Source organism: Myripristis murdjan, chromosome 24 (genome assembly GCF_902150065.1).
Source record: "Myripristis murdjan chromosome 24, fMyrMur1.1, whole genome shotgun sequence".
Classification (NCBI taxonomy): Eukaryota; Metazoa; Chordata; class Actinopteri; order Holocentriformes; family Holocentridae; genus Myripristis; species Myripristis murdjan.
Window position 1 is genome coordinate 14,747,931 of NC_044003.1, and position 144,179 is coordinate 14,892,109.

The following is a 144,179-nucleotide window of genomic DNA, read 5'->3' on the forward strand; positions in this document are numbered from 1 at the left end:
AAGAAAAGACTCCTGAGAATGCAAGTGAGCCCGGTGGTAAAGTGGCAAGGAAAGAAGTGGCCCCCCCAGTCTGTCTCAGCCTCATTCAGGGATCAGATGATGGGGGGACAGAGGCGCTTTGTTCCAGCACTCGCAGGATACGTTGGGATAGGGCTGCATTCCCATGGCAGCCCTGTATGGCAGAGAGTGGCCCTGTGGCTTTGCCAGCATTTTCAGCTCAGCTCTATGACTCAATGGCTGCCTGCAGGGGCCCATCTGCCTCTGTGTGCAGACACTAAAACACTCTGTGTTCTATACACAGGAATAATGCACCCATGACAGTGATGGAGGACTGTATTGTTAAGATCACATTATAAACAGGTATGTCTGGGGTGCCGTTTGTGCCATAACTAATGTAGCCCTTTGCTGCAGTCACACAACTCTGATACAGACAAACACCTAGACAAAAAGAAAAATGCAAGAAATTTTTTTTTTTTTTTATTTATTAAAACCACTTAAATGGGGTGCCTCAGTGGCTCACCTGGTAAAGTATATACTGCAGTGGCCCAGATTCGATTCCAGACCCAGCCCTTTGGTGCACATCATTCCCACTCTCTCCCCTGCCTTTTCTGTCTCTCTCTACTATCTCTATCAAATAAAGCAGATTATAAGACTATAATTTTGCTATGCTTACTAACATAAATAGCTGATGAACAATCACAACTACAGTTTGTCTTCTTTGGAATGAGCCATAGTGGAAAGGTTTTCTGTGATGCATTTTCCTATTTGGTTCATTCAGGTTGACACTATCCAGTTACAGGTGAACCAGGTCTTGTAGACTAAAGACACAAACACTCACTAGCTAGCTCTATCCCAAGAAGACCTCAGAGGGCTGGAGGTTTCCTCTTGACTGCGGCTTTGATTTGGGCCGATCAGATCTGATTCCAGGCCCTGCTAACTTTAGCTAAGTATGATTCATCTGCACTCTTTGGTGTCATTTACCTACTCTGGTCTTCATACCAGCTAGGGTTCATTTTGTTACGTTCGACTTTCCAAGCATGATGGACAACAGATTATCAGATGTCAACTTCAGTCTCCTCATACCTATAAACCAGTCTGCTTACTTTCACATTCCTGACAAACTGCAACACAGTTCTCATACCTGGCCAAACAAACTGAAGCTGAAGGAGTAAACCCTCGGGGGTTCAAATAAAGTGTTTGCTACATGTATTATACCATGTACCTTGGCTGACTGGGCCCTCCTGTTGACTGGGACTTTGAGGATGAACAGGTGGTAGAAGTGCGACTTTGGTCCTGTCCTGAGGTTGAGCAGGTGGTGGTACGATACTCTCCAGGGTCTTCCTGGGACCGTCCTGGAGCATGGAGCTGTCCCCAGCCTCTTCTGTCTGGGCCACAGCGTTATGATTACCGGGCACACCAGCAGGATGAGTCACTGACTTCCTGCTGCTATCAACTACAGAGTACACAGAGAAGTGAAAGGCAAAGTGCAGTTTGTTCCAGTTTGGTAAAATTTACAGGTTTTCACAAATGAGTTCCTGTAATTCTCATCAGTCAAAGAGAGAACATACAGTATTTTATGTTAACGAGGGAACTGCCTATCTCAATGCACTCTATCATCTTGGACATCAGTGTGTGTGTTTCTATTACTGCCTTAGCAAAGTTTTTCATACAATGACCGATTTCCCATTCCCTGGACAACATGTGACAATAATACTGAAATAATTCCCTGCATTTCACACTGCTCTCACAAAATATGCTGCAACATTTGTGGACAACAAGGGTTTCTTACAGTTCTGGCAGAAGGCCTCGTCTGAGCGGTCTGGGCACTGCTGCTTCCCATCGCAGGCGTAGGTGATATCAATACAGCAGCCGTCATCACACATGAACTGGTAGCGGGAGCAGTGGCCTGTGCAAACTGCAGGCACAGCAAGATGTAACTCCACCACACTCTGCTTCTCTTTGACTAAAATATGCATTCTACTGCTGCTTCAGGTGAATAGAAATCCCCCAGTCTTCTTCTGAATCTTTGTTCCTCCAAAAACACAACTTAAGAGTCAAAAAATGGGGATCAACTTGCTTTACTGTTTTTTCCCTTCACTGCATGTCAATGCAACTGTCATAATCATATTTCAGCACTTAAAACAGGTAATGCCACACATTTGAATTTTTAAATTGGATAAATAAATTTTAAAAAATATCCAAAAACTGAATTTGTAAATACAGCTGTAAATCACATACTATGAACTGTAAATGAATGCAATGTAATCATTATCCACTATTACCAGTTTACCAGAGTTTTTTTTTTTTTTAAATCATGTTGAGCTCTCTGAGACACACCTCCAGGAACAAGGAACTTCTCTTCCTTAGTATAGAAAGGAAGGCAGTAAACATGACATTATTGGAGGGAGGAAGAACACTGACAACACTTGTGTTGTAACAGGAATAAAAAACTATTGTTAACAGAGGTCAAAGCCCAGATAATGTGAGTCATCACCTGCTGCTTGGTGCTGTGGTGCCAGCACAGTGATGGAGACGTTGTCGGAGCTCTTCTGGCCTGCTGTGTCAGTGATGGTCATCTGGAAGGTGTAGACGCCCTGCTGGAGACCGCTGACCTTCAGCAGGCCTGGATGGGTCACCTTCAACATGACAACAACTTTTTCAGACTGTGAGGCAATAAGTACGTCACCAACAAAGATGAGCAAATATAATCTGTTATCAAAATATATAATATATAATATATAACCCCCCCCCCCCCAAAAAAATATATATGTATATTTGATGCTATTATATATGTATGTGTGTGTGTGTGTGTGTGTATATATATATATGTATATATATGATGCTTGATTTAATGATTTAATAGTAAATAATAATAATAATAATAATAATAAAGTTGTTGTTTTTTTAATGGAAAGGGTGTCTTGAAAATTCCATGTCCCCTTCTGGGATTAAGGACTGAGAATAAAAAGGGCCGACTCCAGCAGTGCTCCTGTCCTTGGGGCAGGTTTGGTTCTAATGAACTCTTATCTCTGTTGGCACAGCGAAGCATTATGGGGCTTGGGTCACACACGACTTGTGTTGACTTAGCTACTACAAATACACAAGGGCTATTTGACGTTAGTGTCTGTAAAGCTCCTGATTAAACTCTCTTCATATTAGAAAAGCAATGGTACAATTATCTCATCCCCCACAAACAAAACTGCCAAAATCCTATAATTGTGGCATTCCTCTACCAAATGTTTTCCTTTGTTGTGATATTGCGTGATTTTCCCATCTACAGGATGCAAATTCAGACTGATTTGCCTTGACATACGATTATCTCCTGCATTTCCTTCAGTGTTTGTGGTAAAGTGTAGCTCAATGGACAGAAAAAGGCACTGTCACTGCCAAGACTGTACTGCGTGGGCAGTGCTAAGCATTTGTGAATCAGAGTGGGGTATATAGTGGACATTGAGGCTAAATGATATAAAATGATTACTTCAGCTGATTCCAAATATTTACCAGTAACTGGACTATTACTGTCATTGTTGCACAGCCAAATATTTATAATGAAGACATAACTGCAAGCTGACATGAATTTAGAGAGCTGATTTTATGGAAAAGTCCCACTGACCACTGTCCATTTTATTGTTCAGTCCAGTTTTAGAGATCTGTGTTGCCCCCTGGAAATGGCCTTTGATTTGTGAAGGTTGAATATCTCTCTTTTAGATAAAAATTAATATATTGCTTTCCCACTGGGACCGTGCAAACTAAAACTGCAGAAAGTCACAGCAGCTATTCTAAGGTGGTTTGGATATGAGCATTCACCATACAGACAGTATCACAGTGTTAACCTTCATGTTGATGGCTGTGTCCCCCTTAATAAGAGCCCATTCGTAGCGACTGATGCCATGGTCGTCCACACTGTCCCGGCCGTCTAACACAGCCCAGTCTGTGGGCAGCTGGATCACCACATCCTGACCAGCATCACTGCGTGGAGGCTCATCCAGCTCTGCAAAACAACCAAACATGAAAAATGCTTTGACAAGGAAGATGTGTTCTAGGACTGAACAATATGACAAAAAAATCATATTGCAATTATTTTGACAGATATTGCATCATAATTTTCATTTTTACTGAAAATACTATTTAAAAAAATGATGACGATGTTATTATCGCAACCTCTGTACCAGACAAAGATGCTTTCTTATGTCTGGTGAGTACAATTTGTAGGACAGGGCATCTCTGTACCACCACAACTCTTGATTCATAGTGATAACTTTATAAAAAAAAAAATGCAGCTCCATCGATTTGAACATTGCATGTGGCCAAACTACAACTTGGATTATTTTGATTGAGTGTGCAGTCCCAATATGTGCCATATACAATACGTGTACTGCATTTTATTTGAGCCCACTAGACCATCTCCTCTTCTATCATTTTGTCACTATGGTAGAGTAATTTTGATACTGAATCCACATTCATTTCAGTTTTGGCCTGGTGAATAAATACTGTGGATTCACTATAAGTTCCTGTTTGTTCTACAACAGTAGCTGGCTGCTGACCAGACAGTTATTTGAGAGGCCCGAGCAGCTTTGGGCCTCTCTGCTCACTGTCTGGTCCAGCTTCTCCTGACAAACAAGCAGAAATTAAAGTCTGCTAGACCTGTAGTCAGGGCTGTGAAAATACGGACCAATGAGGCAAAGTTAGAACTACAGGCCTGTACAGGACTATATATCTCTGAAGCTGCAGCCACCTACTTAAATGAGCCATCTGACTCTATGGCATCATGCATTAAGATTTGTGAGGATGTGTGTGTTCCCACCAGCAAACACTTAATATATAACAATGATGACAAGGGAAATACCAGCAGCTAAAAAGGAAAAAATCTGAAAACTTGCCAGCTAACAATCATACTACAGTGCGGAAGGGCCACAAAGACATTACCATCTATAGAAATCCCAGTCCTGAAGAAACCTGGGATGACAGGTCTGATTACAGAGATGTTGCCCTGGTGTCTGTGGGCATGAAGCCCTTTGAGAGGCTGATGCTGGCCCAACTGATACCCACAGCATCGCCCCTCCTCACCACACTCAACAGCACTGTGTCGGTTGTTGAGTCCTTCAGGTTTGTGGGATCTACAATCTCTCAGGATCTGAGGTAGGAGACTAACATCGTCTCCATTTTGAAGAAGGCTCAGCAGAGGCACTTCTTCCTCCGCCAGCTGAGGAAGTTCTAGCTGCCACAGGAGCTGATCATCTGTATTTTACTCGGACATCGCGTCTGTCCTGTGTACTTCTATAATTGTCTTGTTTGGCTCAGCCACCAAGCAGGCCAGAACTGCAGACAGCCCCGTTGCCCACCTTGCTGGACTTAATACACCTCCACAGTCCGGAAATAGGTGGACAGAATCAGCACAGACTCCACACACCCTAGACACAGTCTCTGTCACTTCCCTCTGGCAAGTGGTACAAAGCAATGTGCATCAAAACTGCCAGACACAAGAACAAGAACAGGCTATCTCTCTCATGAGCTATATATCACTTGCATAGCTCAGATGTGGAGTATAAGGTGCCCTGTGTGTTTGCACTTTGTTCCCTTTAAAAGACAGTCTTGTAGCCCAATACCAGGAAACAGTCAAATATCCAAGCTGTAAAAAAGTAATTAGCTCAGATGTGCAGTATATAAATGTGCAATTGTCAATACCTATACAACTGTTGAACACTGGTCATAAACTATTCAGTCATAACAAGGCATCTGTATAGTTGTGACATACATTTGTTTTTTTCTCTTTTCTGTTTTTGATTGATATATTTAAGTACTAGAGGCTACTGTAAACCAGAGTCATACACACTTGGCCAATAAAGTTGATTCTGATTCTGCTAAGCACATAGAGATTTAGGGCTGGGTTTTAACACACCTGCTGTGGGTCTAACTGCCATCATGAAACTGTGGAGAGCCAAGACCTAAAAAGCAAATCATTAACTCACCCCACCTGCTTGGCCTTGCTCACAACAACTGGGTACTGGTTAGGTCTGTTTTTTCACTGTAATCTCTATTACAGGGGAGATTTAGCTCAGACAGCAGCAGCAGAATGGGCTGGGACATGGGGCAGTGGCATAGCCAATTCAGCTATGCCACTGCCTGTTAGTTCCCAACAGATAAATCATCCATAGTCCCAACAGCTGCTTCAAGGTCCTAGGCTAGAAATGCAAAATTGAAAATTCCTGAGCCAAACTAACCCCAGTTTATTTAGCTTCATCACAAGTATGTCTAAAAGACTTTACAGACAACATGACTTGGTAGATCTAGCTGATCAAGAATCAATCACTAAACAAAAGGAAAACTAAAGCTAAAAGCTAAAAACTAAAAACTAAAGGAAACAAAACAAACCACAGCACACAAAACAGCATGTTGAAAAGTCATTAGAGACCTATCTAATTTTCTATACCAAAGATTGATCAGTGATAGAGCTGACCTTCTAGCCACTGATTTCAATTAAGTAACACTTTACATTACAGTTAATTAATTAATACTTAATTAACTATTGACTAAAAGTCAGTACTTGTTCAGTCATTAAGAACAAACCTGCTAATGGTCACTTACTTGCTGAACAAATACTCAATGAAAAAACAGTCACATGTTGCCTGTAGGTTTATTGGGGAGCCCTCCAAGCAATTAATCAGACTGTGTTGATCAGATCAGCTAAATAGTTGATAACTAACATGCTTATGTTCATGCTGCCTAATCATCCAGTTAATTAAACATAGTTACTAAAATAAAAAATAAAAAAAAAACCAAGGGCCTTGTGCAGATGGGTGGCAAATGAAAGGAAACCCCTACGTGACAGGGAACAGGGCTATGTAATAAACTGGTGTAAAATATTTGTCATGGGCCAAGCTGGCACAGTCTCTGGGGGCCAGGTAGGCTACACAAATATAAATAAATAAACGTTTCTGGATCTGAAATAGATTAAGAGAACAGCAAAATAGATTCAAAATGGTGAACATTATGTTAAAATGATCACCCATATTTTTTACATTATAGCAAGGCTTGATTTAGTTGAAATCCTTAATCACGACTAACAAAAACCATGTCATTTAGCCGATCAAGTGAGTTGTGCTCGTGATGACAACAATGTAGACTCATGGTTTTCGTCAACTGAGTCGAAAGGGCAAATTTGCATAGGTCCCCTCGAAGTCCAGAAACAACCCGACTTTGAAAACCACTGATCTAGAGGAGTCAGTGGTAACAAATTCAATCATACACACGTTTGTATTGTCTTATTTATGAGCACAGCTGTCACCTGTCATGTTTTTGTCTCGGCACAACACCTGTCACGCTTCTCACCTTGGGTATCATCGTCAGCGAGACTCTCCTCGGGTCTCCTGGTGGAGCTCCCCCTCTGTCCTTTGTCTCCGTGGCTGCCGGAGGCAACGGGGAGGTGTCCCGTGGTGTTGGGAGTCCGGCTGTAGGTGCTGAACCCTTGCTGCGGGGCGAAGGAGCACACGTTTTTATTTCTGTAGGTGCAGTTGAATAAATAGCAGCTGAGGCTGTCCCCGGGCTGCCTGAGGTCTTCCTGGACCACTGCCACGGTGCAGTGAGGCTCGGAGCAGCAGGCGTGCAGGCAGTCCTTCCAGCTGTACACCCTGCCGGGAGCCGACAGGAAAGTGGCCCCCTGCTCGATGGAGGCCCTGGCCCGTATGATGTGCTCCCCGACGGCGTTGAAGTCGCCGAGGCAGACGTCGGTCACATCGCCTTCCCTCGGATACAGCTGGTCTTGCTGGAGCTGCTTGCGGAATTCCTCCAACAGCTCCTCAACCCCTGATATTTTGGATTTTAAGTCTGATATTTGCGAAGAGCGGGTGTGGATACCTCGCACCGCACATAACAGTAAAACAACAGACGCGACCAGTCGGTGATGCTGAACCACAGCCATATTGTTTACGCAGCTAAACGGCATCTGCCTCTGTCTCCGGCTGCTCAGCGCCATACCACGTCCTCAGCACCGCGGGGAGATAAGGCTCCTACGTCAAATACACACCATATGTGGCAGTAATGTCAAACACAGCCCATAACACGTACAGCTAAATCATAGTGAGGAGCAGGTGGATGTTTGTCCTTTGCCGATGCTAAAAATCCGATGTTGTCATGGTGAGGATGACACGGCCGCGAGCGCTCAGCTCCTCAGCAGAAATTACTGACGTCACGACCGACAACAGCAGCCTGCACACCTGTAGCGCTCTCTCTCTCTCTCTCTCTCTCTCTCTCTCTCTCTCTCTCTCTCTCTCTCACACACACACACACACACATACACACATTCTTTATTGGCATGATAAATAGGCAGTTTTATTGCCAAAGCAGTCATCACTTGTAGGACAAGACATATGCAACAAAAGAAAACAACTAATGATTACAGTGTATGTGGTGTTGCATGAATGAATGAATGAATGAATGAATGATACTTTATTAATCCTTTGCAGGAAATTACATTGTCATGGCAGCTTCATCACTTCAGCATACATAAAATTGCACACTCATACAATACTAATTGGCCACTTAAACTCTGATAGTAAATAGAAAAATAGGGTTGAGGAGTGAGTGAATAAATAAATAAATAAATAAATAAATCATACAGGAAGCAGAGATTAAAATCTAGGGGTTTTGTGCATTAAAAAGTCTTATGGCAGCTGGAATAAAAGACTTCCAGAAGCGCTCCGACTTGCATGCTGGTGCAATCAGTCTTTGACTGAAGATGCTGCTGTTACTTCCGGCATGGAGAGAGTGTGCAGAGTTGCTCAGTATAGCCTTGAACTTGGACAGTATTCTTTTCTCTGCCACCTGTTGGACCAGCTCCAGTTTGACCCCCACCACAGAACCAGCCTTCTTGATTAGTTTGTCTGCTCTGTTCCTATTTGCTGGGCAAACACTCTCTCCCCAGCAGGCTACTGCGAAGAACAGAGCACTGGCCCCTACTGTATGGTAGACATTATGCAGCAGGGGTTGGCAGATGTTGAAGGACCTTAGCCTCCTTAGGAAATAAAGACGGCTTTGCCCCTTGCTGTATGCCACCTCCATGTGGCTCTTCCAGTCAAGCTTGCTGTCCAGCTGCATTGGGGACCATGTAATCATAAAGATGCAAAAACATACAGGACAAGAAATCATAACACCAGCTGGACTGCTCTCTCTCTCTCTCTCTCTCACACACACACACACACAGAGCCTCACCTCCCTCTTCTCTCTATCTCTCATTTAATTTAAAATGGGGGTTTTCTTACAGCGACAAAATAAAGACTTGATGAAGTGATGGTAGGAAGTTTTTCCAATTTACTTATGGACACAAAGAACCTAGCCTCCTATCATGGTGTCAATAATATTCAGATCATAACAAAAGATTGGACACATGATCATGATGGATGAATGAAAATAAAACAAATCTATCCGCTCTTCAGAATCACTTATGACATAGGCCTACAGTATATCATTTAATTTTATGTTTGCATATTTGTCCTTATCATTCAGCGAGTACTGGTTCTTAATCAAAGGGTATGAAGTGTTAATTGGTGAGCTGTGATGTAAAGGTACTTTGATGGCAGTTTTGTTTAATAGATGTAGTTTGTTTCAAACCAAGTAACCCACTGAGGCAAATGAAATGAAACTGCAAATCTAAACACTGTAATGACTGATGATCAGCGAACAATATTTGAAATGCATGGGCAAACTTTGATTTTTGACACATTTAATTGCAAATAAGCCTGCGACAATACTTATCAAACAAAGATTTGTGTCGGTCTTCTTGTCCAGCACTGCTTTTCATTATGAGAATATTTCTAAAGCATTTATTTCACAGTTCAAAGATGAAAAGTTTTATTTGACAGTAGGCCACAAATACCTTCAATCAACTACATATCAAACAAAATGGACATATACACTGTTTTTGATTATTTTTCCCCATTTTGACATCAATGTTTTAAATTAGAAAAAAAAGTCAAGATGATTTCATGTGAAATTTGTTTTCAGTTAAGATTTTCATCCAAACACACATCTGATTAAATAAATTGCATTGTAATGATCATATGTACAAAAGCAAGATAAAATACAGTTCTGTCAATGTACAACAAAAGAATTCAGCGAATGATCTGTTGTAATGTTAATTAGCAACTGTTCACTTTATCCCCAATGAGTTGTGACACTAGAGAATACAATACAATACAATTCATGTTTCAAATGTGTACTTTATAGTCTATCATCTCCAGCTAACATCGGGTCAGTCCACATGGAGACGATTCAGCTATGTTTAACAACATAATTTTAAAGTACATCACTGAAAACAATCATTCACAGATCATTTTTAAGACATTATTTACATATTACTAAAAAACAAAAAAACAAAAAAGGTTCATGGTATTAAAAAAAGGAAATATGGGGGGAAAAATTGTAACATTAAATAAGTTTCAGTACAGAAAAAAACAACAAAACAGCATGCAATGACATCCTTCAGATTACAATAAAAATGAAAGTAAAATTCTTTTACATATAGTAGTGATGATACGATGCCTATGACAGTTCTGTTAATAGGGAACAACATTTTCAAAAAGTCCACTGGACGTAGTATTTTGTCTCTCAGGCTTGTAATAGAAAACGGTCAGTCTCTAGTTTTGTAAACATAACAATGACCTTGTAATGATGAGGAAATTCTGCAACTGTTACCATCAAAATCATGACGTGAATTCTCAGGTATTTTAGCGGTAGGTTTTAATGTTGAACAAATTTTCATTTTAATGCACCAGTAGGAAAAAGCTGCTTCATGTGCATTAGGCATAATAAATTTAGTGGCACTTCTCATATATTTTTGCTTTCAAACATATTTCAAAAGAGTCCTTTTAAAACGATTAATATTCTCTGACAAGATTGGGCGTGGAGCTGGACAGCTCTTCTCGAGTTGGTGGAAAGCTGCTCTGCACACGTCCTTCCGCCTAAAGTCTTGGTCGTATAAATACTGAGGTAAAAAGGAGAATACTGAGTTGTTGGGACAAAGGTCCAGGCTTCTCTGAGTGGTTGGTGCCACTTAAGGCCTCAGCCTGGTTTCTGCCTGTAGTCTGTGATGGCTTTCCATAACTTGCACAGGGTTCCACCTCTGACAGGGCAGAAGGAGAGAGACAGACTGTTGTGTTACAGTGCATGTGGTTTAGTTTGGTCTGACAAACAGGAAACATGTGGAGAACAATACTGACTGGCAATTAAAGATGCACATGGAAAGACTCCTATGTAAAAATACACTCAATGTATCAATCTAAATCACAAATAGAGGCTACAACACAACAGAGACAACACACCTTAGATTTGCTCTAGTTACCCTATGAATTTTGGCTTGACATTTTCACCACACAGGAAGTGATGAATGAAAACGGTGTGTCTCCTGGACTTACCAAAGATGGCTGAACTGCTTCACAGCCTCCTCCCCGTCTAGACATTTAATTAACCATCATCATCTTATACGATTTCTGGGTAATTAAGTCTGTCAAATTTTCCAAAATTCAAAGACTTGGCCCTTGCTGCCTCTTGGGGCCACCAAAGTGCAAAGCTGCTAAGTGAAGCTTAAAGTAGATAAACAACTGTGTTATCTCTAATGCAGGTGCCCAACTTGTCCTGCTCGTGGTGCTAGAGGTAAGGTTATGGAGTCACCACCATTAACAAGTATCATCATGCCCCTAACATGAATGTTGCAACCTAATTTCATGGCAACACAAAAAACAGAGATATTAGTGTGTTGTATTATTATCTATCCCACATGAAAGTCATGTACAGATTTCAGGGCAATGCAAAAAATAGTTTTTGAGACATTAGTGTGCAAGATTAAAAACTGTAACTGCTGACAGCCCTAGAGGGAAGGTCATAGGGTTTAGAAAACTGTCAGGTTTCAACCCCCAGGCGACATAAATATTGTCTGGACCTAACTGTGGAGCAATTGAGCAACAAGGTGACTTCCCAATGAGGCAAAAAATAGAAAACAATGGGGATGCAAATTCTATGCAGGAAGTCATATTTTTTTTATTTTTTAACTTAAAGGCATTTTAACCAGATTTTGTCACATAAACTCAACAGCTACCACCCTGTTTTTGTAAGACGACGCAAACATGTAACCAGTAAAGTGTCAGTATTCCCTATAATAAAATAAATAAATACTAAATACTTAAAAAAAAAAAAATACTAAACACAGAAGTGACACTCTTCTGACAAAAAAAGTTAAGAAGCAATAGATACCTCAATCTTAGACTCTTCAGATCATCTCTGGTTATGTCACGGAGGATGTTGTCCAACGTGTATTCCTCCATCAGTATCTGGAGAAGAAAAAAAAGGACGGGATGTGGAATTGTTTTGAAATTATACTTCTTGCAACCGACAGATGTGGCTGTGTTCATATTTCAAGTTCACTGAGATGTTTTGGCTTCAAGTCAAGCCAAACAGCTTACTCACAGTTGCGAGGGGTTACACATAGGGCTTTACATCGACTACCCATATGCATACAGTATGTATTCACATAATACATTCATAGTATCTACAGTAAACAACCCTGCAGCCACACAGCACCTTCAAGACTAGTCAAACCTTGTGCAAAGGTTCATTTTGTAAAACTGTAAAAGGTAAAATACCAGTTTTTTTAAGATGTGAAAGTGGAATAAGACCATCTCATAAAAGATTAATTAAATATTGAAATGGATTAATAAATGGATGAGCCATGGAGGTGAAGTTCTCATTCAGACATTATGAGCGTGCTACAGTGTAAGACAGAGCTCATGAAAAATGCAACGCATATTCATTAGGGATAGAGAAAACAATAGTTGTTTATTAGTGTGCTGTGTCTGAACTACAAACAAGCCAACAGCTGACTAGACAGACTGCCTAATCTTATATTGGTAAGTGTGTTATGACTGCCACTGTAAAAGGTCTGGCTAAAGGGCACAAGCAGGGACCCACTCTGTCGATGGAGTCCTGGTCAGCACCATGACGCCTCAGCCATCTGGTCAGCTCCGGGTCCTCATGTCTCTCGGCAGGCGGACTCCACTGTCCCACCGGGCCAACGGATGATGCAGGGTTGTCTGCCAGACAAGATGATGAACAGACACATTGACACACTGATTCACTAAAGATTTGCACTATGAAGACTGGGTGCTACAGACCCAAAATGACGATATCAGAGTATAACACTGCTTTGGGTCACAATTTTTGTTTTGCACATCAGCGAGAAAAGAAACACTACCATATCAAGTGTTCTCTGTCTTATTTGCAAAAATAACTTTAATAACTTTGAGATAACAATATGAAATCAACAAATAGTCTTTCAAAAGTAAAAGTCTGTTTAGACGATTTAAAGCAAAAATACAAATACTTTCAGTATATTGATTAATTCATCAGCTAAATGTGTGGTTGTATTGCTCTGATACAGTGGATGTGTTTGCAACATTAAACTTTGTCAGGTGCACTGTGTATCGAATGGTTCATTATTCTCTGGTTGAGTTTTACTCCCCTAGCATGAACATGCAGGTTATTTTTATTTCTAGGTGAGACCACGTAAACTGAGACTGCATCCAATACATAAACACTTTGCACTACCAAATTATCTTTGCGCATTTAAGCTTCTTTGAAAGAGTGGAAGAGTTTAGCTGCTATATTTGCTGCTTTGTTTGTGCTGCGATTAGATTTGCACAATTTTTTTAGTGAATATGGCAAAACTCTGCACTCTAACCTCATATGACTGAGGTACAAAAAAAAAAACAACGCCCATGTAATGCAATCATAGTGTGTCTGGACCCTCATGTTTATCTGTTTCACCAATTTTTTAAGATCTGATAATGACTGGATGGAAGCGGGAGTCTTCTCAGAGAGCCACAGCGGAGCGCAAAACATAAAGCTAGCGATGCAGGACTTTATTACAGGGCAGGGAGAAGGGAGCAGGGAGAAATTCTGAACCAGCACTGTATGAAATATGCACGCATATTGAATGTGGATATTCTTTTCTGCTGCAGCCCCGCTGTGTGATTGAGATTGATGAAACAGGTGCTTTTTAACAGAAACACTTTGCCTAAAGCCGTTGTAAATGTTCTGTGTGTTTGCCCTGGTTTTGTGTAATCTTTACTCACTGTTCATGTTTTTATCTATTGTTCTTATGTGTTATGGAGGGCAAGCACACAACAAATAAATATTATGATGATTATTATGATGTACACTGACCCTGGGAAAAAGCAATGAAGTTGAGTTACAGACCTAAGGGCTCCGAGCGCAGCCTCAGCAGTCGGATCTCCTGCTCCCTCTCCTCCAGGACCTGTTGCAGGATGGCCTGGTACTCCCTCTCCTTCTCCAGCAGCTGCTCCAGCAGCCTGGGCCCCACGGAGCCGCAGGGGGACAAGGAGGTACAAGGAAACAGGACGAGAATATGTCAGACCTTTTTAGCAGTTTCTGATGAACTGTGTATTAACCCTTTGAAACCTGAGCAAACGACTGATTTCTTTCTTTCAAAAACATGGGAAAAAAGGCGATGAGCAACTTGGCAGGAAATTACCCGAAAATTTGCAAGAAATTACTAAAAGGCTACAAGAAAATGACCTGGAAAATATCTATAAAATAGGAAAAAGTGTAAAGAAAACTATATTTATAATTACTATAATTATATATTTAAAATTATGTTATAAAAATATTTTCTTTGGAGGCTAATTTTCATTGTTTTGCCGCTTAATATCAGACCATTTCCTTGTTTGTTTTTGTTTTTACTTTACATTTCTTTTCTTTTTTTTTAATTTTCACGTCATTTTCTTGTAACTTTTGTGTTCGAGTCATTTCTTGTTAAGTTGCTCTTTGCTTTTTTCTAATGTTTTTGAAAGAAATCTAATTAATCAGCTTAGGTTTGAAATGGATATAAGACTCAGGACATAAAAACTAAAAACTGAGAAAAAAATCAAAGGATGCTGGTCACTTAGTGAAGACATCCCAAGCTGCAGTGACCCTGACCACAGTCTAAACTCATGGCTACCTGTTGGTCTCCAGCTTCATCCTGCCGAGCTCCATGCTGACCGACCGCTGCGCATTGTGGGACTCGTGCGAGACGGTGGAACTGAGTGTGCTCACGCCCGAGGTGGCCACGGTGTCATCGTGAACGGTGACAGGAGGCGCCCGGCTCTGGTGGGTGGAGTTTCCCTCCGGTTCGGCATCATCGTCAACATCCTCCTGCTCGGCCGGGTCGCTCTCCGAGGCCAGGCTGAAGTGAGGCCTCAGCTCTGAGCACAGACACATGAGCGTCAGACTGATTTTTTATCAAAATACATGTCTTCTTCTTTCTTCTTGTTGTCATTATGGGTTTCAGAGGGGAGGTTAAGTGTTCAGTGGTGTAAATGCCATTTCATTCTCAGGTCTTTCCACCCCTCTGCTGGCGTTACCTGGCACCAGGATGGTGATGGCCGTCTGCACAGCTTTACGGATGATGTTGTCCAGTGCGAACATCCAGTGGGGCTTGATGTTGTGGTTTCGCAGCACTTTGTTTACCTGGAGACACGACAAAGAGGATGTTAATATCCAGAAATGTAAAACATATAGAGAAAGAAGAAAAGTGTTATGTTACATACAACATCCCCCACACCACCTCTTATTCTTGTAGTTCTGCTTCATTAGTTCCAGTTTGTTGTCAGTTGCTTTATGTTTAATACACCTTATTTCCTCCATTCTTAGTTAGATTGATTTTTTCTTTGTCATATCTCATTACCGTTGGTTGCTGCACCGGCCCATTTCCCTACAGCAATCATTAAAATTTCATTCCTTGCTGGTGTTATAATATTTCAGTCTGAGCTGCTGTATTTGCCCAATAGCAACATCAACGCTGATGCTGCCAGCAAGTCATGACCTGAGGAGAATATCTAGGAATCTCGCAAGAGGAAGTGACTCCGGCACACTGCTTAACGACACCCTGATGCTCCAATGAATCAAGCAGGAGAAAATGATAAACATCAGTTTGTGAGTTTTGATGCCACAGTCATGGACATATGTGGTCTAAAAACAAAACTACAAATGTCATCAGAGGCAAAACTCTTACTCACTTACTGAGTACATCTCATTTATGATCAGCAGATGGCACCAATGATCCATATTCCTGGAAGGTTACGCAATACCTCTTGCACAAATAAAAACACAAGCTCATGTCTTATTTAATCTCCATAATTGCATTTTTGAGGCTACAAGAAGATCAGCCTATTTACACAATGTGCTATTACTCTTGACAGATTCCTCTTTTATTGCCTCTATTTAAAGGTTAGAGGTATTTCACAGCCATTCGTCTGATCTCTGTGTTGATACAGCGGCAACCTGCTCCAGTCTACAGCTCACACAAAATGACATCAATGGTTTTTAACTCTTCAGAACCTGTGATTTGTGCAGAGGCCACAACCACCTCTGCCTACACAAACAGGAGGTGAATGGCATGCAGGAAATTTGCAGACAATACATTACAGATGCAAGTTTTTTTAGTGTCATTCCTCAGCACACCAGTGTAAGGGGGGATGAAATTATAGCTACTCTGGACCCAGTGCAATTAGGAAAACCAAATAAATAAGACAAGACAAAAGACACCCAGTTGTGTAAAAATACCAATGAATCTAAGATAAAGGATCTTTTTAACCCTCCTGTTATGTTAACATTTTTGAACATATTTTATGTTTGGGGCCCATTTGACCCCAGCAGTTTAAACTTCTACAAAATTATTATAACTAAAATTGTTATCAAAGTTTATGTGTCAGGTACTTATGTTTCTTTGTTGATTACCTAAATAGCCCTTTACATAAAACATAACTCCCCACCACCCCCACTTATACATCCAGTATTCCTATTTCGCGACAATGGAAAAATATTCAAATCACCATAAAATCTCACTGATTGATCTAAAATTGGAAAGAAATATTAATTTTTGGTGTTTTAATGGCTTTATATCATTTCTAAGTAACGATTTTTGTTATTTATAACCAATGCATTACAAAGTGTGTACAGGACATTGAAAATATATCATCATGTGAATTTCATGTTTACCCGGTAGTGCCCATTACATTAGGAACACTCATTAAATATGAAGCAAAAAAAATGATGTTAATCATTTATTTAGAGACGTTAAACATTGGCTGGGGTCAAATTGACCCCAAACATAATAGGAGGGTTAAAGGCGACCATATAAGGCTAACAACCTTAGCAGCCTAGAAAACCAGTGTTAAATGGAACCGGAGAAGCCACAGCGTCATCGCGTGCCACCAGTCAACATTAGTACAGGAACTGACCATCTTACGAAGCAGATTTTGCCCATAAATAAAGTTCCAAAGTTATGGAATGTGCATTTATTTTTATTTGTTCCTTAAGTAAACAGGAGCTTAAACATGAACTTGTTTACAGCAGCAAGAGCACATCACTTCTGGTGGAGCTCTTTCCCCAGGAAAAGAGCGACCAGAACACGGGGTACTTACAGCATCCTGGAAGCCAAACAGCACAACTTGCAGCTGGCTGATAGCAGTGCTGTCAAAGTCGAGCTCCAGCTTGAGCTGAGACAGCGTGTTGGCGATGATCTTCCTGTCTGCCATGCGAACAAAGTCAGCCAGGCTGACGACGAGGGTGGAGATGTGTTGGTGCTTCAGCCTTGTCTCCTCGGAGCCCTGAGGAGCAGGAGACACAAGGCTGAGGTCTATAATAATGAATGGGGGTTGTGCATTTGACAGTGTCTACATGTCTCCAAGTCTACAATCTACAGCACTCCTTCGCCCTCCTTACGGAGCTTCCTGTGCAACAAACCTGTGTGAGAGCCTCCATCAGGTTGGCCACCACCTTGTCCCGGTCCTCTGTCAGGATGTGGTGCAGGGTGGCTCGCCTCTCGCTGTCCTTCCTCAGCATAAAGAAGCCCGAGTCCTTCTCATCAGGAGATGGAGGGGCGCTGTGGTCCTCAAAGTTCTCCACTGGAATGCTGAGTAGACAAGAAAACAAAGGGAAAGAAATTTTGCAGGCAAGTATAAGACCACTGAATGTGGAAACAGATTTGTTAAACTGACAGCTTTTCAGCAATTACAACTCAACTTGAATGCAAACATGATGTCATAGTTTGTAAGTATCACTAATGCAAAAAAAAAAAAAAAAAAAAAAAAAAAAAAAAAAAAAAAATATATATATATATATATATATATATATATATATATATATATATATATATATATATTAATGCAAATCTCAGCATATACAGTATGTAAAATTAATTGCAGCTGTCAATAATTATGTATCAGTAGCCAACTCTACAATATTGTCAATATCAAGGTATTTGGTTAAAGATATTGTGATATTTGATTTTGTGCATATTAGCATCAGGTGCTTATCAGCATTATTGTTCTCAGTTCCTGCATTCTATACACTGTGATCCTATCTTTATATTCATGTGGTTCTTGATAGCCATATTTGGAGCGACACAGTGGCTCAGTGGTCAATAAAAGATCAGTATCAGCTCGCTACACTGGCAAACCATTACACTGATCTGATCCTGGCTGTCATACCTGAGGAAAAGTGACCGGGGTCCCTTGACGTCTCTCTCGCTGTAGCACTTGGTGCTGGGCTTGAAGATGAAGGGATTGGTGTTGAGGTCGTTGTCGGGCGAGACGGAGCCGTACTCACTGCTGCTGCTGGTGTCCTCCACCACCACCGGCACCGGCAAGGAGATGCTGCGCAGATACTCTGTAGAGCACAGACGACTTAAGATAAAATACATGATCAAATCTTAATGGTGCTATTACTGATGAGAGATAGAGGCTACCAATTACCTCCAACATGGTCTCATTTGTTCACAGTAATTATACCAGTGCAGAACATTTAATATGACAATGATATATTGATTTTGAAACATGCTGCACACAGCACCTTCAATAATCCAAGTGGGGAGACGAGCTTGTTGCAGCACCAACACAGTGAGGATAACAGCAACAACAACAACAAAAGAAATACATCTTGTCAATGAAAAGATTTACATTGATAGGGGTGCAGATTGGGTGTAGATTTTTCCCCCCTGCCATAGCAATGGCTTTAGTGTGTTTCTCTAGAGTCTCTTTTATAAACCCTGAGTTTTGTTTAACTTTACCTGAAAAATCAGTGTTTTTTCCTTTCTGTTTTATGTTTACATGGGAGCAATTAAATTAATTTTAAGTGATTGATTTCTATTATATTCTCACTTGATTCTGTTGTTGCAGACCAGTGGCTCTCCAGGGGTTCCCAGCAAATTACACAATATTTAAACTTCACAGTCATTTCATTAATTTGAATCTAAGACAGTGAAGAAATAACATATAAATGTCTTTTTTAATCACAAGTTCCAATCAGTCCACTGGTACCTACCCGTGTTAAATAAAGACAGTTGTCCAGTTCTGCACGTCATCATCTGACAGCAAAACAAATCCTCTCACATGTCCATTAAGTAAGGACTAATGGCTGACTTTGTGTGTATTTGTGGGGTTCTTGACATGAAAAACTATGGGAACCCCTGGTTTGGACAATAACCACCTGACTGGGAAAAAAATCCTTCAAACTGATAGCATTATATCATTGTGTTTAGTGTTAAGAGCTGTATCTAATCTATCTGGCTGTGTAACTACTGTGTATAAATAATGAAAAGGGGCTGATGTAGACATTCAGGTATTCAGCAAGTCAGGGGACACAATTTCTATTTTAAGTGCTTGGAAAGGGCAGAGTCGTGCTAGGCAGGTGGCAACAGATAGAAAAAAAAACAAAAACTGTAGCCTAGATACTCCTCAGTGAAACAGGCTGATGTTACTTGGAAATGACATGGTTTATGAAGTAGTCCCTCTAGTGGTGAGTACATCTGAAAACATTGTGCAGAAAGCCAAAGTATCTCACCTGACCCAGGTGTCAGAGCTGTGGGGAAAAAACAGATATCCCAGTTAGCAGCTATCACAGACCAAACCCTTAAAAAAAACATGACTAGCATAATAAAACAAAATCTCCAAGTATGCAATAAAGCACGGGTTCTTGAACTTTTTTCAGCTGGGGAAGGTTGGTCTTTTGCCCGGGTGCCAGGCTCATAAAAACATTACTGCTCATTTCACTCTGCCAGATTGAGCCTATTTTCTGGAATGCAGCCAATGAAAACTCAGGACGTGCTCACACTACTCTGCATTTTTGGAGTAAAAATGCTGTTTTTTTTTTTTTTTTTTTTTTTTTTTTTTGCTTTTGCTGATTTACAAAAGCTGGCAGACAACACTGATGCACATTTTCCCATAGTAGTAGCTAGATTAGATGCAGCAGCCATGCTGACTGGTTACAGTGGTTACAGTCAAAGCAACAGCTGCAACAAACATTTCTCCTCTTATTTCATACATTTTCATTCTCATTGTTATTGCTGTAAACTGACAACTGCCTATGTGAAGAGCTGCTTTTTGTCCTTTTGGTAGCTGCTCTCTGTCACAGTCTTACTTACCATGTCCAGTAACCTTAAGCTGATGACTTGTAGAACTTACCCGTGAAGCTGCTCTTGCTCTTCTTCTTGCGGCTGGTGACGGTGAGGAACTCGTCGGTGAGCAGATCGAAGGCGGTGGCGCGCCGGTCCGGGTCGGGCTCAAAGCAGCGCAGGATGAAGGCCTTGGCCTCCAGCGACATGGACTCTGGGATCTCTGGGTGGATCTTAAACATGCCCACCTAAAGACAATGCAGACACATACAGTACAGTCAGGAGAGGTGGAAGTATAGCTTTATGACAGGTAGAGGTTGAAAATGACTCTGAGGGAGACTTCCCTCTTGGTGAGAAAGTCGAGCACGTGGCCCTCCTGAGCTCTGATCTGTCCTCCCCTCAAGGCAAATGATGTGATTAACTGTGAGGAGACAGCTTTGTGTAAAATGATAGCGTTTATCTATGAGACTGTGCTGGAGGCCAGTGTGTAGCTTGAGGCTGTAGCTGGGAGTGCAACGCTCAAAGTTCAAGCACAAGACTTGGTTGCCGAATATAAGAGCACTAGAAATTCCTGTCATTGCTGTTGTGGAATGTTGACTTAAGATTAGGAAGCAGATGCCGCTCCCTCAAGGCATTCCACAAGGATAAGTGAAGACTATATGAGGACTGTGTTTAACTGTTAGGGAAAATTAGCATCTTGCATCGACATACATGCACAATATGTAAATACACAGAATAAGATGCTTTTAGAGCACTGATTGTCCTTGCATTATTAATAAATCTATAATCATTGGCCATTAGTAAGAAGATTCCAGTTTAATTTCCTTATGTTTTGTTTGCTGCGGTGTAAGCATTATCAATTTGCCATGGTGAAGGCATAATAACATGAGCCTCCATGTCATTCACAGCCATGTTACATGTATGGAAAATTCCACGGTTCAGGGCTTTGACATGAATGGTATAATGTTCTCCAGACCACCCTTTAAGATCTTCACCACTGTTAATGGACCACATATGGCTGAGAACAATATTTCACTGAAATGGAAGCACTTTATATTTCCATCCGAGACACATGCACATTAGGTGGGTAAATATTTCAAAGAAAAGACACGTGCACACAGGAACTGGAAAAACAGCGGGTGTCTGTGTAGGATCAGAGGTCCTCTACACATCTGCGTGTTTGTGTTCAAACAAACCTGCCCACACAGATAATATTTGGAGTTTCTACTGATGATGATCACATCGCAGCAATGCAGGTGGTGGCACAATGCAGGTGCTTAAAGGCTGATTCATTGCTTTAGCTCCCCGAAAAAAAGGTCAACCGATTTGCACAGACTTGGCGCTCGCTGACGATTACATTTTATCGCAGGTTTCTGATGACTGTAACAAAAGCAAGGTAACCTGTTTTTAAAGCAGCAGTTATTGCATATAAATTAACTGAATGAAATGAACTATGTCCACATTTTTGTGGACATATGCAAGTGAGGCAGGGGGTGGGGAGGGTGCACCAGGGTGCTGTGGTCCAAGGGCACCAGGAAGTCTTTATCTGGGCTTGGACACGCGCAGCCACCCCTCCAACACCAAGACATGGATTAGAGCGGTGTGACCTCCTTAGGTTCAATAAGCAGGAGCTCAAGTGGGAGGTGTTGAGTTAACGCTCAGATAAACTTGAAGACTACTCAAATAACATGAAGGAGTGCACATTATGAAGAGAGAAGAGAGCAAAATCATCTGAAGGTAGCACGAAAAAACAATGATAACTGGGACTCACTTTAAGTTTACATCTGCAGAGGAACTATTACATCGGTGCACCGCTGAGGAAAGTAAAAAACATGACACCGTGAAACTCAGCAGCGTCTCAGCAGCGAGACAGAGACACAGAGAGGAAAGGAGTGTTCAGCTCACGGCTTAACCACTGGTATGGATTGATGAATATTGATCAGACAAGTGTTCGTTTTGTTATTGATGTTGCGAGCGCTTGTTAGTGATTTACCTTAATGTAATTTTAAATGATGATTGGTAATATTTAGCTGCATACACATCAATCTGCCTTGCTTGATTTATGTTTGTAGACTACCTTGTTGCTTATGAGGTGATGGTGATGTATATCATTGTTTTAGCACAATGCTGCAGACAGACAGCTTATAGAATTAAGTGCATTTTTGATTTGAAGTCTAATTAAATGGAAATACTGCAATTACATAAATGTCAAAGGAATGGGTAAAAAAGAAAATGTCTAAATTAAAGCGTGGATGTCTTTCAAAAGCGTTGGCATTTTTCTTTGTTTTCTTTAAAGGTTATCGACCGGACTAACTCTGCTACTAATGTCAATAACTCTGCTGAGTGCTCTTGTTACTTTCACTAACAACGGAACTGGACTGTAACAAAGTAAACAAAGCAAAGAGGAAGTGGACTGAAACTAAAAGGAGGAAAAGAAGAGTGAGCAGTCCAGTGCGTCCTTTGAAGTTAGGCAGGCCGCTTTCAAGTTAGTGCTGCAGCTGAACCAAACATAGTATAACCTGACATCTGCTGCATCAGACACACAATGAATACAAGTCATTCAATACTGTTTTTAGAAGAATGTTCCAAAAAAGCTGATGTTTTTCCCAGATTTAAGCAGCTACTACTACAGCAGTGGAAACAACATTGTCTTTAGCCTCCACTCCACTGCAAAACACAGTAAGCTGCAGCTTGTTTAAGAGTCACCTCACTTAACCTCAAGAAACATCTGCTTTTTTTTTTTTTTTTTAAGCAAACGAGGCTGCAAGGTCACTTAGCCAACCACTCGCTATTAAAAGCAACATCAGTCTACTGGCCACTCCCAATATTTAAGTGTGCTTCTACTAGTTACTTGAGCCTCATGCACAGATCATCAGGATGTAACTGCAGTGAGACATTTTGCTGCAAACAACCTAACATGATCTAAAAAAGGCTAAAATCAGCTCTCCGTTAAAAGCAGCATGGGAATTAACCATGTCCTCAATTCTTCTGAGAAAGCCAAGTTGTACATTTAGAAATGCAAACACCAGCTGTACTTCACGGCCCTCCAACATGTCTGCCAGAGAACACATGTGATCACTGAAATGCCCTCTGTAGTTCACATTAGGACACATGCTGCTGCCGTCCTTCTTGCCAACACCATTTTATGGGAGATGTGAAGTACAGAAACAACGATTCACCTGCCTGCCATCCTCCCGGCTAAGATTAAGAAAACTGCCCGCTGGGAGCGATGACCCCGGCGCTCTCTCACCTTGAACATGGCAGCTTGTGGTTCGCCCAGCTCATAGAACGGTGGTTTCCCAGTCGCCATCTCGATGATGGTGCAGCCCAGAGACCAGATATCTGCTGGCTTGCCGTAGCCCCGAGGTCCCTTATCTATGATTTCAGGGGCCATGTACTGTAGTGTGCCTGAAAAAAATAAGTAAAAACATAATATAGCACACAACATAATATAGATGTGTAGCTAGACATTTAGATTATTAGATTATTAGATACATGTCCCTTTACTCTTAGGGCTTATGTAAGCACTTTAGGTAATTCTGCCAATAACACAATCCGAAACTATGTCAACAACGTCAGAAGTGTGCTATGTGCTTTCATGCTTTAACACAGTAGGAGGGGGTGCCGTACGAATGGTTAAATATTAATAATAATGGATTTTGCCTTTGACGGACTTGTAAAGGACAGGCAAACACTAAATTATTTTAATTCTATGCAGTCTACAAACTCTAAGAGGAGCAGCAAAGTGCTTCAATCACTGAGCTCTCCTTCAGGCAGCTCCAAAACACTTTTGCTCTCTACGCTGTGAAGTGGCTCCCACTTTCTGCTGCATTTTGTTGAGTCCCATTTGCATAAACGAGGGTTGAAATAATCCTTGCAAATGACCCTGCCAGGTTAAGAGACCGGGCATTGTGATGCGTCTGCAAAACTGCGATGATAAAATTAAACTTTACTTAAATAACCCTTTTCAAAACCAAGGATGATAAAACCGCATCACAGTCTGGAAAGTGAAACGTGGAACAAAAGGTGCATGAAAGAGAGACGCTGAATGCGAAGTGGATAAGAACTGGTGTGAAAGCTGACTGCTGGTTAGCCCTGTTGTGTATAAATGCATTGATGAAACAATTCTGGTAAATGACCAATCAGATTAAGTGACGTTTCACTGGGCTCAGGAATTTGTGGGGGCAACACTGAAGAGCCTCTCTCTGACGTTAGGTAATCAGAGCGCAGCACAAAGTAACATTCACAGTAACCACTGAAAGGACTCTTTTGTTCTAATAATAGCCTGCTGTGTTTTTGCTGCTTTTAGAAACTAACCTACTGTGCTAACGCTGCCAGTGACACATTTATAGCCGGTCTGAGCTATAAAAAAGGACAAGCATTGTTTCCTGAAGGAGCTCTGCTGTACAGGGCGAGTATCAATCTCCTCCAATCAGCTACCAGACTGTTTGAACTAACAGGTCAAACTGAGCTGCAATTGGCCGCTGTCAAGGTGACATCACGCTTGCACAAACCTGCCTGATCTGACTGGAGATGTCACACCAAGCCCAGCGCTCAGAATAGCAGCAGCTATTCTCAGAGACAGTGTTCACATGCTAAAGAACCACTCCTCTGATTACTTGTCTGAAATGCTAAACAGACACAGACAGACGCAGGTATCCACGGGTTTCCCTCCCTGCTCAGCACAAGAATTTACGATGACTGGGCACTGACATTCAGCAGCTTGTTCTTGTTGAAGCTGGACGGCCCGTGCCAAAAACAGACTGAGCAGACATTCAGTCAGTGCGTACCAGTGAACGTCTCAGTGCACGGGTTGATCCCCGCCAACCTCTTGGATGTGCCGAAATCGGATATCTTCAGGACGCCGCTGTAGGTGTTGATGAGAACATTGTCGCCCTGCAGATAGAGAGGAAGTCCGTGAGAGCAGCTGCAGAAGTCCCGTCTTTAAACTTGTGCTTACACCACACTGAGAATGAGGAGAGATTCCCAAACAAAACAAAGTGATTGACATTTCCCTGAAGGGCTGCTCATGCGACCGCATTGTTAAATCAGGTGGAGCTGCGTGTTGTGGACACGTGGGGAAAAGCCCGTTGACCTTAATGACTTTCTGTGCTGGGAATATAATCAGTGTAATTGAGAGCAACTGAAACAAAGCAGGGAAGGCCTCGTGCATAAGAATAAGGGGACACCATCATTATTATCCAACCCAAAGTGGGGGAAAAAAAAGCTCCTATCATTAGCTGTAAAGCTGATGGAATGCACTGCCAAAAATCACATTCACTACATGAGACTGCTCAGTGGAAAAAAAAACAAAAAAAACAATGAATTGGTGCCAACAGAACAATTACTTGAGGACACACCACTCAGATTTTTAAAACAGAAAGTCCTTATATCTTCTGAAGCTTTTATTTAAAATTTTCCTCAAGAACACACCACTCTTCAGAGAACAAGTTCGCTATTTTGGAGCCTAGGTCCTATTTACAGATCATCTGGCATCATCCTCAGACGTAGAGAGCATCACTTCACCAGTTCTTCAGTATTGATCCTGATATCGATGTGCTGCAGGCTCCCGATTGGCTATAATGGCGGTCAATGGGGCAAATGTAAATGAGTTTTAAAGACCTAGATAATGATGCTTTTCCGAAACAGAAAGCTTGGTGTTGACTGTCTGAATGTTCTCCTGAAAAAGGGTTCACAAAATGCTCGTTAAATCACAGAACCGCTTTGCTTGGAACGGCTCTACTTTATTTCACAAAACCACACACTACCTTTCAAACGCTGCAGCTAGACCCCACCCAGCCGGCAGAGAAGCAGCCAAAACAAGCCAGAATGCTGTTTGTGATGCCTTTCTAAGGAGATCAGTAAGAGCGTACACCGATCTTCCCATTTCGAAAAAGCAACATTGTCTTAGCTTTTCAAAGCCTTTTACAATTACCAACCTGCCTGCTGTTGTGGCCGAGCAGGAGTCTGCAGCACATTGACATCAAGATCAACACTGAAGCGAACGGTGAAATGATGCTCTCTATGTCTGAGGATGATGCTGGATAATCTGTAAATAGGACCTAGCTCCAAAATAGCGAACTTGTCCCTTAATATGTGACATCACCTTTGCAATGCTATTTTTTTTTTCTATTTCTATTTTTTCAATTTTTCCATTTTTTCTGTTTAAATCTTTTCAATTGTATTTTTCTGTCTTGATTTCTACTGGTGACATACGGTATCTTCTTGTATTAAACAGGGGTGATGCATTCGGCACAGTCCTTCCTTTTCGATCATCTATTTTTTTTGTCTCTGTGTAAGCTAAGTGCATTTTGCTGTGGCGTTTCTGCCACAGAATTTGAATGGAGTGGAACAGTCATTGTACTGTTTAACCGGGGTCATTTGCCTGGTACAGGATGAAAGGGTGACGATGGTTAGTTGCTACGGTGACAGTGCAAGTCAGTAGGGGCCTTGAAGTGTCACACCAATTGCCTAGCATAACATTATCACAGACTTTTGCTTCTCCTATTTGCTCCTCCAGTCAACATCTGCAAACTAGCAAACCGAGCTGGTGAGCATCAGCTGACATATCTTTTACTTCATGTAACTCCTTAAATGCGACAAACTGTGTAGTTTAGACTGTAGTGGAGAAGAAAATGGTTTGCTAACTTTAAAGCTTGTATAGGATTTTTTTTTTCTTCACAATTTTGACAAATCACGTTCATACACAGAGGGTCCGAGCCAAACAAATGCACAATGTCCCCCTCAGGCTTTAATCTCATTTGTTGCATAAAGGGAAGACGTTTTGTCAAAATCTGTTTGGTGCAAAACAAATAACCAAAAATATGAAGGATGTGTCGCTACCTGAGTCCAATCATGTCTTGTGCACCCACAACTACTGCTGCTACGGCAACGGTACACATAAAAACGTCCACGTTCAAGTCAGTGCTCTTACTGTGACACTGACTTGACTGTGAATGACCGTTCTGCTCCATTCATGTTCTGTGGTTTCTGCACCGCTCCTCCCTGTCAATCAAACAATATAGGCAGACCTGTCATGCCTTTTTCCTGGGACCTTCTGATGATGTCGTTTCTGTAGGTGGCGCTCTTTTCTTTGTCCATTCATAAATCATGGCTGCTGTGCTAACTCATGCCAACCACCCAGTTCCTCTTCTGTTTATCCCAAACAAACACAGCACTTCCTGTGCACCGGGGGAATTTTCCCAGGAAAGAGCAACTGGACACTGAATGCTTAGAGGAAATGTAAAAGACTTCATGAGCTGGTGCCAAAAAAAAAAAAAAAAAAAAACCCACTATGATAAGGACTTGAAAATCCATCTACAATAACCTCGACCATTAAACAACGATTCCGACATTGAGCCTGCAGTATAACAATGACACATCAAAGGTAACAAAAGCCTCCAACTGCATAACCTCTCTTAGATCACCTTGATGTCTCTGTGTGCGATCTGGTTGTCATGCAGGTATTTCAGTCCTTCCAATATTTGCCGTGTGTAGAAGCCGATGGTGGGCTCGTTGTTCTTCAGAGGACCCCACTTGGACCTGAGCAGCGCAGACAGACTCCCTACACACCACAGGACACAGTACAACAACACTCAGTACAGTCAGCAGTACAGAGGTGCAACATGCACAAGTTTGCATATGGATGTCACGTCCATTTTTCCATGCTCATACTATTAGATAAAACAACGGCCATTACATAACAGAAAAGTTATAGGTGATTTAAAGGCGGACACAATTTAGGCAGCCAAAGACCTGAGTTGAAATCTGACAAAAACGCCACAATCTCTTCTAATTTTGCGCTCTGAATCATTTATTTATGTAGTATCTGACACTTAAATCATTTTGAAGAAAATGCTTCTTCTCTTTCATTTCATCTTGACAGTAGCTTGTCGCTCACCTCCAGGCACCTGCTCCATGAAGATCTTGATGAAGCCGTTCTCGCTGATGGAGCCCAGGTACTGGACGATGTTCTTGTGCTTCAGGTGCTTGTGGAGGGCGATCTCCTCATGGAGGGGCTGGGAATACCTGGGAGGAAAAAAAAGGACACCCCAATGTTCTGTTTAAATCTGTGGCAGGCAGCAGGAGATTATGGATGAATTGAAACAGATCAACAAACGCAAAGCAGGCGCATGCCAAAAGCCTAAATTAGGTGCTTGACTGATAATAGTCCATGAAATGTGAAAACAATAGTCTGCACACTCGAGTTGGCATGTGGTGGCAGCACTAAAAACCTTTGGTTTATTTACTGTTGCCACCACATAAAAAGCTTTGACAGCCAACTCTAGTGCGCACTATGGTTTTCACATTTCAGTGGAAATTTACTAAATATACACACACACCTTTCTCTGTTAATGTCTTTGTCACCTCGCAAATGCTGATTTTTTTCTTCCCTTTCGGCAGAGGGAGGGCTTTATTTGGTGTATTGTTGCTCTGTCATGTTTTGAATGAATTCATTCAAGGCTTTGAGCTAAATGCTCTGAATTCAGACTGTTTGTGAAAGAAACATAAATCATAATACCTATTATGGAAACATAGTAGCTATATAAAACCCAGGCTGTACCAAAAAATACTTTCACCAGATCAGACTAAATGAAAACAAAACTGAATTTACACATTTATAAAAACTTAACTGATACGATAAACCCTGAATGAAAACTACATAAAAACAAGTAAAATATACAAACCCAACAACCCTGATCCCAAACTAATGGTCTGAGTCTATATTGCAGAATTAATATACTGTTACGGTGTTGCCACTCGGTATCACCTTACGCTCTTCAATTTAATTTTTTTTCCCCGATGTAATTTTAATTTTATTTAATGTCTCTGAGCTGGTGCCGGCAGTGCAAAAAGCAGCATCACAAAGTGAAACAGTGTTTGTCAGACCGGGCTGAGAGACAAGATGTTGCTTAGGGAGAAGTCGCTGTGACTCTGTGTCAGCTGCCTCTTCCTCAGGGTGACACATCAAAGTGGAGAGGATGAGTGCGAGTAGCAGATGCCGACTGACAACATGCCAGTCTGCAGCATCTCTCAACACTTTTATTTACACAAACACAGAGAATAAAGGCTCCACTTTAACGTCTGACCATAACAACAGTATTGTGCCTCTGACGCTGACAGCACGCCCGTCAGCAGTTTCTACAGCTTTCCGTGTGAATCAGACCATCTCGCTCCCTGTCTAGAGGCTTCAGAGCCGCGTTATTCGCACCGAGTCTCAGCACCCTCAGCACCCGAGCACCCTTAATGACTTGGTGGTGTGTGATGAGCGGAACGATGAGCGGCAATGTGCTCATCTAGTCAGTGAGAGAGTCGTAATTAGAGACGAGTCGGTGGAACAACGGTGAGACAATTATTCTGAGCGTAGACAGGGAGGGGCTGACATTACCGGCAACTCTTTTTTTTCCCCCTTCACATCTCCTCAGTCACTCAGTCATTCGAGCCCACTGAGTGCCAGTAAGTGGCACTGGGCTCATTGTTGACCTGTCAATCACAATCGGAAAGTAGCACTTTGTTTAATTACTCAGCAGGAACGCTGGATAAAATAGGGGCAATAACAGGTAAGGCACCTGTTGTTACACTGCCAATAATTGAATCTTTGCATGGGAATAAAAAACAAAACAAAACAAAACAAAACAAAAAAAAAACAACAGTTGTGACAAAGTGATCAGAGAAAAAAAAAAAAGAGCTCCCAAGGCATTCTCAAAAAGGTTAAACAGCCTTTGTTAAATGGGTTATAGAATGTTCCCCCTTACACAGCATCAAACCTTGGCTCAGCTGGATCAGCTGATCTATAAATCAGCTGTCAATCTGGAGGAAGGTGCAGCATGACGACGGAAAACAAATGAACTGATGTTCATTTTACAGCTCTCACGGCTGTGTTTAACCACCTTGTCATTATTCACCACAGGATAATGAAAATGGATGCACGAGTGGCATAGTCATGGTCCCCTGTCTGCATTTTCAGCTTTCTTTTGTTGCGCCCAGTATAAAAATATCCACAATCACATTCTAGTTTACACAGAAAGCACGGCTGAATGCCCAGAGGAGATACTCACCGGCTGTCTCTCTCTGGTATCTCTTTGATGGCCAGACGGACCTGGTTGCTGAGGTCCCGGCCTGCATACACCACTCCAAATGTGCCTTTTCCCAGAACCACCCTCTCTCCATGCTCATCATACTCGTAGTCATACTGTGGATAAAATGGTAGCAAACACGCCGATTTGAGAAATGCAGAAAGGTAAATAATTCTCTTGAATGCAAGTCATCAATGTAATCAGATTCGTTTTGCCTATTTACGTTTTACTTTTCCTCCCTGAATCAATAAAACATGCACTAAAATTACCAGTTTATTCTAGTGCACAAACTGGGATTTTACGTAAAACTACTGGACAAATCCCCAGTAACAAAAGGTCCCCTTATTTTCCTTTTGTTCCTGAGACAGATTAAAGTAAGTAGCGACCCGAGTGACACACACAGCAGGTTTAGCTTGCAGAGTTGAAACAAACCCAGGTAATAACACCTGCAGCTGACTGACAGAAAGCTGTTGGACATTTGATCTGCACCATGCTGCTGACTCAAAGAGGGTGTGTCTGTGTTTTGGGGTAATTAGCCTTTCTTTTTCCAAGGCTCCATGGGGAAGGGAGGTGAATGCAGCAGCAGGTGTTTGTCCTGCCGCGTCCTCTGGTGCTTTCCATGGCAGAGCAGAGAAAAGAAACCCACGCGCTGTCAGGCTCTGCGCCAGTTACTGTTTATTCCACATGGACCTACAGCTGCGTTTCCATTCAAGTCTTTTTAATTGAACTGGGATGTACTGAAGAAGAAAAGTTGAACAGAAAATGGTCAGATTTGACTTAATTTCCCCACTGGAGACACGAATAATGGGCTCATTAGCTTGCACTAAGACTTAGAAAACTTCAATTCTATTTCATTCATTCACTCATTCATTCTTTGGGCTTTCATCTGCCATTGCAGTATTGTGCCTATCACCGCTGATTAACTGAATACATATTTTCCCCTCTCTGAAACGGTTTAACTGAGCTTTTGCTATAAGTGCTCACTCAACAGAATCCCTTAATTCACTTTATTCATGTGCAATAAATGTATAAAACTAAATAGTATCAACACCAGAGGCAAGAAATATTTATTAATTACACACAGTAGATGTAGATAAAAGTACAACAGGACCTAAAACACAGAGTGGGGGGAAAGGTGCTATGAGGCCACCAGATGCAATATTAATATTGACATCACAATGATGTTATTAGTCAATGATGAAAGTGGTGAGAGTGACTAAAAATGATGTGACGATTCTTCTGTCTGAATAGAAGTAGATTTGGTTGATGCCTTTATTATGTATGATTTAAGGTTGGGTTATGTGCAATATAAGGTAATAAAGTTAGCATAATTATCAATATAAGGTAATAAATTCGGTATGATTGTTGGCCCGAGTGGCTTTGTGAGGCAGTGTGATGGTAGTGGGATGCCCCTAAGCCCTGAGAAAACTAGACTCAATAGCTCTGCTGCAGCAAATTCTTTAATTTCCATCAATGGCAGACAATCTTAACTATAAATAGCAACGATCATTTGCCACTGTAGCACAAACTGGCAAAAAGTGGCTCTTTGAACACCATTTTCCCATAAAGGGAGAGTTTTAGATGTACTTGGAGGCTGCAGCACCTCATTTTCATTCATGAACACAACTCTTCAAGAACACATGTCATTATACTATTTGTAATTTTAGTAAATTTTGTAATTTTGAGTTTATATGGCCAAAAAAGTATGGGGGAACACTGGGCGAGTGAATCCAGCCTTCACTTCTCACCTCTAAAGCGTCAGTGTCGCAGTCTCCCTCCTCCGGGCCTTTCCAGGTTTCCTCTGTTATGCTGTTGACCAGATCACAGAATCTGCCGAGAAAAGTCACATCAGTCCCATTTCACACTCAGAAAACACACCTCACCAGTTTAAGATACATTCACATTTTAGGCCAATCACTGATGGATCTATTTCACAGTGACACTGAGCGTTAATTTGACATTGTCAAAATTTGAGACAAACAACAGCAAGAAGTGCAAACGTCAAGGCCACAGTATCAAAACACCAGTTTAAAAATATTCCCTTCAGTATTTCTCTTTAATAGATAAATCTCAGGAGAAGAAATAATGGAGAAACACATTTTTACAATCACAGTTTATGCATTTCGCCTACATTTTTATCCACAATGAGTCACTTTTGAACTATTGTGGTACTTAAAAATATTACGATTGCTATTAAGGGTGATGGTGATGGATGGCTGATGGTCCTATCCTGAGGGGGTTACAGTAAGTTTACATGCACACCTCCCACACACACACACACACACACACCTATAATAACTGCATACAATCTGTCATGCTGTCACACACTGCCTGCCTGCTGGTGTTTTGAATGTGCAATACACATGTACATGTACACACACACACACACACACACACATCAACTCACATAATTACAAGCAGATACACTCAGACTCGCTGTCTTGCTTTCTCTGTCTCCCCCCTCATTGTTCCTTTCTCGTCCTCAGTCTCTCGGCCTTGCCCGCCTCACCTCTTTCAGTCTGATCGTCCCTTCCTCAGCAGCAAAACAACAGCAGGCGTGACTCACTGACTCTCACATAAGTGGGACTGAAAATGCTCTGAGCCTCTGATGTTAGAGTCACAGGTCCGAACACTGCGGCCCTTCCCTGAGCTACTAGCGGGGAACACGGCGCTGAAGACGTCAAACAAGGTGTGTTTGTTTCAGCTGGGAAAGTGGAAATAGGAAATTTCCCACCTGAGCAGAACGTTGTCATGAGTGCGTGAACAAGGAATGGAGTGGAAGGTAAATCCACAGAAACAGAATAGAATTTGCCATCTTTCTATTCTGACATAAATGTTTACGACAAACATTCACAGCATACATACTGGCAACTTGTTATAATTTGTATGAGGGTCTTTTGAGGAACAAAAGCATGAATTTAGAGATAATCGATTTTATTGTTTGTATGCATGCTTATTAAACTTACAATGATCACTGACTAGAGGTCACACATTATGCTGCTTTTTTTTTTTTTTTTTTTTTTTTTAATTTAATTTATCACTACACCACAAGATAAAACCCATATGCTAAGTGAATTTTCAACACCCCTGTTCAGACTCTGTTAATAAGCTCTGTTACAGCTGCTAATGCACGGACTTCACACTAATGTGATAAACCATTAACTTCATAACAGTTTGCAGCTGAAAGTAGTTATTGTCCTCTAGCTAAAACAGCCCATAGATACCAGTTAAAAATATGCTTTAGTGTTTCCAGCTGCTTTAATTATTACGCTCTCAGCTGCAAATTGCTATTACCTTCATGGTTTATAGGATTAATGGGACGTTATGGAGACAGGAGAGAAAGACTAACTTTTTACAGTGCATCTCGGTACAGAAGTAGATCTGGAAGTCCTCCGCGTTGTGAAGCACGTAGAGGAACGCGCTGCGCTCGTCAAACTTGGAGATGCTGAGGAGAAAACGGTTTATGCAGTTGAGAGCCGATACAGTGCAATGAAATGTCTGAATGGAGCCGTTACATCAAATCACACCTCATGCATGAAACAAAGTAATGTTTGTCACTGTATTACACTGTTCATTCAAGCTGTAGCAGTAGCTGCAGGAGTAGCAGGAGTTGTAGTATCATTAGCAGAAGTAGTATTGTTGTTTCAAGTGTTTCATGAGTCCTTGAACATTAAAAAACGTTCATATTGAAAGATATCCACGTTGACGCAAAACATCAGTTATCAGCACTTTCAACCAAACCACTTCTGCTTTCTAAACTTTTATTGTCTGGGACGAGTGCCCAGGCAGGTCGCAGCTGCCGTGCCAAGGCCAGAGCTGCTCCACCAGGGAACACAGTGCCTGTATTTGTGGCTGCATTGTTGCTCCTAAAGCTGCTATTGTGTCCTGGTGACTGTCTGCAGGGTGAGTGGGCACCGAGAATGACACGTTCCCTAGCAACATGTGAGCGAATCCCTCCACTTCTCTGATTTGACATCGAATTCCTTTGAGGACGGTGGAAGACGAGGGGCAGAGCGAGCAAATATTTTAAGACTACAGGATCAACGTGCTTTAATTCAGCTCTTGACAACCTGTGGTGCAATCAAAATTTTTAAAAAAAGGTCAGCAGCTAGCAAAGCACATATTCAAATCAGCATGTTATCTACATCAGTACATTAAATGCTTTTGACAAGGGCACTAGGGCACTTTCTGCATAATGGCCATGTTGATGTGAATACAATGCATATCGTGAGTAAGTATAAATACGTATTTATGGCATAATTTAATATTTTTCACTTGATATATAATGCATATATACATCTATGCATGCATTTATATGTCTAGTGCATGACCTTTCCTGTAACGCCACCGTCCAGCCAGACTTTCAGGGATATACCTTTCTGTTGTTCACTGATGACAAAAAGTTTTTACCCTTTTGCCTTGATTTTCATACTGAATATATTTCATGTGTTTTGTCATATTTAGATATTGTATATTTTTTTTCCTTCATTTTGGTCTAAAGATGTGCTTTTACTGCTACTGAACGCCTTCATACATGTTGTATTTCAAACACTCTCAGACATTTTGCTCATATATTCCAAGTTCACTGGTGGTTTATTTATTTTCCTTTTGCTTTGCTTTGCTTGCTGTATGATTAATGTCACTACTAGCCTGATGAATACTACTACTGCTAAATATTCAGATCGTTTTGTTTACCTAATTTCCCCTTGTGGATCAAAAAAGTGTTTCCATTCTGATTCTGACTCTGGTTTTTATGTTGTTTCCCTCTAAATGTTACGCATATTTTTGATGCTGCTTTCTTGGTTGGGACTCTCTTGAAAACGAAATTCCAAATCTCAGTGAAATTCACCTGGTACAATGAAGTTTAAATAAAAATAAATCGAACAAAGTGCTGCCCAATATCCCCTCAGAGACCAATTAAGTTCTTAGTTGCTGATAATGGCTCATGCGGCGACCAGCTGAGGGGTGAAGGTGAAGGCAGGCGGGGGGCTGCGGGGGGCTGCGACGTGCTGCGACGTCCCCTTGATGGAGAAATAATTCAGTGAGGCGACTTTCCCATGGCTCACTGTGGCTTTAAGTGACAACGGGCAACAAAACAACTATTTACCAACTCACCATCTCTCATCTCAAGTTTAAACTGCTCCTCCTCTGGGTGTAAGACCACTGTCACGTATTTTGAGGTGTACTAGTGTGAGGTTAAAGGCAGAAGCCACTGACCTGACGCCGCGTACTGACGTGGCACTGAAGTTCCACTCGTGGATCCCCTTGTTCTGTAGGTAACAACATCAGGTATATATCAGGTATATTTTTGAAGACTGGCCCTTTGCTTGGCTTATCAGTTAACATGGACACAAAAACAATCACCATACTGTCCCTCAGTGTGAGTGTCGTGTCAGCATGGAGGTTACTATCACTCAACATAATAGTAAAGAGTTAGCAAGAAACATGGGAGCCGATGATCTACTAGGGACCCACTGACGACTTTGATGTCTCTGTTCACATCATTGATTGAGTACAGCTGACTAACGGGTCAAGGTCAAGGGTCAAGGAAAACTTTATTATTCCCTTTATTATTTGTTTTACAGCCAGCAGTTCATACTCACCCTCAGACACACATTATAATACACAAAATTGATTCAAGAACACAATCCAAAATTAAAAAAACAAAAAAAAAAATCATTTGTTTAGAGGGCCAATGACAGGTGGGATAACAAAATTCCTTAGTCTATCGGTCCGGCAAGATGGAAGACCATATCTATAGCCGGATAGAAGCAACTCTTTGAAGAGAGGGTGATTAGGCTGGGATAAGATAGCTTTTGCCTTGCTCAACACCTAATTCTCCTAAAACTCTTAAGACTGAAAACTTAATGTTGCTGATTGCAAAAATGGTAGAAGAAGAAATGAAACGTCAAGAGATACACAAATGATTTGCTCTTACTGCAGTCAGACACCCACCTTGTCATCAGGCGCCACATGCCAGATGGACACTGTGTTGTCATCCACATCTTTGTTTATGGACAAATACGAAGGTTGGTACACTTTAGTGGGCTCCAGTATCAGCACCTGGGGAAAATAAAAAAACAACACTGTTCTTATTTAACTGTGGATATTTTGTTAGGCTTATATGCTCTTAGCACAACTGGGACACCGGCCAGCACAATCACAGTCTCAGCCACTGTTTAGTCCCTGAGCAGCTCTCTGGGACCAGCTGGGAGTTCAGAGCCCTGACTGTGGCTACTTACAGGGAATCGGACAGAGGAAACATCTTTCTTGGTGGCTTCAACCAGGAAGTCCATCCAGAAGTCCACCAGCTCCTGCCTGGGCGCCGGCTGCTCCATGCCAGGCTTCTTGAAGTGTTGGTAGATCAGGATGGTTTCCACCAGCGAGCGTAGATACCTGAAATCAAACAGACAGAGCTTAAAAATTAACCCACAGTAAACTGAGAAGTTCACAATCTGCAGTGCTTTATTATTTATTTAGTCTCCTTTGCATAAAGTGTGAACAAACCTGTGATCAAATGCCTCAAACCAAAGTTCAATTAACTGACCCGGAGACCCATTTCATACAAAAAAACAGTCTGACCTTTTTGAAAAATTGTTAATAACACTAAAATTATTTACTCATGATCACCTTATATAATGTAAACTCATGAATTCAGTAACAGAAGACACTAACATAAGAAAAAAAAATTATCTGCCACAAGCGGCCTGTTTCTCCACGTTTGGCCACATTTGTCTTTGTCACAGCATCAACACAATGGACTAACAGCAGGAGTTCATACAGTGCAAAATGAAAGTGCAAAGCCTCACCGCAAACTGTATGCACAACAAACACCCATAAAATTTTCCTTGAGACCTCCTTTTTACAGCTGACGTATATCGTTGCTTGTATAATGTCTTTTATGGTGAAACCAGAGGGAAATTTCCATATTGTGAGCAACCAAAAGACATGTAACTCATGTAACATTTTATGATCCCCCCATCCCCACATGTTCGTCATATTAAATTGTTAAGTTACAGCTCAGGCATAATTATTTTTACTTATTTTTAGCCTTGACATACTAGTTTTTCCAATAAGGCCAATTAGTTGTAACTTCAATTATTTCACAGTAGAGTTATGCACCTTTCAGTTTGCAAGTTTCAAATTTGGTTATCCCATGAAACAACTGGGTTAAGCACAGAGACAGACTTTGGTCGTGGTTAAATAAACTTTCACTGAAAATGAAAACTTCACTCACAGTAAAATACATCTCAGCATTGGAACTGAACCTGAATATCAGAGCTGGAGGTGAATGTGTCTGCCCACCTGCGTGCCACACCCTTTCCACCGTGATAACTTCAGTCTAAAACTATTGCGTATTTTCTGTCATGTCACTTTTAAATAATCCTTTTCTCACAGGGAAATGAGGCCAGTATCTGTTGGGTGCCTTGAGATAATGTTTGCTATGATATGACACTACACAAATAAAATTGATTATTTCCCTGGATTTCACAAAATTTTGGGATACCAGGCTGGCATATAAATCAAACATCTATATAAAGATTGAGAGCTATTTGAGCAAAATGTGCTGCTTTCTATTTCTATTCACCGAGAGAGAGAGAAAAACACAAGTGCTTACACAATGGCCACAGACTGCCATTGTGATTTCAGGAAAAGGCAAATCATACTTCAGATCATAATAATACAGACATCACTGGAGATGCATGCGGTCTAAATCTGTTCTGCTTTTTCCACAAAATAATCCAAGAACAGCTCATGCGGGCTCTCACCAGATGGGGGCTTTGAGTTTGAAGAGTTTCTCGGAGGCCTGGATGACCCTGGTGTTGTCACAGGCCAGGATGCTGGCACCCAAGAAGAAACCCACGTCCCAGTAGCTCTGCAGCTTGTCCAGGCTGCCCTTCTTCCCCAGCAGGCTGCTCAGCTTCACTCCTGGAAAACAACAAGAAAGAGGCCCAGGGTTTTCATCCAGGGGAGCCCAGAATGAATGAATGTTCACCCTCGGGCCAAATCTTACAGAGGTCGCAGGTAGACAAGGTACCTTAAGGAGAAGCTGGAGGAAGTTCAACAGCAACAAAACTGCTTAGATCATTACAATATCCTGGTCTACGTGTATGTGCCCCAGCATGTGGTACAGTTGCCTGCTTTTTGCAGCACTGTAACTGTAAGAGATAACAGCAGTGGTGATAATGTTCTTGGCCATGCCGCTGTGGGAATCTGCCACTACTTGTCCTGCACAGCCTGAGGGCAGAGCCCAAAGGCCCAGCGAGGAGGGTGGGAGTTGTAACAATGAGGCTCTAGAGAAATGGAGGGTGGGGCTCATTGAGGACTCTGCAGACCGATTCCCAGGGCTGCTGCTGCCCTGTTTCCCACATTCCTGAGCTAATAAGAGCCTCAGATTTCAAGGCAGAAGCCCAGAAAAACTGGAAACAAGAGCTTAACAGCATGCTCACTTGGAAAACTGAGGGAAACGTCATCGTGTATAATCTGATTTGGCAACATTGACCTCTGCAGAACAGCAGACACATCCATACTAACTTCCTTGCATGGATACAAGCCACAAAAACACAGGGCCACGTTGTGAAAAACAGCCATATTCATCACCTGGACAGATTGTTATTGACCATAAAGGACTGCTAGAGTGCAAGAAGAGAATTGAGGTTGGTTACTCAACGATTAGTCAGCCGGGTTAATGGGATGAAATGGAAAAAGTAGCCATGTCTGTAGCACAGTCAGTGCAAAGGCAGATCACTGATACCAGAAATGATAGAGATACATAGACAATTATTCACTTACCCACTTTGCGAAGCTCGAAAGAGGCGTCAAATTGATGTCCTGCTGCCAAGAGTAGAACAGCATAGTTGATACCAGAATGTAGTGTCGGTTCTGACTCAAACCCCTTTTTAAACCTAAGAGAGGCAAGGAAAAAAAAAAATCGTCATGACAATTCTGATGTATCACAGTGATAATAGACATCTTCGTGAGGTCCACCTGGACGCCTTAGACATTTAAAGTTTCAAAGCAATTACAGACGTATCAAGATGGGCACACACAACTGCTAAGCACAAATGCACATGCACAAAACAAGAATTTAATTTAGTTAATGAGCAATCTGTTCTGCCGAGGGAAGGGCTGTGAATATTATCGGAGGTGTATGCCAAGTTGTGACATGGAACTGAAAATAACAGCCAGATGGGAGCTGTGCTAAACAGACACCAAATTCAATCAACAAAGATATCTTAGAAGCAATTTCCAGAAGAAGGTAATTAGCAGCTTTATATTATTATTATTATGCTGTTATGAGTCAATTTACGTCAGATCCCAACGCCTCTGGCCCCGTTCGTGACAAGCACCTGTCTGCGTGCGGTGCTAGTCACGAATACTTACAGTATTATAGAATAAAATCGTTATTCCCAGAGATTCTCTATGGGACGGTTCGTGACAAGCACAACATGCAGGTTGGTGCTTGTCAACAAGGGGCTACCCCATTCCCAAAAGACAGCCATGCTCATTTATGCCCCGTTAACATTTCAACTATAGGCTATATAGGTTGTCACTCCTCATTTTGGAGCTTAATCCGGTCAAGTTTACATTCAATTATGACTCTTAATGTGACTGACAACTACCAACAGGTAGCGCCAACCGCACTTGACTCTTACTATCTAGCTGAAATAGGCATGGTTATGTGTGTATGGGCAGGAATGGGACTTGACAGCTGGTTGGTGAACAGTGGTGAACAGTGCTATAACTCAAATGTCCGTCGAACTCTTTACTTGACTGGGATACAGTCAAGTAAAGAAGAGGAAGAAGATGAAGAGCAGCTCATAACAATGGTGGGTAATGTTAAGGTAGACTGTGGAGCAGCTTGCTTGGATGCGGAAACAGAAGTCTTTTTAGAGTCCAGGGCAGATGACAGTATAAACAAACCAGAGGGAGATACATAAAACAATAATATGTTTGTATTTTTATCTGAAAAAATGTGGGTTGCTATGAGTGAAAGTGTTGAAATTACACAACCGAGTCCCGTTACTTGTTCATCCAGGCAGGTGTTCTCAGTCTTTGTACGTGTGCGGACAAAGAACATGAGCGACTGCGGCTGATAACTTCAGCTGATGAATGCCAAGATGCTAACCTGAACAAAGCCTTAGAGAAGACAATATCTCTCCTCTGGCGCAAGATGAGAGTAAAACAGCACTTTCTGTCTACACTCAGAACCCACTTTATCGGGACCGCCTATCTACAGCGGCACCAGGCTGCAAACGGCCTGTTCCACCTCATCACAGTTTCTTGTTAAATAGAGACACAGCGCAAGTAAGTCCCGAGTGGAAAACATTCCATCGCTCTCCACTGATTTTATATTGTCTGACCATGTCCCCTTGTGATTTTGGGTTCTTAACAAGCCAGAAAAAAAGTTTCCAAGAGATGCAGTGTGGTGTGGTGCTCTACCGTCAAAGTAGAGAATTCAGAATCTGTGGGACCCAGTTTGTTCATGTGTGCAGCAAGAAGTTTGTCATTTGTTAAGTCAGATATCTTATTATCAGTTTTAGCTAAGATAAAGTAACGGTATTGCTGCAAACCAGTGGTTGTCAAAGTGGGTTAAGATTCTCCAAAATAATGCTAAATTATCATGATTATTTTTTCATACGTTAGTCTTTTTCTGTTTTCTTTTGAAATACTGAGTTATGTGAAGAAGCGAGGTCTACCCTGATAATTAAGCAGATGAAACAACCTGAGAAAGTGTTCATTATTTAGGTAGACTGGACATCAATCTGCTCTGGCAGAGTCACCAGTAGGTACTGGCTTGTTTTAAGGAGTCACATGCAAAAAAACCACTGAGAACCACTGCGATAAACTAAACAATCTTCCGAGTATAAAACTTCAGCTACTGCTTGTTTGAACATTAGCTTGTAACACCTAACTTGGCCCAAAGTCATCTGCTTATTAACATTATCAGCAGCACACAGGCTGCATGTGGCTCTATTGTGCCCATCAGCTCGGTTTTCCCTTTCTGCTGTGACTCTGGAGAATACTGAAAAAAAAAAAAAAAAACAGTAGAATTTAAACAGGCTGCATCATTTCAATCTGTCTTTCACTTGGTGTAAGGCCAACAATATTGATCTTTTCTACACTGCCCACCAAATAATCCCTATACATGCTGAAACTGGCAAAGGGTATTTTAGTAGCTGTTTCACACTCGGTTGCCTTGATCTGCAATGACTGTGTTCTCCTTCTGCGAGTGTGTAATGTGACCGCACTGGTCTGGCAATTTGCCCGCTGGGTCTCCCTTGTCCATGGTCCTTCTCAAAATTTATCCCCATTTCATCTGTGGGTTTTCGGGGGAAGTTTATTTCTCGACCGATACGAGGATTAAGTCAGGGCGTGGCATCCTACTTTGTTGTAAACTTGTGTTGTAAATTGAAAAGCCCTTTGCCTTCTGCTCCTTCTCGACATACATACATACATACAGGAGCAACACTCAGTCACCCACTCTCAGTCACTCTCTTGCTCTCCTTCTGCCTTAATTTGTTCCTGCCTCGCTCTCTCACCAGTGTATGCCGCTGTCTCTGCTCTCTGTGTTGGTGAAGTGCGACTCCAGGAATGTGTCTTTATAGATTCGTCCCACCAGGCAGTAGATGTCAGAGGCTACTTGCTCCTCACCCTCCACCAGGGGCAGCATGATGTCCAGGGCCTTCTGTCTGTCGCCTGGCAGGTTCCTCCTGGACACACACACACACACACAACACATAACACATAAATCAGGAAGGCGGTAAACAAAGATGAAAGCAAGTTTGCTCTATAGGTCAGAGATGGGGAGCCAAAGGAGGGCCAAGAATCTGCAGGTTTTCACTCTAACCAAAACCAACAGCGGGTGATTTCATTGGTCAGCTCACTTTGAACCACAGAGGAGGAACTGGCAGTGAAATCACCTGGTGCAGTTTTCTCCAAGGAAGACACTAGTGGTGCTGTGGCAAAATATAGAATAGAAGGATTTCAGTACAAGCGTAACAGAATTACAAATGTAATGCTTAAAAGTGTCTCACAGATTTCAACTAAACCAGTAACCATAATGATGGGACTATAGCGAGATGTCAATCATCGAGCGTTAATGTGTAGTTTGTTATTCTGCTTCTCTCTGTTCATGCAATTCCATGAAACCTGTCTGCATGCCATCGCACCATTTTCACAGCTTATTTTCTAAGTCGAGCAATTAAACTCACAAAGTGAAGTTTTGCCTTGAGTGGGTATGTAAGTGTATGTAAATAATAAAATAATCCACAAAGTAATCACTGCTTTGCACCAACTGCGAGAAAATTAGCGAGAGCAGCAGGGTGTGTTTGTGTAGGTGCATGTGTGTGTGTATTTGTGCACAATATGTACTGCTATGACTCACTCATCGCACGTTTCACAGAGTGGTGTGGACATGAGAGTGCATTAATAAGCTACAGGACAGTTACCCTTTGTGTGTGTGTGTGTGTGTTTCTGTGTGTGTGTGTCTATGGAGCGCTGCATAGCTACAGTGATTCTTGGCAGAGGAGAACCCATTAGGAGTCTACAGCTTAAATTACTGAGGTTACTGGGTTCACTAACAGCCTCGTCACCTTCTTCTGGTTCAAACCATATTAAATAGATGATTCAGGTACTGGATCTTCTTCAAAATGAAAGTAATGGAAAAAATGAACGCTCTCTTATGAATAATATTATCAATACCAAGTGAGATAAAAGATACAGCCACTGGATTACAGAACAAACTGCAATTTTTACAGGTATGATAAGTGAAGTTCTTTACTTTAAGTGAGAATTTGCAACATATTTCATATAAATAAAGGCCCAATTTGCAATCCTCTATTGTTTAACACAGCAAACACAAATGTTCTACCAATATCCAGTTCATGAAAGCCTTTACATCTGCTGCTCTAAGCACTCGGAGGCTGGAAGCTCTTTTCTAGGAAAAATCCTCTGCTGCACAGGAAATGATGCGTTTTACATTTTCAGTTTGTTTGAAATACATATGTGACGAATAAATATGGAAACTACATGACTCACTTTTGTTGTTTAGCGCTTGGGAAACTGCAACGGCTAGTAACAGCCGGCGAAGATGACGTGAACCATTTTCATCCAATCACAGCTATTTTGTTTTCATTGTTTTTCACTGACGTTCGACAACCTTGTCAAAAGAAAGGTAGTGTTGTCCGCTAATCCGAACTGTTTCAAAACGTCGCCGCTGTCACTCATCTCTTAAGAGTTCTCTTTTTCTGCTATACATGCAGCTGATTCAGAAATCAATTATGTAACAACAAGTAACCATGAGGACGAGTGAAAAGGGTAAACATTTTCTTATTGAACAAACTATCTCCTTGAAAATAAAAGGTTGTTCAGAGTGCTGAGGCATCTCCTCCTTTGACTTCTATTCGAACAGAGTTGGAGAATGTGGTTTAGACTGAAATAATGATAATAATAATACTTTGTTTATATAGCGCCTTTCATACCGGCGGTGCAGCTCAAAGTGCTTTAGAATGAGGCGAAAAAACAAGAGCATAAAACAGGCAAATAAAATCAAATACTGCACGATAAATCCAAGCAATCAACTGAAAAACAAGTAGAGCCAGTAAAACAAAACTCAATAAGAGATATAAAAAATGGAGATAAAACAAATTAAGATTTAAAAACAGTAAGATATGCAAAAACAAAGGAAGACATAAAAACGTGAGACAAACAAGGACATAAAAAAACAGTAAAATATATAAAAGAACAAAAGAAAAGAAATGGACAAAAGAAACGTGACAGTTAAACGCAATGTTGAATAAATACGTTGAATTGTTGTTTAAAAATGTCCACAGAGCCTGCATCTCTTATAGCCTTGGGTAGGGAATTCTATAATTTTGGTGCGTGATTAAAAAAGGCTGAGCTGCTGATTTTCTTATTTATGTGGTAGTTTGTATCTAAAAAAACAGCAGCAGAGGATCTAAGAGGCCGTGGAGGATTATAAATTGACAAAGAGTTAGTCATGAAGGTCCTAACCCATTGAGAGCCTTATAGTCAAGTAGAGGAAGTTTAAAATCAATCGTAAAGGACACAGGGAGCCAGTGTAGGGCGGCTAAACTGGGCTGACGTGCTCTTTTTCTCTAGTTCTAGTTAAAAGTTAAAAATGCACAGGTTTCCCTTGTGCCAGCAGCAAAACCGGTTTGTTTTGGAGAAGAACTGGGAAGCGAGCATGAGCAGCGATAGCCACCATGGCTGAGCAGACTAAGAGAAGAGCGCCACCTACAGAAACTCAAACTCTCGCAAATCTAAGAAAAGAGGCGTCACTGTGCAAGTGCAGTGCAAAAACACCACAGCAACGAGCACTTATCACCAAAGATGGAGACAAAAAATAAATAAATAAATAACACAAACAAACAAGGATCCACCCTCAAATTCAATTTTCAGTGCATTCTATGAATAATTTAGCTTCTGACCTGATCATTTTCACAGTTATATTTGTATTTCTGGTTGATGGAGGTCACGGCAAAGATGCTAGCTGGCATGGATGAACCCAAACCAAGTACACATCGTATTTTCCATGGCAACAGTGGATTTCTTGGTTGAGGGGATGAACACTCAACACCGAGGGACTTAAAAGATGCCCAAAAAAAACAAAAAAAAACAACAACAGGGAGAACTGTGGCATCTCAGCCTCCTAACCCTCCTCCACTATAAAATCCATTTTAAAATGCAATCCTCCTCTGCCAGATCAAACATATCGTAGTAGCCAGCAGCCATCTTTCCTCAGCGTTCAGCCGGTTACCATGGAGACGACAGCTTGTGCCACCAACGGCCTCTAATAAATTTGTTTGAGCATATAAACGAGTCAGTGCTGTGTGACACTTTTTCGTAAGACGCCTGTCAGCACACGTCTTATAACCATAAGACAGCCTTTACAGATCCCTCTCTAGACAATGTGCTGAAAATGGAAAGACAAAAGCAGCCGACGGTAGCACACGTGTTGCCTGGAAACACACCGTGGATTAGTCGTACCCACGTTCTCTCACATTGCCTCATGTGCTTCTACTTTAGATATTGATTTCCTCCATTGCCCGGGTTGAGGCAAACTCCATTCTGGCTGCACGGGAAGTATCTCAACGCAAAGACACACCATCTACGTTTGGCCAGTTATCTGTGGCAACAAGAAAAATAAGCCAAACAGCAAAATGTGTCCAGATATTAAAGAAAAAAAGTCAAAATGAGCTATTTTTAAAGTCCCCATGAAATGACCTCACATGACTTCTACTTCCTGTGAAAGACAGCATCTTGAACTAGTGGGTGCCAAACCTTTAAACATCCTCTCTCATCCACCTTATCTTTTCAAATAAATCTGTGTTTTCTCTCCCAAACGGATATCCTATTGGTTTGCACTTGTGAATGATTCCTCCCAGCACTATGTCCCGCCCAAGCACGCTGTTTCAACAGGAAATACCTACAATCAAGAAAGTAAGAGTTTCCATTTCATTGGGTCTTTAACAATGTTTCGTTTTTTGTAGGAAGGCTTATTCACGTTTAAAAGAAAATGACCCACTATTTTTAAAGGTGCACCATTCAAAACTGCACAGGGTCATTTGGAGTGAGGAATAAGCATAAGTGTGGAATAAGCATGTAATTTAATGAGTCTACATGGTCAAATTTTTGATAGTTAAGTCTAAAACCCTGGTAATTCTACGTGCTGCACCTTTAAATTTCACCAAATTTTTGTCACTGCATGTGAAGGTCCTCCAGCAGCTAAATTTCATTACACCTTGAGGAATGTAACAGTGTTTTCCTGGGAAATTAAAAAAGTTTCATATTCTGGCAAAGTATAATAGTTATGAAAAAAACCCCAAAACAAAACAAAAGGAAATAATAAACAAAAACAAAAAGGTCCGGTAAAAATAACACAAATTCTGTCCAGAGCGCAGAGGTTAAATAAAACATACGAGCTGACGAGTATTACCATGGAGACCGTCCAGAGGAAAATGGCACTGAGGGAGACAAGACCTGTTCTCTCTTTGTACATCTCTCTCTCTCTCTTGCTCTTTCTTTCTTTCCTCCAGAGTGCTGATGGGTATTTGTATGGAGGAGAGCTATGACTCAACTCTCTCCTCTCAGGCTACCAGGATAAAGTCTTGTGCAAAAAGGCTCTGAGCAGCTCTTACTTCTCACATCCCTGCTGCTGCCGTGTCGCAGACAGAGCCTTAAGCCAATTAGTCCCCACACTTCAGCCTTACAGATTCATTTGGAGGCGAGGCACCCATTCAGGATCAGTCAGGGTTTGTTATTGCTGCATATCGATAATCTCAGGACTGTGAGCTGTGCTCGGCTGAGTCACTAACCAAAGAAAAGCCTCAAGGCAAAAATTTATACAAGCACAGAATTCATTCAAACACAGAACAGAAGAACTTTACTAACCTATGACCACCTGTGATGACCTGCATTTGACGGGCAGATACACAGTATTTTTGGATTCAACCTCCAGTATTTTTAACTTTGACCATTTTCCGTGCCAGAAAAATTCACAGTTTTCAGTGTTTCCCTGCAGATTTGATCCTTGTCAGGGTGGACAAGCCTCTGGAACAAAATTCATACCATCACAGGACACTAATCACTGTGCAGTTACAGAGATTCATCTGGCTTTGTTGAGCAGGTCAACTGTGCTGGACACAAAAGAGAGGAAATCTCTTCCGTCATTAACACTGACGATATGAGCTGGCGTCAAAAATTTTCTTAATGGGTTGCCTCAAGCTTGCAAACGCAATATCGCATCCTGATAATGGGCTAGACACTAACAGTGAATTGCAGAACATACGAGCAGCCTGGCGCCCTGCAGAAATATTTTCCAATTGCTGCCAAATTAAAGAACAGCACGCTTTATTGCCTTTGGAAGCCGTCGCACCACAAGAACCGCAGGAAGTTTACAAGAGAGGCAGCTGGTGACAGGCAGGCAGTGCAAACCTCCTGTGTTGTGCATCTGTCTGTTTCATGAACAGAGTGGCTACACATGCTGCTATCGCTGTTGTCCTGTTAAAGCCTCTTATCTCTGATTTTTGACTCCAGTTGAAGGATTACGTGCTGCTCTACATGAAGAGGAAATGCCACAACCTTTAGCGCTTATGAAATCTTTTCAAAAGCACATTGGATAAACTGTAAAGTGCATGGCTGCTTGTGTTAGTTACTGAAAAGTGGACATTCAAGGAGATTCAAGGTTTCACCTGACACAAACAAAACGTGTGGGTGTATGTGTGTATGCAATATGAAAGAGAGACAGAGAGAGAGAGTGAGAGAGAGAGTGCAAGATGCTCTTATTATGTTGTATACAGTGTAGCTGCTCTTAGTTGTGTGTGCATGTCTCTGCTGTAATACTAGCCATCTTACCGATTCAGTGCAAAGGCATAATGGAACTTCACATGGGGATGGGCCATAGGGTCAAAGGTAGGAAGCTTCTCCAGAGTCTCCACCAGCTTCACAATGGACTCATAATCCTAGATGACATGTGAAAAATACGCTGATGAGCTCCTGCTCTCTTTGTACCCTGTTTATTACTGTGTACTGTGAAACTCTGTACATTGTTGATGTATTTCTGCACCAATGTCATCAAAAGAATGGACGTTCATCTCTGGGTCTGATTTACTTCAACCCGTCCAGGTATTGGGCTGCTTTGAAGCCACAAGGAGTTTGTCTGAAGTCGTTTCATCCATTCTGCCTGAGACTCAACAGTGTGCTCAACACCAAAAGCACTTCAATAATTGAGAGTCCCCTTCATCACATTTTTTCTTTCGATCCGACTTACATAGTCACTATACCCAAAGCATGATGAATAATTCAGCACGTCCTCAATGCTTGTTGTTCTCATCAATGATTCATGAGGCTGAGTGCTGCCTATGGTGAGTAGGAGGATCTGTGCAGCGAGTACCATTGCAATGCAGAGACTAGAGAGCGGAAACCCCCCTTGTAGCAGCAGATTTAAGACGAGCACACCAAAAGCTTAGCCTGGAGCTCTCCACAGGCAGTCTGCGATGGCCCCTCTTTGAGAAAACGCCACTTGCAAAGGGAGGACCCTGAAAGAGGGATGGTGAGGCAGTGAACTCTGTCTAACTTGTACAGTAGCTTCGTACAGTAGCTTCCTCTGCAAGGTCAGGGACATCAGCCCAGGTATCCAGATCATCTGCACTCAGTTGACAAATTGTTTGAACTTAACAAGGGCAGCGGCGGGTAGCCGAATTTCTGATTTCCCCTCACATTCTACCCTCGAAACTTTTTTGTGACGCTCTGTTGAGAGAAACTTTTTCCAAGTTCTTCTCCAAACAGAGGTTCAGAGGTGCAGAGCCATGGTGTTTTCCCCTGAAGGTGATATGGATTTAGCGCCTTGCTCAAAGAGACCTCCAGAGTGTACACTCGGGGTCCTGGGAGTTTACCACCGTAAGTCTGCTGTAATGCTTTATGGCACAAAACAAGCAGAGGGTGCTATTCAGAAGTTTCTAACAATGGCAGATGGTTGGAGTGAAAGACCAATGGACAGTCACTTCCATCATGTTTATGCTCTTCAGTAAAGCTGCTGACTGAAGAAGCAAAGACAGGAAGCCCCAGGGTTTATGGGAAAAGTGATCGACTATGGTTTCATTTCTTCAAAGTAAAATTATTAATTGGACACTGATATAGCAATGTTTCAAAATGACAGAAACAGCATCTTCATGTTTCTGATGTGTTTTCAAATTACCTCCCAGAATTGAAATTACCCAATAAACTAATTGCCGTACCTGGATGTCCCTGTATGTCAGTAGCAGGTTGATAACTATGTCGGCTGAAAGGCACTCCACGCTGTCCAGCCGCTGTTGGATGCGGCCCAGCTCGGCAGCCAGCTCCATGCCCGTGTACAGCTCCCGAGCTTTGCGGATCTCATTCAAAATAGTCTCACGGAAGTACTGGCTGTGGGAGAAGGAAGAACACAAAATAGTTGAGTCAGAGCACACACCCAAAACGAGGCGAGAGACGTGGATTTTCATCCTTCAAAACATTTTTGAACAGCTTTGGGTTGCTGCTAAAATTGTGCTGTTTGCCAAATCCACTTCATTCATTTTGGAGTAAAACACTCCTGGCAAAGCGCTCGTTCTCGTGACGGAAGGAGTTGATCAGTCAAACTTGGAAGATCCATTACAACTGGGACAGTCTGCTTGTCCAGTATAAATAGCCCATCGTGTCCCTTCACACAATGTACAGTATGCAATCTAGTCGGATGCCAGTGATGGACAAACTGAAAATGCATGGCTATGTTCACTGCTTTTAAATTCTTGTATGCTTGTTTCCAGGAGACAAAGGCTTCATCAAAGTGCACATTCTCTCCACCTTTAAAATCTGACTCACTATTCCTGGAACCGAGAATGAGATTCTGCATTGCCTGTTGGCAGCAAAGCCTGAAATATTACTCCAGCAACAAGGGTGATGAAATTTGTTTAAAAATGTGATTTACCACACAACGCTGAGGAATGCGCAAAATTATAAATACACCACCCAACCGAAGATTAATAACGTAACACAACAGAGGCTGACTCTGCTGGTGTTGTACAATGAACACCTGAATGCTGAACTGTGCTCTACAGGAAGTGACAGGAAATCCAACTTGCATGTCCTGTTTCTGATCTGTGTTGAACATGTTGTGCCACTCTGTTCTGTCCTATGTTCACAGCAGCTTGCATGCACACAATAAAACCATCATTTGTACGGCACCATGCTTTGGAGTGGCAGCCAATTAGAGTCTAGGCTAGGCTGGCTATGACCCTGCAAAGTAAATATCGCATCCTCGTGTGTGTTAGCACGGTGTTCACACACTCACACTAATGGGAGGTGAGATCACACCACTTTCTCTGCAGTGAGCCAGGTGTCAGATAAAAAAACATCACTATGAGAAACTGCACAACAATTCTGCAGCTGGGTAATTTTCCCGTAAGTGTGCATTATTTTTTCATAGGGCTTTTGCTCTTCATAACCTAAATATGTCAGCTGCGCTCTTTACAACATCCATACATCATTCAAAACGATGTAAGGACATAAAGCTGATCTCTGATGAACCTTTACTGTACCTTTAAGGCTGTGCAGTTTTTAAGGTTACATTTTCAGCATCAGAGGTGGTAATACTGTGGTTAGATAGTGACAGTGATGTTGACTTTGTTGTCTGCAGGCGTTTTCATTGGCAGGAAACATTTATAACCATTATTTAAAATAGATATGTTTTGACTGCATTTTCCTCCTTTACTACACATCTATATTGTTTACAGCATCATAGCACTTCAGTGGTTATCTGAAAATCCACAGACAAAGACAACAGACGAAAAAGGAAGTAACCTCCTGGCCCCTTTTGATTTTCTGTATTGGCCACTGGTTTAACCAAAAATATAGCTTGTTCTATATTACGCTCCGTTGGTGTTAGCTATTGGTACCAGTGAAGCATTATGGCAATAAATAAGAAATGATACAGGAAATAAAAAAAGTAACATAAACAAAAGTATGTGTGTATGTATGTGTGTGTGTGTGTACATTACAAGAACATTGTACAATGAAATAAAGTGAATGAAACACAGGGAAAACAAGCATGCATGCGAGGTGTGCAGGATAACAGCAGAGGATCCTACAGAGACAAAAAAGAACTGAAGAACATACATATCTAAAATGTGAAAATGAAATGCATGCATTATCATTATTAATTGTTTTGAATCCTGTGTCCAGTCCACTCGTCCCCAGGCCTTTCCTGCACTTACTGCGAGTTGGCCTGCGGCACCTTGAGCAGCTGGATGAAGCGGTCCAGCAGCGGCATGCAGATGGGCCCCAGCAGCATCTCGAAGCTGGGCTGCATCAGCTCCGTCAGCCCCTTCATCAGGCTGCTCTCACAGCAGTACACCTTGTTGTGGGGCGTCACCATGTACGGGATGAAGGTGTAGTTGGCCGAGCATGTCTGCCGATGCAACAAGAGACAAGAAATTAGAGACGTTCGGAACATAGCGGTGGGAAGGTTCAGAAAGGGGCATTAATGACTGAGTTTTGCCCTTCACTGCTCCTGTTGGGCTCCGTCTGAAGCTCAAAAGAATATATTTGTAATTAAAAACATAATGAAAGTAAAAGCAAAATTCATAAGACTTCATTACATCTGGTGCAAAACTGCTCATAGTGGCTTTACCAGTTTTCTAACTCTTAATCTCTTTAAAAGTATGAATATCTTACATCGTGTTCTGAATAAAAATGGTACAATCACATTAATTCAAACTTTTTCTTTGCTCTGCTATGAAGTTAAAAAAAATGTTACTTATGCCTTGTTGCTCTGAACGCTCAATATTGTGGAGCAGCATTGACTGTAGTGAATATAGTCATTTAAATGAGTTAAATGTGCAGATGACAGCAGTAAACCTTATGTAATTATTTTTTTCCATCTCTTTAGACATACCTAATGATTATAATGCATTACAATTGTGCATCACAGGCTACTAAAAATCTGTATCTATTCATGCAGTTATTCTGTAAAACCCCTATCACGACAGAGCATTGTGAGCTACTATATGTTAATAACCGTGCTCATAATGCGTTATAAGCAATTCTGAATACTGGTGCGTACACACAAACTCTAGGGATGTACATCATTCCTTGAATAAACATCTGTCCTGCCTTTCTTTGTCTGTCTACCCATCCTTCACATATCATTTAAAGGAAACTGCAGCAAAACAATGAGCTCTATAGAGGAAGCAGTTTCCCTGGAGGAAGTCTATGTTGTTTCCCCTGTCTGAGGCAGTTACAGGTAATGACATGAGGCTGAGTCTCTGATGTGTCTACAAAGACAATGGTGTTTATGTGTCGTCGTGCCGTCAGGGCTGAAGATGTGCAGTACTGACAGTCACATTAGCAGGTGCTACTTCCAGTCTCATGCACGCAGGGCTGCCTTTAAAAATGCCTGCTGCCTTTCATGCTCCCTGGTGCTTATTGCACATGTGGACTCACATGTCACACTGCACACCTGGAGCAGCGCCTCGCACCGTTATTTCTTGCAGCTTTGTCGGGGGTAATTTTGGCTTTGCTTCCTGTCACTGTTTCACTGTTTTGCAGCTGTACGAAAACTGCTCTTGCTGGCATACGTACTTGGCACTATTTCTAGGCATTTATTTGTGTTTTGACCATATTTGTATGTATATTTGTTTTAACATTTGACGTATGCTGTGCTCTTAAGCAGTGGTAGTTATGCTCTTCTTGTTGAGGCCTGCCGCTGTTGAATAAATAAAGAGGAAACACGTGCATGTGGTGTTTGTAGTCAGCACAGAGAGAGAAGCAGGAAACCCACGATTGATAGTCAAGATCTGCTCAAGGAGTGCTATTCCCAGAGTGTCAGATGCGTGTTGCATGACAGCTCAAACACAACATAAGAGGGTCTGAAGGCGGTTAGGCTGCTACCCAGCTGCATCCTGCCTGTTTTAATATTCTATTATGGTTTCAGCATTTCAGCCGCCTCTTTGTGAGCACACTGCTGCTGCTGCTGATCTCACTGGCAGCAGAAGAAAGGAAGTGAACGGAGGCTGCAGCGATGAAGAAATGACAAAACTCCATGGAAAACAGCTTCCCTTTTTGCAGCAGTGGCTTGTGGCATGACAGGTAGCACGAGTGCATGCCTTTCAAGAGTGAACCTGCGACCTGTGCGTTGGTAAGGTGCAACCAGACAAAGGTTGCAAAATCCTGACACTATATTTAGCACGGCTCTGCATTAATTCATGCCATCATGAGGATCACATGACGGCATCGTCACACGACAATGCATATTTCAGTGCAGCTGCACACCATTTGAAACGCCTTAGAAAGCCGTCAGCCCTCTGTGCTGCTTTCAGGTAACAAGTCCCTGAGCAGCAACAGAAACACATATGATAACACTGGCTAGGAGGGAATGGGTGAGTGTGACTGAAAGAATGACTCAGTTATTCAGTCAGTGAGTCACCCAGTGTGTTTGCATCGCTGTCAGTCCATCTGTCAATGGCAGTTACAGAAACACTATATAGAAACTGAATGCCGATTCATTCACCTTCACAGAGAGGGCAGAAGTTAATCTCACCACAAGATGATGTTAATGATTAGCACTTAATTTTTATGACTGCAACAGTCATTAACCCATTGAGGAAGTAGTACTGATTACTAGTCAGCCATGTTCTCACACACCCAGGCCTGGAGTGGAGACAGATCAGCATGCGGGCTGTGCCACTTTTTTATCATCACAGGGGAGTTTAGTGCAATTGCACCAATGCATAGGGTAACCAGGGCCATTTGCACCAGTGCCCTAATACAAGCAATCAAGAGAAAGAGAACAAGAGAGTGCAGATGAGGGAGATTACTGTGTGCAGACTCGCGCTGTGAGTGATAATCAGCTCTCCTCACGCACTGCTGGCTTCCCTCAGAGATCGGCGCTTTTCATGCAGCGCATGGCCACCTCATTCCACTCTGAAAAGCCACTTAGGAGAGCTAAGCCAAGGTCTGGCAACCCTGCTCTCATCTTCCTTCCTCAACACCGTCTGGATAACAAGAATCTAGCTTTAGCTTCTGCCTAAATCACATGTAGCAGGTTAGGAACTCAATATTATTGAGAATGCATCATCCTATGGAGGTCTGTGGTACTGAAGCTGATAGGCGGGTAAACATCGACTGACCTACTGCTGCCTTTCTCTTGTCATTACATGTCACCTGAAATTATAAAAGCACAACATTGCACCTTGTGTCATGTATGACGAAAAAAAAACAAAAAAAACATGGTGCACACAGTATTTGTCCTGTTTTTGCTAAAGTACATACAAATACCTGTTGGGTTACTGAGGGTCACTGTAAGTGAACTGCAGATTTTGTGAAGGACCAAGAAATCAGTTGGGTGACAGTCACTAGAAGCAAGGATTTCATTGGCTTAAAGACAAAGCCATAGCTAAATGCTGTAATTTTGCTATTCATTTTTATTCACGCCCTATAAGCTCCTCTGGAAATAGGTGATAATGAGAGATAAAGAGTGTCTGTGAGTGTGTGTGTATGTGTGTGTGTGTGTGCTCATGCATGCATACATCTGGGACAACAATACAAATCAATCTCAAAGTGTTAAATTGAATCTGAGGGACATGGACTTACAGAAACAACAACATACCATTGATTTTTACACTCTGAGAAATAAATTGACTCTGTGTAACACCTTGTACTTAGGTGACGGCAGATTTCCCATCTCTGGCGTAAAGGTATTTGTTTTGTCTTGTTTAGTTTTGCATTCAGTTGTTCAGCTCATTAGATTATGGGGTCCTCATTTCAGTCAACCCTCTTCTTTACTCTCTGCTTTTTTGCAACATTTGCCACTGTAGCTCACTGTAGCACTTTAATTTACAAAGCTGCTGTCACCTGAGGAAAAAAAAGCATCCTGGAATTTTCTATACATCTGTACTGGGGAAAATGTTTTAATTTTACTCGGCTGATCAGATGAGAACACCTTTATAAACTGAGGAATGGAAACATAAGGTGTTAGACACTGTGCTCTCTGCAGGTTGTATAAAAGCATATTCTTTGCACCAGATAATATGTGTGAAAAGGAAAAGGCATGGGTGATTAATGTGTGAAGGCACAGGCAAGGAAAATAAGATTGCTTTGTGTACTTACAGTGTTCTTCTGGCAAATTATCTCCTGGAAGAAAGAAAGCAGAAAATGTTTTTTTTTTTTTTAGGGAAGATTCAAGAAGAGCTTCATTATCTCCTAGGGGAAATTTTGTGCTGGTCACTGTACTGCTGAATAAAACAACAAGATACAATACAACACGTTACCTCCAGTACAATTCAATATGTAACATCTGAGACAGCTGCATGTCGGTAACATTAAAGGAAAATTCCAGCCTAAAACATATTAACACCATTTCAAACCTTGGACTGATGATTTACATTGCCGTTTTGGTGCCGCATTGTTTGATGTTGTATTTTTGATATTCTGCGGCAAGCAAGTCAAAAGGTATTCTATGGACATCAAGGGGAGATATTCTCAGCACAACTACAATGACTTTTAACAGTTGAGATACATAAAAAATAAATAAAATAAAATAAAAATCAACCAATTTAAACAGAAGTGTTAGCGGTCATATTTCAATGTCATTCTCAAAAAATAAGTGAAGAAAAAAAAGGGTTTCACGGTAGACGCATCAGTACTCATCAACTTCCAGTTTGTTAAACAAATAAACTGGAAGAAATCCAGCACAGAAGAGGGAGAGCTCCCTTCCATCTCTCATTAAACTCCACTGGAGCTGCAGGTACTCTCTATCTGGCCAGTTTACCAACGGAAAAACATAAACTCATCCTAAAACAGCGACATCAGAGACCAGAAACGCAGTGTAATCATCAATCCCTGTTGCAAAATCCCTGTTTTTATATATTTTAAGATAAAATGTTACCTTTAAACACCTTTATCATCATCTGGACGAACCCAACTTTTGAAAATTTAATCCACTGGAAGCCTTACCCAATGTGTGATGAGAGAAATGGCACTAAAAACAGAAGAATTATAATCCCACACAATGATGAAGATCCTTACAGGTTCGAAACACTGATCAAACTAACATTAAATCTTGGAAATATTTTTAAATCCAGCATTCGAGTTATTTCATCTTTATTGCCTCATCTGCTTCACACCCCAGTGTCTAATTAGATATACACGCTCTATTTCTTTTGTTTTACACCTTCATCGTGAACCCTGAAGATGAGCATCCGTAAGGGATTGAAATGTTGATCAAATTAATATTTTAGCAGCATTTTTTATGAATCTAGTGTGCAGACTATGTTCTTTTTTCATAGGATTGGCACTCAAATCATCTGTTTCTCTGGTGGATAGTTCTGTAAGCTGTGCAACACTTTAGTATAGAGTAAGTTAAGTAATCATAGGTAATTAACATTATCCAGAGTATTTAGATAATTGTTCAGATTGTACTCAGCAACAAGCCTACTTTTCTTATTTAGATAAAAAGGCCACTGTGACGAGGCACAAGTGGGAGAACCGACGGATTCAGTAATCTTTAAATCTCGGTTTATTTTTAAAGAGCACCGTTTAAAATAACTCGTAAAGTTAAAATGCCATCCTCTGAAACAATTTAGCAGGCTGATAGAGATCTGAAGAAACCACCAGGGGAAAAAAAGTGGTCTTTTAAAGCAGGGTGGGGAGCAGCACGTCAGCCGGCCAGCTGCTCTGACTGACCACAGAGAGGGGAAAGAAATCCTCCTGGGTGCCACTTTGCATTATAGCAGGAAAGAATGCTATCTTTAAAGCGAGCCTGACAGGTTGAAAAAAAAAAAAAAAAAAAACATAGGGAAAACAGAGCTGATAACGTGAATTACTCCTGTCAAGATTGTGCCGTCATAGTGTTTATCTTGCTTTCTGAATATCATCTGTACTGGAGGTTACACCCTGTTTTCCCCTCCTCACAGTATGGAGTTGAATATACAGAGGATCCCACTCTCGCCAGGCGACTCCTCTCACTGCACAGACTCAAAAACAGGGAGTCAGTGTTTGTCTGGAGCAAACATCCCGCAGCAGGAACTGTTAAACTTGTTCTACTTGTGCAATTTTGTGTTAATTTAGCCTTGTCTTGGGGCTCACGTGTGACAAAACACACATTCAAGTCATGCTGACGCAGCCGAAGCCTGTTTGTGAGCCATTTTGGTTTCCAGCCCATTAACTAAACTTATAATCTGTGAAGTTTTCAGCTAAATACAGAAACTGTCCTTTTTGCTACTCTCTAATCATCAATTTATGCGACACGGTAGAAATGCAACCTCTAACCTGTTCATCAAAGCGTTTACGTTCGCTGTTCTAACCACCTAAGCAGGTATTCGTAAAAAAAAAAAAAATCAGCTGCAAGGTCAGCGACGGCGGTAAAGTGGCAGTATGCATTTTCTCAATTCATAACCGTGGATTACAACTTCAGCTTTTCTGCTGGTGCTGTCCTGACCCCACCGTCCGCCTCTGATCATTTGCATGATTCATAAAAGGAACTGCTGTGCAGAAAAAAAAAAATACAACTTCCTCTGGCAAGATGGTACAGCTCCAACTTATGACTATCTACATTTTAAAAAGTTTTTATTAGTAAACAAAGTATTTCTACAAGCTGTGCTCTGTCATTGTGTTTCAGTGCTTTGCGTCATTTGTCTAATTGTGAGAGCTTTGGCTTTCTTCAGAAGTTGGACTTTGTGCCTGCATATGGGCATGGATAATCAGGGGTTTTTAAATACGCTAGACATTCTCAATCCTCAATCCAGGACCCAAAGCCCTGCTGGTTTACATAGAAACCACTGAATCAGGGATTGGGTGACACCAGGAAAAACCAGGTGAAGGTAACTAACCAGCTTGTACTTTCAACCCAATTAAGCTTTGGCACCATGTTGTCATTATTTTTTCCATGGCAGCAGCCTGTGAGGGAACCGTCTGACTTCCTTCCTGTCTCTGCTGAGCAAAGATAGCAGAATTTAGAGGAGAGATGGCTCACTGGAGAGTCATTCCCAGTATTGTGTCACGAGACTAGTGGGTGTATCACATCGACCACACAACATTCATGGCACCAACTGTCTCTGACAACACTTCCAAACGAGGTGGGGAGACGGGGACTGCGCCCAATTAGGAGACCGGAAATGCAGACCATTTCATATCACTGGTGCAGCTTGTGATGCATTATCTTTCTTATAGAGCATCTTTGGTGATAGCCAACATGGCAGAATAGAATAAAGGAGCTGCACCTGTGGAAACTCATCAACAACACAAAGTTCACAAACAGTAAATACAAGGATTTTACACGGATTTTGCAGTTTGCCACTTTCAATAAAATTGGGCCAATAAGATCAGGGTGAAGATGATGATGGCCAATCTGTTATGGTGATAAAAAAAAATCCTTTTAAATTGACTGTCAGGAAAAGGATACAATTTGCCAAATATAAAAGCAATGTTTTGATAATTGTCTTCCCCATAAAAACACGATTTCCGACCTTTTTTCACTAATAAATGAAGGACACTACTCACTCTCTATCTCTGTTTCATTAATGCATTTCCAACCAACAAATCACTAATGCATTTACGCAACGCTGGCACCAAATTACAGCGCTGTCAATGTAATGTTCCCACCGCCTCCTCCTAAATATAGCCTTTAATCGGCATCCTTGTGCACCACAGCCTGAGCGTGTTTGCTAAAGTGACGAGGACGGGCTCGGCTCGGTTTCCGCTGGGTGGGAGCATGACGACAGCTTACCTGCAGGGACTGGAGGGAGTCGGTGTTGGTGTCGCAGTACAGGATGATGTTGTTGGCCATGCTGAAGCTCTCTCTCACTCCCAGGTGGTAGAAGAGCGAGGGCTGGCGGAAAGCATCCGTCATCTCCACCACAGCTATGTCTGATGGGCACAAGCAGGGAGCAGGTGTTGCGTTAGGTAGAGCCGGGCGATTGTTTGCTTACCAGGACCACCTGCACTAAAAATGTCCAAAGCCACGACACAATAAGGCATTTTGGAAAAACACGTCCATCATTATTTTATTTTACTGCAACTGTACATTCATATGTGGTTGAATTCCTTTTAAATCTTTTATACTGGAGCGTGTCTTAGTGGTGCCTTCCATGGGTCCGAGTTGTGCTGCTGGTGCATGCAAGCTGATCAAACCCATATTAATTCTCTTGTGAAGTTTCAAAACAATCAAACACACCTTCATGCACATATGAAATTTTCAAACTGATGAACCATTTTTGCAAAAGTTTACATTATCGTAAATCAAACAAATTTTGCTAAATTCATTTTTTTTTTTTTTTTTCACGGTTCCGATGATACGGATCAAATGGTGTTCAAAGACAAAGATAGGGGAGTAAAAAAAAAATTGTTCTAGAAAAAAATTTACACAGAAAATCCAATATGGTGGAACATATGGGCTATATGAGCAAAATTATTCAGAATGGGCCTACATGAAAATTTTTGCTAGATGCGTCAGAACCGTAATAACAAGAATATGAATACACTAAACAAAAATAATAGAATATGTGTGTGGAGATCGATGAAACTGTCTGAATAAGGCTTCCCACTGATAACCATTTTAGTATTAAAGATTATTTTTTACAAGATTTTTTTCGGCATTTCTGCTTTATTTGCTTTATCTGATGGGGATGACATGCAGCAAAGGGCTCAGGCTGGAATCAAACCCAGGTTGCTACGGTAAGGACTTAACCTTGGTGCATAGTACATGCTCTACCCCAGTCTTAATCAGTTCTAGAAAAAAAAAACCTCCATCATTGCCATCATATCAAAGGTGGACAGTGAGTAATATACTGGTCTAATCCTATTATTCATGCTTTGGTGTGAGAGTATCACAGGAATGAGAGAGCGAGACTCAAGAGACACCACAGGTTAATGGACAAATATGAAACCACATCATGTGCACCGCTGTTGTATTCTGCATGTGTTCATAGTGACAGAGACTTCAGTTTTATTACACAGCCTCAAAAACCACAGCCCAGTGGCTAAATTACCACTGAAGCCAATTCAGAAGCGCTCTCTTGATTTAAAGGAATTATATTTCCACCAGTGAAGGAGGTTTGATGCGCCACTACAATTGTTACACTCTAATGAATACACTGAGCACATGTACCACTGACTCAACCACATGACCTGGATCAATAGGTCAACGAGCACCGGTATTCATGTGTCAAGTATCATTCATTCTACCAGCAACTAAATCTTCTGCTGGAGGAGAACCGATTTTCCAGCCTTGAACCCAACAGTCCTGTGTTTACTAGCACAACAGACTGCTGTGTTAACAACAGCGCTTATTCACAGGTGTGGAGAAGAATTTAACCAACCCACACACACACAACATAAACAGTTCAAAATCCCTGCGCACGCTGTATGAAACCAAGCGTAGTGGTGTTATTACATGTCCATAAATGAGAGAAAGTCTAAACACCGTCCCTGTGGCCGCCTCAAGCCGCTGATAACAACGAAAACAAATCACCCCAGTGTTTCCACTCCACTAATGGCACTGCAGCTCAGACAGACACAGGGATCACACCGCACCCTTGTTTTTCATCTGTTTCCAACTATCCAACCTCTCTGAGTCAACAAACATTACATTGACCTTAAGAGCGCAGAGCTTCCAATCCAGCCGAGCAAATCTCTTCGCCTAATGGTCCATTCGAAACGACAGCACATTCTCAAATAGAACTGGTGGACTGTTATTGAGAGGGAGCAGCAAAATATTCAGTCATTTAAAGTCAATGGGACCATCGAAATGCTTGTACACAAAAGCTCCGAACAACACTTTCTCCATTTTGCTCTTGCCAGCCAGAACGTTTGTTGAGAAAAAATTGAACCAGTGGGAAAGCAAAGAAGCGTGGAAATCTGGTCGATGGCCTGACACAGAAGTTGACTGCAGTCTCATTACAAGCTTCCCACTTCTCTAAACCTTTTACTTGAAACTGAGAAACGATGCTCGGAGAATGGCTGCATCCACGTTTTGCCCGTTCAAAACACTGAAGCGGCAGATTACTAAACCGAATCAGATGCATGGCTGGGTGCATGGTTAACACCAACCAGTCATTTCGTTTCTGTGTCCTTGTGTTCCTGTGCAAATAATGCTTAAAAAAATCTAGAGGATGATGACAGCTTATAGCAGTGGAGAGCTCTTCTTCGTGATGAAGGCCCACTTCCTTGCACTCATCATCAACACATGCAAATTCAACCAGGAAGTGGGTACTTATTACTGGCCTTAAAGGTTCTCATTATCGACGCGTGCCTCCGCACATGCATAGCAATTTCACATTTTCATTACAGCCAAGGAAAAACAAAGACAGGAACTAGGCTATGCAGTGGGGAGGATGGAGAGGGATTTATTCTACTGATGAGCAGCCAGCATCATCACGTCATGATACAAACTGGCTGAATAAATGCAGGCCAGATTACACTTCCTGATAGGGAAAGTAACTTTGATCCAAACTTAGACTGGCTTCTTCCACAGAACCGCCTGTTTCTAGCATAATGGTGACACATCTCTATCGGTGAGACTGTCACAGTCATGCAAATCATACATAGACCATGTTGAGACGGGTTAGTTTTACCCAACTGATGATGTGTTGTTGCAATAGTAATCCTGCATGCATGAGATCTCACTTTTTCAACAGTGTGCTGTATTTAGATCAGTTTCCGTTCTTTAAAAAGAATCCAACACGTAAAATCTGCTTCAGGTGTGTCAATTCCAAAACTCAAGACTGATGAAAAGAAACTGCAGACTGTCCGCAAAATGGAAAAAAAAAATCCACAAAAAGAAAAAAACAACAACATAGAAGCTCTCACTCTTTTTTATTTATGCAAGGTGCTAAATGGGGAAAAAATGGAAAAAGTAAAGAGTGCTCAAGAGTGTTTTTCCTATTTTGCATTGGAGTGAGCTTCTGTGTTAGTCCGTTTCCTTTTACAGCCAGTGTGCGGGTTCTTTTTATCAATTAGTGTGGCATATATCTAACTGTCAACTGCTTAGAAATTTTCTTATATAGCCTAAACTTTGTCTGACCCTACATGAGGGCAAACCAAACCAAGACTGGCTGGCAAAGGAGCAAATTGTTTTAAGGTAGAAAAACTGCTTTGAGGATTCACTGATTAGAGTTGATCCTGCTGGTTTGTCATTACAAATGCATGGCATGCAATCAAACCTACAGAGCTTTGTTTTAAATTCTAGCAGAGATCTCATGATACTAAATATATCCTGCTGAATTACAGGGAAATGTATATAAAATGATCCACAAGACAGCTAGATATTTCCTATTTAATGTAATGCTGCAGCCATAAAACAGTGGCATGAAGGATTTAAATATTTCATTAAATATAAGTAGCACGCAGCTTCAATGATGCATCACAGCCAGCAGATACAGAGTACAGATGTGACATTGTCCTATAACATGTAAAAAAAAAAAAAAAAAGCTCTTTCTAACGCTGAAGTTACTAAAGGGACATCAAAGTTCACTGGGTTAAATGCAAGTTAACTGCATGGTAAAAGATCTGGTATATTGCACAACAAACCTGAACAATATTGAGCAGGCAGGGATAAGAGGGAGGTTGCCCAGCCTGTTCAGTGCACTCACTATACACAACATGCAATGCTGCACGAAGCTGAGTGTCAACATCACGTCTTCCAGACAGCACAGGTTAGCTGATGAATAAAACATAAGCTTGTTTCTCTGCTGCCAGGAGACCCCATCAATATTACATCAGAAAGAGTTCTTAATACAAACAGGCCATTAAAAAGCAGCGGGTAAGACAACTCAGATGTGCTTCAGATTTGTGCTTTCCAAAAAGGCTGTTTTTTTTTTTTTTTTGAAATGCACCGATGATATGGGTGGGGTAATCTTTGCACTGCTCTGCTTGGAAACTTCACTGGCTCTATAGAAGTAATAAATCAGAGCCAAGGAAATGTTTGTTGTCTTAGGCCAGGGCTAATACAGGTTATGACTAAGGAGCATAGCCAACTTTGTGCATTGTGTGACAATTTGAGGGAGTTTTTCTCTGCAGGGGGAGTTGATAGGAGCAATCAGCTCTTCTGAGTGTTTGGGACTCCGTAATAACAAAGCTGCTGAGAGACAACAACACTTGACTAGCTGTGTGTGATGCTGTTAGTGTAGTGTGTGCGACTGTGGGGATGTGATAATACTGAACAAATGGTACGATACAAACAAAAAACATAACCACGCATCACACAGTGAAAGGTGCACTATTGATTTTTTGGTTGATTTTCACTGAGGACTGTTTAGACTCAACTGATAGTGAGTCATCCGTGAGTGGGGCTGATGATGAGAACCACACGCTCCCAAACATCACATTTTCTGCTTATTCCATGATTTTGGACAGTTAAACAGTTGTCAATTCAATCGCTCCTCTGCAATTTTGCAGAGTGAATAAAAATGTGCTTGCATGCAGTGGTAGCCATACATTTACCTTAAAGGGTTTAGGCTGCAGACTGGTTTAAAAATACAGAATCCAGAAGTATAAGATTTAGTATAAGATTTAAATCTTTGCCAAAAACCAAGTAGTCCTTATCTGTTTAACAAATTTAAACTGAGCTTGGGTCAGTAAATGAGTTGGTGTGCAGGTTCCAAGGTGAAGTCACTGACATTTCAACAATATTCTTAAGAGCAGTTGTGAATGATCTTATGCAAAGTTCTTATCTGTTCTTATCTGACATAATGAGTCAAAAGAAATCCAAAAAACCCCAGCATGACGGTCTCGTCTTCCAGCCAGGATCCAGCCCTTATGACTCGCCACGCCCACATTTTTGAAATACGTGGTGAATCATGAAGCCTGGGAATGCTCTCACTCCCAGGTGTTAGATTTGACCACAACCTGTGCGAGATGCCTGATTGGCCGCTCGACAAATTCCTTTACGACGCCTTCACCGAGAAGTAAACGAACATGGCAGCGACTGTGGAGCGGCTTGTGAAATTGCAGACAGTGAACTATATTTGGCGACTTCCCCTGTTCTGGGGAAATGTTACAGCATTGATAAATTAAAAGACAAACATTTAGCCATTCTAAAAGCTGCTGTTGCTATGGAGATCCATATTGAAACAGTCAGTTAACATACTCTGACTGACTTAACGCTGACCAATAGTCTTGGGGGGACAAGCACTGACTGCGGTAAATGATCTCTGATAGAAACATGGGCAGACTTCTTTGACTTACAGTGAGATAGAAACCAGGCTACTTGTCTTCACTCTTTCCATTTAGTTCATTTTGTAATTCTTTCAAACCTAAGGAACTGCTGGATGATGTCAACATTCATCTATTTGTACCCATAAAACCTTGCGTTTTGGAGTGGTTTCCTGTAGTTGGTTTGGATTATGTTCTCAATCTTAACCAAGCACATCCACTGTTTCTTGAAAAAGGAGCCAAAGTTCAACATTTCAGATGTCTGATGTTATTTTCTGCAATCAGAGTTCAAATGGCATACTTCTCACCTGGACAAAGGAACCAAACTACAAGATGAAACACTTCAGAGTCTGAATACTCTGCTGCAAACGTGCTTGTGATAACACATCCTCATAAAATGACATGTGTCTCCAGTGATGACAGAGTGCATCAAAAATGTGCTTTGGAGAGTCCCAGTGATCCATTAACGTCCATTGTGCATTATAGATAGGCTTCCTGCCAGGTCACCGATACCCACTCTGACAACAGTTGTGATCTCCTGAGGCAAACAGCACCTAAATAACGTCAAGCAGACTGTAATTTTGTTTGCTTCAACAGCAGGTCTAAATGCTTTCGGAGAGTAAAGAACTGATTGCCTGCCAACATAAAAGCAGACCTGCCAACATAGTGCTGACAGAAGGCTGCCTAATGCCAATAGCAGTGTAAACTCTCCCAGTCAGTCATCCTCTCACCCTATCTGAGGTGCCGACCTGAGGCGACCCCTCAGCTGTTGTTGCAGTCACACCGCTCACCTCAAATCAGGGCTTTACTCGAGATGAAACGCAATGAGACACACAACCAAAACATGCACCGTGACTCCCTGATGATGCTGCAACACCTCCTACGGCTGCAAACTGCTACTGCTGACCAAAACTAAACTGGTTCCCTCCCCTGCTGCTCAAGGAAAGAAAAATGCAATATTATTTCATACAGTTTGGTTTTCAAAAGCCCTCGGCCTGCTGCCCCGGGTTCATCAGCCAAGTGGCTAAGAGGGGGCTGGGGAGGGATGGGTGAACCAACTCAAGCTACTCGGGACATTTCTAGAAGCCTGTCTACCGGCTTGTCTTTAGAGATCCACACACAGAGTCACACTCAGGGCCTCTGCCAGATCTGCATGCACTCGGGTCGGGAGAGGCGCTCAGCGGCATAATCACTGCAGGATCAAAGTAGCACTGGAGACCGTTCCAAGTGCTATGGATTATTTCAGCGACTCCAAGTCTCTCTCTTTCCTCAGCTCGGAGATGAACAAAGATCCCTGAATGCATGGAGACTTCCGACACAGCGACATCCATTTTAATGACTGTGGGCTGTTGGGGAAATATAAACGCACACACACGTGCACACACGAAATATTTCAGATATAAACAGGTCTGACACAGTGTGCATCGATTCCAGTACACATCGTCAAAGCTATAAACCACATCCATGTATATGTATATGTAGATACAAAGGTTGTGGGAAAGAAAACGTGTTTGCTTTCCAGAAATCATTAAACCACAATATATGCGCCTTCCAGTACATTATATTCATGAACATGCAACCACATTGCATCATTAAAAGCATTGCAATAGCTTTAGTGGAGGTTTCTGGTTGTGTGGTAAGGCTACCAGTAAAGTCTGTGAGAAAGTGGAAACAGGTACAGCAGTACTTCCCTTGGTAAATAAAAGTCCTTGTTATAGACAATTACATAACAGCTACACATAAGAAGGTGTAACCATGGAGACTTTTGCTCTTAGCTCCGGGAGACAACCACTATAACTGCTGTGAGCGAGTCATCACTGTGCAGCCATTGTTTTTTCCCCTTATCACCAGGGAAGAAGGAGGGAATGAGGCTAATGTCAGTGGAGCAGAGAGGATTTCCCTGGAGTTCAGCCAGCACAGAGGACGGAACAAGACAGCGTCACCGCTGGAAATCGCTTTGTTTCCCAGACTCGAGCCTTTTTCCCCGAGAAAGGAACCTTCAAACAGAATAATGTCCAAGTTCCCTGCCAAATTTCCAAGGACAGCAGAGGTTGCTGTATTGTGCGAGACAGCTGTGTTGGAGGATTGTGCATGTTACAGACAAAGTTTTACTGCTGTCAGTTTAAAGTGACATGCTGGATAACCGCTTGGCAGGATGCCATCGCCTGAATTACTATTTGTTTTCCACTGAGGTTATGAATTAGCCTCCATTTGTGTATGTGTGTGTTGCTTTTTTTGTTAGTTTGCCCATGCAATATTCATTCAGATTCAGAATCAGATGACTTTATTTGTCATCTGAGCCTACCGGGGCACAAACACAAACACCAACTTACAACAGCAGCAGACAACAGTGTGTCAGAGATAATCAGCCAGCATATGGGCAGAGGTGCACACACAACGGCTAAGTGCAATTCAAGTTCAGTACAGGTTATATCTGAGATGCAGCATTTTTAAACTTACACTGATTGACCCAAGGGGGTGACCAGGCAAAACAAGGTGACATTTGTTACTAATTAGCCCAGAAGGGGATTGAATCATTCACAGGGGATATCGTGTTTACTTAAGTCTGGTTGATACTGGATTGTTCTGGCAGATATCAATATTAAGATTTAGGAGTACAAAAAAAACCTTCTGAAAACAATATATTGCACAATACTTTTTTTTATACATGAAAACACATTTGTAGCAAGGAATGGTAACATCATTATGAAACAACTGTAGTAAAGCTATGAACTGGAGCCTTGTTATTTTACAGTTAAATGAATAAACTTCTTAACACCACCATCCACTCAGCAGTAACACACTGTTGTTGAAAGTATTGCAAACAGTGGAGTCTGCTGGACAAACTATTTAATGATAACACTCTTTTTAAGTGATTGTTGGAATTTTTACTATTGTCTTATGTTAAGTTTATATTTGCTTCTTAACCACACTTTCAGTAAGTCTAAAAATAGCTAACAAGCGAGATCAAACAAAAACGACAAGAGAGTATGCGGGGGCATGGATCTAGGGAAACATGTTGATGCGATTGTTGAGTCATGCTTATGTTCTGATTGACAGCGACAAGGCGGAGTGAACTGATTCTGCAAGGAGTCAAACATCTATCATGAATCAGCTTTCGGTGCATGTGAGGCCAAAAAGTGCCACAGCAAGGCATTTTCCCAACAGCACAACCCTGGGAAAGAAAGAGACCATATAAGTCTTCTAACTGAGCATCTACAATGCATGCTCTCTCCCAGAGGGTGATTTAGGAAATACTACACAATGGTTATTCAGTAGTTTCGATGCCATGCCCAGCAGAGAGATTAATGCCCCTTTTATTTTTAGGCATGAGTTCAGTGTGTAGGAAAGAAACAACCACCCGAGCCACCATGATCCAGGAAATGAGACCGACCTGCCAGTGGTGCCGGTCACTGGCAGCCTGGTCTTCTACTCCTGCTCTACTTTGTTGCCTTTTAAACACACTGAGATATTTCACAAGCCCCGCTGCCATGGCCCCGAGGGGGAAAAGTGCTGAGAACAGAATGTGAATTCATCTGAGGCTGACAAGCACACTGGGAGAAACTCACAGTGCTGTGCAAGTTGCCCCGACTTGCCTACTTAATTTACTTCCTGCTTGCTGTCGCCGTTAAACAGAGACCCAAAACAAGAAGGATTTGTTTTTCTGCCAAATAAACAAGTGTTTCAGCGTACTCCCAATTACTTCACATGATAGAATCGAAGAGCTTTCTGCAGCACAAATAGTGCGGCTGTGCTGAATTCAAATTGCACTGGCCTGGATTATCATGCAAAACTATGCTTGTCTTATCATTCCACAAAACAAAACAGGGCTGCAATAGGCACCATCCCACCCCCACTAACTGAGAGGCTATAGATGCACCCTTTCAGTATCAATAAAATTATGGTGTCGGGTATGGACAATTCTCAATCCATGCAACATGATGACTACAACGTCATGAATAAAATAAATAAATAAATACAAAGTAAATAAATCAATAAAATTAAGACAAAAAGAAGAAAAACTATATAAATAAATGAAATAAAATAAAAAAAAATATGATACAAATCAAGTCAATACAAAGTGCAAAAATGCAAAAAACATGCAAAAATACAAAATCAAATCCAAAACCTGACATGCATCTCCTATGCAGCTGCAATGAGAAACTTGGACTTGCCATTGGTGAATCTTTTGTCTGTCTTGTCCTTTTGCTGTGGCACAGTGTGTTATAGCAAACTGTGTGAGTGTGCTGTGTGCATCACACGGCTTGCTTTTGCTTTTGGAGCATTTGCATTTGGAGCAGCCAAAGTATAGTTGCCTAGTGCAGCTTTAAAGGAAAAATTCCCTCCTAAGTGCATTCCTGGAGTTCTTTGTGATGAAGTAAGTGTTGCAATTTACTTTTTTGGTGCGCTGGATTCAAAGGCCTTTTCATCACAGTATCAGTGAGGTGAATCAACGCTCTCGCCTTCCACTGGTTTCCTGTGACGCTAGCTGCCTGCTCCTGCTGCCATTCGCCTCAACTGAACCGCTGATAACACCTGAAAGGGAGCTTTCATTCGCCGCCTTGCCAGCTCTGGCCGTATCTCAGAAGAACGCTTAAGAGATTTACCTGGCAGTTTAGCTGAGAAAAAAAGGTGTCGTTTAAGGATACTCACTTAACAGTCTAGTTAAAGTTGAGATACTGCATGTATAGAATAGCAAGGATTAGTGCCATTTCACTCTGGAGCATGCAAATCAAAAACCTGTTGGGAAAGCGCACTCACATTTTTTTTTTTAAGTGTTGACTCATTTCCTGTGCAATATGGATTTCACAACAAAATCTGAAAGTGGCAACCCCCATCATGTGATTATGATTCTACACTGAACTTCCTGTTAAAAAATATCCACACCAACTGTGACAGGGAAAATGGCTCATTCACATGCATTTATGTTTTGTGCTTAGTGTGCACAGCGCCTCTCTCTCTGTGAGGTTTTTTCCCAGACAACATTGAGTGGCTGGTGATCTAATTCCTTCTGACCTTGTGCTCTTTAACCTCTGGTGAGCTGTCAAGCACACAGAGTAAACAGGAGGAAGGGTAAACAACTTAGCGGAGGGCCGGCCAATGGGATTTCAGTGTCAGGATGTTCAGAGTAAGATGGACTCAGACGCTCTCAGCAAGACACTGTCAGCTGACTCTTGGCAGTGTTGACACTAGACATAAGACCTCACCCAATATACAAGCTTCTCATTTGTGTCCCACTTGGATCTACAGCTTAGAGAGCAAATAGTTTCATTTTACTGCGAGCAATCAGCACTTCCAAGGCACAGAATCTATTTCTAACCACTGATGGTGCATTGTAAAATGTCACAAATAACACGGAGGTTAACATGGAGGAGATATTAAGGTTTTGCATTTTTCTATTACTCTTTATTTTACATCATTTTCATTTTTGTTTTCAATTCAGTTTAGTTTCATTTAGTTTCCAGAGTGGGTTTGCTCATTTCAGTTTAGTTTTTGTTGTTGAAGAATGTTTACTTTTTTGTTTAGTTTTTGTTAGTTTCAGTATTAGTTTTAGTTATTTTTTATTATAATAAGGAGGGTATTTGTCAAGGACAAGATTTAAGAAGTTCAGAAGACATATTACAACACAAACACAACACTTTGTGAAGGCAGCTGACTTCCAGTAAACATCTCAGTCTCAATAAACAACAGCAGAAAACGCCTGCTCATGCTTGTTGTGCTGATAAATTTGACCAAATTGACAAAGGCTGAAACTTTTGTAAGTACATAATATTGTTTTTTTCCCCTAAAGTCTAGTTTAACCAACATGTTTTTCACACCTAGTTTTAGTTTTTAGTTTAGTTTTAGTTAACTATAATAGCCTTGGTGCAGGCAAACTCGACTCAGCTGAGTGATCTTCCCCCGGCATCTCAGCATTCATAGAATTCCACACATCCACACTGGGAGCCGCCCAGTATAACTGGTGGCCACTGGAGCAGCTGTGGATTTGATGCCTTGCTCAAGGCAGCATCAACAGATGTTGCCGAAGGAGGGGAGACTGTTACTTATTTACTCTCCCCACTCATGATTTCCCAGCTAGTCCTGCCTCTTTAACGTCGAAGGAAATTCTAAGCTTATAAAAAGGGGGCATGTCCTCATGTTTGAACAGTTGAGGAGCATTTCGGACCATCATAGCTGTGAGCGATTAGTCAGAAAATGTGTTCACTGTGTGCTCAGAGATGATGTAATGGTTAAGACCCTCACATCCCCCTTCTGGATTATAACTAATTTCCCCCAGAGCCCGACAATTTCTCCCTCTCATGGCTTTCCACCAAAACAACAGAGCAAATCCACAAGTGGGTTGCCTTAAAAATGTATTATTGGTTTCCAGGTTGATGGCAGTGTGAGTGGCGGAGTCGAGCTCTCAGCACAGTCACTTGAAAGGACAGGTAAGCAAACACTCCTTCATCGAGGTAAAGCTGTTTCCAAAGTGACCTGGGACTGTTAAAACCTATTGTGCTCCCTCCAAATTACACAGTAATGCGGTGTAATGAGAAACTGGGCGATAAACGTCTGCATACCACAGCTATGACCAAATGCTTTGCTTGCTAATGCAGGTGGCAGACAGTAAGCCTGCACAATTGATCCAAAATAAGTCAACAATGACTGGAAAAGCGTTTTGAAGCAAGTTATTCAGGCTCTGTGCAGAATCTCTGATCTAAAAGCTGCATGTCTGACTAAATTCACTTTGAGTATTAGCAACCCTCTCATCCCACGTACACTGTATAATGTGCAAGCTGCCTTTGGTGAAGGTGTTCCAAATAATATCACAATACTGATGCATTTTCTTAGCAGGACCATGCAGCCTGAGCCAGTGCCAGTGCATGGGGAAAGTGCACTTTATCCTCTTTATGCAATCTCTAATGATATGAGTCCTGTTCTGCAGAGGCAGGCTGACCCACCAACAGCACAATGAGCAGTCACAGCCTTTGACCCTTTGCACAGTGAATGAATGTGTGTGGTTTGCTCAATACTTATACAAAAGATGTGCTTTGGGATTCCAGTCTACAGAGAGTTATAATAATGATTTACATTAGGTCAGATCTGTGTAGAAGTCAGTCAGACGCCATGGATGCTTTGTGAAAGTATTGATCCTATCTGCTGCTGCTTCAGACTTGTGATAAAGGTTCTTTTGAGACTAATGAAAGCAACCAAACCAAAAAAACAAAAACAAAAAACTTTTCTTACCTGATTATAAATGTTACACCAGAATTTCCCATCTTGACGGGTTTACAGTTTTTGTACACAGTGATAGGCAATAATAGAGTAGACAGTAAACTTCCCTCACATCAGTTTACCCACTTTTTTATTTGGTAAATGGCATTTACCTACCTAGCTATGTCACAATATACAATGTTCTGGAAATAACTGCAGCAAATGGCATTTGTTCAGTCTGATGTTTGTTTCTCTTTTGATAATTGGAAACCGGAGCTTGTGGTTGAACCACCTTTCGTTTCACCAAATTGTCACTGGTGACAGGAATTAGCTGGTAACACATGCACACCCTATGGGTGAGAAAGACACCTGTATAAGATATTCAAACAACAGGGGATCAATCTAACTGTCTACATATATTAAGACTGAGTGGCCACATGAACACAGTCAGTGTAGATGAGATGACAGGTGATAAGGCAGAGAAACAGAAAACAGAATTTAAAAGAAACTAATGTCGGTGATTTTATCCAAATCTTCCCTGTGTATGACAGCCTGAAGGCGTGAGAAGCCGCCTCCACCATCTCCGTGCTCAACGTCCTCTCATTCTGCCATGTAGGGAGGACAGTCACGAACAGCTATTCAGAGTATGTGGCTCTGGCAATCCATTGGCTCAAAATAAGGAGGACCCACTTGCTGCAGTCTGGCTTGGAGCTCATTGTTTAAACGTTTTTGTTGTCTGCTCTCTATCTTTGATATGCACTTGTGCAGGAAGAGGATAAAACAGTTTGTGTTTGAAAAGATAGATTACGTTTCTGGGAAAATTCTCCTGACCTCCCACGTGAATGATGAGAAAATTCCCCAGTAGTTTGAAGGAAGAGGGCCAAAAAAAAAAAAAAAGAAACGAGACAATTAGTTGGTGTTTGGACAATAGTGTGATGTTATGACGGCCAATGAGCCTGTCATGTATAAAACAGACTATACAAATGCCTGGTTTCACTGGCATGGTCTCAGCCACTATCATAAATGACTGTATGATGTGCATTAAATAAAGTTTGTTTGTACTTGTGCAACACCCCTCACACACTGATAGTGCATACTAACAGCAATATTAGCCTCTATTTGTGAGACAAATTAAGCTGATATCCCTTATTAATTTAATATTACCCTTTGTTATCCTTTTCCCTCGCTGATACTCTCCTACACTGATGCAATGGAGTGTGAGCTATGAATTACACATTTCAAAACAGACAGAAGTGCCGTTTTTCCAGGAGCTTATTGGTAATTTGGTTCCTGCTGATCAGGAATCTGACTTGGCACAGGTTCTGGATACTCTAGTGATTAACAGCTTTAAATATAAGCAGCATGTCCTAACTCAGGCAGGATTTCAAAAAAATATACTCTAAAAATTTGGTGAGAAAATTAATAAGATTGTACATATTTCACCATGCTTTTGTATGCAAACATAGGTGTAGCTTTCAGGTTGAAGTGGGGGGCATGCTTTGCAGAAAACAAACAGCCTTTCCCTTTATAATGGACGCCCTCTCTTTTAACGCGCTTAAAGACATTCTAACAAATTAGACTGACAGGTTTCATATTTGTTTACATGATCAAGGACCAGTTTTGAAACGTCTGACCAGTAATTCTTCTCATACTTTCTCATATCTGCAGACTCTCCTCAGGTCAATTTATACAGCTAATTTTGTTTGAATATACCTGATTAGGACAGTTGCATTGGGCTGCTGAATTTACTGCTGCAGAGGTTATGGAAGAAATGGTGACATTCCATCAGTGAAATGGCAATATGACCCAGTACCTTCACCCCAAATACATTAGTCAGACCCTAAGAAACAGCTGGTATTTATTTGGCCCTGAAATCCTTGAAAAGTCTACTTTCCAGGAAAGGTTTTTAGATGCTCATGAGGCAACCAAACATTTCCAGGAGGATGAGGAGCCAAACACAACACACATGAATGAGCAGGGAAAGTGCTCTCAGTCAAAAGGTTCAAGTTCATGTCTCTGTTTGTGGATTCCAGTGGAAAGTCCAGCCTCATGGTTCAACCTCAGCCCATGACATTGTGGCACACTTCTCGAGGCGCACAATGGAAGGGGGAAACTATGTGTTAGGGGGGAAAATCTAGCAATCACCCCCACATTTGTGGAGCATATTCAAAAGCCCACTACTGCTCTGCTGCTCAATGAGTTCCAGCTTCATTCAGTGGATATAAACTCTGGTGTGGAAATAATTGTGGAAGGAAGGCTGCTCAAGCCCTGACATCCAATGTGGCATGCGATGCTGTGTGTTGTGCTCAGGGAAACCAGAGCAACGGTTCCCAAGAAAGAACCAATAGCAACCAAGGCGTGACCCTTGACCCCAGCGACCAGTGGGGTCCCAAACACAAGCTTGCCTAGACCAGAGCTATGCTGCTGCCATGCAATGTAAGGGCTGTTGATCTTGCAGTTTTTATCATTATAATGGAGAGCAAAGTTCAAGCAAAATCCCTGCAAATCTATTTGGAAGGCACATCTAATCAAGTCACTCCAGTGACCATTCGGGGTCAGTGATCACTCTAAGCGCTTCTAAAAAGTAGTTAATAATAATAATAATAACAGAGTTGATACAACAACATCAGGGTCCCAATCAGCTGCACCACTTAAACAACAGGTGAGGGGGTGTTGCCATAAGGCTGGACTAACTCTGACAGGCTCTGCCATCCAGTACTGGGCATCAAGGACTCACATCAACTCTGGTCTCAAATCATAGCCTCACAATAAACCTGAGAGTGGTTAGAGCTTGTTGAGCTTATACATACAGAACACACACACACACACTGATGTCTCACATGTCAACACACAGTTTGTGGTAGCAAGTGGATGCAGGGACTTCTCGGGATCTACTTTACTCACCAGCATTGTAAAACCGGTCAAGCACCTGAGTCTCTCCGAAGTCCAGTTTACCGAAGTGCACAGTCTGCAGTTTGCTGCCCACCGTGTCGCAGGCGTCCTTCAGACACTGCAGGGCCATGCTCTCCGCGTTGTTATTCTGCTGGCTCGCCTCGCCGTTCAGCACATAGGCCACGGTGACCGCTCTGCTTTTGCACGACTTCCCGGTGGACAGCAGCCCTCCACCGTCCAGCGGGCTTCCGGCGCTGGGGCTCAGATTATCTGCGGGGACCATCGAATCGTGCCAGAAGGTCCCGGCGGCGGGGATACCGGACACATCCGCACCGCCGCCGCCGCTGGAGGTGCTCTCCCTCGCGGGGCAAGCACCGAAGGCAGGCACCGATAAGGATATCCCGTCCAGGTCTTGGCTCATGGTGTCAGTGTTTTAAGAGTCAGTCGTTGTATTAAAATGCGGGATTGGGGGAGTTGTTGGCCGGCCTCTTCACCGATGCTCCGCGGAGAGCCAGCGTTACGCATGGTGGTTACCCATGGACGGTCTGCACAGGTACGGTGTGCAGGTTCAGTCCAGTTCAGCAGAGGTCGTCAGCTTGTTAGAGACCAGGACGCACCTCCCCGCGGTGCAGCATGTTAGGCTTCGGTTGCAAGCGTAGTAAACGGATACCACAGGTAGGAGCCTCTCGAAGTCACGACACTGCAACTCACGGATCCGTGCAAAAGCCACTAAATCCCCGCATTCCTTCCCAGCTCTCACAACGAATCCACATAGTTGCCAAAGTTGAGCAAGACCACCGGTGGCAGCGCATCAACGCACAGCGCAATAGGAAATGTCATGTCGGGTCGAAGTTAAGCGCAAAGCCGTGCGTCGCCACGCTCTTGTTTCATCTCTGAAAAGAGAAAGCAGATACATGCATCGAGGCGGCTCTCATGTGTAGTCAGACGCTGCCCTATTTCCACTGTTATCTTCCCTGCCCAGACTCGCACACTGGGCGGAGAGACTGGGAGTCTCTGTGGTTTAACTGGGCGGAGATATGCCCATATGCGGAGCGTACAAGAACATTGTTGCTCTGCAAAGGAGTATTTCGCTGAAAACAGCGTCACAAAAAGCCCCATTCAACATTACTCAGCTGCAGCAACGCCCCCTCCTCTATTGTAAATAACAAACCTTGGTAAGGTCCCAACAACTAATTTATCACAATCACTTACAAAACCAATAAACAAAATGTTTAGGCACAAAGTAGACCCACCGCTGGTGACAAGACATATCTGATGAACATAATATTTCAAGCTAATTTTACTGCTCCTGTTGCTATAATCTTATATAATCCCAGTGGCTAAACACGTAATGAATTCCGTTTGAACCGTGAAAACCATAATTTAATTGCCTTGCCATCACTGTCGATGCGACTGATGGCCCATAACCTGAGGGTGCCTCTTTCCAGGCTTCAAAGCTCTCTAGGAATACGGCGAATCATGCGCAACAGAAAGTTTTATCACCTATTTTTTGGCGTAATTATTTATTTTGGAACTGATTTGATTCACAGACTCACAGATTAAAAAGAAACGACTCGTTGTCTGTATTCAATGTTATGTTACTTGATTTTATGAAGCAATAGCTGTGTGGTTCCATTCTTGTCACACGGAGGACATCTTGTGGTAATGACTTGATATTACAGCCATTAAGAGGAAACGAAAATATCACAAACTTCACCTCTGAGTGACACATAAGGCAAAGCATACACTCCAGTCATCACCGTTATCACCCACAATTACACCTCGGCTATGTCGAGTAATTATGATCACAAATCTGCAAAGCAATAAACAGTCGTTTCACACTTTTCATATCAGCATGTTTTCACATAGGCCACGTATTAATAGTTAGAATGATTTATTCATTTGAAAATATGCCGAAATTGGCCAAGGTTATATTAAGAAAGGAATCTCATCCCATCAGCGTTGTCCACCTGTGACACGGTGGACGCACTTTGACTGATTATATACTTGACTAGTTGACTTTGTTCCTCAGCCTAGGCCTACTGAACTGGATCTTAATCTGAATTGATTGAAACACCACAGGATTAAAATTAGTATCAGAAGGTCTATTAATAGCCTATTAGTGCTAGTAATGGTTCAGCATAGTACTACTTAAGTGTTAGCCAACAGCCAATCCAGCATGGACAACATATATGATAAAACAGGGGAGAAAAAAACAACAACATTGATCTGATTCTGTTGAATGAGGGAACCTAAGCAGGGGAGGGCTTGGTTAATATGGATGCATGGGAGACCTCCAGGTCATAAATTGCTGCTGAAAGTGGTGTTGGTGGGACAGTAGGGGGCAGTCGGTTCTCTAGTCCTTATAAAAATTTAAAAAAGAAAAAGAAAAAAAAAAAACAGTGCAGTGGCAGGGACACCATGCTGTATGAGATGCTGTCATTTGGATGAGACTTTAAAACCGAGGTCCTGACTCACTCTGGTCATAGATGATCAGGCTCCTCGGTGTCCTGGCTAAATGCCCAACCTGCCTCTCTCCATCTGGCCACCTAATGACACACACACAAACCACCTCAAGATGATGTGTGGTGAGCGTTCTGGCACAAAAATGGATCACCCTGGTGCTGCTACACGTTGGTGGTGGTTGAGGTTCACTGTGCAGTGCTTTGGTTATCAAGATAAAGCGCTATATAAATGTAAATGTGGGCCAATTAGTGTTGGTCTTGGTAATAGTAATACTATTAGTATTCTTGGTATTAGCACTAGTAGACCTATTAGTATGCTGATCAGTATTAGCATTGGTGTTACAAGGCCTGTTACTAATAAGACCTATCAACTCTATGGTATTAGCACTGTTATCAGTATTAGTTTTATCATTAACTCCTTATCGTTGTTGCTTGGTTCAGAACCTTTCCAGTCTAACAAGAATAAACTTCAGGTGGAGACAGTGAATAAGTGAATGCTGTAATCCAGGGTGAACAAATGTAAGCAAGGTAAGGTACGTGTCATAAGCTCTTCCTTGGGATTTACGTAACTTGTATTTCTTTTTTCTTCTCTCCCTGTTTTGCTTTACCATTTATGCAAATTAATAATTCCAAATACCATTTATTAAGTTAAATAGCTGGCCTGGTAAATAAGTTATTGCATGTGGAACTGATGAGGGAACAATCTGAAGATATTTGAAGTGAAGGTCGTTGTAAGCAACTGGTATTTTCCCCACAGTGTTTGAGTACATACAGTATATCTATCAGAGTGTTTTCGAAAACAAGAACTGCAGCATCTCATGAGTGTGCAGAGATTCAAACCCTTATTAACATATTCTGATGAGGAGGTTGCTGCTTCACTGTATGTGAGGTGAGATACTCAAATGGTGCTGGTGCAACCCTTCTGAAATAATATGTCCATGGTGCAACCCTAGAAGACATTATGTGAAAGATCACACCCACATCATGACCAAACTCAATACTGCAGATTTGGACAAATATTTTGCTCTAGTCTTTGGCATTTGTTGCATTCTGTTTTGATGATTTTAAAATGATCTTACTGATTTTGCATTCAGTGTATGAACCAACTTCCATGTGGCTCCTTCAGTCAAATCGGGGCACCTTAAATAATCCATGAGTTCATGATTTCTTTCTTATCCAACAACTTCACTGAGTATTTGGGGCTTTTGCTTTACTGGTGTACACTGAAAAGCTGGTATAAGGACCTCAGGCATTACTTTGTAGTACTCTATGTGCATGGAAGATTAACTAACGAACTCACTAAATAAATAAATAAACAATTGAGGAGCCCAATACCACATTACCACAGAGCCGCTGGAAACTTTATCCTTGCACATTAAGAAGTTGCACAAATGGGTGGCTGGACAGGATGCAGACAAACAGAAATGACAAACATGTCTCTACAAATGTAGAGTGTAATTACAAAACACAATCATCAACCACACTCAGTTTTGGCATTAATATCATATCACAGCTTAATGCTTCAGTTGATATGAAATGTTTCTGGAAAGTGATCAGAGCTAGCTGTAACAACAGAATGTAGGCCTTCTAGTGAAATACAAAAGTTCTAGCAGGGGACACAAAGTATTTTACCTTCTCAAACTGACTGATTGAGATCTTGACTGTGGCATAGAAAGGCACATCGAACTCTACAGGTATCTAAGAATTGACCTAGTTTATAGCAGCGTTTTCTTTATTTTTATCATAGCTCAGTGGATGGAGCATAACACAGTGATATGACAGAAATACATCAAATTAACACGACTTTCGTATCAACGCATTGCGTGGTGGTGTTGCGAATTGGGGAAAAATTACAAGTCATCACCATGAAAATAATAACAATGGAAAGTCAATTAGGGTCAATTAGGCATCACCAATTAGCAGATTCCAGTCTAGGTCGAGACCCAGTAGTGGGTCTGCTCGAACTGCGAAACAGTTTGCAAACTTTTTCTAGTGATGTGGTTTGTTGTGGCCACTGAATCTCTGTGTCTTGTCCAGTCCTGTCCGTTACCTAAATCACTCAACCATCCCAGCCATTCAAAGCGATTGTATAGCAGGAAGTGCTTGAGAGAGAGAAAAGGAAAATGTATGAGAAAAAGAAAAAGAAAAAGGTCAAAGATGTATTAAAGACAAATTTGTCCAAATTAATCAATTTGTTTTTCATCCAGTAAAACTACTGTGTTTTAGTTGTTCCTAATCTTTTTGTTATGCCTAATATGCCTAATACCTAATTTTCATTTCTGTTTTTAAGGGAAACTCATTTTGATACTATTATTTGTGAGCAGGCCTGCTTGTTCATTTTTTCTTAGTTTTACAACATGTTGAATATGAGAGTGTCTGGGAAAGGTACTCATATTTAAATTGTAATTTATTACATTTTCTAGTTACATACACAGATCTATACATGTATAGACCTTCAGTACTACACCCTCATAGGCCTACAAATCACAAGAAAAGTTAGATTTGATGGCTTGGACCTTTGCTGGTGAGGAGCTATGAGTAACCAGACCTCCTAAATTTTTAATTGAATACCCCTGATATATAGCCTAACTAAATGTTACATTCAATCTAATGTTCCCACGATGTGATGATTAAGCCCGACACCCACCGATAAAACTCCCTGCATTTTGCAGCGTTGCTGACATTGCAAAGCGGGCGTCTGTAGCAACATTTCCTCGCCGGTGCACAGTTGACCTTTAGCTTCACAATTTCTACTGGAATTGTGAAACTGAAATTAGAGCACCTCATTTGATGATTCCAAGACTTAGTAAAGCTTCTTCATCCCATTTTTCTGTGCCCCAAAATATAATATAGAAAGGCATTCCCCTCAGCAATATGGAAATATATTTTTCAAGCAGCTTTTGATTTACTGCCAGAAGAGGGAGACAAATCATGCAAGAGATTTGCAAAGTTTCATACTGCAGTTTTAAAGCAACATTCACTGAGATTTTGATGAGAACCACACAGAATCAACTATTATTTAACTGATTGTCCTAATTTAGAGGCCATTCTGCATGACTTTCCTTTAATCAGTTAGGAGATTATGAGCATATTTGATGTAAAACTTATTGCAGTTGATTCTACACCATTAACAATCCAGTGCAGGTGGATGCAGCTTTAAATATTACATTGCCCTTGAGCAAGGCACAGACTTCTCAGCAGCTGAGGGGCCCTACAGCAAAATGATCATAACTGCACAGGCTTTATTCAATAAAGATTTAATAGCGAGGTAAGTATGAAAGTTGGTGACATATACAGTGTAGTCTGTGTCAAAGCTGAACCTATGGCCTGTTCTAAAGAAAACATATTGTATAAATTATGATGCATGGTTTGTCACAAAGATTGCTTGGGAATACTTACAGGTGCCAAATCAATAGAAACTCTTAGTGTGTTTTGGGCCACTTAAAGAGAAATTTAAGGGAAAAATCAGGGTTTATACAGGCTTAAGAAGAGCTGCACCCAAACCCTTTCCTGACAAATAAAAGCAAATGAACTTCAATCAAAATATCAATACACAGATGCACTAATTACAGCAGAAAGCCTTTTCCTCGATTTTATTTACTTTTCTGCCACTAGATGTCCCACACTGACCATACATTAAGCAATGCATTTTGACATTCTGTATCTACAGGATGTGGTTGCCTGAATAACATACAGTACGAACAGCTTTCGATGACAATAGCTACCAACCAAGCACATACACAGCGCTTATTAAACACATCTATTTTGTCATATAAAGGGCCAGGGCAATTTTATTAGGGGCTAATTTCTAGAGATCACACTCTGAGGTGATGCTTGAGGTGATTTATGTAATTGCCCACAGATGGAAAAAAACTGTGTATCTCACACTTATCAACAGCACCCCTGTCTAACCTAATATATATCGCTATATGTTAGAGTAGAAATCAGTGCATACAGCCTACAGAGTAACAGGATTTGTGAGGATGAGAGTTTATTGCATATCACTAAGTGTAGTTAACCATCAGTAGGCCGTCTGTGCAGCACCCTGCAAATAAAGCTTTCCATTCTGCACTGCCACAGACCATGAAATAGTCACTCAGCTCTGAAATGGAGAGAATCACTCACTGGCGCCAGACATGGAGAAACAGCGAGAAGTTCAGTTAGTTCTGCAGTGGAGGTAGGAGATAGATACTCGGAGGCACAGACTTATTGCAGCCCTCCATAGATATCTGCCAAAGTCTACACAAACATTAGAGGGAAATGGGGAAACAAAATTACAGAAATCTGCTAAGTTTGACAAATGGTGGGCCCGGCGTTGCCACTAGCTATTAGCCTGCAATGATTAATAAGTGAGAAAATAATTGCACTTCATTGAGATTGATGACGCCCCATTTAACCTCCCCACTCATCCTGGCAGCGCCACAGAGCACCGAGATGAGCCTCGGACACACTGCTGCTCTGCCGGCCTCATTGGCAACACGCGCACGCACACATACACACTCACATTTGCACATGCATGCAGCCACACACACACATACACACACACAAACGGTCTGTAATGATCCTAGGGGGCATTTCTTGAAAGCCTTGGAGCGCTCTGATCATAAGTTCATTGTTGGTTAAGTGAAAAACAACGATCCCAGCGCTAGGAGGCCCCTGGGTGTCTCTCCCTCCACCAATATAGAAGCATTTAAGTCAACACCATGGGGAATTAATGACAGCAGAGTCACCATTAACTCTTATGCTAACTAGTTCATGAGCTCTGGCCTTTCTTGTTAGACTCTAGTCCTGTGTGTGTATGTGTGTGTGTGTCTGCTTGTAGGCATGAGCGTCTGCAATGGAGAGTGTTGTCAGTCTGCGAGGCACACGCAGAGAACACAGTAAATGAATTTGCATGTGATTTTCAAGAGCAAAAACGCAAACAAAGCGGTAGCGTGGGGCGCGATCACGCGAAGCGCCAGGAGTGCCTTATCCTCTCAGTCTGCAAAGAGACGTGGCCAAGGTTATTAAAGAAGGATGTAGCAGAGCAAGATGGCCGCTGTTGTGACCAGAGGCGGTGTGGAGAGATAAATGGTTGACCCAGGCTGGTGTCAGGTTAGGATTGATGCCACTATCAGCCCCACTGCTTTCCCAATGATTTTCTCAAATCTCTGATAGAGTGTGTTATCTAGTTACTGGCATGAGGGCAACGGCCTGCAGGCACAGAGAAGGTCAATCTATGAGGACAATCTTTGTTGGACTAAATGAGAAAAAAGACCTCACAAAAAAGAATAAAAAAGCAGCTGCTAGGTCTCTGGGATAAGATAAGCCAAATTACTTCTCTTTAGTAGGATAGGCCTAGGGCAAAACAGCAGAAAAGGAAAAAAAAAATTAAGTGAGGCAGCTGGTGTGCTCTCTAACTTCAGTGTTGTAGATTTCACCTGGAACCTCGGCTTCCTTGAACTAATGTTGATTCAATGGCAGCACCTTGGAGGAATGGGCTGAGAGAGGATCTGTTTGTCTGCTGTTTAATCTGCATTCGCCTAATAAATCTCCTTAACGGGAGGAAAATGGAATTTCCAGAATTTATAATACCAGTCAGCGAAATAAACTGCATTGCAGATCAAAGTGTACCTTTTTCTATATTTCAATCTTTCAACCCATCGCTCTTTAGTCCTTTCAAAACTGGGGAAAGAGTTTGACTAATGGGTTCTAATTTACCAGCCGTGGTCCTGATCAATAATTTCAGGTCAATAATGATGGAGAGGTCTATGTGAGGGGAAATGATTCCACTCATTGTCTGAGAAAAATGAAGGTGTGGACATCGCCTCGGGCTGTAGGCAGATGTCCACAGGTGCTGGGGTGGTATGATGGTATAGCTGATGAATGGAATGAGGAATAATACACACACACACAGACACACACACACACACACACACACACACACACACACATGCCTACATACATACAGCACATACACACCTACAGAGACCGCTATGTGCGTTCCTTTGTGGTGCAGGAGAATCAAACTCCACACTCTCAAAATAACGAAAAGAAACAAAGTTCACTCTTATTACTATTGTGTGCATCTTTCATTGTAATTTGGGTTAAACATTTGGATTAAAGGGTCTTTCTCGTGATGCACTCATTTTGAAAATGAGCCTTTTACCAGAAACATTGACTTAGTTGCACTATCAAAGAAGCAGCGATACTCCTTTTCCTGTGTGGAAACAGTAAAACTGGTCTGAAGGTAATAAATGGGCTCTTACTTTCTAGTATTGTGTTAAAGTGTAATACACCTCACTGCACATTTTCCGCAATAATATTTACTTAAATTTTATGGCAGGACAGTGTAAGTATAAATCTCTGTTACAGTATGTTGCTTTGGCTCAATTTTCACAAGCATTTGAGAGTGCAAAATCATATTTGCCCAATTTTGGCCTCAAAATCCCACGTGTGGAAAGTAGATATCATGTAAAAGTTTCATCCTAGCATGAAACTAGATTTATTCATTGTTAGAGTGGTTGATGCTGCATTGTAAAATAAAAAGGTCCTAATCAAAGCACGCCACCAAACAGAGACTAATTTTTATTGAAGCAGAGCAAGCAGTTGTCATTTCCTATCATTTAGATGATCCAAATCCAAAGATGTTCAGCCTCAGTCGCCTGACTCAGGGATCCAGTCTTGTCACTTGTAAGCTACTTTTAGAAACGATGACTTCTGAAGGTGTCGTTCCCACAGTGTGCGGTTAGCCACAGTTTAATGTATTGATCTGCCAGTCAAAGATAACCAGCAGACTGACTCCAGTGCGTAGAGTTTGTGAAACCAGTGTAATGTCTTTGTACAGCACTGTGCAGAGTGTGTGAAGAGTTTGGTTTCTCAGGGATCAGACCTCAGGCTCTAGGGGAGCTGCACAGATGAGGGCTGGGGCCAATTAGATTTCAATTCCCTCACTTAAAAATGAAAATTTAAACTGCAGTTAAAGGAGTAATTACATAAACTGTATTTCTGTTTAAGCATTTCCTGTCTACAATGGCCACCAGAGTACAGGCTCAAGACAAACAATGGATGCACCAAATATCAGCATTACCTGTGAAATAGATTCACCAGGTGAATCCAAAAGTATGACCCGTTATTGATTTCACTTTTAAAAACATTTCAGTCGGGAAGGGAAGGAGAAAAGTTAGACAAAGACTTCTAAATCTTGAGACAAGTGAGACGCAGACTCTGCAAAAAGGATGCAACTCACCAGGATGATGATCCTTGACATTTCTGTTGTGTTTAATCACTGAGCTTTTGCAGCTGTCAAGAGAAAGCATTTTATTACCAATTTCTTTCTTCCTTTTTTCCTCAGTAGAAATTTCAGAATAATTCTTTATGGTTTTCTGAGCAGATTTCTTCACAAGACTTGTAAAACCCATTCACAGCTACACAGATGAGTGGATGTCAGCGGAAGAAAAACAGGCAGATTTTTGTTCATGGTGTCAGTGAGGCATTTCAACATCAATAACTCATTAAATTTTCGAGACATTAATTAAACAAAAACTATCACTGGGGAAATTGGCAACCTCTACTAGCCTCCAAACTGTATTTCACATTGTTCACATTGTTGGCAGGACTAACAACCTGCTGTTTCCACACCATTCAGAATATTAACTTTCATACCAGGAAAAAAAAATCACTTTAAAAACACTGCTGTAGATGCATGTTACAATTCTGGTACAATTTTGATGTTTGATGATGTATTTTTCTTATTCCTGTGAATAAGAAATTTAAATAATAACTTTAAATTTAGATACAGACATCATATCAAGATATTTCTACTGCATTTTCTCCAACATTAATGGTTAAGTTTTGGTGTCTGTCCCACACAGTCAAAAAGCTTCAAAGAGCTTCTTTCTAGACTCATTTTGCACAACTGTACATGGAGAAATCCATCATAGAAAGTAGAGATACCAATTTCTCTAAAGACAGTAGTCCCAGCAGACCAGGGGCACCGCTCTTTGTTTTTTTCTCAACAGGGAAACCTCTCATTTCACTAGCGCTATCTCTTATCCAGCCACAAAAACAACCTGCAGCTGAATTCAACAAGTTGATGCTCCTTCTCCTTCTGGGAACTGTAGGAAATCAGTAGCCTAACTTAAGTGAAAGTAGACATGCAGGTTGAGGGAAAGTGGGTAAATGACAACACCTCAGCACAAAATAAGTCATGGAAATAGATTGAACACTGTAAGCTCATGGCACATAACATTATGAGAGGATCTGAGGGAGGATTTTCTCTCAAACAGTAGCCTCTAACTCGCCCGCCACCCTGCCTGACAGACCTCTGTGGAGAGCAGAGGTGTGTTTTCGAAGGAAACTTGAACAGTTTGAACATTGCGCTCTAAGTGGATTGGGCTCCTGTCAGAGCTGAGCGGTTGGACATTGATAAATTTCCTCCTGTGCGGGATCGATAACTCTCACCTTTCAGCCCAGGGCTCCTTCAGAGTGAGACGTCATAATTACTCTGTCAAACTGAATGCCTGTCTGTGTTAAGACTGACGACAGTGTGTGTGTGTGTGTGTGTGTGTGTGTGTGTGTGTGTGTGAGGATGAGAGAGTGTTATTCCATGTGTGTTCATGGTTGTACAAGGTAGGTTTTCAGTGTGTGTGTGTATGAAGTATTATATGATTGGGCATGCATGCATAAAGAGTTGTTGATTTGTATGTATATTTCTGTTTGTGTGTGGTATTTTGTGTTTGAATTTGTGTGTGTGTGTGTTTGTGTGTGTGTGTGTGAGTGGGCTGGAGTGATGCTTTGTTGGTTGAACTGGCCTTGTGACTGGCGGTGACTGACAGCTGGGCAGACTGCCCCCTCCTTTCCACTCCCACGGCGCTTTTTGATACCTGTCATATTGGCCAATCAGCGAAGTGATCTGACAGCTGCCCTGACACACATGCACACACACACACACACACACACACACATGCATGCATACATGTACGCACACACATGCACCCATACAGACAGAAATACAAGCACATTTTTATCATTGTGAGGACTGCCATTCACTCTCTCTGTACTTTACATATTTGAATCTTAATCCTAAAACCAAATCTTAAATCCAGACTTTAAAGTAGTAAAGACCATTAAAAAATTTCCATCACTTTGGAAGATTTTTCAGATTTTTTCCACCCTTGTGAAGACATTTGGCGCTCATGCATCCACCAGCATAACAGCGGAACACATTTGAAGTGCAGGAGCCAACCAAAACAGCTCTATTTACCCAGCGATTAGCAGCTCTGATAAGCTCCAGAAACAACACGGTGGGGATGACAGGCCCGTCACGTTGATCATGTTATGTGAATTAACGTATGCAGCGTTTCTTTCAGCTCGTTCCTCAGATATTATCTGGCCAGATGTAATGATGATTTATTTATTCTGTTTCAGGGAACACAGGGAATTGTCTCCATCTGCTCCATCCGCTCCGCCCGGCCCTCCTCCAGGTCACTGCGGGTTCACGCCGATTATTTGGGAATGCATGTGTGTGTGCGTGCATGCATGTGTGCATCGTTGTGTGTGTGCACGCATTCTGTCATATGGCGGTATGCATGTTCATGCATGTGGGCTACTCTTGTGTGAGTGTGTATGTATGCTTCCATGTTGTACTGTACACTACATAAATGAGTGTATACTGTACATTTATGCCTGCACTGTATAATGGTGAGCTTATGTTTGTCTGTGTGTGTGTGTGTGTGCATGTGTGTATATGCCTCTGTGCATCTATATATTTGTGTCATGTATGTGGTATGTTGTGTGTAGAGTATATAGGTGTGTGTGTGTGTGTGTGTGTGTAGCCATGCGGGGATGCTGTCTGTTAAAGAGGCAGCCTGTGGAATTAAAAGTGAATGAAGCAAAGACAAGAGAGGCTGCCTGTTCCTCATAATGCCGCCACAATAATAATAATAACAATAATAATAATAATCAGGGCAATAATAACCTCAGAGCTCATTTAGACATCAATACTAATCACTCTCATTTGGAGGACAATAATAATAATCAGGCTCATTTGGAGTGTCGTTCTCCACAGAGGCTTGCACTGCCTTTGGGGTTGGCTGGTGCTTAACCTAATGATAATAGTCATGATTCATGGCTCAACTCTCCCTCCCTGCATGATGCTTTGCTCCACATGAACTCCACGTGTGTGTGTGTGTGTGTGTGTGTGTGTGGTCAGAGAGAAATAGCAAGTGTAAGTATTTGTGTGCGCTCACATGTAGACACCACACACACACACACACACACTGGTACTTCTGTCCTTATGAGGACCTTCCACGGACTCCATTCAAACTTTAAAGCCACATCTGGCAGTTCTGCACACAGGCGGCCCCAGGTGGAAGCAAAAGGTACATTTGGGGAGTTTTAGGACTTTGAGACCCAAAAATCCTACAAGGTGGTGTCATAAAACTAAACGCATTGTGCCGAAGTGATTGCCCACCTGGAGAGGCAAGGCAAGGCAAGGCAAGTTTATTTGTATAGCACAATTCAACACAAGGTAATTCAAAGTGCTTTACAGAGACATTAAAAGCAACAAACACAATATAAAACAATAAAAATGGTCAATTAAAAGGGATATAGAAATTGGCCATTGGGTTTCTGTTGAAGGTGCACAAAGAAAAACTGATAATGGTTGACTGAGGACTGTTTAGACTCAGCTGACTGAAAATGTGGAATAAACACAATTGAGCCATCAGTGTTCACCGATGGGCTTTTCCATAACCCAGTCGCCAGAATAAAATGTTGCCATTTTACGTTTCTGCAAACCAACAAATACGCTGAAATGTCAACATTTCTGAATCAAAAATATGTTACATATCAATATTTATACTTACAGCCAATGAGGTGGAGCCTGGGTCAATGTCAAGTTAATGTTCGTGTGACTTCTAATGCCACCTAATGTTAGATCGCTAGCTACTTCAGCCACTTTTGTTTGCTTTATTAGCTTCGTTAGCCACCAAAACTACTTGGTTAAAGTTTGTGAATAACAGCTACCAAAAACAAACACAACTCTTGCTTGACTTGGGACTTAAACCTCAATCTGTCATGTTGATTGTGCCACCCACCACCTCACCTCCCCTCCCTGACACACCTTTTTTTTTTTTTTGCTCCCTTTATATCACACCCCAAAACTTGCATTTCAACATGTCCTTGGTTTAAAACGCCAACATTTATTCTGCTTCTATTTCTGTCGTTGCTGTACATGTGGAGACACACTCCATTTCTACTTCATACTAATGTGGGCAAATTTGTGTTTAAACGCCTCTGTAGGTGGTTTAGATCATTGCATCTTCATTTTAGGTGCTTTTAAATGAACTTGATGTGTTTTTTGCTGTATTCAGTTACAATCCGGGCAGGTTAATGCAGTGGGAAAAGGAAATCCTACCGTAAAGTCTTCCCTCCCTGGTCAAGGGACTCTGCTCTGTCCCTCCTGTTTCACTTTACAGTAGCACGGTCATTGACAAGTCTCAAAAATATTCTGCTCTTTCTGATGTTATTGCGAGCCGGCAGATGGGACAGGCAGGCGCTAATGTAATTCCTAGCGAGTGGTGCTCATCTCATCTTGGCTCCGGCTTTGAACTCTGGCTCGGCGGCTTTTCAGAACGAGACAGAAAATGGGCACAGAGGGAGAGAATTGTCCGGCACTGATTCACTGTAAAAACTCGGACAGAAGATCATTTCAGCGTTGCTCGGGAAGATCAAAAGCTCGGCTGGCGGAGAGCGGGCGCGAGGGGAGATGCTATCGCCGGCCTCTCATTTCATTCACAGACGAGTGTGAAATGACTTCATCTGTTGTGTGGACTGACACTAGACACCATTATACACTACTGTACCACCACCCTCCCTCCCTCTCTCTCCCTCTCCCTCTGCCTCTCTCACTTCTTCACACCGGCGGCTATATACAAGAGCTACAGGCCGTGAACTCCTGCAGACAGCTTTGTCCTAATACATCTGCAAGGTTTCCCTTTGTGTATATATCAGTCACAGTGTAAGCTTTTACCTATATTGATATTAACTTTATTACGGATCCAGACTTTTTTCAGCTGCTAATTGCGTTGTGATGAGAACTCCAGAATAACAGCAGGCAAGCTCAGGTTTAGTGTTAATTGACTGTTTATAGGAGTTTGGGACCTCAACCCTCTGCACAAGTATGAGGCAAAATACGGGCATGCTAATAAGGAAAGATCAGACCTCAAGTCCAGGCCTACAGTAGCTAGTTTCAGGCCCTCCGGTGCACATCGTTACCACTCTGCCTCCTGCGCTTCTGAGAAACAGGCTGAGAGGAAGAAAAAGAAGCAATTTGCTCAAACTTCTGAGCCTTAAACACTTGAATAATTTAGTGCTGAATATTATAAAGCCGCTTGATTATTTCAGGAACAACAACAAACGGTTTTTAACACCACGGCTCTGCGGCGCCGCTGTTAATGGAGGAGGATCGCAGGCGCGCGCACGCACACACACACACACACACACACACACACACATAAAGGGAGATGGAGCTTGAAGAGCCGGAGCAAGAGAGAGAGAAACATAATGAGATAATAAGAGTAGACTTGAAACAAGGATTTCCCCCCCTTTTCCTCTCCCTCTCCTCCTTCTCTCCCTCCTTCGTCCCTCGTCTTCATTTCCTCCTTCATTAAAAGAGGAGTCCGGCGCAGAGCCATGCTGTAATGCTGTGTGGCGGGCGGGCGAGCCTTCTTCCTCTATCCTCATCCTTTCTCTCTCTCTCTCTCTCTCTTTCTCCCTCTCTCTTTTCTTTCTGTCTTTCCACCATCCCTCCTTCCTCCTCCTCTTCTCCTCTCTGCACTGAACACCCTGTTTAGCAGTTTAAGCTGATGACACAGAGAATATTGCATGTTTAAAGGCCGTTTCACCACACACACACCACACACACACACACACACACACAATCACACACACACACTCTTGCCCAGAGCGAAAGGCCCCAGGCAGTCTCTTTCCCACTAGCCAGGGGCGATCATTCTGCCTCTATGATACTTTAACTGTGGGATGTCAGGAAACATTAGGCCTTTAAAAACACAACTCAGACGCGGTGCAGATGCACACTGACAACACACACACGCAGACACACGCACAAACACACACATGTACGCGCGCTGTTAAAGCCTACACTGCAGTCATCATCCAGTCTGCTCTGAGGTCATAGCACCTCCACAGCCTCTGATGTTTTCTTATACAGTTTTATGGTCTTGAATCTTATTTTTGTCTTATAAACAGTAGAAGCCGCTGTCATATGCAAACCTCATATCTCCAAAGAAACTTTTCAGTATTAAATATTATATAAAGAGTCTTTTCAAAATTGTATTTATTTATTTATTGCAATAGATGAGATGAGAATAGTTTAAATAGGTGTCAGGGATCTTTAGGTCATACAACATAGTCATTTTTTGCACCTTTTTATTTGTGGTTAGGGTTAGGTGCACATCATACAAACAGTCGTATCAAACTGATATGTTAAATCAAGATGGGAAAGAATTAATATATCATAAATCAATGCTTTTCTGATATACATCAACTTGAGGTCATAGTTAACCTGCACTTTCACCTCCTACTACACCACTGGACAGGACACACACTCCATTGAGGAGAATATTTGTTCTGGTGGTGCCACTACACAGTAGTTATTTGTAATATTGAAAATGTTGATTGCTTACAAATGGGATTTTTTGTGATGGCCGTTTCATAGGAGCGAGCTGAGTGTCTATATCTGTGGGTGTTAGAGGATTGCCTAAGATGTGTGTCTGTGTTGTATCTGGCATTACAGCTGACTCCAGCCTGTCCCGTCCGCCTCTCCCACTCCGTCTTAGAGCCTGTGAGAATTGCGAAGAGCGGGCTGAATGGTTCAGAGTTTTAATAATAAAACATCTGACATCAGGATTTGGAGGGATCTTCACTGGAATACTTCCTGCATCCTTGCAATAACTCTGTATTTTCTTTCAAATTCAGCGAGCGATCCATTCGTGAGCAGACGCACACACTCAGAGAGAGTCTCTGGAGCTCCTCTCAGATATTAGCATTTAATGAAATGCACATTTTTTCTCCATTTATTTTGAAATGTTTCCAAATCTGGGGGAATCCTGGGATAGCCGATGTTTTGATATGCTCTTTATTAGTTTGTTTTCTTTTCATTCATGCTATTTTCTCCTCTTAGGTTTTCAATCCATCCACTTTGGGCCCTGCATGCCAAGCTGCTGACTGATGGGATAGCAGTGTTTTTCGCATGTGAATTTGTGTTCTGTGGTGTGTGTTAGGGTTGAAGGATACTTGAATACTGCCAAAGTACTGTGAGACCAAACCCATGCTATACCGTACCTCACTTCCAAGTAAATATCAAAATATGTGGCCTGTTAGTATGTCAGCACCAGTGATATAGGCCTCAGAAGTCACATGCAACATGGAGCAGAAACTGCTGCCCAAAAATGGATTTCCGTGTCAAATCCATTTTCTCTACAGGGAAAATCCATCTCTGATTTGAAATGGCTCTTAAAACGTCTTGTGATGTTTTTATCTGCACCTTTCCCTCTTATATGGGACTGGGTGCATTGAACTCTGCTGCCATTTTCCAACCAAAATAATTATTTTCCTAACAAAAAGCTAACACTGCCACACACATTACATTCGTCATGGTTGTGTGACCTTTGACCGGCATTGCTTTGCACTTTATATTTAAGATTACAATCATTCAGGCTTGCTGCTGAGCAAAAACGCCTGGTTTACAAGTACATACATTGTGCACGTGAGTACAAAATGGTATAAGAGGAAGCACTTTGTAAACCTTGTTTTGGAAGCAATATGCAATTTGAATTTACCCTAAGATTTCCTAATCGAAAATAGTATTAATCTACCATTATACCAATCAGTGATAAAGAATCACAAAGTCATTCATATGGAAAGGTTGTGGATTACTAATTGAATATCTAAATAATACAGATATATATTTGCAAACACACTATGAATGGAAAAATAAATGTAAACAGTCCTCGGACACTGGGCACTTTTCGTTGTTTTCAAAATGAAAATTTGCTCTTTTCAGGACAGGGATATAGCTCGGGGTTAGTGTTAGAGTTTGGCTGACTGTGAATGCTAGTAGTGTGTGTATGCTGAATGTGACTGGATGCTGAGAGCTTTAGCACAGAGAAAAGAAAATAAATGAGAGAGGCTAGTAAAAGCTGGGCTGGCACCCCTTATGTGACGTGACCACAGGAAAGGGCCACATGTGGCTCATATTTGGGGTATTTCTGCTTTATTGGACAGTCACAGTGGAGAGAGACGGGGCAGAGAGCAGGGATGACATGCAGCGAGGGCTCTGGGCTGGTTTCAAACCCAGGCTGCCGCAGCTTAGCCTTAGTACTACATGGTATGCGCTCTACAAGATGAGCCACCGGGGCGCCCCTGTGCTGCTGTATCTTGAACTGAAAAAAAAGAAAAGGAGAAAAAAGGAAACCTGTTCTGTGAACAAGCAGCTGGCAGCAGAAGTTTCATCCAAAATTTTGTTTTCCAGCTTCATTGAAAAACACATATTAACACGCATACTGAGACATCGCGGAAGCTGCTACTGCCTCTGTGTGTGTGTGTATGTGTGTGTGTCTGTGTCTGTGCGTGTGTGTGCGCTTGGCCGGGGGCCCACGTGGTGTTAATTGGATAATGAGGTACAATGACAAATCCCTGTTGCTGCAACAATAAGGTGCTGCTGTCCAGGTTTAATATCACAAGCCCTGCTGTAATGCTGTTTGGACACACACACACACACACACACACACACACACACACACACACACACACACACACACACAGCTCAGGTGTCCGTTGCTCCACTCCTGAATCTAATCTGGATCTCCCTCCTAGCAGCCAATAAGAGGCAGCCATCGCTGCCCCAACAACCAATCAATTAGCCCTAATTCTTGCAAAGCTCTCACGTCTTCTCCTTGTTTCCTCTTTCTCACCTTTCTTCCATTTTTCTCCTCTCATCAGCTCTTCTTCCTCTCCTCCATTTGTCTGTTTGCCTCCTCTTCTGTCTCGTCATCTCCTCGTTTCTTCATCCTTCTCCTCTCCTCTCCTCTCCTCTCCTCTCCTCTCCTCTTTCTTGCCGAGCCATAACTGGGGGGATGATGGGCCATAATTCACCGAGATCCGGGCCGCCCCAGACATGCTCACATTAATTGGATGTCCATATTAAATGGAAAATGAGAGTGGCGGTGAGGGAAAAAGTGAATGACTGACTCTCTTGGCTGCTATTGACCTATGAGGGAGAGACGCTGCCCTTTTCCCCAGCGCTCTCCCTCACCCAGTTTTCTCTGCTCCCGTCAGCGTGATGGATCTCAAAGCATTCATTTTCTGACCCCTCACCTGGAAGCAGATTAAGCGCTCTGATTCAATAGGGCCGTTAATGGGGGCGCCAAAAGTTTATGAGGATTTCTGGAAAAGGCCAAGGAAATTAGATTGTAAGCTAACAGATTTATTGCTCTGTTTCAACACATTGTAAAAAGATTATAGGACCTGGAGGCAGGTTAGAGGGACCGAGGGGCCGCGGCATGTCTGTTGGTGTGAAGGAGAGGTATAGGAGAGAGAGAGGGAGAGAGGGAGAGAGAGCCCTGCTCCCTCATATTCCAGCTATTCTACACTGACAGGGCAAAGACAACCTTGTCACTCGGCAGAGGATAACCTCACGCCTGACCGTAACCTGAAGGACAGATGTTTAGACAGCATTCCTTACATCCGAGACTGTCCTCCGGGAAGAGCGACCCCACAGGTTGTTTGTTCAAGCAGCTTAGTTACGTTTTAAACTTAAGCAACCTCTAGTGGTCCGATAAATGATGACAATCTGGTGTTGCATAAAATCCACATCAGGAGGCAGGCAGGGAGTTTGATCCCTGTGTCAATCGAGAGCAGTGTTTGTTTTTCGGTAGCTAACTTGAACTAGTGTTTCCTGACCTGAACCAGGTAGTTTCAGTGGCTGATGAGAGAAAACGCTCCCGTGTGTCGTATTAGAGATGCTCTTGTGGGTCGTGGGTAAAAACTTCAATGCACTCAGCAGAGTGTGTACCTCCTTGTATTATTTTTCAATATATTCCAATTTCACAGATTGGATTTTCACAAAAGTTATTCACACCCCTCTTTGGCCAACTGGTGTGACCACATGACCAACCTTACTATGGGGTGTCTTGCAAAACTGCTCATAACTTGTGGAAATATCCTGATAACAAACAAACAAACAGGCAAAAGGAGCAGGGTGAAAAACGTTGTAAACAATTTCAGAAGTTGTTTCGAAGACCCTCTCTTAATATACATATCAATTTGATACTTCCAGGTGTGATGCTTATGTAAGAGATGATGCATGACAAGGTGTCCCTACAGGTACTACTGGATGAAGTGGAGTCCATTACTGTAATTCCCTAGATTATCACACTATTTTGGGACAGGTCAGATTAATATCTGGACAGTGAAGCAGTGGAGACCACTAACTGATTTGGCTAACGTTATTTCATTTCAGTCATAGCATTGTAGAGCATGGTGCGTTTGTCAAAAGGGATTAAATAATAAGGCACATATCTACACAAAAATGGCTTGGCTAGCTCAGGATTGGTGTTAATGGCATGTCGGTGTTAATTGCTGGAATATGATTTCAATACTTCTGGAGCAATTGGGATTTTTCAACATGGACCAGTGTCTTAATGGGCATTGATATAGAACGGTGAATGGTAAACTGGGACAGATTCAAGTATTTGCAGTGGCCGTGGTATAATATAAATGTAAGATGGGATTATCCGACACTACATCCCTGTGTGTGACACTTTCAAATTAGCGGGTTTAATCTCAGGACAAACCCTGCTAATTTCTGTGTCTACAGCTTTTCAAGTGTCCCCCTGCTGCAGTGCTTACACAGGCCTCTGTGGGCCGCCGCTGGAAGCAAGACCTGCTGTGAGAAACAATGTTGCTTTTACGATGTTGATGAGCCGCGGCGCTTACAGAAACAGATTCCTCTCGAGTTCGGTAATCGACTCAGGAGTAATGTAAAATTCTGTCATGCATGTTAGTTTGGGTGGGTGGGTGGTGGTGCTGGTGTTTGCTACACGCATGGCTCAGAGTTAAGATTTGTTCACCAGCGCTGAACTCTCTCTGGGCTGAGCTGCAGAGTTTGGGTTAACCCTCTGATGTCTGCTGCGTTGTTTCGGCTGCACACCAACGCCTCGGGAGCTCTTTCTGTAGTAAATTAATTTACATTTGGAGGATTTTCTAAAGATGCTGGCTTCCTGTGGAGCCAGGGAGATCAAAGTGTCTCATTCTGTGTGTTTGATGATGTTTGATGTTTGCTTTGAGTGTGGATGTTGCTGACTTATTGCTGTCTTTCTCTCCACGCAGCGGGAGGCGCTCTATCCTGCCTCCTGTTTTCTGCTCTTCCTCGCCCATCATGCCCCTGTTTCACTTCTCCCTCCTCGCTGTATCTCTCACTTCTCTGCCCTCTCTGTAATACACGACGCATGGAAATCACTGACAAAACAGCTCCTCTTTTCTCTTTCTCTCAATTACAAATCAAGAGCTTGGCTCTAGGTTTCTAGCTGACTTGTCAATCTGACTTTTGCGTCAGTTTGAGTAATCCTCATATTCATGATTTTTTTGAGTGCTACTGCATGCTTGTATGGTGTTATGTGTATATAAAAAATCTTGGATGGTTTAATATTTAAACAGATACCCAATAGGCTACATAACAGCTTCACCGAATGAGCTGTCAAATCTTTAACACTCATCTCATCTCATCTCATCTCATCTCATCTCATCTCATTTCATCTCATCTCAGAACAGCAGAACTTCAGATCACAGGTATGTTTCTGCTGCCTCATTATTTTTGACTTATCCAGTCTTCCCCGTTGCCACACATTACTACTGCTGCTTCACAACTTTGAATGGTGACAGAAGACGCTAATGGACAAAACATGTGTCTGGCATCCTATTTTATGCAGTAGAAAAACTGCATGAACGTTGCTGTGTCAACTCTCTGAATATAGTATGTAGTACAATGTGTATTTTCTACTGTCCATATGTGTTAATGTATCTACATGGGTTTTCCAGGCTGGTGCAGGCTGTCACAGCAACATAAATTCATTATGTTAGCCCATATCTGCCCAAACACAGATAAGTTTGAAAAGGTATTTTTATTTCTTCGTGTTTAGAGAGAAAAAATACCCATCAACATGGGAATGTTTTTGAAAATGGCTCTACAAACAAAAATGTTGCATGTGTGCATCGTTGACATTGCTGAATTACAAATGTAAGTCCTCTTAAAATGCTAATATTGGCCAAAACTGTGTCAAAGGTGAGTTCCTTATATGGGCTGCCGACGAGGTAGAGCTCCTGCTGAAAGTTGTCTCAAATTGTCTCATATAAGGCAGAACACCTGCATGGCGCAACTGTGTGACATCAGTGTCTCCGCTGTGGGCAGGAGCAAAACGGCAGTCAGTATTTTCACTGTCAGAACAACAAAGAGAAAACAGCATCCACTCACTTTTCCAAAAGACGTGTTTTCAATGACAAAAAAGGGTTTATGATGGACACGAGGCCCCATACTTCCATACTACCCAACAACATCGCCTCTGAAAGTGTCCAACAGCATCATAGCCATGTTGCTGAGTAGGACTTTACTCATTTTCTGCAATTTTTCTGTCTTTTTCCTGACAAAAATAAGTGAGCACCTATCTCCAGTGACTGACATCAATTACATGAATTAGAAATCTTTACAATTTCCACCCGTGCATCTTTTTTGTTCAGGTTGTTGTAACTTGTGCAACAATGTGAACAACAGGGAATGACATGGAAGTTCACTGCAGTTTCCAGCCAACAGCAGTGTTTAGAGGCTTGTTACACCCCTGACACGTCTCTGAAACAGAGGGAACGTGACTGACTTTCAATTCAAAGCAGCGCCACTCACTTCAGTTGTCGACACTCACTACAAGTTTGGACGTTATCGAAACTATTCTTATTTTTTGGTGCTGCACCCTTCTTTCACTCACTCGCATCTCATTGTGGGTGTGGCTTAAATATATTTTCTTGGCACAATGTAAGAAAAAAATGCAGTTTACCTGCTTGTTTTATTCTGGAAATACTAATCTATGTTACCATCATCATCATCATCATCATCATCATCATCATCATCATCATCATCCAGCAACTTCACTTCTGTAACTGACAGGTGACATCCTCTCTCACATGTAGATGATGTGTTGCAATGCTGGAAGAAAGCCAAGCCATTGCAAAATTAATTAATAAGCGAACAAATAAATAAACATGAATGAATAATACATGTGAATCAATGGGAAAGTAAACCAGATGGTTCTCTCGTTGCCTGAAAAGTTGATTTGTGGTGATACAAGGTTTTCATTTGGCGGCTGTGACACTCATTGTTGCCGATGTTGTTGTGTGTGTGAGCGGCAGAGAAGCAGCTCCTGATAAGCATCACTGCCTCTCCTGTGTGAGAGGGAGAGCGACTCGGCCAAAATGAATCCATGTGATTTGCTGTGAGAGCTGCTTCATATTATCTGTTCATTCAAATTCCATTATTACAGGGGGTGCGTATGTTTGTGTGTGTGTGTGTGTGTGTTTTGATAGATGTCAGTGAGTTAGTATGCTAACAATTACCAGAATCCCACCTGACTCTTCCTACACATATGACTCCTCCAGGCTAAAGCAACCCTCTGGACACTTTGTGAGGCCCCACGCTCACTGTTTTATGCTGTGTGTGTGTGTGTGTGTGTGTGTGTGTGTGTGTGTATAGAGGCAGCTATTGTTGTTAATCTGATTTGGTTAAATGTCCCCAGGGCAGACACAAAGCAGAACCTCCTCACCTTTAACCCCCACCCCTCTTCATCTCTTTTACTCCCTCTCTCTCTCTCTCTCTCTCTCTCTCTCACACACACACACACACACACACACACACGCTCTCTCTCTCTCTCTCTCTCTCTCCACTCTTGGCATGAGTGCACATAATCCCAAACCATTTTATTCATCTGAAAAGGCTAATCAGTTTAAATACCTTGATGCGTGGGGCAATATTTTGGGGCAACGGCAATCAACAATTTTGCCCAGCAAGTCAAGCTCCGTTGGCTAATGTTTTCTTTTGTCATCAGCTTTAAGTAAACTGCAATTTTATTAAAGCTGTTTGTTGTCTACTTGCCTGCAATCATCCCAATTTGTACAGAGATTACGGTGCTATTCCCATTTTATCTGACTCAAAAGGCTGCCCACCTTCAAGATGGCAATACATCCGGAAACCTGCTCCTTATTACTGATTGCTGGAGCGCTACAGTGATTAAACCTGCATCTGGTTCATTAAAACTTGCAGTTTTGTTGTCTGACAGCTCTTTCCAGGGATAAAAAAAAATCCACTGGTGCACAGGAAGTGATGCATTTTACTTTTCCTGTTTATTTGGAATAAACAGAAGCAGTGCACAAAGGCCACCCACTGGAGGGGAAAACAATATGCGCTGATCAGTGCAGCCAAATGTGAAACAGCTATAAAAATACCTGTAGCTAGCTACTTTCAGCATGTGTCAGGGTTATCTGGCAAACTGCATCCACTGGAGAGCAAGAGGGATTTAGAAAAGATCAATATTGTCGGTCACACGCTGAATGAAAGGAATCCTTAACTGAAACTATGCAGTCTTTAAATTCCACGATAAAGTTTTTTTTTTTTTTTTTTTGAGGGGATTTCTTGTTTTCTTTTGCTTTCATGGAGAGAGAAAGGGGAGATGACATGCAGCAAACTGAATCAAACCCAGGCAGCTGCATTAAGGACTTGGATACGCGCTCTACCGCTATTTTCTATTTTCCTCAAGGTTACAGATAACAAACCACAGCAGGGAGGGAAAAAAAAAAATCAAACTTTATGGCCACAATAAAGCCACATACAGTCTGTTGGTACAAACTACAAGCAAATATTACGCCATTATGTTGCTGAAAACAATACAGCTAATGTTAAAACTGACCATTGGATATCCGATTTCCCGGTGGTAAGAGACTTGATCGTGTTGAGCGTCCCACAGTTTCATGTCTTATTGCTTAAATCCACTTTTCTCTTGTTGAAGACTCATTTGTTTTCTGTTTGGAGTCTTATAAAAACTTAATTCTGGATTCTTGGCCATCTCTTTAGTGCTTCCCACCACCGTAGCAGCATTTGGGATTTTTTTTCTTTCTAGCTTGTTAATAACAAATAGTTGTATGAAGACACGGTCACACGATATGAAATATATTTTTTTCCTCTCGGCTGACTGGTACATATGTGCACTGTCTCTATAGAAGAGGAACTGGCTGCACAAGTACAAAATCATTCATGAACAGACATATAATCACTCTTGTGTTATTTATATGAGGATTACTTTTACATTTCTTGCTGAAAATAACATTTGTACTGTCCAAAAAAACCGACACCAACAAATGTATTGAATAAATGAAAATCCCCGGCGTGCCTTGTGTTGAAGCAGTGTTTACTTCATTTACATTGCCACTGGACTGAGGACTTTTTTTTTTTTCTACTTTCAATTTCTTGCTTTTGAATGACAGCATATAATAGGACAGGACTTGAGATGCACTTTGAGGCTTGTAGACATTTGGCTTCAGCACTGCAGACTCATAGGAGAGCAGAGATGTTGGCTGTGTTGGTTTAGCCTCATTATCTCACGTCTTACGTCTCCAGTCAGACAAGTGTTTGTGTGTTTACTCCTCGCCGATTGAACTGCGGGATTCGGCTGACCTCAAAGCTAACAATCGCCTTTTTCGTCTTCCTCCGCACCCATCAACCCCTCCTGCCCCTCATCCCCCACCCCACGCCGTCCTCCTCCTTCCCCCTCCTTTCTACCTGGGGCAAAGTCTTATGTAAAACACATTTATTTTTAATGGATTTTTTAATGAATTTTTTAGCTGCCTATTAATAATGCCATTAGTGGTGGCAGAGCGGCGTCAGACAGCAGCCTGGCCTGCTAATCCTGCCCCCCAGCCCTGGCAAACGAAACTAATCCAGGCCCCTGCTTCGGCTCCGAGTAGGCCTCACAGCCCCACACACACACACACACACACACACACACACACACACACACACATGCACAGTATAGTATGTGCAAACATGCATGTAAAACACACTGTCGTCAGCAGACACTCGCGCACACACACAGCACAAACATGCGTGTTGGTTAATCCTCATGGTGTGTATGCTTTCAAACAAACACACACTTGCCATATTGCGCTCTTCTCACCCCCCCCCCCCCCCCCCCCCACGACCCCTCCCCTTCATCTTCTTCACTCGCTCACCCGTCCTCCCGTTCCCTTAATCCTTCTATCGTTCTCTCTCTCCCTCTCTCTCCCCTTCATGTCTGCTCTCCTCTGCCTCTCACCTCATTTCTCCCTCGTCCCCCTTTCAAGACGCTCCCCTCCCCTTCCATCTCAACCTCACTCTCACTCCCTCCCCCTCTCCCTCTTTCTCTCTTTCTCTCCTCTTTCTTTTTTCACTCCCTCCTTCCCCTCCACCCTCCTTTCTTCTTCTTCTTCTTCTTCTTCTCCCCTGGGCGCCCAGCAGGCCTGGCCTTGGTGCTCGACTCCTCACGGAGGCTCCTTACCTGGGGCCCTCAGCATGCGCACACACACACACACACACACACACACACACACACACACACACCTCTGGATCCTACAAAGCATCTTCTCAGCACAGAGCAGAGAAAGAGTGAGCCGCTTAAAGCCTTAATAGAATTTGAGCCCGGCTCAGAGAGCGCTGGAGAAAAGGTGTTAATTACTGCTGGTTTTAATGCTAATTAAATGTTTCAATTAATGGTGTGTTTGTTGCCAAAAAGTGTGTCGGTAATTGACAAATGGCAGAGAGGGTGTGTGAAGGTTTTAAAAGAAGAAAGAGAGCTAGTGAGAGAAAGAGCGCTCTATCTCCTAGATGTGCTAGAGCCTGGAGCAGTGCAGCATGGGAAATTTCATTCATGAAGTGGAAAAAAGAGCTGGAACAGATTCAATACAGCTGTTTTCCATAAAATAACAGCTGTATTATTCATGGCCTCCATCAAATATAGTGTTTCTGCCTTGGCTGTCCCGGCGCCTCAGTCGACTGCGGGACGTGCTGTGTACCGGGAGAGGAGGGTGCCCAAATTCACACAGACGTAAGAGAAACAAGTCAGAAACAAGCCCAAAATATAACATCGCTAAAAAAAACGTTATTTATTTCAGAATCACAGCAGATTCATATCTCCCGTAAAACTTAAAAAAATAATTGCTAGTTGGTTATTGTAACTTTTTGATCTGAAATCAAAACACTGGATGATCAGACTATGATTAACCTTTCCTTCTACATTTTTTACTGTTTTTTTTTTTTTTTTTTTTTTAGCAACATTTGTCTGCTCCTTCTCTTTTGTGATTGGTTGTTCTAAAATTGACAGTGATGAGCAGTGTTGGAAGTGATGTCATACAAAGTAACTCTAATTTCACTTTTTTTGTGGCAACTCGAAAAATAACGGATTACTCTTTCCAATTAAAAACGCAGTTACTGAAATTTAAACGCTCATGACTTGTTACTTTTGTCTTGATAGCAGACGAATGCAGCCTGATCATTCATTGCATATATGAGAAAAAAGGGACTGTCTTGATTTGTTCATCTGTCCACCTGTAGGCCTACCTGTCGATGTTACTGCCAAACACACCGTGACAGACGGCTGTTTCTGAAGTCAGAGGTAAAAATGAATTCAGTCGGTTCATGAAATTCTTTGTGCTAATAAGACGTTTATCTATGTCAAGCATGTATAAACTTTTAGTTGCATTTTTAGGATTTTGTTTGACTTTTGCCATTTCCATCAAGGCGCATTTTAAAAGGCTTGATGGCAACGTGGCTATAGTCTGTTCAGCCATATTATCTAAGAAAGAAGAAATCTTATTGAAAACAATCCAAAAATATGCAGGTTCCTCTCCTCCCTCTTCACAAAGCAGGCTGGTGATTGGCCTGGTGTTGTGAGTGTATTGGAGAGCACAGGTGTGTGTGTGTGTGTGTGTGTGTGTGTGTGTGTGTGTGTGCTGCCCTACGGTGGTACACTGCAGACACAGGCGGAGAATCACGCTGAATTACAGCCTCACTGAGGAGCCAGCAACACATTCACAACTGCTTTGTGTTCACTTTATATAGTCGCTCTGTATGGTGGTGTGTGTGGGTCTTTGCTTGTGCGTATATGCTTGCAAATGTGTGTGTGTGTGTGTGTGTGTGTGTGTGTGTATGCATGTGTGTCACACTTGCTGCATGCTGATATAAATTCCATCTGACTTGGTATGCAAATCAAAAGACTCTAGGTAGGGTACCACTAATCGCCCGGTGGCTCTTTGGACTGTGTGTGTGCGAGTGTATGTGTGTGTGTGTGTGTGTGTGTGTGTGTTTGTGTGTGTGTGTGTGTGTGTGTGTGTGTGTGTGTGTGTGTGTGTGTGTGTGTGTGTGTGCATGAGTGCGTGTCCTAAGGCTTTCGGGATAAGGATGTGAAATTCCAGATCAGCGTTTCGGTGCTGAAGCCCGTAGGCTCCTGTCAATCCCACTGACACACACACACACACACACACACACACACACACACATCTCTCTGTGAGTCTCTCTCCCTGGCTCAGATTAGCATAATTAAGTCATTTGTTGTGGTTGGGACTGATAAAATCATTGAATTATTCAATACCAACAATATCGCAGCATAGATAACTCTGTGTGTGTGTGTGTGTGTGTGTGTGCGAGTGCGTGTGTAAATGTTTGTTTGGGCTCACTGTGTGTGTGTATGTGTGTCATACTGTGCACCCCAACAGCTCCTCTCCATCACCCACAATGCACTGCGCTTCTGGCAATGATCCGGTGGGCCTAATCAATTGCTTCTCCACCCAGCATCACTCCAATCTATCACACGCACGTACATATTGCACACACACACACACACACACACACACACACACACACACACACACACAGATTTGTTTCTGTGGTGGCAAGTTCACTGTTGCTGCCTCGGCTCATGGCAGACCTCTGTATCTGTGTGGTGGGAGTTCACATTCATCTCTGAGGAGCAGGAGGGCGTGCTGTGAGGAAACGCTCCTCTTACATTGGCAGATGCTGTTGTGACTTGCAATATGTCATATGTGCTTACAACATGCTTGTCTCCATATATGTACGCGCATACGTGTGTGTGTTTGCATGCAGGCGACGCGCACGCACACATCGAGTGGATTTCAAAACAAATCAGCAGGCATCGCTTTGTGTTGCTGCGATGAATTAGCGTCAGCATCTTCTGCGTGTCTCACAGCATCCAGAAAGTTCTTTCTACTGACACCGAGAGCAAAACAAAATAGGTTGGGAGGCGGGGGGTGGGGTGGGGTGGGGTGGGGTGTGGAGGGCTGGAGCAGGGGGTGTAACTGTACTTTGAAGTACAGCAGTAACAGGCCAAGGACAATGAGAAGAGTTTGATGAGAACGGAGCAATGTTGTAATTGAGGGGAGCGGCATTAGGGCTGAAAATGAAACAATATTCGTTGGGTGAAATGATGAGGCGTGCGCTCAGCGTACACATCGTTTGGCAACACCGGAATGAGATTGAACTTTTGGGCGCTCCGAATTAAAGAGAGCTTGTTTAAAAAACTGTTCTGTCAGTTTCTTGGCGTCCCGTGCGCTCACCAGGCTCGTCCCTGCTGTAATGACGAGTTTACAGCCGTTAACGTCTCGCCTGCTGAGAGTCGGGGGGCTGGACGGCTGGCTGGTGGTACCGAGAGCTGCAACGCAAAACAATCTCCTGTGAATGACTCTCACAGTTCTTAAATGGCAATGCAAATCCCTGAACAACCTGGCAAAAAAAAAAAAAAAAAAAAAAAAAAAATCTAATCAGAGCTGTAATGAAAGGGCAGAGAAAGTTTTCTGCCTGTGAATCGTAAATAAAAAACGATCGGTGAATGAGCTTGAGAGCAAAAATGTTGATATTTTAATGGAATAAACCTAAACTAAGCCATTAATGGTGTATTGGCACCAAGGTGAGACAGTACTCTGATTTAGATTTCCTAAACAGATACAGTCCAATTAGCCTGAAAATACTGGAAGGAAAATCTTGGGGTTCAACCAACATGATTTTTTTAAAGGCCAGTACTGATGTTTTTGTGACTCTTTAAAAAAAAAACTCTTGATAAAACTATAATTTCTGATGGATGTTTGTGCTGAGAGATGCGTCCATTCCATCCCATGTTGGTAACTTCATCCCTGGGACCAGCACACCAACTTTCTCATTGAGTCTAGGCTACCAATGAGCACCAGCAGCTCACTTTAAACTGACATTTAGATTTTTAATTTTGTGCCAATATTCGTTATATTTCAATTTGATAATTTTATATCCCAAACATTCACATTAAACTGTGTTCTCGTCCGGGTGTAAAAGCCTCAGGAACTAACTCTCATCACCACCGCGGACTCCACTTTGGGCCTTTAAAGGAATACACCGACCCGGATCATTGATTGACATATTGACGAGAGCATTAGCATCAAAATTTGCATATCCGGTATTTAGTGCAGTCGATGTGCTAATGCGTACGTTTTAGCGTTTTACTGTTCGGTAAACATACACACCTGCTGAGGAACGGCAGTCCCTTCATCTTAACTCTCGACAATCTAAACTTATACTTAGAAACGTCAACCTTCAAATTAGGATAACCTTGCATACAGGGCACTTCATTTTTTCACTAATCATTATTGTACTGTGGTATAATTAGGATAAATTTTTAATCAGTGTTACCCTTTTAACCTCATATTTATATTACATTTTTAATCATTTCTTAATGGCTGGATGGACTTAAATTTCTAGGAATTTATTACAGAAACATATGAAATAAACATCCCAGTGAAACAAGTCTCTGAAACAGCTGCATTCAACATCTGTCACAGCAAACACAACAAATACTGCACACTGACGGGTGAAGTTGTTAATCAAACACAAAAACTTTTATTCAGCATATTTCTGTTGTGATCTGTTTATGTGACTGTGTGTTATTTTCTCTTTTTCCTCGGGTAGTTTGGGTTTTGTCTCCTGCTCTGTGTGTGTACCTTGTGTCTCTCGTTAGCCCCGCCCTTGTGTTTCAGCCTATCAGCTTCGTTTTCACCGGCGCACTTACCCTATCAGCTTCCTTCCTGTTCTCCGATAGTCTCGTCAGCTTGTTTTCACCTGCACACCTACTTTTGTATTTGTCCCTCGTTCACCCTGCTCTTGCGTTGCCTGTCCTCGTTGTTTCCTTGTCAGTCTTTTGTAAATTTAAGTGTTTTTTTTCTGTCAGTACCTTTGCCGGATCACGGCTTTTGCCTGTGTGACGTCTCACCTGTCTCTATTCCTGACTTCCTGTGCCACCTGTCTTCACCTTCACCTTTTACTCTTCAGTCCTGCTCATCCGATTGCCTTGTGTGTTTGGATTCACCTGCGCTCCACATTGTGTCGGTTCCCAATTAAAGGTGCCAAATGTAGCATCTTAACAATCATTGCCACATTAACTTTGAAGCATTGCTGTAATTACCATAAACAAACAAAGTCATTGAAATCATCGCTGAGATGATTGGCGGCCTCTAACAGCCTTTACGCTGCCTTTTATCTCGTGTATCACCGGGTCACATTTAGCTGGAAATCTGCTGGATTGCTTTGTGGCACAAAACAGGAAGAGGGTGCCGTTATTCCGGGCACAAACAGAGCTAAAGATTTCAGAGTCTCTGGCAAGGAGAAGGTGGAAGGAGTGAAAGGCTGATGGAGAAATTAGCATGTGTGTACTGCTCTGTAAGGACAAATACAAAATATTCAAAATGCCCTCTCTGTCACAGGACCCTGCAGGGCTCAGGGGGAACGTGGTTTTGTAAGTTTTGTAAATTTTAGACTCGTTAGTTTTAGTAATCCTGTTGTGAGATACAGGCAACCAATCACCTCGATCATGGTTTTATTTGTTTATGGTAATTATACCAGGGTATCACAATTAATTTTGCATACTCATATTTAAAATTGCAACATGCAACACCTCTAATTTCCTGTGTTGCTTCTGCTTCTTGTTTAATCTGAGCAGAGAGGGAGCACTCCGGCAGAGAGGTAAATAAGGGGGATGATTAAGGGGAATAAACCGCTGGCCCTCGTTATGCTTGCGTCTCTTTTCTAATCAACATTAGTTCTGTGTCATTATTTCTCCAAAGCAATTGAAGCTTCCGCAGACCCATAACCTTGTCCATTACGCTCTGCTGCCGAGCAGGAGGGAAGAGGCCACAGGAGGAGTGGAGAGAGGAGGAAAGAGCGCAGGGTGGAGGGTGGAAGGAATGGGAAACAAGTCATTTTGGACACAAAACAGAGATAATAACGAGATCACTTCCAACCCAAGATTTTTAACGTACAAATATGATGTCATTTTTTAAAACTCAACACACATTTTAGTGACTAATGGTATGCAATTCATGGCATTTTTTTATGGCATTTGTGTTTCACTTGATGGTGAAGAAAGGGAAAGATAGAAGAGAAAAACAAAGAGAGAGAACACACATGTCACTGGGAAAGTGTCCATCCAACCTTCCAACTGATTTTAGATGAATTTTTCAAATGTTGCAAAAATAAATAAATAAATAAATAAATAAATAAAAATGCAAATGCAAATGAAATGCATTCTTGTTTAGCATCAACTAATGATTCATGCTGTGTGAAGAGGAAAATAAAGTTGAAAATGAACCTCAGAGCAACAACTTCAGAACATATAAACTTGACCAGATGGGAACGACGTTTGGTGCCACATGACGTCTTAAGACATTTTTGAGGTTCTGTGTAATGAGACTAAAACCCTCAAGTGGCCACCATTAATTTGATTTGATTAATTTGTTTCCACTGCTGTGTATGCTGTAATTTCATTGTTGACAACAAAGTGTAAGTGCAAGTGCAAGTGTAAAGCCTACATTTGAGTGCATGGCAAGTGCTAAAGTTATGATTTTTTTTTTTAAAGCTGCCAGTTGCCTGTATTTTTCATATCAAAATATTTACATTTGAACATTTTCATGTTAAAAAAAAAAAAATCAAACAATGCAAGATCTCAGTGTTTCAGTGTTGGAAAGCTTGTAAAACACAACTTACACGATCATGTGGCTCTAAAATATGACACTGAAGCCATTATCAGTAAATCAGTCTAATCTTGTGTGTCTTTGTATGTTTTGTGATTATCCTCTGTGGCTTTAGTTGATGGAGATGATGGTAAACATATTTTATGTAGGAAATATTCATCCAAAAATGCATTCTTTTCAGTTTTGTCCATCTCAAGGGTTAAGTTGGAAGTTGAAGCTTGTGAGAGGGAGGAACTGATGGACAGACGGAGGGATGGACAGTGGTTGTGAAGCTGAGCAGAGTGAATGGAACAGAGAGAGAGAGAGAGGGGAGAGAGAAGAAATGAAAAACAGTGAAGAAGAAAGGAGGCGCATGATGAAAAAGTTGGGAATTAGACATCCTCTTGCGTGTGAAATCTGGAGCTCATGAATGCCAAAATGTATTTTAGCTGAATTCATGAAAAGACACAGCTGCTGTAAAACATACTGTACACCGTGAGGAAAGCATCAGTGCGTCTATCTGTCTTTCAGCCGGCGTTTCTTGCCTCCTACTTGAGAGTTTCCTGGTCCTCTTCTTCAGCATCACTGAATTTTGAATCTGCTTTGAATGTGCAAATCACATGGAATCGGCCACCCAATCAGAGGATTTGGGAGACGGCTGGCAGTGGAATTGCAGGCGCGCGCACACACACACATACACATACACACTTGCATGCACAAATGCAAAATAAAACACTGTTGTGAGCTGCCACTTTAAGGAAACAGTAACAGTAGAGTAAAAAAAAAAAAACTTTAGCAGCAAAAACTAATAATTGCAAAGCAGCCAATTAAATTGTGCGGGAGAGATGAAACCGCTCATATTTCCCCTGGTAATTTCATGCTCTAAACTCGCTTCCGTGCGCACATAAAAAGAGGAGAGAAAATATCATTTCGGAAGCTGACAGAACTCATTGTTCGTGGAATTTTAAATTCAAAAAAGTTAATAAAGGCGAGTGCGAGATGAAGGGAATTTGCATTTCTCAGATTAACAGCATGTAGAGCAGCGGCGGCGCGCGCAGCCTCGGGTCATCATTTAAGAAACCTTTGCATATTTTATTTAAGAGTGGCCCGGTTTGGAGCGTAATAAGACAGACAGATAATGATTAGAAGGTCGGGCCTGCAGGGCACAGCCGGGCTGGGCGCTGTAACGCTCTAATACCCAACACACACACACACACACACACACATACACACACACACACACAGAAAAAAAGCACAGCACAGCACAGCCTGTGCTGGCTCCTCTAATTTGCTGCTGATGGTTTATGAAATGTTTTCCAAAGGTTTTATTGTTGTTGTTGTTGTTTGTTGCCTTTATTGCTTTCATTATTTTAATGGAAGTTTGCTCCGGATGCTGCTCGATCTGCTTGTGAGCACCAGCTCAGCTCAAAGACACCTGGTTCTGGCAAAATGCTCCTTTAGTCACCAGATGAAGCTTGAAATGATCCAGAGGTGTTTTATTATGCCTGCATGGCTGGATGACACACAGTCATATTGTTGGTCAGCTGTGACGTCAGGGTACCCAATAGGGTGTGGAGCACCTTTGAGAAGCCTTTTAGATCACGTTAAAGAAACACAAACAAATGAGCAAACAAACACTAATAAAATTCATTCAGGCATTTGGGCGACATGCCATTAAAACCCTCCTGTGACACGGAATGTGACTACATTTAAATCCTGTCTCATGCGCTCAGTGGGAAGAGAAACTCCTCTTTAGTTTTCTGACTGAGAAATCTTGTTTTAGTTACAGTGACTTTGCACAGTCAACACACCAACACCCAGCCTACATTATAATTCAGGAAATGGACATTGGACACTCGTGAGCAAACAGTTTGACTTGAAGAGAGATGGGTATGAGTGTGGGGTCATGGGCCAAAAATTAATCCTGTGTAAGCCTGTCAGTATCATCATAGTTTGTATTTATTGCAGAACTGATTATGACTCACTGGTCGTGTATGGGAATCCCTTAACCTGAACTGACTGTAACACCTTTATGTGTCAGTATCTTTTATTTTTTTAGCTACAAGCAGCTTCCTCTGTCGGTTGGTCGGTTGGTCAGTCCACAAAAATTTCCCCACACTTTGCTGGCCACAGCTTTCGCCCAACGAGGCTGAAATTTGTGTGAAGTGTGTGTGCGTGAATGAGTGTGTGTCTTTGTGTTCATGCCAATTGGCTAAAGGGGAGCGTGGCAGTGGGAGTGGCCTATTGCAAAAAAAAAAAAAAAAAAAAAAAAAAAAAAGGTGCGCCCAAATGGATTCACAGACTTGCACAAGATTTTGCGGAAAGGCAAATCATGAGCCAAAGGAGCTGATTAGCTGTTCTTGCCAGCTGGCAGAAAGTTCTAAATGGCTTCACGTTAACATGGCCAAACTTTAAAGAGACACACACACACACACACACACTTTCACACACATACACATACACACACAGACACTTTCTTTGGTGTGGTTTGCCCTGCCCTCCTCACTTTAGCCACCCCCCCTTCCATGACTCCTGAACTGTTTGTTTTACACACCTGTGGGAGTCGTCACAGGGCTAAGCAGACTTTGTTTTCCATTGGTGATGGTTAGCCCCGCCCCCAGCGTGTAGCCACGCCCACCCTCATAACTGATCCGCAAAGCTGTGCAACTTTCCATTCTGTTTCTATCTTTCTATCTATTTCCGGGGGAAAGTATCATTCCAGCAGCAAATAACAACAGGATGCAGCAAACACAAACATATACAACTGACAATTTTTCATCTTTAACATGATAAACACTGTAGCGTACAGTGCTGCTGCAAAAAGCTCTTCGGGGGGGAAAAGTCGAACGAGAACTAAAAACATTAGGGAAAGCTGTATCTGAATACAGTGTAAAGAAAAGGGTGGGAATAAAATGAAAATAATTAGAAAATAGTAATTCCAAGAAAATAAAGCCGTTTTTCATGATTTGTTGCTCATGTTTCAGTCTTGTTTAAGGTTCCCCAACCATAAAAGTATGTCACCGTCTGACTGCCCTGCTTCTGAGCATCTACTGCATCTTCAAAATAAGATCATCAATTAAAAAATATTTCCCCGCTGAAGACTTCAGAAGTACAGCAGCAACACACAAATTATTGTTCTTTCCTGCTATTGTAGTCTCTATCTGGAATCGTGAATCGATGCATCTTTTTGATCTCTCTCACTCTGATGTGTACAACAGAAGGGTGTCAGTGCGTGCATGTGTGTGCGTGCATGTGTGTGTGTGTGTGTGTGTGTGAGAGAGAGAGAGAGAGAGAGAGAGAGAGAGAGAGAGATTCCATGCCTCCCTGGGGGTGTCAGTATAGCGATAGCATCTCACAGGTCCCTTCATGGGTTCGGGGCCTTATTATCAGAGCAGGTGAAGTAATTTCTCAGTTAGACCAATGTTCCACTGCACTAATTCCTCCTCTTTGTGTATGTGTGTGTGTGTATGTGTGTTGGTGTGTGTGCGTGCATGCACACATCAAAGCAGTGGGGAGAGATGAGCTAGATAGTATTTCTCTGATTAATTTAGTCATTTGGGATACTCTGTTAACTGGATTACACCTCTGATGTGTCGATACGGCCTTGGCCCTGGGTTCTCTGTGTGCACGTGTGAGTGCACCGGCGTGTGTGTGTGTGTTTTAACACTAACCAAGAACCACTGGTGTGTTTCACTCTGCTTGTGAGGTCCATAAGTCCTCCTAGGTGTTGTGCCAACGCCTTAAAATAACATGTGAGGATATTTTGACAGGGACGGTGATATTTTAAAGGAGAACCTTCAGAATGATTGTGTTTGTAACGGGAGCTGGGACAAATAATCCCGGTACATTCAGAAGCAGTATAAAATGAAACGGTGCACTTCATCAGTTTGCAGTGGCTGTGAAATTAATGGACAATTAAAAATGTAAAAATGTACAGTAAATGCTCAACTACGTGCTTGACATGATTTTTTTTTTTTTTTTTTACAGTTAACACAACAATGACCTGGACAGAATGTGATATTCTTGCTGTGTGGATAGGGCATGCCTTTGTGAGTGAAAAATATAGTTTCCGTCATGTACAAAAAAAATTGCGACTCATTGTCCCTGAGTCATAGTGTCCCTATTTTCAATATAGAGAACAAATGACAGCAGATACAGCCCATTCAGATACATCGGGCTCTGGGCTTGTTTGTTGCGCCGATGCTGCCTGAAGGCATTTCAAAGATGCCACCTTTGGCACTTTCTTTTTATTTTTATTAACACAGTGAAGTGAGATATATATTTGTGTGTGTGTGTGTGTGTGTGTGTGCTGTAGCTCTGTAGCTTCTTCTTATCATCATCACCTAAGCCACACCTGTAGTTCCATACAAGATGCTGATTGGTGCAGCTGTTTTTCTGTTTTTTCTTTCTTTCTTTTTTTTTTTTAAAAGCTTCAGTTGGTTTTCCTAGCCAACACAAAATGAAGTTGTGATATCTGCTGGCTGTGCTGTGTTAACACAGGATGTGCTTTTTGGAAACAGTAAATGGACACTGTAGGCCTTTTGTGAGTTACTTGAGCAGTGTGGGAGAAGGCTGGGGTGGAACTGGCAGGGCTAATGTGTGATGTTTTTTGGTAACTTTAATGGAGTTTCATCTGAGGCGGGAGTGAGTGGATAATGAAGGTGTGAACACAACTGTGTGCATGCTTGTGTGTTTTGGTTTGAGTGTGCAGTGTCAAGATGCATCATATTTATTGTATATGGAAACAGACCGCAGCAAAAGAGAAAGAGAAAGAGAGAGGAGGAGAGAAAGTGGGAAGGGTTATGATAAGAGATGCAGAACGACACCAAGTGGGAGAGAGCCAGCAAGAACATGAGGGTGAGAGAAGTTGAGCACAGACGGTAGAGAGAGAGAGAGAGAGAGAGAGAGAGAGAGAGAGACAGAGAGAGAGAGGGAGGGAGAGAGAGAGAGAGAAGAGAGGTTGAGGAAAAAGAGAAAGAGAGAGAGTGGAGCGAGATGGTGGAGTGGCCAGAGGGCAGTGTGCATTAGAGTAAGAGCCTGATTGGCTCTGACCTTCCTCACAGCCAGCTGTCAGCCTCTTAGACACACACACACACACACACACACACACACACACACACACACACACAGCCTGTTACGGCCCTGCAGGCTCTGATTACCATATCAGCACCGTCTCATTTGCATAAATCCCAGCACTCTTAATTAGGCTTCATCTCTCTCTTCCTCTCTTTACCTCGCTCTCGTTTTCCACTCTTTCCCTCCACTTTTCTTCTCCTCTCTCTCCTCCTCCATTTGCTGGCAGATATAGGCTGGGGTTTAGGGTTAGAATTAGCAGATAGGAGGGTCCATGACTCCCAATTAGTTTAGTGCTGATTAGCCTAATGACAATTTCACTTCATCTACATGTATTAGCACACCATATTCTTTTACTAGTTCTGTTCACATAAACATTATCTAAAGGGAAATTTCTCTTTCAAGTTCTCTTTCTCTCCTTTCCGTTCCCTCTTTATTTTACAGGTGTTGAGAGCCAGGGGCTAATTATGGCTAGAAGTAAACTCCTGTACCTGCATTAAATCCAAACAGAGAAACACTCAGCATCATCCCTGCGCCTGCACGCACACACTTGAAAAAATATTAGGTTTTGTTTTATTGTTTTTTACTTTGTTTTAGGCTGTTTGTTGGACTTCTTTGTTATTTCCTCAACCTTTCTGTACATGAGGGTTAATGAAGACGCAAAATCAAATATGACTGTTTGTTTCGTGTACCTGCTAATCATCTTAGTCTATATAATGTTACAGACTTCCTTAGTAACAACACCTTCATCTCAGTGACTTATTATTATACTTAGGCTATTGATCGTAAATCTTGGTCCTGATGCTGATGTCAGCGCAGTCACACGTTGTGTAATCATGGCCTGAGTGCAACAAAGGGATGAGTGTTACCTTTATCTATTATTGTTGGAATTCTATGTAGATACAATTAATAAATAAATAACAATAAGTACTGGGCAAATCAACATTCGCAAATAACAAATATCAGTCAACTGCATTTTCGTCTTCTCATTCTGTTGCAAAATAAAATAATAGACACCAAATGAGTGCTTTTGTTCCATTTACCCCCCATTTTTTTTTTTTTTTTTTTTTTTTTTTTTTTTTTGCCTCATGAGTGCACAACATGTTGCAACTTCCAAATTTGGCAGTAGGACAAAGAGTTTCAGCATCTTAAACACATCTTGGTTAATGTAGGTGAAGTCCTATGACTAACACCGCTTGCAGTCTCCTTTTATCGTCATCAAAGTTACTTATTCTTGCATTCTTAAAGTCTGGGAACAGTTACGCTAAATAATAAATGAAGAAAAATAAAACAAATCTCAGGTGTGGATGAGAATCTACAACAAAGGGTTTTTTTTTTCTCTTGGAAGAAAGAGACAAATTAGAATTTCTACCTCCCAAGGTCCAGATATTAAGTTTTAAAATCTATTCACTAATGTCATAATTACAAATTATTGTGTTTCTAAATGTGGATAACAAACACAGCATGGAGTGTTTAAAAGCAGAAAAGGACATGATGTCATTGGTTTGTACGCTAGACAGGAGTCAGATCATTGTTAACTAGCTAATAATTCGACATATTGATTTATTTATTTTTTGGATGTGGCTAACTTTAACATTGTGTTGTCAACATGAGCATAAGTTGGACTTGCTGGGCTACAAGCAGCTAACATTACCTAACAGGCTGTTATATATTTTAATTTACCTTTAAGGACAAATTTGTCTGGAATAGCAGCATCAGTGGTTGTGTATTTTTTATTTATTTATTTATTTATTTTTAAATTGACCTCTGCTTCTTCTGCACACACAGGCTTCTGGGATACGTACAGCTGAGAGGGATACATCTTTCGCGTCCTTGGAAACCCACCAGATGAAGGCTGCACTTCTTGGCTGCATTCGAAGGATCCCTCCAAATCAAACAGGTTTCGATGAAAAGCAGCCCCGACACGCCGCCTACCTCTTCTGCAGCAGCTGAAAGCCTCTATAGGGGCAGATCAACTTGCATATGTGATTATTTATTGGTAAGTATAATTTTATGTAACATCACTATCGCCTAGTTTGAGTCTGTTAAGACTGGAAAAGCACGACTTCAATGTTGGGGTAACACGTAACTGTTCCAAAATTCAGTAATCACATTACTGTTCATTTGTTCAGTAGTTATGCTGTTACTTGCATTACATAAGTTCTTCAATTATCTGCATAACTGGCGGAAAGAAAATCATCAAACGTGCCTTTCATGCACGCTTTCGCAACAGTCCCCTGACCTCTCGTGACTTTGGTGTGAATTCCTGCAAAGGACAAAAATGGCAGAGTGGACTTTGCAACTTTTTAGGGGTTTAGGAAACACACGCATTACCTCCAGTTTGCTGCGTGAAAACCAGAATGTGACAACTATCCATCGCCGTAAACACAACAACAAATTTCTCCAAGCAACACGCTCAGACCAAAGCTAGCCAAAAACCCCAACAGAGATCCAGAGATCCATGCCGATCCCAACCAGGCAGCCAACGATTTCCAACGGGTAACAAAAGCACGGATGAACAGGCTTGTAGCAGCAGCCATAGTGGAGGAAATGTTACCCGTTTCAACAGTAGATCGATAACTATTATATTCTTTGCTAGCAAATACGCAACAATGCATCTTGATGTTGTGGAGCGATGCACAAGTAAATAAATAATGCATTGCTTTTTTTGAGTAACGACCTCAACACTGGACAGGTCAGGTATTCAGAGATTTGTAGCCTATATAGTCGCCTATTTTACTTTAATTTATACCTCGATTTCCAAACATTGAATAGATTGGTAGATTGAGACTTCATAAGACAGCTAAGAACATAGCGATGCAATGACTATCTAATGATCTAGTCGGTGTTATACTATATTATGTAGTCACGACTATAATACCAAGTGTGATATTTAAATATTCAGTGTTATAAAACAATGAGCTAGTCAGTTAACATAGTGTCTTTCTGATATTGTTTTCTTAGTGCACAATTTTAATTCAGGTTTCACCATTTTCTCTTATTTTTCAAGGCTCATGCATCCACTGACAGAGCCAAGTCTTTGCCCCATGTTGAGAAACTCAGCAAGTGATGCCATCTGTAATTTCTTCAGGCGCTCCTCCGTGGTAATGTTTAATAAACTTTTTTTTTTTTTTTTTTTTTTTTTTTTTTTTTTTTCCCTGAACCCTGACTCATTGTTTTGGTAAAGGAGACACTGGCTGTTACACTTCCTCCTCGTGCATCTTTTATCATTTCTTGCTCTTGGTACCTCTCATATTGTTCCTTCTCTCCGTTATGGGCATAATTATCGCTGTGAATCTTGGTGCTGAAACTGGATCTGACCAATCAAAACCAATCTCATAGATGTGTTTTTTTTTCCCAGTAGTTGGAACAAACATTTTTTACATTCAGTGGGTTTACATCAATAACATGTCCAGAAGACTGCGGGCTACAGAGGCTGTTTGCCATTACATAATTAAACCTTGGCTGTGATTTTTATTTATATCTAGAGAAAAATGTTATAACTGACACCAGATGTTGCCTCAGGGGAGAATAGAAAACACATTATCTCGTGGTTCAACTGGTTATTTTCTTTTCAGTGGATTTCAAGGCAATTTTACACAAATTGACTTTAAAATAATTTCAGGACATGCATTTAAGGTGGTAGCTCACCAACTTATTTCTGATGTGTTTTAAAGTATCTGGATGAACAAGGACCCTCATACTTTGTATCAAATAAAAATACTGTGATGCATTTGTGAAGCTGCATACGATAGTCATTACATAATTAAATATCTAGTGAATATCTTTATTATGTGCAGACTAGGCCTGACTAAACATCACATCATCCAATGGTAAAACAATCATTCATATTTAAGTTATATCAACCACTAGGACCATGTTAGCATGATGTATTTGTAGGTAACTTACAATTGGACAGATGTTGTATGATACATTTTAAGTAGAAATATAGTGAGTAGTAAACAATCAAGATTATTATCGATGACTGATATATTGTGACATCAATCTATTTTTTGCTTTTTTAAAGGTGTGGATTCCAAACTGGTGGATGGCGAAGGAGATTTGGCAACAAGGAAACGACAGTGTGGCTGGTGGCTACGGCCATATGATATTGATTTGTCCTGGGGCAACTGTGCTCTGTGGTCCTCCAACATGGCCGCCAGAGGGTGTGTTACATCACCTGAAAGCCCCGTCCGTCCAACATGGACATGAGGACCTGCTGTACCAGGTGGGACTGAGAGAAAACCCTCTGAAACTTTGAGCTGAGACGGCGCTGAAGGAGGACGTGGAACTCAGATACATGATGAAGGTTTTCATCAAATCCACTTTATTTTGAATCAAGATACACCGCCAGATGGTTTTGGGGTTCAACCTGGAACCAGGGGGCGCTCTGGGAGACTGTTGAACCCCAGAACGCTGAATGTATGTGTGTATGTGTGTGTGTGTGTTGTCGGAGGGAGGTGTGTAGGGGGGTTAAACACAGCTATATTCTGTAGATAACAGGATTAGCTGGGAAGCGGATAATAAGTTAGCATTTCCTCCCTGCGGCGCTCTCTCCTCTCTCCTCTCTCTAATCCTGCAGCTTTGATGTCCCTGCTCCCATCAGGTATCTGGGCTGCTCTGGCCCCGGGGCCCCGGGGCCTCCAAACGCTCAGACACCGAGTTGTGTGTGTATGTGTGTGTGTGTGTGTGTGTGTGTGTGTGTGTGTGTGTTCAGTGTCCTCATTAGTTCTGCCTGTTTACTAAAGTTGGCTTCTTGGGATGAAATCTGCTGTGCGGCCGCTCTGCCAGAGATCTGCTCCCTATTTACCTCTCTCTCTCTCTCTCTCTCTCTCTCTCTCCCTCTCTCTCTCTCTCTCTCTCCCTCTCTCTCTCTCTCCCTCTCTCTCTCTGTCTCTCTCTCTCTCTCTCTCTCTCTCCCTCTCTCTCTTTCCCCCTGTCTCTCTGCCAGGGTCTGACCCGCTAGAAAGCTGATGAGGCGTCTTTTCCTCCCTACTACAGTAATATGGACACTATTTGAAACACCTCCTGAACAACAACAACAACAACAACAACTCAATAAACAAACAGTAATTTCAGCAGCATAGCAACGTGCACATTTTGAGTTGCAGAGAGAGGAATTTATCCTTTTTAAAAAAACATGGAGAGACTGTGTTTTTCCAAGAATTGTGCTCTTGTCAGGATGGAAAACCTTTGAAGCAGCATTTAGTTCAGGATGGGAAACTAAAACTCTCCACTGAAACCCAGAAGGATTGTAATCTAATTACCGTTAGCTGCACCCCCCACCCCCCACCCCCCCCCCCCCACACACACCTAACTATGGGAAACTGCCACTGACGCTGAAGCAGCTTACTCTCTGGTCAAACAGGGCACTGCTGCACAGTGTGTTGTTACAGATAACAGCAATACTTCATCACCAACACGTCCACAACACTCAGCGAGACGCATTCGGAGGTGTATCAGCAAAATGGATGTGTAAGTTATGGGGTGGCAGGGCAACCACATTGTTGTCAAGCTGTTTACAGTGAAGAACGCATGGCCTAAGAAGTTGTTGTGTATATGTGCATATGTGCATGTATATCAGTGTGTGTGTGTGTGTGTGTGTGTGTGTGTGTGTGCTCGTGCACGTATGGTGGGAGGGGAGAAAGTGAGTCAATGAGTGTGTGAGTCTAATTAAAACGATGAAAATAATTACTGATACAGGCTGACAGACAGCCTCGCCCTCAGACATCCTCAGTAATTAGTTAATTAACCAAACGCAAATTAGCAGCAAGAATTAGTCAGCCAGGCTTAACGGAGAAGATGGTGAGAGCTCCTCTCTCCCTCTCTCTCTCTCTGCTTTGCTACTCTCTGCTCCGCCTTTGCTATCAGTGCGTTTGTGTGTGTGTATGTGTGTGTGTGTATATGTGTGTGTATATGTGTTAGAAATGCTACACTGAGTTTGCTGCTGCACTGTGTTTAAAAAGTTAGAAGTAGGGCACTTACGCAGTCTTATATTTTATCATGACTTTACATGACTTGGTTGCAGTGTGCTATATGGACTTGTAATTTGCTCAATTTGCTCAAATTAAAAAGTGATTTTAGGATAATGGGTCGGTAAAGTGTTCATTTTATCTTTTTTTTTTTCTTGAAATAATGAAGATACATGTCATATCGTGCACTGAGTTAACAAAGGAGTTAACCTTTCCTCATATCTCCCTGAAATCCCCTCATGTATATGGTGAAAGAGGAACTATCAGTCTTTAATTTACACTTTGAGAGATTTTCCTTTGTATTTGAGATAATGTGGACCTGAAGTTTGACTATAAATCCTAATATGGCTACATCAGATTGGCGGTGCACTTTCTCCATTGAAAACAATGGACAATGGTAGCTTTAGTTCCTCTGAAACCCTGCAGATCAGGGGAAACTGCCCTTGGATCTACCACAGTGTAGTCAAAAAGATTATGGCTGCTAGAATAAATGTTGCCCACTGCTGGCTGCGGCCGGCAACTTGAGGCTGGATGCTGGAAGGAGCTGGTACTCCTCTGGTTAACACTCGCTCTGACATTCCTCCGCTTCATTTAGGGGGGAAATCTGAGCAAAAAACACTGCTCACCCTCCTCCCCTTGTTAAAGCCTCACTTCTGAATTTGGTCATAAAAATTGTGAATATGTACGGCATCTTCATAGTTTGCTCAAGAGTTATCATAGAAAATAAAAGCGTCTACTACAAGCTTTGTAAAGGTGACTTACATTTTCCACATGTGTTTTTCAGTTTTTACATTCATTTATGCTTTTGTTTTATTTGCATTTTAGGACTTTCACTTTTATGAATTCATGAATTTATTTATTTATTTTTTTTGTATTTCTGTAGTGACTAAAGCAAAAGACATGGAGTTGTGAGCATAACAGGTAATATTTTTTAGATAGATGGATGGAACTGTGAATACTGTTGGCATACATGAATGTGTGCATGCAAGCGTGTCTGTGTGTGTCAACGTGTGTATCAGTGCATGTGTATTTGTCTGTGTGTGTGTGTGCGTGTGTGTGTGTGTGTGTGTGTGTGTGTGTGTGTGTGTATGTGTGTCTGTGTGCATGGATGCTTGTAGCTAGAGGGCAAGGAGCCATGTGCACATTCAGGTCAGGGCTGTCAATCATTCAGTCCGAGTGTATGCCCAATCATTTCTGTGTGTGTGTGTGTGTGTATGTGTGTGTGCGCGCATATGTGTGTTGACTCATAATAACACTAAGGTAGAACTAGCTGTAGTGGTAGCTGTTGGAAATGTTTCCCAGCCTGCGTTGGCTCTGCAGGATTTTCCTCTCGGAGGTGGAACAGTTTTGCAGCAGTGCAGCAAAGCGTGTTGAACCGCGGCTCGGTGGACTGTTGGTCTGTTTCCACCTGGCACCAACATGTGTCTCATATCAAGACTGTGGCCAGATATCCTGTAACTGGATTATATTTGCACAGCACATGGAAACGTGTCTGTGTCCTGGGAAATCGTTTGTCTTTCGTTAAATCTGACAGTTGACACATTGCATAGCCTGTTCTCCATCCATCAGTCAGTATGCCGGTAATTCATTTTTAAAAAGTATTTTAATATCTGAACTGCCTGACATTTATTCACGTGATGTTAACACACCCTCCTGCAGCCATAGTGGCTACGCTTCTGGGCAACAATGACTGTGGACAGCTCATTGTGTTACTAGATATATGACCTACAGGATTAAAAAAAAAAAAAAAAAAAAAAAAAAAAAATCAAAGAAAGTACACTGTCAGGAAGAGAGGTACAGTAGGAATCCATTTCTATTTCTATGACAGCGTATTAGGGCCACTGTGGGGAACAAAAAAAAGGAGCGGGGAGGGGGGTAATAGTCCAAGAAAAAACAAATTCTCGCATATTTGTGACTTTTTGAAAGTTTTGAGGTTACTAGAAAAGCACTACAGGAATGCAGTCAATTTATCATTTGAAATTTGAAAGTTTTGTGTATATAAAACATAGGTAATATAATTTTCCAATCAATATTATAGTTATAATACAGTGGTCCCTCGTTTATCGCAGGAGTTAGGTTCTAAAAATAACCCGCAATAGGCAAAATCCGCCAAGTAGTCAGCGAGCTTTATTTTTTACAATTATTATAGTTGTTTTAAGGCTGTAAAACCCCTCACTACACACTTTATACACTTTTCTCAGACAGGCATTAACATTTTCTCACTTTTCTCTCTTGTTTAAACACTCTCAAAGTTCAAACCTTCGTAGAAAAATAAGTCCAGTATTACAGAATGAACGCATTCTGTACTGTACAGGAGACACGGCACGGAGGAGATTGATTGACAATGGTCTACAGTCCCTTAGCCAATCAGGACGCAGAACACAATGCGCTGTAAAAAAAAAAAAAAAAAAAAAAAAAAAAAAAAAGAAGCATGCAAAATTGCTCTAAAAAAAAATCTGCGAAACTGCGAGGCCGCGAAAGGTGAACCGCGTTATAGTGAGGGACAACTGTATAGGAACAAGACTGCTCTCTGTTAAGGTACAAATCAAAAGGGTCCAAATGAGTCCCCAATGTCAAGGGTACAAAAGCTGCACCTTACAGGCTACTACCCCAGTGACAAGCTGTTGGACCCCCGAAGGTACAACTATGTGCTTTATTTTCTGAGAGTGTATGATTAATTTCTGTAACGTTTTGATTGAGAAATGAGAATTTCCCCTCTGATATATTGAGCCTGGTCTCCTGAAATGTAGTGAAATGAGCAGAGCAGCACGTCTTATAATGTGCTCCATGCACAAACCATGACACAACTGTTTCTCACCACAATTTTCTGCATTGAGTTGAAGATCAGTATTAATGGCTTTTAGTTGACTAACTGTAACCAGCTTAATCCTAGCTTTAAGTTGCTTTACATGCCTACACATTTCACCTTTTCATGTACAAACAACTGAAAGTGGTGCTCACAATGGGTGGCAGGGGAATCTAATGTTCATTAATACGATGGTCTGGGTGAATGCTCTTGTCTGATTAGCTGGCAGGTGTGTGTCAAAAGTGTGTATTGCATGTGTACTTCAGCGCAACTTTCATCATCATAAATTCCTCCTCTCCCCAACTTGTAAACATAGCGATATATAAAACCGCCGCTGTCAGAGCTTATCATCTGCGGCGAGCACAGCTGAGTTATCGACTGAGTTATCAACGAGCTTACAGCGTTAAGCTCTTGCTTCATGACCTTTCGATTTTGACAGCAAAGCTTTTCCAGAGGTGCTTCCCACATTTTTTCCAAGGTGTCATGAGACTGATGTTGATGTTCGTCCAATTTAACAATATTTATACCACAGTCCGGGTCAATACTCTTTTCTGATTGGCTGGCAGGTCTGTTAAAACTGTGTATGGCATACGTAGTTTGGCTCAAGTTTATTAACTAACCACTCCAAAGTCATCTACCCAAAGTGTAACCATAGCAACGTTAAAAGGTCCAGCTGTTGAAGCTTATCAACTTGACAAGCACAGCTGAGTTTTCGACTTGATAAACTAACAACCGGGAAGGAAAACACACCAGTGGAATTTTTTACATTGTTTTCTCCTGTTTCCTTTATATTGATGGTATTGTTGGAGTAGATGTGCTTTAAACGGTTTTAAAGGAGTTCACAGAGGCAACCACCCTCCACTTTGCGTCCATCTTTGCTTCCACGTTGTGTCTAAAAACTGTTTAACACACATCCTCTTGTATCTACATTGTGCAGGAACAGAATGTTCACACAATGTTTTGCATACAGAGTTGGTGCTCATTTTGCAAAATTTTGTGAGACTCTATTGTTTTGGACACATCTGATTGATTTTGTCTTGAACTGAACTTTTCTCCAGGCTCAACTCAAAGCTTTGAAGTAGAGACTAGAGCTAAAGTCAAGACAGCTGGCTGTGTTGGTAACCTGCATGTGGAAACAACCAAACTACTTTAGTAGACCATTTGCTTTTACTTATAACATTTCTAGATTGATCTTTGTTGTAAAGAATAAATACATAACAACCAAGCTCACAACTGATTAACATTAAACAATCAATAATCCAGTCTATTTATAGACAGATAGATCAATAGAACGGTCTATCTATCCTGTTTGTGGAGAAATAATAAGGGTGCGGTTACTTTAAGGACATGAGCAGGAGTGCACTACAGCACATCTGAGATTTATGTTATATAATAATAATAATAACCTTTATTTATAGAGCAATTTTCAAAATTAACATGACAAAGTGTTTCACAAATGCAGCAAAAAAGTAAAATAAGATAAAATAAATAAAACAGTCATAAAATCATTTTATTACATGCATTGTCTCCACGGTATACACACACACACACACACACACACACACACACACACACACACACACAGAAAACTGCGTCTCTAAGGCACACACCCTGCACTTGATGTTGTGTTTTCAAGTCTGACTTGTGTCTTATTGTTTTATTTGGTGTCATCTCCTCTCTCCTCTCCTCCCGTCTCTCCTGTCAGTCTCCACGGTACGTTGCTTAGTTAAACTAGAAATGCTTTAAAACCATCTTTAAACAGCAGGATTTCTCCAGTGGTAATATCTATCTATGTTTCCATTCCCCAAGCAGCCAGCAGCGAAAGAGCTCATTTTAGCGCAGCGGGATTCAACCTCCTTCTCCAGGGACCCACACTGGAAGCTCATCTAACCAAAACACAACACAAAATCTAAAGTAATCATTTTTGACAGGAGCTGTAAATATGGGAAAGTACGCCAGAGGAGTGTGTGGCTATATGTTCTCAAAACACTCATCATTAATTTTTGTGATGTAAAATGCCATTTTCACAACTTTTTAAGACAAGCAGAGACACATAAGCAAGCCAGTAGACTTTTCATCAGGCGCTGGAGTCTGCAGCAAGAAATCACGGGAGAAAAAGAACATACTGCTTCTAATGCCCCCACATATTTATTTTACAACATTTGGAGCCATCATTCATCAGATATCTGCCCCAGGAAAAGTCTGTTTATGGTCAGTCGATGGCATTACTTACTGGTAAGATGTTGTGATACAAAGCAATACAAATACAAGACAATGCATTACAAATTTTGACAGCGCCATGCCATCGGTCCAACAGCACATTACTCTGAAAACCCAACAGTCAGAAAAATGTCCCATTGGACTGAAAAGTCATTAGTCTGACGGCCAGTTATCCCGAAAACAAACGCCCATTCCTCTGAAAATACACCCTCTGGAGTTCAGCGGAGTTCATCCCTAAGGAGTGATGCATCCATCCCTGTTTTCCCTAACCTCAACCTGATGAAACCTCTGCTTACACTTAACCAAATTTACCGAATGGATGTTTTTCGGACTATTGGGATTTCAGAATTATGGCCATTTGTTTTCAGGATAACGGGCCTTTGGACTAATGGCCGTTTGGTCCAATGGGACATTTTTCAGGCTATTGGGGTTTCAGAATAATGGACCTTTGGACCAATGGGTAGTCCGCAGTAAACACAGGTGTTACCAATGACATTCATTAAAGTTATGTTCAGTTTAGTCTTTCAGTGAGGCAGCATGCAAAACACCAGGGCCCTGGCTCTCTAAGGGCCAGCTTACACCAAAGATTTACGGTGAGACAGAGTTGCAGTGGTGTAAACCACCAAATCAAGCCGAATGATAGTGGTGCCTGCAACTCAGCTTGTCAAGTCGTACAGTAAGTGGCTGGTTTGACAAAGTCATGGTGTTACAGTGTATGTTTTACTCAGTATCTATGGGCGGTGGTTCACATGTCAGCGTTATCATAAGATGTTCGCCTGGTGAAATGCTGCCGTGCCACTGCTCCAGGAACAGACGACAGGAAATGACAAAAGAAGAATGATCTCCTGTCTCAAGTTCATGGTGTAAGTTTGCACACTCTCCTTGGGTATCCTGTTGCAATACCCAAATCCCTGACCCTCTCATTTTTTTTTTTAAGTTTTTGCCATTTCATTTTTACCACACCTGCAACTGCAACAAGTAATTCACAGTCACTTCGTTCCCTTGCTAAGATAAAATACAAAGTATCCAGCTACAAACAAACTCAAAAGCTCCTAGTTAGAAACAGAATCTTTGCCATGGAGACGTCTAGTTGACAGAGTGTTGCAGAGCTTATATACTGATCATCTTTTGCAAGAAGCTGTGACTTTCAACTCATGTCACGGTGAATTTTTGGTGGATACTGGTTGTAATTTGACCTAAATACAACTGAACCTTAATTAACATCACTGGTAACACTTCATTTTCATAATGGTTTCTGTAAAAATGTCCATCATGGCCCACAACCCAAAGGTAAATCAGCTTTAGAAAATATTCAATAGGGCAGGAAAGTAAGCATATGGAGCAAATTGTATTAATCGTGGCAACATCAGTTAACCACCATATTCATCGACATGCATTGAACTTGAATTGAACTCCAAGTCTGTGTTAACACTGGTTTTCAAACTCACTTCCAAGCTTTACTTTCTTTTCCAGTTTGTAGACTATATTTTAAATATATACTGACATGCAACCACATATAGCGTGACCGTCTGCCGGATACACAGATTGGAGTTTCAGCTGTAAATATTTCTTTGAGGCAGAAGTATTCTGAAGGCAGAAATAATCTCATCGGCTCAATGGGGTGGACCCAAGGCACCGCAAATGTTTTAGAGCACAATTTAGCTGACAAACTTGAATAGCAAACAAGGAACTCATCAAAATGTAAATACAGATGGCCGCAACTTTCCCCCCACCCCATTTGTTCATGATTATTCATGACATTGGAAGGTCAGCAGGCTATCAAGCTTATATAGATAGCTCTGAGCTAATATAGTTAGCTTGAACTTGGAAGGTCAGCTAGGATAGCTAACTTAGATAACTAGGTTTGGCTGGAGAGCATTTTTATTTTTTTCACTTGGTAGAAACTGCTGGGCTTCACAGCAGTAGCTTCCTCCTCATTTTCCTTTCCCTTCTCACCGGGCTTCAGTGAAATGTTCCTTTCCAGAAAAAAACGTGGTTTTCGGCTCAGCTGAGATTTAGTGATAGTGAAATTAGTTTTCATAAAGTGTAATTTCTTAACATTAAAATTATCACTGTGTAAATGTAATGTTCTGGACACACGCAGCACCGAGCCCGACGATGCACTCACTGATGGCTCTTTGTTTCCATTGGCTCGGCTGCCATTGACCTGCCCTGATGTCAGAGATATGACATGACCTGCAGGCATCTGTTCTCCTTTCCTGGAAGCTTCACACACACACACACACACACACATCATATACATCACCCACACCCTGCGACACACACTCTCCACACCCCTGTCTTGTGGTATTTCTCGGGTATCCATGCCCCGTGTCCCGTGGTGTGTCTCCTGCAGAGTAGTGTATGCTTTGTTTATGGTCAGTGACATGCACAAGCACTGTGGGGCCTAACTGAATGTGAGCACTGTCAGAAGAGATTAAAACTATGTGTGTGTATTTGTGTGTGTGTGTGTTGGCTAGTTGACTGGTGGGGAGACACCAGTACAGATGGGGGCTTCAGATGTGATGAGTGTCATGGCCGGACCTCCTCCTGTCCTCACGGCTCAGCGTCAAGAAAGCCCTGCCGCTGCCGTCCAAGCCAAGCAGAGCAGCCTATAGGCCAGAGCAGCCGAACGTCCCCTTTGTCTCCTTGTCTCTCGCCCCCGCCTCTCTCACACAGGCACACACACACACACACACACATAAACACATACTCACACTTTGACAGGCACACACTAGAGATAAACCAGTTTTCAGAAGCTGCTACCAATACTGATGCTTTGGGAGTGAAGATGATAACATTTAAGGTGCAAAAAGGAGTGTTTTCCCCAGAATTTCATTCTCAGCAAGGCGGAAAATCCTCTGTAACCATGGACTGCTAAAACTCAGGTTAACCCTATAAAGCCATTTGTATCATATATGATACACATGTTCAATTCCGTTTTGCGTTTTAAGTTTAATCAATACTTGACCAAAATACTGTTGTATACCTTTGAACACTTCCCCTGTTCACCCTGGACCATACCATTGGCACTTCAAGTACATATCATATAACATACACCAGAAAGGTTGTGTAATAACATGTTTTTTGAAAAATTATATATATATATTTTGTTATAGGACTAAATAAAGGGTTCACTTTCAAAAAATTTGAATTTTCTGCCAATTCTTTCATAGTTCAGGGTTTATAGGGGTAATAATAATAATAATGATCATAATAACAACAATAATGACAGGTTGACGGCTTCCACAGACAGTCATTTGAGCATTGATCAGTTATATAATAGTTCATCAAACTCCATAATATCCATCAGATCAGAGAAGTACAACACTGACCGTCTGATTGTTAGTACAACATCAGTATCAGCAACTGAAATATCGGTCTGGCCATAGCATGCACACTCAAACAAACAGCACACACACACGCACACACACAGACACACACCACACGTACACACAAAGTCACTCTCTCTCCCACACACAGTGGTAAAAGTGTTACGAGGGTGGGCTGGATGCTATAGGGGTGGATGGTTGGTTCATGGCCTTGCCCACTCGACCAGACCAGGCATTTTGTTCAGACACTGAACAGAGACCTCGATCGCCCTCAGGCCATCTCTCTCTCTCTCTCTCTCTCTCTCTCTCTCTCTCTCTCTCTCTGTCTCTTTGTCTATCTGAGGACCGATGCAGAGTTTCCATTACATCTGTAACAAACAACACACAATACAGATTGTCTGTTCTCGTCTATTTTCTCTCCCTTCTTCTGTTGTTCAGTTCTCTCTTACTCTCATCATCCTCTTTTGTAAACCATCGTCAACCTCACTTTTCTCTTCTTTCTTCAGGAATTTCTGATATATTTAAGCAGTCATCACATCAGATGAGTTTACAATGCATGTAGTAATTTGTGATCCCAAATCTTCCAAAAAACACAGAATGAACAGGAGTGGTGCTCAAGCTCCAGGAAAACTCTGATTCTGTATATTTTCCACTGTACAGCCTAAGATGTTACAACTTGAGTATCTAATTATGCTACTTTTGAATCACTGATAAAATGTTTTATCTTCCTCGTATTTTGCATTCCTTCTTTTGGAGCTGTCTGTAATGAAAAATCCACCTCAAAACACTATTCAGCTTTTCTTCAACATTTCTTGGTTCTTGGTTGATGTATTTTTCTTGTTCTTGTGGATAAGTGGCCACGTATAAGCATAACATCACAGCCACAATGAAGTTAGACTGCAGAAAATGTTGCAGCTCTCAAAAACATCAACGGCAATTTTCAGGCTTTGGCATCAGAGGCAAAGAAAAAGCTTCCTTCTAGACTGTGCATGTCCAACAATCATTCAAGGAGATACCCACTATCAGTTTCTGGACTGATATTAGGCCCAGCTGACCAGAATGCATTGCAGACACAAGAGATGCTGTTTTGAGAAAGGAGCAAGACTCACACTTTCTCTCAGCTGGAAAAAACTGCCATGCTGTGGCTTTTGCTTCCTCCATCTGCAGGTATAACCCACAGCTGAAAACACCAAGTTTACTCCTCTTATCTGAGGCTTGCCAAAAGGGACCTTGGGAAATGTAGGAGAACATGTAATAATAATAATAATAATAATAATAATAATAATAATAATAAAATACAAGTGATGCATACCAGAATGTAAGGAAGGTTGAGGGAAAAATTGGTGCACCAAAAAAGGATCTCATGAAACATAATCACAAAATAATGAATGCAGTGAACATCCCAGAATGATGATATATAACAGGAGCAGAGGATCTGAAGGAGGATTTGTCCTTTAAAAGGTCAGGTTAAACAGAATAGCACGGGGCAGCTCTTGAATGTAAACGAATCTCTGGCACCAGTGGGGAGAACCTGATGCAGAAGATCACCACTTTAACATGAAGGGTTGAAGTTTTGAGTCACTTTAATCCACTAAATGGTGATATAATACGTACAAAACTGTTGGCGTCAGTGAACAAACCAGCCAATACTCACTATAGATGCTGATTTTTATACTTTTGTAACATCATTTCCTATCAGGTCATGGACTTTCATTCATCATAACCACAACTCTTGATCGCCATAATATCCTTAGCTGGCATGCTCAGTTGGCAAAGTGTGTAAGAGACTGGTGTGCGCCTGTTTGGACAGAGGTGTATATTTATCACCCTTCTTTCATCTGAAACCTCATCACGTTTGGGATCGAAGCTCTCGTCTCATTTCAGGCCTCCCACTGCAACAGTGATGCACCTCTCCTTCACAGGTCTTGCCTGCCTGTTTGTATGTTAGTAAGTGATATGACCTGTGTGCGCCTCCAACAATAAACACAGCTAATAACAGCTGGCTCTCAGGGGAGAGAGTGTGTGTGTGTGTGTGTGTGTGTTTGTGAATGTGGGGGTGGGGGCGTGTGGGTGGAGAGGTGCTCAATAAAGCGTGCACACACACACATACACCTTTCACCAGGGCCTCCTGCCTCATCCTGTCTTTTTCCCTAGCTAAATACCTTTACACACACTTGGGATAACAATGAAACAGCATGCAAACACACACACACACACACACACACACACACACAAAACGATGTTTCGTCAATGACAACAGTGCCATTGGTGGAACTACAACCAAACTAGAACTGATTACCTCTCTGGTTGAACATTTTTGATGTTGAAAAGATGTTGATGCGATGTTTGCAAAACCTGTAAATATACAGGACTAACAAAATGAAGGCTGATAACGTCCGCGTCTGTCCATTAATGCATCATTTTGTCAGATCAAGACCCAAATGTATGACAGCCATTCACAGTACTCTAAACTAATATGTGATTAATTTTATCATGACGTCATATTGATCATACATTCAGTCAAATTCTTGACTGATGCAGTATATGTGTTAATGCATTACCATGGACACCTGCATATGTTCATGTGTGTGTTGATGTGCTTATGCTGCTTCTTATTAGTGCTGTAGTGTTCCATGTAACCTCCACAGCCACTCACTGGGTTTGTCATTACCACATCTCAAAGGTTTGTTCAAAACCACCAAACTCTTATTTTAAATTGTGTCCTGCTGAACTACAGAGAAATGCGTATAAAATGATGCACAAGGCCTCTTGATATTTTCTATGGATGTCATGGTGCAGCCATAAAACATTGGCTTCTTGGGGTTGAATATGTCATTCAGTATAAGCGAGATGTAGTTTGAGTGAAGCGTTGCAACCAGCAAATACAGAATATACATGTGACAGTGGTGCACAATGTGGAAAAAGTGTATTTTTCTAACACTGAAGCTACTTAAGGGGAAATATAAAGAAAGAAAGAATGTGCAGGTTTTCATAAATCAGCAGCTGTAGTGTTGGTTGCAGCTCCTCCATGGCATCTCTGGCTTGGAGAAAGCATTGCTTGTGTGTGTTCTTGTGTGCATGTGTGTTTGTGTGCGAAGTGAACATGGGGAGTTATGTGGCATGAGTGTATTCTCCTCTGTGTATCCTTGACCCGTCAGGAGAGACAGGCCTGCCTCAGCAGCAGCAGCAGCAGCAGCAGCAGCAGCTGTGTCACTTCAGCTCAGCGTCTTCACTCCAACCTTAAGGGACCCGGACTGCCCCTGTCCCTGCCTGCCCACATATCCAGCAAGGACCCCCCTGATAGAAGGACCAGCAACCTCCCCCAAGCTACGAACACACACACACACACACACACACACACTCATGATAAAAGTGTTCACTATCAGAGCACCACAGCAGCAGACAGTAGCCTGGCTGGTTGGCTGGCTGCTGACAAAGCCCAGACTCAGCCTGCCTGGCCCTGCAGACACAAGGACAGCGGCAGAGACAAACACTGGCCTCCAGCCACTCCCAGTCAGCTCTACATATGTCACATGTTAATGACATCAAGTCCGTGGCCACCCACAGACTGCGGTGGACTTGAGGGCAGCAGATCAAGAAATAAAGTTGTTTCTCCTTGGAACGCCACTCCTATTCCTTGGCTCCGGCTTTCCGTGCCAGGCCTCAGAGGCTTTAACCCCATCGCTTCCTCCTCGTTTACACACAGCGGCCCTGCTGTCACGTCTCCAGTCCACCGTCTTCAGCCACCAACCATATTTTCTTCCATCGCGGCTGCGGTCACCACATGATTTCGACTGAAATTTATTTGTTATATACAAATATATCATTATGTTTATCATATTTATGACTTGTGTTTTTCTTCCTGTGAAATAATGAGCATTTGTTGCTTCAGGGCTTCCTTTGCTAATTAATTAAGTGAACTAGACTGAAAAGGGAAAATAAAAAACATTGCTTTGTTGTCGCAGTTCACCATTCTGTGTATGTTCATCTTCTTCATGGGAAACACAAGTAGTAGTCATGCCTTTGTTTTTTTGTGGGGTTTTGAGCCAAAAAACGTTGACATCCACAGCTTTAATCCTTATCCCTTAAGTGGACTTAGGAGTCAGAATAGTAAACAACAGCTATACCAGACTCCTCCAAGTGCAGAAAGGAAACGCCACGGCGTCTTTTGTCAAACATGACTGATTCACTTTCCCTTTTTGTGTGTGTGGGAGCTTTCCCTTTCATATCGATCATGGTAGTGCCAACTGTTTGTTTTGTCTTTTCAAATAATGAACCCTGGGCCCTCGGTTAGGCCCCGGTGGAGCTTTGCTTCACGCTAAAGGGCTTTTTGTGAGACAGTGTCACGCTCCCTCGTTCCGGCGAGGCTTCGCGTTTCTTATTATTCATGGCTCTCTCTCCGTTTGTTGAGCAGGCCGGGATCAAACAGGCCGATTTGCCACGCCTGACACCCACTGCTGCGAGTGTGTGTATTTTGTGTGTGTTTGTGTGAGTGTGTGTATGTGTATGTGTGTGGACTGGGCTCTGGCTCAGTAATGACAGGATTTGTTAAACAGTAAATTAATGAATAATGAAATATCCAGCACGCGCCTGCCTTGCCTAAAGCACAGTGCCCCGAGCATGAATTACTCCCGACCGGCACTCGGCTGTCTGCATGCTGGATAACCTGTGTGTGTGCGTGTGTGTGTGTGTGTGTATGCATGTATGTGTGTGTGTTGGATAAGCATTTTTACAGCCCATTGCGTGACAGAATGCTGAGGGGCTTTGCTGATGGGGGACAGCTCTTTCACCTCCTGGCAAACAGAGAGGCAGACAGACCGAGAGACAGACAGACTGCATGCAGACAAGCCTGTAAATGCTGCGTTCATACTTTGCATCTATAAAATTTTTCCCATTTTTCTTTATTAGCTTAACTCATAACAATAGTTACACAACCTTAAATTGGTCCTCTCACTGAAGTAATAATCTATGACATTTTCATATAAATAAAAGTTGCTACTCTCTATGTAATATTGAAAGTCCACCGATATCCAGCCGATGAAATCTTTTAAATTTGCTGTCCTAAACACTCAGTGTGTATGTGTGTGTATGTGTGTGTGTGTGTGTGTGTGTGTGTGTGCTAGCTTTTCTCTGGGAAAAAAATCCTCTGCTGCACAGGAGGAGATGAGCTTTATGTTTCAAATTTAGAATAAACAGAAGAGGAGCTGGGTAGTTAGCAGGAGCAGCAAAAGTCGCCACGGCTTAGCAGAAAAAGAAACGAGTGCCACCTACAGAAACTCAAACTCCATCCAAAGTCCAAGCAAAAAGACATCACAGTGCTGGACACACTGAGCGACTGACAGGTGATCTGTGGGAAGCACTGAGCAGAAACACCACAGCGATAAGCAATTAGCACCAAAGATGAACACTATTTTTTTTTTTAAATAACTCGGGGATTACCACTTTAAAATTCACAGCAATAACAATTGAAAGGTGGAAAGTCTTCTCAGTGCTACTCAAACTGAGGTCTGGGGAACTCCAGGCGTTAGCAGAAACAGGGAGGCCCTCGCCTGAAGAGATTTTGGTGTAGACCTTCTTAACTAAAAGCAGGGCCTTTTACGGCTCATTATTTAAGCAACAGGATCATTGGAGAAATGAAGAGAGCTGCATGAAAAAGCTCCACTAACTCCTTGTCTGTCGGCCATAGGTGATAATTTTATATAGCTGGCACTTGGTAGTACTTGTCGTGCCGACTACACACTGAATTAAGTTTACATGATCGATAAATCAGTTTCAAATCAGAGCATTCGGGGTTTTTTTGTCGTTTTTTGGGGGGCAGGAGATATGGACCAGCAAATCGAGGGCAGTGTTTACATACTTGAACCCATAGCACTTCCCCCCAAGGTTTTAGATATTTGGATATTTTGAATTGATTCCACAGAATGTGCCAAACTTAAAAGCTTGCATTTAATAATATTTCATGCAGATAATGAGAGCATAAAATTGCTCAGATATCGACTGGAGTGCATCGGTGATCCTCAGTAAGGCTGGAGATTCTTTCAAGAGTCTTTCAAGAAAAAAAAAAAAATAAAAGAAGGAGGAGGAGGAGGAGGAGGTTAGGATTCAGATGATATTTTGTTAAAAGTTTTAGGTCCTTTTTAACTATACCCCTCAGTGGCTGAGACTCCAGCTCCTTGGCATATGCCATAAAGGGTAATTCAGACAGAAGAAGACATTATAATGTTGCACATATAACACGTGTGCTGTTGGGATAGGTTTAAAATCCCTGTACAAATAATTGGCTTTATACGAGGAAAGGGATGAAAAGCAGTTAAAGAAACAGAGGTGACTAGCAGCTATCATCTAGGCTACCTTCTCAAAAAATTCTCTGACTTGAAATAATATTGCTTGTTAAAATTCACCAATGACGTGTACATAATAATTTTAAAATATTGGTTACATCACAAAAAAAACAACAACAACAACAAAAAAAAAACAAAAACAAAAACAAACAAACAAAAAAACTTGTTCCTTGTTTAGAGTAATTAAACGTTAAAGCACATTAATTAGCTGTTATTATTATTTCTCATTGCATTTCAGTTTTTACTAACTTGCATTATTTTTTATATTTTTATTCTGTGACCTTGGAGGGCTCATTACAATGTGGCCCAACTTTGTGGGCACTGTGAGGAAATCTGATAGGCTACCAGCATCTGGATTAGAGGTGGCACCATAAACCTGATTTGAGCAGTAAGCTGATTAAAACATTTTGCACACCCACAAACCTTTATGAAAATGAACCACGGTCACACTGCCTATGGTTCAGTCACTTTTTCTGCTCTTTTACCACCAATTAGTCATAGTTACAATAAAATACGTGGGGAAAAGGTATGTGTTGGACAGTTACCATGAAGTAAGAGAACATCATAACTTAAATCCATGGTAGCACCATGGTTAGGAGTGACCATGAAGTAACACAAGAACTTAGAAGTGGTTACCTACATAAAAACCACAAAAAAACTTCGAATGAATCTCCATAAGGAAAGTCGGTTTGTAGAATAATTCATACTCAGTGAAGCAGGTGAAAACAAAAGGTCCTTTCTGAGGGATTCATTATAATATCTGTGGTTTCAAATTTAAAGGAGAGAGCAGTGTAGCCAATCAAAAAACACCATTTTTTTTTTTTTTTTTTTTTTTAAGATAGGTGAACAATGTTACGTGAAGGGCAGCTGCCTCCTTCAATTTGTTTAAGTAAAAAGTCATGTTCGTCTCCGTATTTGTTGTTTGTTTGTTTGTTTGTTTTGCTGGTGCTGTTTGTTTATGGTTCCAGCCAACCTGTCGTCGAGGCCGCTGATGCCGAGCAGCTTCCTGTCTTTGTTGAGCGGGAATCGCTCGCGGACATGCGGGTGCTGAACTCTGCACCTGCGTCACGCGGCGTTCCACTCCACGGGTCACACTGCGCCCGCGGGACACGCGCGCGCTCTCCCTCTCTCTGCCTCCGTCTAGGTCTCTTTATCTCTGTCTCTCTCTCTTTCTCTCCTTCTCTCTCTCTCTATCTCTCTTTCTTTCTCTCTCTCCCTCTCTCTCGTCATTAGCACACCGGCGGTAGATCCCCACCGCAGAACCTGGCCCGCGAGGCACGATTCTATTCCCCCTGCGCGCGAGAGAGAGAGAAAGAGAGAGAGAGAAAAAGAAAGAGAAAGCCTCTGAAACGAGCGCCTCAGTGGCTGGAAAATACAGCCAATTATCTCCCTGGAATAAGACAATATCCATCATTGTGTGTGTGTGTGTGTGTGTGTGTGTGTGTGTGTGTGTGTGTGTGTGTGTGTCACGTATAGGCATTGCAATATAGACCACATAGAATTTAAGTGGTATAAAGTTATTATATTAGCCTATGTAATATAAATTATCATTATTGTTATGTTTCATATAGAGCGGAGGAGCTTGCCATTGTGGTTTTATTGGACCCTGTGTGATAAATAGCAGCCGCAGTATATCTACATCTGCTTCATAGCTAATAGCATGTATTATATTTATAGATCTATCATTTCTAACAGCTTCCACATATTGTCTTCCTGAGAAGATGGTGTGCTTGGTGATGTCTCTCTCGTTTCCTCTTGACGCTTCAATAAAGATAATTCTGATGAGGCTGTGTCATTTTTTTTAACAGGCGAAATCTGAAATAAAATTAGTTCTATTTGTATTTTTTTCCCCCCGAGTCTTCGTAATGATTGGAACCTGTTTATTGTGATATTTAGCAGTTGTTTACTGCTGCGTGGAATAAAAAGTAAACAGAGGACGGAGAGTATTAAAAAAATGAAAAACAACTGAGGAAAAATGACTTGGTTTGCTCCAGCTTCTGATGGCCTGCTCTCGAGATCTCCTAAATGGGTTTCATGAGAGAGTTAAAGTAGAGAGACATTTTGGTTGTGGTGAACAGGCAGAGTCACATATATCACTTTGTACGAATCGCCCGGCCTACTAAAAACACATGAATGGACATCAGGATGAGCGTTGGGGTCAATCCAATTCCAGTCTCACCAGCTCACAAACTGTTACTTTCCTCTAAATTCAAAATCTTATTTTTTTTTCATTGAGCTTGAATGAAATAATTGCAGGGCAACACTTTCTCATTAACCAGTACGTTGCATGCCTCACTTTACAATTTGAAAAGACTGAACTGAAAGTGAAGTGACCCCGGCCCTGATCGGGACTCCTGTGGAGAATTTCCCTGGAGAAAAGGCGCAGGCTGCACTCCTCGCGTAATAAAACACATGGTTTATTATCAGTGTGATAGAAATGAAATCACTGGACAATTAGAAGCATGTCTACCCATCATCAGCACCATGACAACAGCTCTATGAAACAGAAAAACACTGGATGAGTCCCGTCCCCCCGCCGGCTCACAAAGGTCAAATCACAGATAAATAGGCCTACTCCAAAATAGCTGGCGCACCTATTTACACAACCATCCATTTAAATTAATATAAATAAATATTTACACACATAAATAAAGACCCTCCGTGTGATAAGTCACCAGACAAACCTGTTTCACAGATAGGATGCTTGTCAGTCTTCGTACCCACAATGCTTTTTTTGTGCGAGGACACACACACACACACACACGCCCATACATACACATACACACACACACACACACACACACACACATGCGCACAAACACACAGTGTTGTGGGTCTACTGCTCACAGCATCTCAGTCTCACAGGATGCAGGCAGGGGGAGCGAAATGGATGTAACACAGTAACCAGCATGTCCTCAGGGGAATGAAAAGAACGTAACACAGATGAAAAATCCCTCTGTGCTCTCTGACACTGGCCCACAGGCGTCTTCCTCTCCCTTTTCTCTCTCTACCAACCCTTCCTCCTCCTCCTCCTCCTCCTCCTCCTCCTCAGCCCTGTGTGTGGTAGGTCAGTCGCAGTGTTGTAAAGCTAGAAGTAACGGTGTAACAGCTCTGTCTGTCTGTCTGTCTGTCTGCCTCCCGCTCCGCTCTCCATCCTCGCTCCTCCTTCCTCCCGCTTCATTTCCGCTGCTTCTCCTCTTTGTCGCCAGCCTTGTTGACACCGTCCCCGTGCCGGTTGCTGGGCGGGTTGTTGAGGAACATCTTGTCGAGTCCTTTGAGAGCCTCGGTGAGGTAGTTCTGCAGGGCGGTGAGCGCGGCGCAGATGGCGGGCGAGCCGAAGCCATGCGTGATGAAGGAGAAGTGGGAGAGGCAGCTCTGGATGCCGGGCTCCAGGATGGGGCTGGGCCGTGAGTTGCCCAGGGGAGTCCTGTCCTGGGCCAGCAGGTCTGTGAACTCCTTACACAGCTGTCTGCAGGGGACAAGACAGAGCAAGGCATCAGGAGGGAGCACTGCCTGGGATTAGACTTTGATCAGGACAAAACCAACAGATACCACTTATTTTTGTCAGGGTGAAAGGCCTGTGAAACAGCATTCAGATGGCATGACATTAAACCTCAGAATATCACTATGACTGCACTACCACACAAGTCACTGAGTAGAAGGAACAAGAAACAGGCCAAGAGCATATTCATGCATTTTGTGTTGAATGTGATCAAAATGTCATATAGGAATCAGTTCAGATTAAGGGCTTCCTATAGACAACGAATGTAGTATTGATTAGCTACCATTGTTTGTAATGCTCTGGATCCTGAAGTTAAGTTCCTTAAAGCCATGGAGCCCAGTGGAAATGATTTTACCCCTGGAAGCCTGATATGAAAACATATTTTGGTTTGTACATTAATGTGTTTAGGTGTCATACTTGAACACTGACAAATAGATTCAATGTGGGGGTTTTCTGACATCACAGTTTCCAGTGAATTAAATTATAGCGAAATTAAACTATTCCTCATTTTGTAGTCAAAGTCAATCAAATGGCATTACTAACATTATATCAAGGTTGGATGACACAACTGGCCAATATAACATTTGTAATAAAAAGCCAGTATTGGCCGCTGTAGCTTGTCAGACCAGTATTTGGGTCTAACCTCAGTGAATACACTCAAATCAACGAACCTGAGAAGAAATACAGTGTGTTATACAGTACACTGATACTGTACATCCAACTCAAAAACAAACCAGTCACAAATCTTTGTTTATACAGAGGAAAATAAAACACGTCGCAACCTCCAGTTCAGTTCTTCCAAGGTGTTTTATCTGCTTACTGAACCAGGAAAAAAAATGCATCGTAAGCTGCAGTTTCACTGTAAAATCCAAGTGTAGCTGAATTTTTTCCCTCTCTCTCTATGTCTTTTTTCCCCAGTGGAGAACAACTTTGCATGGCAAACTCTACCAGGGGAAAACTACAGTATTGTGGTGATCTTTAAAATGTGCGAGGACAGGTGATTTTGCAAGGTTCCAGTGTTAGTTATTTGGAAAAAAAGGAGAATATTACACCCTTTTGACTGTACAGTGACATTGCCAGCTAAAATATACTGTATTGTCACTGTCCCACTTTGTGCTGATTTTCTTTACCTGTTGAAAGGAAGTGTTTGTAGAATATAGGAGGAGTAGCAGTGGTCCAGTGGGTGGATTGAACTCTGTACATACTGTATATCATAATCAGCCATAATAATCTGAACTCAAACTTTATCGGTGCCAGGTATTTAGACCTTCTGAGGACACAAAAACTCAATCTAATGAACATTTTAAGCTCCTTAAAGCAGGATGAGGTGCCATCAACAGGAGGGGAATCTCTGAGTTACAGTAGGCTACGTCATGCTGTCCTAATTTCTCTTTTGACAAGAAACAGGCTGTCAAACCAGCATTTATTGATTTCTGCTGTGAAATCTCCTCAAATTTCCCTCAGCCAGGCCCTATCTCTATTAAACTGCGGTATGCCAACACACTAAATAAACATCACCGCCCTGAAATCTTGCATTACATGTAAGGACATTGTCTCACAGGGTTATTCCAGGGTACAGGATTGTTTTATTCTCTTGTCGTTGTTTAATGCTTGAAATGCTTTAAACATGAATTTAAGACTGTCCTATTTTTGTTCAATGCATAAAATGTAAATATAAAAAAAATGTTATCTGCTCTGAACACATGACATAAAAATGGTAAGATATAAAATGTCTTAAAGAAAAAAGTCCTCCCTCAGATCTTTCTTATACATTCATCAATATGTAATGTTTAGTCTATTCCAGGAGTATTTTGTGTTGTAATTTACTTTTTCTGTGAATCTAGGGCTGCTCGATCATGGCAAAAATCACAATCCTGATTATTTTGGTCAATATTGAGTTCACAATTATTTAACACATAATCACTCATTGACTTTGGAAACATAATGCATTTATTAAACTGCTTGAAATGTCTTTTTAAAGTGGATTTGCTTTAAATATAAACATGCCACAGCCTGGTTGAGAGGGAATTTGCGCTTTAAGGGAACGGCGAAAGAACATCCCTGCAAAGGAAATGGGTGCGCTGGATTTACAACACACGACAAAACGAGAGCATCATGGCGAAACGCAGTGCAGCACAATAACTGTTTTATCTCAGTTATCTTGTTTTCATAATGGGTGGAAGACAAAATAGTAATTGAAAATGTGATTAATTGCTAAAGCTCTACTTCAACCTGCCTCGCCTACTTCTAGTTGAGTTAGTGCCTTCCTGTATTTCCCAAGATGCTTTACAGCAGTCCTCAGAGAAGGGATGTGAACTCAAAACTCAGCACGTGCCATGGCTGCAGTGCATTCTGGTCTATTGAGGCTATACTAGCAGTAGAAAAACTGGTACCTGCCTCTTCTACCATGCATTTCTCCCTGTGTGATTGTTGCATGTCGGTGCAAAACAGTGAGGCTGGACCGAAAACCTCCCACCCTTGAACCAACACCAAAACCTGATGAGTTTTTGATGAAAAACGCTTCTCCTATCGAACTCTGCTCCAAATATATCCAACAATTAGCCAGCTATCCACAAGAATAGAGCAAATACACCATCAAGCTACTAAACTGCAAGTTACATGAGCAGTAGCTGTCTTCTTTAAACAATTGTTTTTCCTTCACCATCATCAAAGTGCATTATGGTCCTGTACATTCCTCTCTCACACTTGAGCAGTGAAACAATAGTTCTGGATGTCTGCAAACGCAGCAACACCAAGGAAGTTGCATGCATCACCATCTGAGGCCAGCATTTTACAGGTATATCATGACGAGCGAGCCTTCATTTGGTGACTAAATGCGACATTATCAAATAGATCCACTATGTACTGTAGATTTCAGGTGAAAACAGCCAAATTACCCGCTGGTTGTAGGCCCACATTTTGTAATCAGAGACCTCTTTCTCTCATGCATGCACTCATACTTGCACGCCCCATGCACAGACACACACACACAGACACACACACACACACACACACCCTATAAGCGGCCTAAGGGCAGAGCTACAGCAAATGAGTGACAGGCTGTGCAGGCCGAGCCCAGCTGGGGTTAGGGGAGTAGAGAGGAGAAGCCGCCACCCCGGGCTACACTCAAGGCTCTGACTGTTGTTTTCTGACGACTTGAAACACTTCACTGCTAAATAATGAATTTCTAACAGGCAGCACCGACACACAGTATTGGAACAGGTTTGAATCTGAGCATCAAACATCCACCACTGAACGCACCGTACATACTGAGTTTTGCATGGATGCACGCACACACACGCACATACGCACGTCTGCACACAAACACACTGACGGCTTAGGCAGTGCAGGCCAGCAGACAGCACTATAAACGCAAACTAAAAATACAGGCTTCCTACAGGGATCTTTGCTCCATGGTTTATGGTTCTGCTTCCCACTTTATCATCTGGAGGAAAATGTGGAGTTCTGCAAGGAGGGATTTTTCCAAAATAAATGGACGTAGAAATTTCGTCTCCTCTTTTTGTCTCACAAACAAAATTCTCATGAATTTAACTGTGTTAACTGTGTTCTGTATTATTCAGAATCATAAACTACTTCTCCTTTTTTCAGCGATACACTCGCTGATTAGTTTAGCAAAAGCATAAATAATCCACGGCTGGTCCATATGTTTAAAATAATTTGTCACAAGGATCATGGCGTTGTCGAGTTTCTTGTCTATGTGCTGTATGCTGTGATAACTGATTATTAAAAACAAAGCCTGATTTGAACTTAGGCTGATGGTTATGCTGTCTGCCTTTTCCTGATGTCTTTTCACCCTTGGTAATATCAACATTTGTGTTTACTTCCTTTTGTATATCCAGCACATGTGCGTGATTGTACCATCCTGTGTTGAATCTATGTTGCTGTGATTATATTGAAGTGATTATGTTTTTGATTTCTTTTTTTTTTTTTTTTAAGTTAATTTCTTATTTGCTGCCTGAATAACATGTTATTTTATTCAGTTTTTTTTTCTTTTGACTCCTGGACAGGGACATCCGATGAAAATTACTCTCTCAGGTTAACTGTCTCATTTACAAGTTTTTATTATTTATTTATTTACATATTTATTTATTATTGTTGATTAATGTGCACTTTCCCTGACAAATAAACCAATAATCCAGAAATAAATGACTAAAGTGAGCTGTTTAAGGCAGTCTCTATAGGTCCTGAATTCAATTCCACAGTTTAACAGCCATTAAAATTGGATTATATAATAATTAGAGGGACAGTGGTAACAAAGTGGATCGCTCTTAAAACCAGAGGTACAGGGTCAAACCTATGCAGGCCTCCTTGATGCTTTTGTCATTTTTAATCTAGTTTAGCTCCAGAGATCCAGGACTAATATTTCAAAAGTAAAAAAAAAAAAAAAAAAAAAAAAAGTTAATCTCTGCTGAAGTTAAAGGGCTTCCTGTAAACTGAAGAAGATTTTAAAGATGCTAAGATCATTGACAATGTCATGGGGGATCACATCATTAACTCAAGATACTGCAGATTCTCCCAGTCTTGTTCTAATTTATTTTTGATTGCACTGTTTTATGGGGTGTTAATTGATATTACAGCTAAAAGTGAGAATTGCTCCTTTTTTAATTTAAATTTAAAAAATCATGGGAAATTATTATAGTAGTGATTTTATCAAGGGGTTTGGGCTTTATTCTTCAATCAAATTAAATGTTTTATTTGAATGTAAGTGGCATCTTCAGCATGGTAATGCTTTATTCATCCATTTCATTACAGATTAGGTCTGGATGATGCCCATTGTGTTACATTAAGAACCAGTCTCTCCCTTCCTCAAATGTGGGTGTCATATTTGCTGTGGCAGAGTTTGGCTGTAGCAGTGATTGTCCAAATCAGGTCTTGGGACTGTCCCCAGCAAAATTAGGAACATGTCCCACAATAATGCTAATCTCCAGAGATTATCCAATGTAGAAGTTGAATCATTTGAGCCATCTGCAGTGCTTTTTGTAAGGACTGCAGATGGAAATAGCTTCCCTGCTAAATGTGGTGCACTCATCTTTTTATTCTTGTGAATAACTTATGAAAGTGCACACTGTCCTTTATAAATTGAATTTTTTTTTTTTAAAGTTTGTTCTGTGATCAAAATAAATAAATAAATAAATAATAATAATAATACTGAGGCTCTGACCTTTGCACTCCTTTGGTGGCTTATAGATTTGGTGTTACAAGAACTGTATCTTAAACTACATAAGTTGCCTTGGATGAATGTGTAAAGCCTAAATTGTAAATCTAAATGACCAAACGATTACATGATAAATGATTCAGCGTTGTGACCTCTTTTACCTCATGATGCACCTCAGATAATAGAGGCTACCTTACATGTAATTCACATTCACATCAAAAAGTCAGCGTTATGTGGGACAAAGTCTAATCAGTGCTGTCACGTGTGTGTTGCGCGGGTTGCCCCGGGACATCAGGACTCACTTTGTCGCCAGTAGCATGTTTTTCCGCGCGTGCAGCTCGTTGGGGTCCGCGTGCTGCCGGTTGAGGTACTCGCTCACGGCCTTGGTGGGAAACTCCGTCTCGCAGATGTAACCGAAATCTCGGGCCAGGTGGACCGCCTCACCTGCGGGCAGGGATTTACATGTTTTGGATGAATGCAGGCAGGGCGCGCCACAGTGACGTTATGTAGCCCTTTTACTGTCCTCATTAACGAATAATTTATGGAAAACCATCTTCACTTTCATCTGTGATGTTCCAGGCACCAAGAAAAATGTCACTTTACCCCCCTCAAAAAATAAATAAATTAATTAATTAATTAATGCAATATCACATTTGTCTTGTCGTATGTTTTATTTTATTATTTTTGTAGATTTTGTTTGTCGATAGGCTACAGTAAACATGTCGTGTTGAAGGGTCTAACACATATGTGTGTAAAGTGCACAACAATCCGTCAGACAGCTGGCACAGACCGGAGAAAAGATGAAAGCTTGACTTTCTCCTTGCAGAAATATTCTCACTTTGATTTTAGAGAGAAATGAGCGAAGTGGGGGCAAGATCATAGGACATCAATATTGTTTGGTTTCCTGAGTATTCAAGAGAAAAGGGCCTGACCTGATTTTTGAAGGAAAGAAAGGACAAAAACGGTGTAACGGAAAAGTAGCGTAATGTAACAAATAGAGCGATGAATTATCGCTCCTGCAGGCAACACAAACTGATTTTTTTTTTTTTTTTTTTTTTTTTTTTTAACTTTTACTATAAATAAGGCGTTTTAAGTAATGAGTTACTTTTTGAGTAACAAAGTCTGGATGGAAAGATGGGCTATTTGAATTAAAATGTGATTAAAATGTGAGGGCAGCATTGTCTGACAGAGGAGCAGCAGGATATTGTTGCCTTGGGTAATCTGTGAGGAACAAATATTTTGGAAAGAAAAAAAAAATAAAAAATATATATATATAGGCCTAGGTTGTCATAACCTAACTGTTGTCAAATTTGCTTAGCTGCTTTGGAGTTTCACCTATAGGCCTGTGGTAAGTTACAGGCTTGGTTGGGCTCCACTGAGGCCTTTATAAAGGTGAATAATCTGAAAGCTGCCTCTTGTGAATCATCTTAAAGAAACAGAAATCCACCTGTAGGTCTGTTTCTCCATGGCTCTTTGCTTGTTCTATTTCTTTTCCTGGCACTTCATCATTTTATAGTGACAGGAATATAGGTCTTGACCTTTGCAATTCTCAGTTTTGTTTGGTTGCAATTTAGGGTTTCATAGAAAGGGCAAAAGGAATTTTCGGTTTTTATCTTAAAAACGAATTTAGGCCATACATGGAAACATCAATTTCACAACATACAATATTATTAATGTTGTTAAAAACCCATGCACAAACCCATGGAGAAAATAAAAAAAAAACATCTCATCTGATGTGTTAAAAACCATTAGACAGTCACCTTCTACAAGAGATGTTAATAATGTGACATTGGCAGCCTTGCGTCTTCCAGCAGGTAAATTCAGTCCAATCTTCTCCAGCTTTTCTCTCAGAGATCTTCCACCATTTTTAGACTTTGCTCTACAAACGTAAAACAAAACAAAACAAAACAAACAAAAAGAAGAAGAAGAAGAAGAATGGACAATTGTGTAGACCTGTAGATAATGTAACGTGTCATGCAGCCTATTTGTTTTGCCTGAGCTAATAAAGTGGGATAACATTTATTGTGATGGCCTACATAGACATCAAATGAGTGATGGCAAGGTGTGACACTGAACATACCTTAAAACCAAATTTGCTCTTGTGGTGTTTATCATTGTAAAGGAGAGAAAAAAAATTGAGCAAAAATCACCAGAAATCAATTTGGAAACTGATGTAATAAAAATCATATCACTGATCATTCAGTACTAGTGTTCTCTTTAAGAGGATAATATACCTATCTGATAAGTTAGCATCGATTATTGGCTATAATACTATCTCGTCTGTCATCAGTCATTGCTCGACTTTGTACCCAGAAATCTGCTCAGTGACAGCAGCAGAATCACAACTTTGTGTGGTGAGAGACACAGACGCAGGAACTTCAGCTGTACCTTCTCAGCACGCCCCCCAGCAGCGAGGCGTTCAGGCACTCAGGCGGGGACAGTCTCCTCTGCACCTCCCCTACAGTCACTTTGTACTTGGAGGTGGAGCTGAGCAGCGACAGGCGGCCCGGTACCGAGCAGAACACCTCGTTTATGTTGACGGTCACTCCACCGATCAGCCCGTCCTTGCCTAGCATCAGAGAGCCCACGTTCTTGGGTGGCATGGGAACTGGAGGCGGGGTGAGAGGAGGGGAAAGGTCAGAGGCCATCAGTACAGCAGTCCATCCAAAACAGCCCATATCAATACAACATCATAACATCATGTTTATTATTCTCTCATCAGGCTACACTCCATTCACACAGCAGCATATGACTGACATGAGAGCATTAAAGTCAGAGATCAGACGGAAAGAAAGAGAAACTGGTCTGTTTGTGCATCTCTCTCTCTCTCTCTCTCTCTCTCTCTCTCTCTCTCTCTCTCACTTTGTAGTCATGACCACGCGCTCC

At 41.8% G+C, this 144,179-nt stretch overlaps 3 protein-coding genes across 7 annotated transcripts in view; all 3 read right to left on the reverse strand.

Moving 5' to 3' along the window:
- lrp11 (low density lipoprotein receptor-related protein 11) overlaps positions 1 to 8,115 on the reverse strand; it is a 10,206-nt gene extending 2,091 nt beyond the window's left edge. Inside the window, exons 1-5 of the mRNA XM_030046631.1 lie at positions 7,330 to 8,115; positions 3,834 to 3,991; positions 2,495 to 2,636; positions 1,790 to 1,915; positions 1,223 to 1,453 (exon numbers count right to left, since the gene is read on the reverse strand). Of these exons, the coding sequence (XP_029902491.1) occupies positions 1,223 to 1,453; positions 1,790 to 1,915; positions 2,495 to 2,636; positions 3,834 to 3,991; positions 7,330 to 7,972 (1,300 nt within the window). The 5' untranslated portion in view covers positions 7,973 to 8,115. The remainder of the gene's footprint in view (positions 1 to 1,222; positions 1,454 to 1,789; positions 1,916 to 2,494; positions 2,637 to 3,833; positions 3,992 to 7,329) is intronic.
- A 1,706-nt stretch (positions 8,116 to 9,821) lies between these two features.
- Positions 9,822 to 75,251, reverse strand: map3k5 (mitogen-activated protein kinase kinase kinase 5). The gene is made up of 30 exons (XM_030046630.1): positions 74,302 to 75,251; positions 58,781 to 58,920; positions 55,165 to 55,188; positions 51,273 to 51,466; positions 49,278 to 49,446; positions 47,896 to 48,002; positions 42,060 to 42,230; positions 39,310 to 39,422; positions 38,286 to 38,445; positions 36,759 to 36,912; positions 36,472 to 36,579; positions 35,734 to 35,786; positions 33,866 to 33,961; positions 32,265 to 32,346; positions 30,499 to 30,632; positions 28,341 to 28,468; positions 27,868 to 28,004; positions 25,231 to 25,336; positions 23,691 to 23,848; positions 20,511 to 20,688; positions 19,891 to 19,908; positions 18,540 to 18,717; positions 17,794 to 17,962; positions 17,472 to 17,657; positions 15,411 to 15,516; positions 15,008 to 15,251; positions 14,245 to 14,357; positions 12,958 to 13,079; positions 12,244 to 12,320; positions 9,822 to 11,116 (listed from the first exon to the last, which is right to left on the reverse strand). The coding sequence occupies exons 1-30, from the start codon at positions 74,708 to 74,710 to the stop codon at positions 11,056 to 11,058; spliced, it is 4,095 nt and encodes a 1,364-aa protein (XP_029902490.1). The 5' UTR covers positions 74,711 to 75,251; the 3' UTR covers positions 9,822 to 11,055.
- Positions 75,252 to 135,011: 59,760 nt separating this feature from the next.
- The window catches only part of tfap2b (transcription factor AP-2 beta), a 15,024-nt gene continuing 5,856 nt past the window's right edge, over positions 135,012 to 144,179 (reverse strand). For 3 of the 5 annotated variants that reach the window (XM_030047190.1, XM_030047185.1, XM_030047187.1), the window contains exons 4-7: positions 143,682 to 143,901; positions 143,054 to 143,172; positions 141,596 to 141,737; positions 135,012 to 136,084 (exon numbers count right to left, since the gene is read on the reverse strand). In XM_030047190.1, coding sequence (XP_029903050.1) covers positions 135,793 to 136,084; positions 141,596 to 141,737; positions 143,054 to 143,172; positions 143,682 to 143,901 — 773 coding nt within the window. In that variant the 3' untranslated portion in view covers positions 135,012 to 135,792. Of the gene's footprint in view, positions 136,085 to 141,595; positions 141,738 to 143,053; positions 143,173 to 143,681; positions 143,907 to 144,179 lie in introns of all 5 variants that reach the window. The other 2 variants (XM_030047186.1, XM_030047188.1) reach the window with 1 other exon arrangement.

What these genes read in the sequence shown, in the direction of transcription:
- map3k5 (XM_030046630.1), bottom strand. Translation starts at nt 74,710, where the DNA reads ATGAGCCAAGACCTGGACGGGATATCCTTATCGGTGCCTGCCTTCGGT. An exon ending in ACGTCAGTACGCGGCGTCAG is followed by an intron (nt 33,962 to 35,733) that starts GTCAGTGGCTTC and finishes TTTTCTCCTCAG; the next exon opens with CATCTCCAAGTTTGACGAGC. An exon ending in ATGAAGCTGGAGACCAACAG is followed by an intron (nt 14,358 to 15,007) that starts GTAGCCATGAGT and finishes CGTGGGGCCCAG; the next exon opens with GCTGCTGGAGCAGCTGCTGG.